The 134,408-nt window shown below is 38.6% G+C and overlaps 6 protein-coding genes and 2 pseudogenes across 44 annotated transcripts in view; 5 read left to right on the top strand and 3 right to left on the bottom strand.

The window, feature by feature from the left end:
- Positions 1–16,499: 16,499 nt before the first annotated feature.
- LOC103715483 (uncharacterized) lies at positions 16,500–28,146 on the top strand. Of its 6 annotated transcripts, none has more exons than XR_005510680.3 (3): positions 16,500–16,939; positions 17,268–19,090; positions 27,498–28,146. XR_005510680.3 is itself a non-coding variant. In XM_039123594.3 (2 exons), the coding sequence occupies exon 2, from the start codon at positions 17,290–17,292 to the stop codon at positions 18,745–18,747; it is 1,458 nt and encodes a 485-aa protein (XP_038979522.3). In that variant the 5' UTR covers positions 16,500–16,939; positions 17,268–17,289; the 3' UTR covers positions 18,748–28,146. The 6 variants fall into 6 exon arrangements, 1 of the variants encoding a protein (XP_038979522.3); XR_015976284.2 differs by having other exon boundaries at positions 17,268–21,450; positions 21,515–28,146; XR_005510681.3 differs by having other exon boundaries at positions 16,511–16,939; positions 27,590–28,146.
- Positions 28,147–40,800: 12,654 nt separating this feature from the next.
- Positions 40,801–45,094, top strand: LOC103715468 (uncharacterized). Of its 21 annotated transcripts, none has more exons than XM_088718190.2 (10): positions 40,801–41,113; positions 41,221–41,292; positions 41,423–41,473; positions 41,931–41,974; positions 42,728–42,936; positions 43,606–43,753; positions 43,900–44,057; positions 44,356–44,418; positions 44,524–44,592; positions 44,761–45,094. In XM_088718190.2, the coding sequence occupies exons 5-10, from the start codon at positions 42,739–42,741 to the stop codon at positions 44,830–44,832; spliced, it is 708 nt and encodes a 235-aa protein (XP_088574316.1). In that variant the 5' UTR covers positions 40,801–41,113; positions 41,221–41,292; positions 41,423–41,473; positions 41,931–41,974; positions 42,728–42,738; the 3' UTR covers positions 44,833–45,094. The 21 variants fall into 21 exon arrangements, with proteins under 21 accessions (XP_088574316.1, XP_038979524.1, XP_038979526.1 ...); XM_039123596.3 differs by having other exon boundaries at positions 41,931–41,986; XM_039123598.3 differs by having other exon boundaries at positions 41,221–41,331.
- A 9,363-nt stretch (positions 45,095–54,457) lies between these two features.
- On the bottom strand, positions 54,458–59,317 carry LOC103715482 (pentatricopeptide repeat-containing protein At2g46050, mitochondrial). Of its 10 annotated transcripts, none has more exons than XM_088718171.2 (4): positions 56,117–58,435; positions 55,590–55,734; positions 55,410–55,455; positions 54,458–55,051 (listed from the first exon to the last, which is right to left on the bottom strand). In XM_088718171.2, exon 1 carries the CDS (start codon positions 58,103–58,105, stop codon positions 56,309–56,311), a length of 1,797 nt encoding a protein of 598 aa, XP_088574297.2. In that variant the 5' UTR covers positions 58,106–58,435; the 3' UTR covers positions 54,458–55,051; positions 55,410–55,455; positions 55,590–55,734; positions 56,117–56,308. The 10 variants fall into 10 exon arrangements, with proteins under 10 accessions (XP_088574297.2, XP_026663636.4, XP_088574294.2 ...); XM_026807835.4 differs by having other exon boundaries at positions 54,458–54,813; XM_088718168.2 differs by adding an exon at positions 58,674–59,317 and having other exon boundaries at positions 54,458–55,734; positions 56,117–58,333.
- Positions 59,318–64,253: 4,936 nt separating this feature from the next.
- LOC103715481 (plant UBX domain-containing protein 7 pseudogene) lies at positions 64,254–65,390 on the top strand (annotated as a pseudogene).
- Positions 65,391–79,873: 14,483 nt separating this feature from the next.
- Positions 79,874–85,740, top strand: LOC103715467 (calmodulin-binding receptor-like cytoplasmic kinase 2). The gene is made up of 6 exons (XM_008803090.6): positions 79,874–80,293; positions 80,992–81,254; positions 81,458–81,626; positions 81,830–81,919; positions 84,566–84,864; positions 85,137–85,740. The coding sequence occupies exons 1-6, from the start codon at positions 80,026–80,028 to the stop codon at positions 85,410–85,412; spliced, it is 1,365 nt and encodes a 454-aa protein (XP_008801312.4). The 5' UTR covers positions 79,874–80,025; the 3' UTR covers positions 85,413–85,740.
- A 2,461-nt stretch (positions 85,741–88,201) lies between these two features.
- Positions 88,202–120,653, bottom strand: LOC103715466 (uncharacterized; annotated as a pseudogene). Its single transcript, XR_016400054.1, has 14 exons — positions 120,299–120,653; positions 116,166–116,224; positions 114,426–114,539; positions 113,470–113,498; positions 113,229–113,337; positions 109,954–110,022; positions 108,989–109,736; positions 106,998–107,390; positions 106,873–106,950; positions 98,300–98,404; positions 89,692–89,831; positions 89,477–89,605; positions 89,047–89,199; positions 88,202–88,795 (listed from the first exon to the last, which is right to left on the bottom strand). The product of XR_016400054.1 is annotated as an uncharacterized LOC103715466 (transcript).
- Positions 120,654–127,032: 6,379 nt separating this feature from the next.
- LOC103715464 (uncharacterized) lies at positions 127,033–129,256 on the bottom strand. Its single transcript, XM_008803089.6, has 3 exons — positions 128,822–129,256; positions 128,145–128,236; positions 127,033–127,970 (listed from the first exon to the last, which is right to left on the bottom strand). The coding sequence occupies exons 1-3, from the start codon at positions 129,014–129,016 to the stop codon at positions 127,322–127,324; spliced, it is 936 nt and encodes a 311-aa protein (XP_008801311.4). The 5' UTR covers positions 129,017–129,256; the 3' UTR covers positions 127,033–127,321.
- A 4,882-nt stretch (positions 129,257–134,138) lies between these two features.
- The window catches only part of LOC103715480 (uncharacterized), a 2,488-nt gene continuing 2,218 nt past the window's right edge, over positions 134,139–134,408 (top strand). Inside the window, exon 1 of one of the 4 annotated variants that reach the window (XM_008803113.6) lies at positions 134,139–134,408. This exon is cut by the window's right edge and continues 102 nt beyond it. In XM_008803113.6, the coding sequence (XP_008801335.2) occupies positions 134,325–134,408 (84 nt within the window). In that variant the 5' untranslated portion in view covers positions 134,139–134,324. The other 3 variants (XM_088718164.2, XM_088718166.2, XM_088718165.2) reach the window with 3 other exon arrangements.

The following is a 134,408-nucleotide window of genomic DNA, read 5'->3' as shown; positions in this document are numbered from 1 at the left end:
GGCGGCTTGGATGGGATTGTGTTATGCGCGGCATCTGCTTCAGGCGAACTCCATCCATTTGGGGGTGATTCGGCCATGGTGATCAGCTGGGTCCGAAGGGGCCTGAACAGTGATGGAGGAGTTCATCCCCTGCTCCATGATATTTGGTTGATGGTGAGGAAGGGTATTATATTTCAGGCTATGCATGTATATCGTGAGGCTAACGAGGCGGCGGATTGGGTGGCGGTATATGTAGCGAGGCAAACAAGAGGCACCCTATGGATTAGGGAGGGTGAGATGCTTGGTGCACTTCGGAAGTTTTTGTTTGCCGATTCTATTGGGTGTATTCATACTCGTGATGTATGAAATATCCGTTTTAGCACAAAAAAAAAAGAGCGCTCAATACTACTACCATCTATATAAAATTACGCATTCAACTCAAATCACCAAGAAGTCTTCAGTACATGCATTGATGAAACAATGTGGAATCATAAGATTACGTATTTTCATTAATTACCTTGAAAATTTGCAAAATATGAAACTTTTTAGGATCTTAAAAGGTTGAATCACATGCTCTTCTACTCTTGGAACTCACTCAAGGATAAATGTACAATCACAAATAGAAAATACACAAAATGCATGGTGCAAATATTCTATGTGCAAGAACAAGATGAAGAAGAGTTTTTTCTTTGTGTTTCTCTACTTTGAAACTTTTAGAAGTGTTGGGAGAAGATTTCTGATACGAAATAGAGTTAGAATCACTCAGAAGTAAGATGGAGAGAGAAGAAGAAACTATCTGATAGTTTCATACCTCCTCGTAATCACTTCCTCTGATGTTTGAATCTTGGATGTTCCGGATCGGGCTAGCCAATCGTGAGTGACCCAACCGGATCCAAAACCCAACGATATAACTATGGTAGTTTTGCACCACTTTCTAAAGTAGATTCATGTTTCTTGTGGCAAGGTCTGAAATTTTCTCGTTTCATTGGATATCCTAAAGAGTCGTTAGGATACAATTTTTACATCCCAGAAGATCACAAAGTGTTTGTGAGCCGACATGCCATCTTCTTGGAAAAACTGTTTATCCTTGATAGAGGCAGTGGAAGAAAAATTGAGCTTGAAGAGAAAGTCTCTGAAGAGCAACGAGCAAATGAGCCTAGTGAACCTATTCACATTGAGCCAATACATGAAGAACCTCGTCCACTTCGTAGATCCAGTAGGATCTTCCATTCTCTTGAAAGATACTTAGGTATGCTTACAGAGAAAATAGAGAAAGAGTTCCTCGTGGGAGAAAGAGATCATAGTAATGATCTCAAGACCTACAACGAAGCGATGTTAGACATCAACTCCGAAAAATGGATTGATGCGATGAAGTCAGAAATAGACTTCATGCATTCCAACCAAGTATGGACCTTAGTAGATCCGTCTGAAGGTATAGTACCTATTGGGTGTAAATGGATCTACAAAAGAAAATGGGTTCGGATGAGCAAGATTTTTTATCAATGCAGTCGGGTAGAATCAGTGCATGAAGGGGTTGAGGTAAGATAGATTGATGATCAGTCATAAGGTGGTTTGGACAGGTACAATATATATAGATGAGAAACATGCAAATGCATATAGATGAGAAACAATCTAAAAACCATACAATTCTCACCTCGACAACCTCGTGCACCCTATAAGTTTTATTATTAAAATTTAATGGATGGATGAAGGCACCTTACCAACAAATTAAGTATATTGGAGAGAGTTCCCGTTGTATAGTAGATTAAATATACGACGTGTTTGTGCAAACTTCATGCCACATAATTTGGAGCATGGTTTCTCTACACATGCGTACGTTGTGTTCTCTTTGTGCCATTGATGTGCAGGCCAAGTCTTGCAATGCTGCATCAGCACCATGGTCAACCCATCATTGATGCAGTAGTGAGGGGCCAGTGCAGCATCAATCATGTATGAAAAATATTTACGGAATTCAAAAATATATACTTAAAAAGTTGCTCAACTGTTTTGACCTATTGTCATTGCTCTCTTTGAATTAGCATCGTAAAATATGCCATTAGATGAAGTAAGGAGATTTTGAGTGATTTTTCTGGGTGTAGCATTGCTTATCATGTGTAGGCGACGGGTACTTAGATGTTGTTTGTGTTATATTTACAAATATGAAAATACATCAAGATCTTGGATTATCATGTTAATCACAATCAACACGGAATATAAAACTATAAAGACATATTTGTATCCATTTGGTAAAATCTGTCCTTGCTTTTAGAGAGAAGGATCACCCTAACAATGTTCCTCAAGAGTGTCTCACGATGGTTAGAGGCACAAATTATATTGTAGGTATAAACCCTAGAGTCTCTCATTTCTTTTATAAGTCTCCCACCATCAAGAAGACCAAAGGACTCTTTTAATAGGTTTTCTACCAGCAAGAAAACCAAAAGGCTCTTACGAGCAAGAAGACCAAAAGATTCTTTTAAAAGGTTTTCTACCCATAAATACAATTGGCCTAGTAATGACCCATAATCCTTTAATTGGGTATTATAGGGTGTGTGGGACACTTTAATAAAATATTAATTTATAATATTCTTACATTCTCCCACTTGACCCATACACCCATAAAACAAAATAAAAAATTCTTTGTAATTTGAAAATACTTCAATTTATTTTATTTTTTTTTAATAAACGACTATTATGGGTTATGACATTAAAATCATACACGTGCACGCTTTTCATTAGAAAACCTTCCTAGTCCAATATACTTCATATGAGTTCCATTATATCAATGTCAAATTGGCTACTAATGTGAGTCATGGCGGTCATTTGTTATTCAATCAACAAAATTCCTTCCATGTACCACAACACTAGCAACTTCATTCAACATGATCTTTTATAGGGGTTTAAGGCTACTATCATTATGCCTTGGGTTCATATTCATGTCTATTTCAGACATTTTTCTTGTCATCTTTCATCCACACAATTCAATGTACATATAAGTGGAAAACAAGAAAACAAAAACAATTATACTTGGATATCCATGTATGTCTTGAAGAAAACATTCAATACATTAATGAGCTCACTAACATGTTCAAAACATGGATAAATACATAAGACCCATACTGTCAACATGTTCTTTAAATTTCTTTCCTGTTAATCCTTTCGTCAAAGGATCGGCAATCATAAGTGAAGTCTCGATGTGTTCTATGGACACTGTTTGTTTCTGTACTTCCTCCTTGACACTAAGGTATTTGAGCTCCATATGCTTCACACCATTAGAATACTTGTCATTCTTGGAGAAAAAGACTGCAGAGGAATTATCACAATAAATTCTCAGCAGCTTGGCTATAGAGTCGACAACTCCAAGTCCTGAGATAAAATTCCTCAGCCATAAACCATGCATTGTGGCTTCAAAGCATGCCACAAACTCAGCCTCCATTGTAGACGAAGCAGTAATAGTTTGCTTCATACTCTTCCAGAAAATAGCTCCACCTGCTAGCAAAAATACATAACCAGAGGTGGATTTCCTGCTATCTCAGCAACCAGCAAAATTGGAGTCTGAGTATCCGATCACCTCTAGATTATCAGTTCTTCTAAAGGTGAGCAAATAATCCTTCGTTCCCTGCAAATAGCGCAGTACCCTCTTCGCAGCTTTCCAATGGGACATTCCTGGATTACTTTGGTAACGCCCAAGCATGCCAACTGCAAAACTGATATCTGGCCTCGTACAAGTTTGCGCATATATCAAGCTTCCCACAACAGATGCATACGGAATCTTTTCCATCTCCTTCCGCTCCCAATCAGTCTTTGGACATTGTGAGATGTTGAACTTATCACCTTTCGTTATCGGGGTATCTAAAGATGAACAATCTTTCATGCCAAATCTCTCAAGAATTCTTTTTATGTAACTTTTCTGAGACAATCCCAACAATCCTCGTTTTCGGTCTCGAAAGATTTCAATTCCAATCACGAAAGATGCCTCACCCATGTCTTTCATTTTAAAATTCTTTGAGAGAAAACTCTTAGTTTCATACAGTAAACCCATATCACTACTGCCCAACAATATGTCATCAACATACAAAACTAGAAAAATAAACTTGCTCCCACTGACCTTTAGATATATACATCGATCAACGACATTTTTCTTAAATCCAAAGGTAATAATGGTATTATGAAACTTTAGATACCATTGTCAAGAAGCTTGTTTAAGTCCATAGATTGACTTATTGAGCTTACAAACCAAGTGACCTTTATCCTCTTCAGAGAAGCCTTCCGGCTGCTCCATGTAGACCTCTTCATCCAAACTTCCATTCAAAAAGGCCGTTTTCACATCCATTTGGTGCAACTCCAAATCAAAATGAGCCACCAATGCCATAATAATTCTGAAAGAGTCCTTTTTAGATACCGGAGAAAAAGTCTCTTTATAATCAATGCCATATTTCTGAGTAAAACCTTTGGCCACAAGTCTGGCTTTATATTGTTGCACATTGCCTTTAGAGTCATGTTTTCTTTTGAAAACCCATTTACATCCGACTCTTTTGCATCATTCAGGCAATTCAACAAGATCCCCAGACTTTGTTTTGGGCCATGGATTTTAACTCTTCCTTTATGGCATCAATCCATTTATAAGAATCACTTCTTCCTTTAATTTGTGAAAACGTAACTGGATCATTACTTGTTCCAATGTCAAATTCATGTTCCTGGACATACATTACATAATCAGATGAAATAGCAGGTCTCCGTTCCCTCTGAGATCTGCGTAACATCATCTGTTCTGGTATCTCCATAGCTTGTTCATCAGTGGCATTCTCATTATGAGATGGATCATTGTTTATTTGTTCCACAGTATCATTAGAATGATCATTAGGCGGAACAATAATGCTTTCTGAAAAAGTGGATATTGGAACATCAACCCGTACTTCCTCAATGATTACATCTCTCAATTCTTTACTCCCACTGACTTCACTAAGCTCAAGAAATTTGGCATTTCCAGTTTCTACTATTCTCGGACTATAGTTTGGACAATAAAACTTATACCCTTTGGATCTCTCTGGGTAACCAATAAAGTACCCGCTTACAGTTCTAGGATCCAATTTCTTTTCATGTGGACTGTAAAGCCTTGCTTCAGCTGGACAACCCCAGACATACATATGTCTCAAACTTGGTACCCTTCCAGTCCATAACTCAAAAGGAGTTTTTGGAACTGACTTACTAGGGACACGGTTTAAGATATACACAGTAGTCTTAAGAGCTTCACTCCACAATGACTTAGGTAAGGTAGAATTGCTTATCATACTCCTAACCATATCTAGTAATGTCCGATTACGTCTCTCAGCAACACCATTCTGTTGAGGTGTACCAGGCATGGTGTATTGTGCCACAATGCCATATTGTTCAAGAAGTTTGGCGAATAGGCCAGGGTTACGACCCGATTCATCATATCTACCATAGTACTCACCACCTCGATCCGATCTGATAATTTTTACCTTTCTATCTAATTGCCTTTCAACCTCAGTAAGAAATATCTCAAGGACCGTAGCGGCTTGAGATTTCTCATGTAGCAAATAAATATATCCATACCGTGAAAAATCATCTATGAGGTGATAAAGTACTTTTCTCCTCCAAAACATTCTGTGGAGAAAGGTCCACATATATGTATATGAATTATTTCAAGAAGCTCCTTACTCCTTGTGGCACTTTTCTTTGTATGTTTGGTTTGCTTTCCTTTAATGCAATCCACACACATACCGAGATCAGTAAAATCCAAAACCGGAAGAATCCCTTCCTTTACTAATCTCTGTAACCTTTCTTTGGAGATATGCCCCAACCTTTTATGCCACAAGTCATAAGACTTTTCATTAATCATGTTCCTTTTTATTCCAATGCAAACTTCATGGTGTTGGGTGTAAACATTTTTAACAAAGGTATTATCAAGGCAAAGCTCATAAAGGCCATTAGAAAGGAAACCAGAACCAATAGAAATAACATTCTTAAACAAACTAAAACAACCATTCTGAAAGAAAAAAGAGTAGCCATCAATGTCAAGTCTTGATAAGGAAATCAAATTACGCCTTACAGAAGGCACAAAAATAGTATCATGAAGGTCTAAACAATGACCGGTACTTAAAATTAAACGAAAGGTTTCAATGGCCAAAACTTCGGCCTTATTCTCATTTCCCATGAAGATGAAACGTTCAATTGGATTTGGTGTACGGCTTGTAAGGAATCCCTGCATTGTTAAGGAAACATGAACATTAGCACCCGAATCTAACCACCAAGTATTAGTAGGAACGCTTACAAGATTTGATTCGAAACATACACAAGCATAAAACTTACCCTTCTTTTCGAACCAAGCCTTACGTTTTGGACACTTAGCTTTCATGTGTCCAGGCTTCCTACAGAAATGACATTTTGTATCCTTTCCTTGAACCTGATTGCCTTTAGCAAGTCCTTTTCCCTTTGGTGGTGCTTGTTTCTTTCCTTTCCCATAATGGTGCTTTTTCTTTCTAGCTTCTTGAGTCACAAAATTAGCAGAAAAAGTCCCTTGTTGTTTTAATCTTATCTCCTCCTGAACCACCATACTAGCCAACTCATTCACATTCCATTTATCCTTGATAGAATTGTAGTGCATCTGGAATGGACCATATTGAGGTGGCAATGAGTTCAGGATGAATTGAACAATAAAGGACTCCTCTACTTTCATTCCTAGAGTTTCAAGTTTGGCAGCTATATTTGTCATCTCAAGGATATGCTCTTGCATTCCCTTAGCCCCATTATATTTCATGGTGGTAAGTCTAGCCATTAAGGTCCCCGCTAAAGACTTATCTGCTGAGCGAAATCTCTCCTCAACACTTGTCAAAAAGGTTTTGGCATCCTCTGTACTAGGGAGTGAGTGTTTGATGTTTCCAGCTATGGTCATTCTTAAAAACATGAGGCTCAACCTATTTGATCTCTCCCAGGCTTTGAAATTGTCTTTCTCATCTTTGCTACTGTTTTCAGTAAGAGCAGCTGGTTTTGGGGTCATAAGGGATAAATCTAGATCAAGAACTCCGAAGGTGAATCTGACCCTCTCCATCCATTCTGAAAAGTTACTCCCATTCAGCATAGGGACAGATGATGCTTGTGAATGTAAAGAGACTGGTACACTTACTGCAAAGAATTTCAGTTTAATCACATTAGTGCTTTGAATTAGACACTCATAAATATAATAATCAGAATTTAAATCATAATGGATGAACTAGGGTATCATTAAAATCCAACCTTTGGGAGGATCCTAACATACAAGTGTTCCTTCCGACATTTAAATTCTGTGGATGAACTAGTAGTATCATCAAAATTCCTCCTTTGGGTAGGAAATTTTCACATACAAATTGTTCCTTCCAACATTAAAAATTAGTGGATGAACTAATTGTATCATTAAGATCCAACCTGTGGAAGGATCCTAACATACAAGTATTCCCTCCAATATTATCCATTCATAATTATGATGTCAAATATTTGCCATCTAAAATCAGGTAAGATTTTGTACCTTTGGGCAAACAAATTCTCACTTGATTTTAGTACAAATAGATTACCTCAAACAATTCATGTCCAATCAATAAATAAAATTCATCAAGTAATAATGGAATTTTACATATAATGGACTAAGATTTCTACATACAAATACATGCCCAACCATAATAAAATTCAATTAATAGTTAAGAATTTAACACATAATGGGCACAAGGTAATCTAGAGGTAATAAGAATAATTTTCACCATTTTTTTTTGAAAATAAAATAATATTAAAAATAATAATATAATAATCATTCTCGGCAGGTTCAAGTCAACCCCCACCTACTGTTCATGGGCGCAAGGCCAGCCCAAACCTTGGTTAAACATAAGGCCAGTACTCATATTGTTGGACTAAGATTATCCAGCAACTTGTGCAAAGATTAGACATGCACTTCTCTGTACCCATTGCTCATCTTAGATGATTACTATGACAATATGGGCAATCTCTTCTAAAGTTCATGTCAAGTGCTAATAAAATGGAATGGATTCAAATGGATGAAATGGGGTTCCATACTTGAGCAAGCAAGATGCATCAGAATATGCCATGGACCAAAATAGACAGGAACTGTATAAATGATTTAAAAGGTTTACTTGAACTTTCATTCATTTAAACTGTGAATGAGGACGTTTCAGAAGAGAACAACACGAGGAACAACACGAGGAATCTAAAAAAAAAAAAATGTTATGAATTTCTGTCAACATAACACTGTAGGCATAAGCGGTGGATTTGTCATTTATGCATGAAATACAATGTTCCAACTTTCAAGCCTGTTGGGTCAAATTTACGTCAGGTCATGTAAAGATTCAAATTTAGTATACAGAAACCCTGCTTTTATGAGCCCAAGATCAATTCAGACCAAGCCAAACTATATCAATAATAACAGGCACAACAACCATAGCAACTTCAAAAAAAAAAAAAAGAGGAATACTCCTTGACATGAATAGAAGGACAGAAAATATTTTAAGAACTAAACAGAGGTATGGACAAACAAAATGCAGAGAAGTTTATTTTGCAACTAATAACTTCTATAGGAATGCTTAGTATGAATATACAACAGTGAAAAACTTGTCCACAATTTTTAGAACTGATATGCAATACAGCAACTGTATCCACAAAGGAAATGTTGATGAGTCAATTTGACAAACACGTGGAAGGCATGCATATTTATATAGCTCTAGGACAAATTTTTGATAATAGGTTATAAAACTAAGTAGACAGAAATAAAGTACATAAATCCATCATAATCTCCAAACCTTATTTGATGGCAGATTCTTAATATCAATGGAAAAACATAATAATCCACAACAATGGCTCTGATACCAAATGTTATATTTACAAATATGAAAATACATCAAGATCTTAGATTATCATGTTAATCACAATCAACACGGAATATAAAACTATAAAGACATACCTGTATCCATTTGGTAAAATCTGTCCTTGCTTTTAGAGAGAAGGATCACCCTAACAATGTTCCTCAAGAGTGTCTCACGATGGTTAGAGGCACAAATTATATTGTAGGTATGAACCCTAGAGTCTCTTATTTCTTTTATAAGTCTCCCACCATCAAGAAGACCAAAGGACTCTTTTAATAGGTTTTCTACCAGCAAGAAAACCAAAAGGCTCTTACGAGCAAGAAGACCAAAAGATTCTTTTAAAAGGTTTTCTACCCATAAATACAATTGGACTAGTAATGACCCATAATCCTTTAATTGGGTATTATAGGGTGTGTGGGACACTTTAATAGAATATTAATTTATAATATTCTTACAGTTTGTTGGTTGATGCTTGCGGATACTCGCTCCAATCTTCGGCCAAAGTAATTCTAGAATGACAGTTAAATGTGAATAATCTACAATGAAGAAAGCCAAAACCTAGTTAGCTTTCTATTATGACCATGAGTTAGACTTTTCTCTAGTTCAGACCTGAAGTAGAGAGCCAGTTCTTCCACTGCAGCAATCAATAATTAGCGGGATGCTTGTAATTGGATGGCTCCATGCAGAAAACTGTCCCATGTACTGATTTGGACCTATCAATTCACGACCCCTGCACATCATGGATGACCATGATAGGAGAACTGGTACGTTTGAATCAAAGAAGATCCAAACGCTACGTCTCTATATAGCTTCTTTTGTGAGTTCACAACTTGTGGTTCTCAAGGTAGCATCTTTTAGCATCCTAAGTAATAGCATCATGTTGGATGAAAAACTGAAGAAAAATCACAGGGGTAAATGTAATTTTTTCATTTCCTTTAAATATATATGCATCATGTTTGCCTTTTGCCTTTTCCACCACCACTTTTTAAATTTTTGGGTAGACCACCGTCGCTGACTCTTTGCCTTAAAAAAAAAACAGAAAAAAGAGGGACCGGAGCGACAGAGAGGCCAGAAGATGAGGATAGTTGGCTTTTCGCAAATAGTAAACAATTATAGGGGGCTATATGCATAAGACGTCATTCCGAACCTGCTCATTCCAACGGCCTTCCCTGAGCCGTTTGAAAGACCCGCCAAATTTGCTGACATGTCCGTTTACGGCTAGTTGCCAATTGGGATAAGGCTGGTGGCTATGCGACACCAGACAGCTGATCCGCGCAAGATGCAACGGCCACTTCGGCATTCGTCGAGCGGTCTTATTCGTTTTTTCGGAAAAACAAAAAAAGTTGGTGTCAACGGTCGAGTCGATAAAACCCATTAATCTAATCAGAGGATAGCTGAGTTGGCTCGAACCTCCCGGAAAATGCTTTGACGTTTTGAAAGAAATGGAATGAGATGACATGGAATTCTAACATGGATTTCAGCGCATGATTTGTATCGTAGAATCAGAGCCACGATTAGGTCCTCCTTTAGGCGTTACCATGGAGCATGCAAGCTGACCCAGCAGCCTAAGAGACCCAGACTATTTTGAAAATTAAATAATAAGATTTTTTTCAATAGATATCTCCTAAATATCAAATTTTGCATGAATATCTTTCTAAAATTAATATATATATATTTTTTCATAAAACTCTGTTATTGTACAAATATTCCTAATATAACAGTTGTTCTAACGGTGTTAAGAAAAAATCATATTTATATTAATTAAAAATAAAATAAAATTTTGAAATTATGCTAATGCTCTTGTCTTCTTCTTCTGCTATTGGGATCGCGAAATATTTTCATGTCTACCTATTAAGAGTATTTTAGTCATTTTAATTTAAAACCGTTAATTTTTTTTAATGTGGTTAGATGACATGGGTATATATGCAAAAACAAAAATAAAAAAGGGTTGAATAGCAAAATAAATATTTGACGAGGGTATACATGCAAAAATTAATTTTAAAAAAGTATTCATGCAAAATCTGATATATATATATATATATATATATATATATATATATATAGAGAGAGAGAGAGAGAGAGAGAGAGAGAGAGAGAGAGAGAGCAGTTGGGGCGGAGGCTCAAAAAAAGGGCCACAGCGGGAGAGCGGAGGGAAGGGCCAAGAGAGGCAAAAGGGAGCAATGGTGGCAAAAGGTGGAGATGAAGCGAGATGATGGGGGCAGGAAGCGAAGGAGGCGGCGGGAAGGGGAGGGAGAACCAGGGTGGTGGCAAGCAGGAGCAGATGAAAGGGTCTGTGATAAGTGGTTGGAATAAAGTACAGTAGAGTAGAAGGTGGATATGGAGAGGTTACAAGTGAAGGAGGAGGGAAAGAGAGGCTTCGGATGCTCATTTTGGAGATAAAAATCATATGAGAAGGACCTCGGGTGATGTTTTTGAGAAGAGTCGATAGATTGCAGCTCGTTTGGACTGCTAATCGAACTATAATACTTTGGCTCTGAGCTACAACCCGACCATAGGTGCAAGTTGAACCGCGAGGGTTCGAACAGCCTCTATAACTATTTAGATCGTAGACCCTTAGCAATTGAGGCTCCACCAACCAAACTTAAATCTTAAACAAAGAGGTACCCTTGTAATAGGTTGGGTGTTGCTACTTTACGAGGATGGATAAAAGAAAAAGTCGGACGAGCAAGGAAGCCCACCGATCACGACTAATCCCCCACTTTTTTAGCCGGTTGGTAGGAAGCCCACTGGCTCATCATGATATCAGTTAATCAATTTTTCTTTTTAGTTTTTGCAATAGTCTTTAGTTGTTAAATGTTAAGACCATGGTTTAAACGGTGGCATGGTTGTTTGACGAACTTGATATTGTTTTAATCTAGACATGGAGTCCTTCTAATTTAGAGAAGGAGGTTGGGAAAATGATGTCATTTTAGAGAAGAAAGAAGAAAAATACGTGCCACCTTCACAACCCTCCATAGGATGAAGCCCGGATTTTGTTAGTCAAATGCACTAAGGGATCGAAGCAATATTGTGTTCAGCTATTACCAAGATATTATGGTATATATTGTTGTTGTTTTTGTGCGCAGTCTGTTTGGCATCATTGTTATTTTGTATATTTACTTATATATAAATTAGTGAAATAGCAAATGGATATTCACCAAGTAGCATTTTCATAAAAATTTCTTTATTCCTGCCTTTCATCTTTACTTTTTCGTGACAGCAACAAACTTTGGTTCCAAAAAATTTTGAAAATATAAAAGGTTTTCATTTTATATGTTGTTCCATCATTATATTTTTTCTTGGGTTTTGAAAATAAAAATAGAAAACAAAAACAATACTAAACAAGCCCAAAGATTCAGCCTCCATGGCCATAACTGGTCACCATGATGGTAAAGAAAGAAATTCGTATGTAGTTTTGGAAGAATAAGAATTCAAATCCCTCTTTCAAATGATTCTACAGATTTGTAGGTGAAAACCATGGATCTCTTAGCTTCGCCTGTCATCATTCTTGGTGTTAACACTATGATCATGAAATGGTATTTAAGTTATATTATAGTAAATAATATCATTATTTTGTATAATACCATTATAATATAGTATAATTAAATAAATTATGTTATAGCAATAATATTATATTATCATTAAATATTATTATATGTTTATATTATTATAATATAATCATATAATAGAATATAATATAATGTAATATAATGTAATATAATGTAATATATATCTTGTTATATTATTACTAGTATATTATAATATATTTATAATAATTATATATCATATTATCATAAAATAACTATTATTATTATTATTATTATTATTATTATATAATATTATGATTGCAATGATATGTTATATTATGCTTATAAAATAATATAAGAATATATAAGATTATAATTACATATTGCTGTAATAATATAATATATTATACTATTATAATGTAACAATAAAATATATAATATAATATTTTATTAATATATTATTATATTATATTATATTTATAATATAATAATATATTATGATATGATGTGATATAAGATGCAATAATAAAATTTGTTGGTGGACATTTTTTTTCGTTAGAAAATTTTTATTAAAAATAAAATAGCTTTTCGACATTAGCCAGTAAGCACTTATGGAGAGAAGCTCCAAAATAAAGTTTTTCTCAAATAGACTTTTTCAGCTTTCTAACAAAGTCAAAATAACCGTCCCATTTTTTACCAAACACCGTTATACCATCCAAAAGTACTTTTGAATGGTCAAAAAGTGATTTCTAGCTCACTAAAGACTTTGTCAAATGGAGCGCCCTTAGCTTGGTTGTGTCACAATTTTTTGTGCCGACACTACGATCATGATGTTCCATCCACGTAATGAGATATTAGCATCATCACTTGTTTCAATATTAGCAACGTCACTTGTTTCAATCATGCTATAAAAGAGAGATCATCATGATATCCTACCAGTTTGGTTTTTGCATTTATATGGCTACTCCTTTAGTTTTTTTTAAAAAATATTCATCAAGTAATCTTTGTTTTTCAAATTGAGGTTTTATCATAAGTGATTTATTTGTGCCTGTGATCGGGATTAGAACGGGTCTTAGATTTTTAGTTTTAAGTCCATCTAACCCAATCACAACCATCTATTTTGTAAAAGACCAAATGATATAATTTGTGGGATATAAATATCTACTTCTATAAGAAGACAGACTCTCATTACCTGATAAACATCCTTTATTTGACAAGTATTAATAATATATATTAATTTGTTAGTGAAAGATGCAAACATTAAAATAATGACTGCTCCATTTAGTTGCTAAATAAAATTCTTTTAGGATAATATATAACGATTGTTATAAATAGTAATTTTACATTTTTATTTATTTATATAAGTACGACCTCGTCCCGAGGCAGAAAAAATTGTATCTACTGTGGTTTGAGTTGATAAAATCACACTAATATATTTAAATTATATAACTTTTACCACTGGAAGTGGCCGATGAAGTCAACGGAAGCACTACAAAGATCATGACTTTCCATACGTCAACAACGCTGGTGAAAACTAATAAACATGTCGATGAGGATGGAATTAATCGATGTAGGATAGTGGCTGAGGAATAGCATCTCCTAGTATTTAGAAAATAGTAAATTTTTTTAAATAAAAAGCAAAAATAATAGAATGGTTCTTTTGTAATTCTGAACAGTCAATATTGTGATTGTAATCTTCTCTTCAATTCAATAAGTTTAACGTGCGATGAAATGGCTAATTACGGAAAGATGCTACCAATAATATTGTTTTATATAATTTTCCTTTTATTTTTAACCTCTCCTATCATAAGAATGAAAATTTATCTTTTATTTGATTTAATAAAAAATTTGTAACCCCGAAAATTTTATATGCCATACTTAAATCCATATGATTACCGTGCGACTAAAGCGAGTCATGACAAGAATAATAGCACCATATGCACCTAGGTGATAAGTTGATCCATGTATCCATGCATGTATGTGTGCATATGTATATGTGTATGTTTGAGCGCGCGCTTGTGGATGAGTGCATATGTGTATGACTCCAAAATTTATTATCTATGTTTTCAATATTCTACTTTCTTGGATAAGTTATCAAAATCTATCTGCATTTTATATGATCCGGAAAAAAATGTGTCCTTCATGCTTCCAAGCCTAAGTTGATAGATCTTTTTGTGATGAAAGCCCAAGTTATGGTAAAAGATATAGAAGAAGTTAGTGATGCCGGAGGAGGATTCTACCCATAACTTTGGTTTTTTTTCAGTGCCCTCATCAACAAACGAAAAGTAAAGATACTTCTTGGGACCAAGCCCACCCCAAAATAAAATAAATAAATAAATAAATAAATTAAAAATTCTTCTATAATAATCACCAAAATCAGGATAATTTCTCTTTCCATCTATATAATTCTCTCTCCTACTCTCTTTCCTCCCCCTTCCTCCTTTCAAAAAGAAAAAAAAAAAGAAGAGAGGGAAGAAAAAATTTCCTATGACTCGTTTGGTTAGCAGGAAAAGGAGAGAAAGTGTAGTCAATGGAAAAGTAATGAGATGCCTCTTGTTTGGTTTGGAGTTTTCAAAGAAGAGAGACGAAAAAATTGTATTTCCATGAAAATATGATTCCCACATTTCATGGAAAAGTTTTTCCCATGAGAAACATAAAAAAATTACTTTTCTGTGAGCCGAAAACCACTCCATTTTTATTTTTTTTCAAAAAAAAAGCCCTTCAGCATTAAAGGAGCATTAAAGACATAATTTTTATTCAGGGTATAATAGGAATTATCCATAACTTTCTCAGGAAAGTGGATGGTCAACCAAACATAAGTACTCTGAAAATCTGTCATTTTTTCCATTGTCAACTAAATATGCAAAAAATACTTTTTCAGACATCCTCTTCTCAAAAATCTACTTCCTAAAAATTATATTTGTAGGAGAAAAAATACATCCCGCGAACCAAACGAGCCTTTAGAGAGCAGGGAAGAATGGGAAATGGAGTGGGACCGAAAAATGTAGCAAGACCAAGCATATTGTGAGGCTATAGTAAATGTTGCGACGGACATACCGGTGGGGCACATGTGTGCATGGGGAGCAACTCACAGCGTTTCATGATACGGACGACACATCTCATCCACCTCATCTTCTAATAGCTCCTTCGACAAGATGAGGAGTATAGCTTCTTCTGCTACCTCGACCCCTCTTCCTCTCTTGCTCTCCTCTTCCTCCTCATCGTTGTCATATTTCACTAGTCTCGAGAATTTTCGGTAGACCCTGCCAGTATCTTCCTCTTGTGTTGGTTGCTGCTGCCATGCTGGCCATCAACATCGCAAATGGCATTACCCTGAAAAATGGAGAGGGAATTAGGATTAGGTGTATTTTAGAAACAAAATAAAAAAATTATTTTACTGGCTGATAAGAAAAATAATGTATCCATCATTTAAGTGGTAAATTTATTTGTCCATGTAATTGGTAAATATTGTTTTTGGAAAAATTATTTTGTAATGTATAAAAAGTATATGAATATGGTTAAATTGGTCAGTTAATTTTTTTATGATATTTACCTACCAAAAGGGGCTAATTTTTGGTGAAGGACTAGATTTAATGCTAAAATAATGGCAACGATTATTTTCACGTCGTGGACCGTCAGATTGAGCTATACACCCTGTTTTTTTTTTTTTTTGCGGGAACATACACCCTGTCAGAGTACTTTGAATCTTTCCAATCATCCATCTGTGCACACTTCAAAGCAATCACTGTGCGGTCCCGATTCGGACAAAGGGGGTCAACCCTTCTTTCTTGCCAAACTGGCGATGATGCAAACCTGTCCCAGCCCGGAGGGGCCATGCTCGCCCCCGACCGTTTGCAGAACTTTATAACGGCTCCCTAGACGATTCCGCGCTTTTCGACACGTGTCATCTACCCAAAATACCCCTGTACCGGAACCAATGATGCCCAACCAAATCACATATCTACCCCTCATCCTCACCCCTTCAAAACTTCCATCGACGCCGACAATTTCATCGGACGGTCAAAGTTAAATATCTTCCGGACCGTTGAAGGGTATTAACGTCAATTTAGTAAATTTTGGGGGAGCGCAACCCTTGGACTTTTAATTGTTTTACTAAACCATGGGAGTTGTTTGGTAATTGGGTCAGTTCTGCGGTTACCCGAAGACTTAATTGGGATTTATGCGGCGACCGGAAGCGCAGAGATCCTGCGCCAGGATGTGAATTTCTTCAAGGGTTTCGACCCAAATGCACGGAAAAGCTGCGATCCAAGGTTTCGGGCTTCGATATCGAGGGCGATTTTCGTCGGATTTGGCGATTTTTGGCTGCTTACTGCTGTCGAGTAGGGAAATATTGCGGCTTGAGCTCTGATTCTTGGTGGGTTTCTTCCATCTCCGCTGGTTCCCAAATGCTCTGAGAAATACCTGGAATCTCGGGCTCTTTTTTGGTATCGATCTTGTTAGGGTTCTGCCTTCGTTTAAAGTGGAGGCAATTAGCCTTTTCGCCTTTACTTTTTGATTCTCTTAGGGGTTCCATCGCTTTATCTGCTTCTGGGATCTTGGCATTCTCAGGTATGGTTCCTTTTGGGGGCTTTAGTGTCTTAAAATGCACTAAATTTGGGTATCTTTGGGTGAAGAATTTCTGAATTTTAGCCTGCTTCCAATGTTCTTAGATTTATAAGTTTATTGCATTCTTATATCTAGGGTTATCGAAGTATGTCTTTCTGGTAGTTAGTTTACAACCCTGTACCGTTGGTTGTTTTTCCGCTTAAAACCTTCATTTTTTTTTACCTTCCTTAAGCTCTCCCTGCGACTAGGTTTCTCCTCCTTTTTTGAACCTATTTCAGTGATTTGGGAGTTTCGGGTGATGATTATTTCTGAGATTTTTTATTCTGTTTAGGGTTTTGCGGCTTCTTGTTAAGATGAACACGGAAAATGGCAGCTTTGCTAGGTGTGTGAAGCACCCGTCTCAGTTCTTCACTGGTTTCTGTTCTTTTTGCTTGGTTGAGAGGTTATCGAATGTTGGTTCTGCAGAACAAAGCTTGAAAGCTTCAGATGGTTCACAGTGTGAAATTGTTCAGGTCTCTGCTGCCATTCCTGATGCTGGTAATAAGCCTAATGAGGTCAGAGTAAGGAGGACTCTCCTATCTTTGTTTCAATTGGATGATATTGACAGCTTTGAGAGCAAGGAAAATCCATCGAAAGACCATCTTGTGACAGAGAATTTGACCGCTGGAAATACCATGTCTCTAGAAGATGGGTCTGAATGCAAAACTGGTGTCTCCCATGATGTGGATAGTTCTAAGGATGTTCAGGTTGAGGCGATCTCTAAGCTTGGAGATAGGGTTTCAGAAAACAATTCTGATGCTGCTGGTAATCTTACTGATGCTGCCCAATCTGGCAAGAAGGCTGAGCTCGTAGAAGATGAGATGTTGAAAGACAAAAGTGTGCCATTTTGGTTGAGTTCGGTTCTGTCAAAAAAGGGACTAAAATGGAGGATTAGTAGCACATTCAAGAAGAACCAGGTGAAAGAGAAGAGCTCGAGTAATGGAGTGGAGGATAAACAGCTGGATAGCAAGACTAACTTCCGGCATTCTTGTGACTGGAGGCTGTCACATGATTCGAGCAAGACCTCATCTTGGGAATTACCCAGACATTCATGGGATGGTTCAATGGTGAGCAAGGCACTAGCATGTTCATTCGCCTGCCTTGAAGAACGTGGAGGTGGTTGTAGTAGGATAAAAAAAAGTTTACCTGAAGTTTTAAGTTCAGAGCCTAAGCCAACTACTGATAATTGTGATGTTGACAAAACCGATAATATGGCTTCAGCCAGAGATAAATCTTTATCATCAGAAAGCAGTTTGGGAAGCCTTTTCAAAGAGTGGAGTTACAAAGAATCTCACCCTGAAATTGCATTTTCAGGTATCAGTAGAAAAAAATCACACAGATGGAGTAGAGTGTGGGATCGCAGTATAACTAGCCCTTTCAGGGGTTTTGTAAAGAAACGTGAGCATGTGTTGGAGAGGTCTCTGTCTGAATCTTGGCAAGACAGGAAGGAAAAGAGTTTGGAAATTTTGGAATCTGGTGGTGGAGTACGATATAATGGGAATGACCTCATTTCGGTTAGAGCTAGCCAGAGCATAAACCGAATCATAAATTCTGCTAATGGTGATCTTCATAACCCTAGACCTGATTGGCAAAAGAAGAGGGCATACAAGCTTGGTCGAAGCCAGAGTGTACGTTACTCTTCCCCTGGAAACTTATATAATGGACTTCTTCGCTTTTATTTGACTCCTTTGAGAAGCAGCAGAAGAAATGCAAGCAAAAGTAGGACAAAAAATTCAAATTCATTTGCCAGAGGCATCTTTGGGTTTTATTGAAAAGAACAGCATTGTACTCAAAAGGATCCTAAGTTTAATGGTGGTTGTGCACTTTTTCTGATGTCAAAGCAGAGGGCCCCTTATGGCCTTACAGTCCTGCTTCTCTCTCTGCCTCTGTGTTTCTTGAGGAAAGGTCCTACCATATGATGCAGTCCAAATCCATTGCTGACTGTGGAAAAGCATTTTGTGATTCTGAATGCTCTTTATGACTTTGAAGATAGAAAAAAGGCGTGCCAGGATCTGCCTAGCTTGGTTGCAGCATTTTGTGTAAGTGCAACTATGCTGTCCAAGATCCACCAAACTGGTACCGGGGTGGATAGGAGGGCCATGCATGTAGGGTGAGGTAATGTTGTAAATGTTAGGTGAACTTTTATTCCCTTTTAAATATTTCTATTTTGTTTTGAAGTTTTAAAATTGATATCTAGGTTGATTTTAAGTCAATCTGGACTTATAAAGGTTTGGTACAAATTTGCATGTTCTTGATCTGATTAGATTAAAAGCAGATTCTTTTTAAATAGTTCATAAACTAACCTAAACCTACTTTGACCCATCTAAGTTGTCAATGCTGATCTTGGCCAACTATAGCCACTTAGGAAAAAATTGCATAAAGCTATGCATATGTGCATGCAAGAAGATTTCAAGGGATAATGTTATGGAAAAAAACTAGTGCCATGTACTATTCATGTTCTTTTTCATCCGGAATATGCTCTAGTCCTCCAACAGGCTTAAACCATATGCCATGGTCTTGATAAAGCATAAAGTATCAAACAAATATGAAGCCCCCTTATAGATATTTTTTGCTTAAGCCTAATTTGCCATAACAATAACTGCCTAGCCTAATCCCAACTATTTAAGTCAGTTCTTTATGGACCCTCATTCCCAAGTATTTCTACCTAGTAACATCTTTGATGCTATTTGAAGCTTTTTCATATCTTTTCTCACAACCTCTTTCTACATCATCATAGGTTTTTCTCTTCTTTTCCTACAAATTTGAGCACAAATTTGAGTATCTCTTTTTACTGGAGAGCCCCCTTGGATCTTCATTATATAATGCCCATTCCATCTAAACTGATTTTCTATCACTTTATCCTTGATTTATGCAATTTCTACTGTAATATACTTATTCCTTAATTTATTTTTTCTAGTATTACTACTCATCCATTTTAACATCTTCATTTCTATTTCTCAACTTGGTTTTCAGAATTTACTTTATTGTCCAACATTCTAAGTCATAGAACATTCTATGCCTCAGTGCTTTATAGAGTTTCACTTTAAGTTGCCAAGATATGTATCAATGATGTAACACCCCAAAAGAACTTCTCTAGTTCATCCAATTACCTCTTGTTTATTACATCTCTTTATTTATTTCCTCATTATTTAGTATAAGTGATGCCAATCAACAAAAGCAGTCTCTTTATTTAATTAGGACCTCATCTTCATTTCCATGTTCACTAGAATTGCATTCCATATACTCCATTGTGCTGTCCTCCAAAGCTTTTATTTTTTCCCCTAAATCCAATTCAACTTTTATTCTAGTTTCGCAAATAATATACACCATAATACATCTTCCTGCATATTAGCAATAAGTTCATCTATAATTATTGTGAAAAGATATAAGTTTAGCATTGATCCTTGGTGCAAGTTTATTGTGACTAACAACTTCTAATACTTTGCAACACTCCAGCATCCATGTTACCAATGATTTCAATAAATTGTTCATGTATGGCTTTCCTTTTTAAAGCCCTCTAGATTATCTTTCTTGGTACCCATTCTAAGTTCTCTTCAAGTCCATGAAGACCATATATAGACATTTTCATATATTTTTTCTATCAATTTCTAAAGTAAGAAGATCATCACCATTTTTGACCTTTCAGGCATAACTTAAACCAATTTGTAATTGTCGTTATTTTTTTTAATCTTTGTTCAATTTTCCTTTATTATAACCTCATAAGTGAGTCATAAGTTTCATTCTCAATAGTTTAAGCAGTTCCCTAATCATATGTATTTTCATTGATTTTAAAATCTCCTTAAGTTAGCAAGCCAAGTTAACTCCATATTTCTCATGGTTTTTCAATCTGATGGGGGGCAAAATGGATCATCCAGCCCATAACAAAAGGGCCACACAATTTCGGCCCAATAAGCGCTGACGCCAACCAGACATGTCCTCGGTCCGGCCCAGAATCAGCCCGACCTCGGACTCCGCCGAAAGCTCCCCCGACCTCCTATATTCACCGACTCGCCCAACCAAATTCGGGGCGCCTTCTTCAGCAATATGCCTCGACCCTGGAGCTCCCGGCACTCCGCCTAGCACACCTCGGAATTCGGGGTGCTGGGCTAACTACAGCACCCGTCAAGCCGACCCCTATCGAATGTATGATGCGACCTCTTGACGTACTCGGCCTCGCCAATGGCTGCACCTATGCACGCGCCCACGCCCTCCTACGTGGCCGTACATTGCTATGCCACTATACTACGCTTCACTAGCTAGCCCACGATAGTCGAAGGACGGCTCCGTGACTACTTCGGCAATACCCTGCTATGATTGTCGACACCTTACCGTTCTCAGAAACGGGGGACACCGCACGCCACCGGCCAGCTCTAGCTGCGTGCCATTCGGCTCAGAGCCGTCCCCCCTCATGATAAAAGCGGGCAATGCCTCCGCCACCTGGGCCTCTCCACCAGAACTATACATAGCTCTGTCAGGTAACACCATGAGGACCCCTTTTTTAGAAAAACCAAATGTACACCTTCCTAACTTGATCGTTAGAGGGCCCTCACCGGAAACACCGGTGAGGCTTTGTGCAGGTACTCCGACGCGCGGGTGGCAGATCTTGCCCTCTTCCCTGACGCCTCGGTGGCTCTCTCGACTCCTCCGGCGTGGTCACTCTCGGGCCAGATTTGAACCACAACACAAACCTCAATAAATATTTCATATATAGTCATAATGCCAGGTTTAAATGGCTATGTGGTGCCTAGCTACTATAGTTGTACCTATACATTTTATGGGCATTTGTTCACAAGCTATTCAAATATCTACTTCATTGTTCAAGTGATTGTTTAACGTGCTCAATCACTTGTAATTCATTAAACAATTGATCTAAAAGGGTGTCCCATTCGTACAAAGTGGCGTGGGGGGCGGGGGGTGCAACAGTAATCTCAAAGCTCAAGAATGATGGTCGGTGACATATAGTGGTCACTGATGTTATAATGAAGTGTGGTACCTCTAAAGTCGTGCCTCATCCTGTTTTGTCAACCATGACTATTTGATAATAAGGTGCAACAATTTGCCTAAAGTAGCATGTATTCTTACAAGCTTGTTGGATGCCAGTTGAAGGATGTATAAGTTACACGCTTGCCTCTTTGAAACTCTAGCATTTTTTATTTTTTTCTTTCCCTCAAATGTGAAGTCTTTGGAGATGGCATATTACTTGACAAATTTGAAATGGGTGCAAGGGGGTAGGGTGGCATCTAGTTGAGTCAGTGTCAGATATGAGTCGGGTTTAGATACGGGTCGGATTGGATGTTGGTCTAGTCAAAAATTTGTCGACTCGAATCCTATCTAACCTACATAGGTAACCCAACTCAACCTACATAACTCATTTACGAAACAGGTTGAATCAGGTTAAACAAGTTAAATAGGTTAAGTGGGGTTTTAGTGGATTAAATGGATTTAAATGGTTTAAATAGGTTAAGCGGGTTGGTTTAAATGGGATAGAAACAGGTTAAATAGATTTTAAATAGGTTAAACAGGTCTTAAGCGAATTAAATCAATTAGATCATGACCCAACAATTATTAAATGGTTTAAAATAGGTTAAATGGGTCAAATGTCTAAACTTGAATCCAACAAATTTAATAAATAGGTGTAGATGGATTGACTCGTTTATGACCCAACCCATCAAACCTGAACCTGCTTAAAGCATGTCGTTTGTGGGTCAGGTTGACATGCTGGATCATAAATTTCACCCCTACAAGAGGGTGCTGCTAGCGGGTTCGAGTTATTGCAATAATGATTGGAATTTGGCTTTTTGTGGCATGAAGGTGCAATGAAAGAAAGGAGTGGCATGAGGTCCTCAAGGATGGTTGAGCTCATACGGGGAATACATGAGCAAGAGGGAAGAAAAGGCTCCTAGTTTCTGTTTTGAGCCATGGTTGGCTTTGATTGATATTAATGGTCAACAAGAAACTTTTAGTCCATGGTTGACTCCATGGGCATGTTTGCTGAAGATTGGGACCTGAGGCATCAGTCCCTTGCTTAAACGGCCCACTCTTTTGGACTCCACAGAAGTTCTATTGTCAAAGGGGTTTTTTTAGGAAAGCAATGGGAGATGAGTAGGGGTTGTTGATTTGGTTATGTTTTAATTTCCATTCTTTGTTAATTCATTTTTACGATTCTTTTTGGAACAAATAAGTGTTTTCTTTCTTTTCTATTTTAGAGTCCTACTTGGATTAAAGTTGGAAATTATGGGTGCCTCTCAATTCATTTGAGGAGGGGGGATCCTGGTCAGCTGGTTGTTGGTTTTTGGAGTTGATTTGGACAAAAGAGATGAAAAGAAGACATATTTGGTCATTTCTTCTCTCTTGAGTTTTTCTTTTCTTGTCATTTTTTTCTGCTTTTATGATTCTATTATTTTCTTCAGTATTCTCTGCTATTACTTCCTTCGGTATTGTTATACAGATAAATTCGGAAAGATCTGATCATTTTCTTGGTTAAAACAAGTCATGCATCCCTCTTACATGAGCAATCAATGCCCTAGACACTCTAATAAAGTAGATGATATTGATGACATGGTACAATGTTTTTATTTGATTTATGATTGACAAGCATCCAAATCAGTTGAATTCTGGTATCTGTTTTTAGGTGTCTAAATCATCAAGATCAACTATTTGGTTCTCATATTATATGCCTTGCTATGTATATTAGCACTTGAATTTATGGATACTGTCAGATTTGCTTGATTCATAGATAAGAAACCTTTAAAAACTTTTTTTTTGTTTTTTAAGTATCTTAAATATCATAAACATGGTCAATGATATGGATCTTTAATTAAGAGGCCCATCATTGATTTTACATCAATAAGACGATCTTAACTTCTCCCTTCCCTCAGCAAAAAAAGGGGAGAGAGAGCGTGCGTGGCCTAGTATTAAAATCATTTATTTTAATTTTTCAATCATTTAATAGTCTGTTTAAACAATTATAATCATTTTAACCGTTCCCTAAGCTGCATTGACAACTATGATGGTGCTGTCTCAATTTAGTGCGATTAATGGTTACTTTGCCAACATATTATGTTCTTTTAACCATAGCCATGATATTCTTTTGGTCAATCATCTACTTCAGCAAGTCTCCCTTCAAAAATTTCTGCATCAACTACTTAGTCAAGTAGATCCTTTCCATTCCTTTCTTTGCTCATTCATTTTAGGCTGAGCTATTTTGAGGTTCTTCCCTCCACCCAAAGAAATCTAAATATCTGCAACTGCTGACTCTTGAGACCTGTTACCAGTTAAGCTTCTAACCCATTTGTCATTGTATCTCAATATCTTTACCACCATAAAGAGCTATCTTGCAATTCTCCATCCCTTTTCTTTATTTATATTTCTTTACTCATAGCTGTCTTGCAATTGACACTAATTCGAAGGCACAATCTCATATCAAAACCTATGGCTGACTGGTTCATTTCGCGAAGTAGGGATTAGATCTTGCTACATGTCCCCCTTTTCACAGAAAATGGAGAGATGAATGTATCGTATTTGCTCCATAAACTTGATTTATATCCTTGCCTATACCACATACCATGTAATCTTGGTACTGTTTTATTTGTGGAGACAAACTCCATTCTTCGTTTGTTTATTCTTTTCTATAAAATTGAAACCTTTTGGCTGAAACAAGCAGGACCTTTGCATGTAAAGCAATAATGTCTCCTCCATTTCCTAACCATGTTAATAACTGCGAGTGCTCTTTACTTATTTTCAGATTTTGACACCAACCTGTCTTCTTCTTATAATATAATGGGGCAGGCCTTTGAGCTTGGAGTTTTACTTTTAAGCAAACATGAACCAAACAATCACCACAGTTTCTCTATCCCTCCTCCCACCTTATCTCTTTTCTGATTTTACATTTTCCTGGTAAGTTTCTAAACATCAGGTGGTCTAATAATGGAACCTCTTGCTCTTAGAGCAATCATTTAGGAAAGGTTGGTTGAAAAGAGAGGTATGCTTTCAGGTGTTTAGTGGTGCTGCACATTTGTAACTATTTAATTGCAACTCTGGGTTGTGGTTTATGGTCGCAACTTTTTGTTTTTCAGTTTTATGAGAATTAATTTGTTTAGCCCTATTCAACTTCCTAAGCTTAAGCAATGAGGCAGATCTTTTCCATATTTGAAGAACATTAAATGGGTAAATTATTAGAAAGAATCCGGCAAACTATAAATTTTAGATGCACAACCTCTTAAATGTTCTACATCATTTTTTCTGATTATGATCGAGCTCAATTTATTATCAATTTTCGGGAATACACTAGGAATTGTGACTTGTCAAATTACCTACAACACATAACTTCAAATAACAAGAAAAATGGATGATGCATCATTTATTCTTACTTAGAAGTAGATTTATGCGCAATTTGTTAGAAAAGGTGATCCTGAAGGGCTTTCTTGAGATGCCTGGTACATTCGCAGAATATCTCATATAAAAGTGAGCTAATTTTCTTTATACATTTTGGCCTACCAAGTGTCATCAAATGGTTGTAAGTAAATGATATGAAATCTGCTATTTGGATTTGGGAAACGAATAAATCATAAACTATTGCTGCAAAGGTATGCTGTCTTGGTACCAAGCTCTGTGCTAGTGCCATTCTATTACTGTGTCAGTATGCCCGGTAAGGGGGCCAGTTCAGCATACTGAGTGTAGGTACACCTCTAGTGCTGTATACCGGTGACGTATCATCCGGTTCAGTATGGTTTGGTATACCTTAATTGTTACTCTAGACATTTAATCTCAGCCAATTTGTCTCCCGTCCCCTTGCCTACAGGATAGCTTTGTAAAGCTACAGTTTTGGCCAGAAGTAATGGACTTTTCAACTTTAAGGAATATGTTTGTTCAATGGGATCTGGGTTCATCGTGGACAAGGAAATGCTTTTTGAGTGTCCTGGGAAAGGTTCTTCAAAAAGTCTTCAAAATATGATGGTATACTTAAATTGGATTATTTTTATAGATTGATTGGTACTTTTCAGCTCCATATGGATTACATTAGATGGGTACACTGACTGAATGAGATTTATTCGCTATGTGTCTGAGTGAATCAAACAAGTTCCAGCATACAAGATTAGATCTGATAGGATGGTTTCTAAAATGATTACCTAGGTTAGTCTAAGAAATTTGTTGAAGCTTGCTGTTTTTCCCTCTCTCATCTTCTGAATTGTGGCTTATTTGACTGCAGACTGAAATGTTTTATAATACACGGTGTTTAATGTTCCAGCGCAGCATATTGTTTGTGCTTCAGAGCACCATCTTTTGCATGGCAAACAAGTATATTTTACACCATCTTTAAACTAATCACAGAAGGTGACTGTCAGTCTTATTTGTTACATTAGCAAGGTCCTGGAGCCTAGAGGACTTTCTCTATCTTTCTGGTCTTTTGAATTATCTCTCAATTTTTTAAATCCTCTCTCCTTGACTTTCGATGTGTCATTTAAAGTAATTTCACTTGGTCCACTACCGGCCAAACCATTTTATAGAGGTCACTTTATTAAACATGACAATGCACTGTTTCCTTTATTTTTTAACCTCTGTAAATAAGTCCAGCAGGCAACTTTCTTTACCTTAAAAATGTAATTCTGGATACATCAGTAAAATGAGAGAAGAGTTACCAGCATTGTAGATCAGCTACTTGCAATCCAAAGAATATATGATTTCACTCTTTTAGAGTCTTTCATCAAATTTTGGAGTTAGTTTTTAGCAGGTATACAGTCAAATCACAAGAAATGCTCTGGTGTGTGGGTTTTTTATGCAGAATCTTGAGCCAAAATTCCCAAATCCCCAGTTGTTACTCTTAGGAACAGAATTCTAATGTTGAACCTAGCTATAGGTAGTTATCTTTCAAAAAAATAGTTGCAGGTAGTTAGCATTTCTACTAATTCGGTCTGCTAATTTTGCTGTCTAATGACAGCCCTTGATATTAAATAATGCCAGATGTGATATTACTTCAGACTTCAGAGCATTATAGTTGTTCTGTCTAATGGCTTTAGGTTGCCTTTGCGCCATTACAAACCTATACAATGATACATAAACAACTGCTATTTATGTGCATTATATTATAATTATGATGTAATTGTACAACAATCATGATGGCTGTTATTTGGCAGTACAACTTTCTAGAAAAATAAAATAATCATTTCCATGTAAAATAATGCAAGATGCATGTTTTAGTGTATTATTTAAATTCTAAGTTTTTGTAATGCCATTATATTGCCAGAATAAGTTTATTATGACGGCTAAGCAATGGTTACAAAAGTTTTTTTCTTCAGAAAAAAAATATTCGAAGCATGCAAACTTGTTCAGGATTTTTTACCATCCCTGTTGAAACTTGAAATTACCTATAAATATCTGGATTTACTGTACTTGCTTTCTCAACATCGGTACAATTAGTGAGAATATTTTAGGCCTACCCTTTAATGATGGACTGTAAATGTCAGACTTTGATTACCTGTTCTGCGCTTATTCTGCTTTCTAACAACAGATTTGTCAATAACAGTTTTTCGAACTGTTTTTCTCAAATGAAAGCTCGACTTTACATGATTCTTGAAGACAAGCTGAAATTTTTGATCATGAAGTAAATGACTGCAGAAGTGATGATTTTTGCTGCACTGGCAAAAAGCTTGAATGAAGAGTGTTGCAGGAGGAGGTAATGTCCAGCATGAGATTATGTGGGGAAGGTGATGACAGAAGGGATTATTCTTGGGTGACTCTTTGGAAAAAAAAAGGCACCAGAAGGGGGAAGAGGAAAGATATGACAGTTTGAAGATAGCACAATTTGAATATAAGAAAAAATTAAATTAACCTCAGCAAACTTTGGGTTAAATTGAAGGGGCAATTACGTTATATGGACCTCTGAATTAGTGCCTGATTAGTTAAAGGGGGGGCTTATGGAAGGGCTAATGTCTGCAACTCAACTATGTCAGCTCTCAGAAGTAGTTTACATGAGATGAAAAAAAAAAATTGAAGGATATGTATGAGGAAACTCCATTTTTGCAGTCATCACTTGGTATCCGTCCTGTAGTTATGGGAGAGCCACCCATAAAACTGTTATTCGCCATTACCCATAAAACTGTTGTTAACATTATCTTGTTGCTATCTCTGCATTAGAATACTGTTATGATAACTATCATGAGGCCTATATGACACTTATCATTGTATTGCCTTCGAATGTAACCTGAACGGGAACTTGTAGGTATTTCCTGACATTGCTCCAAAGGCAGAGCAGCACTTGTAATTATTTGTAGTCTTGCTTGCAATCTGAGAAGGATGATAAATATTGCAACAACATGATTAAAAAAAAGATGGCAAGATTACAACCTCGTCAGCTCTCGTCAAGAATTGATTTAACTGCCCAAGACTACCATAGTATATGATATGGATGAAGCTTCAACTGGATCGACATTGTCTATGTGCATCATGTCCAGAGTGATCTTCAGCCATCACTTTTGTTGTTACTCGTCGTATACTCCATCAAAGACAAGTTTCTACTGCCAATTGAAGAGGTGGTAAGTTTGCACTTGAAGAGGTGGTCACTGATACGCCTCGGAATCAACTACAGTCCATGCAAAAAGTTGGCCAATCAAAATCTTCTATGAAATCTCGAATCTGCCAATTAAGATCTGCCACATGGCAAGTCTTAAGAAGTGCGCGGGCAACCTTTTGAGTTTCCAGATCCCTCGCAGATGGCAGCACCTCAGCCACGGTCGTGGGTGGTTTACTAAATCGGATCTGTGAAATATGCGGAGCATGATGCGCGCGCAAAATGATTGCGCATGTTCCTCAGAACCTGCAGTGGCCTGCCTAATATAGCCGACCCATGTATCCGATTTATCGGCTTTCATTTATATAATTCACTCTCAGAGGGACTTTCCAGATAAGTGTTCTAGAGCTCTGGCAGACTATCATGTTGTCACTCACAAAAAATATTCTCCATTTTCTAAGTATTGTTCTAACTTAGGCATCGGAGATCGGAGGGTTCTCTATCGGACACTATCCGAAAAGAGAATTTTTGTCCTCATTGTTTTAAGCCGAGCTCGGCAATGGATCGGAACCCCAAGCACAACCACAACCTCCCAATGTAGCTGTAGGTGTATTGCCGGCCTGCACGGCCCGAACAGCTTACCGTCGAGCCCTCTAGCAACTTTTCTCGCTAAGCACCTCGATCTCCGGCAATAGTAACAAGCGGAAAGCATCATGCACGTATGAAATGCACCACCTTTGATGCAGGATTTGAACATAGAATATTGATACTTGATCTCCGGTAACTTTGCCACATGTACTAGTTGGCACCCTCATATTTCTTTAGATATTAATCATGCAAGCTACGAGGATGAATATATTTTGAATAGAAATCACCACATTTCAGTGGTATAAACCGTATTGAAGATAGAGGTATTAACAATTGTACATGCACAATAACCTTCCAAGTTCTATGATGGGATCTAAGGCGAATTTGGGACCCAGGACCGCGTGGACACTCACAAACCCTAGCCAATGCCAATGCTTGGGTGCCCATATGCTGAATGGGCCAGGTAATAAGAAAATAATGATGCTAATTATACGAATGGTAAATATATAAATAATTACTAAAAGATACTGTCATGCCAATTTTTTTAAGACTCATGTAATGTATTAAGGAAAAAAAAATTCTCATTGAAAAAGAAAAAAGCATGCCATAGTAATTTAAATATAGCAATTTATGATAATCAAATCCCATAGTAATTTAGTAAATGAGATTAGGCCAAAACCTATCTAATAAATCCTAGATAAAATATTCTTTGCTAATAGCCCATGTACTTCACAATCCGCAATTTAATCAAATAACATAATATATCAAAGATATTAAAAGCACTTTCAAGGAATTTACATGTAATAACAAGGACATATTTTTCATTGGAAAAGAGCAATTTTTTATCGAACATTGTGGAAAACAGTAAATAAATAGAAGGGATTAGATTAAAATGCATGCACAATTTTTATGCCTAGTATACTCTTCTTAGAGCCCAATTAATGCACAATATGCAATTTAATCTGAATATATAAAAAAATTAAAATATTTCATCACATTAATAATGCTCGAAGGACTCAACTGATACCGTAGAATGAATATTTATAACCTTAATTTTCTAGCCTCGTCCAACATTAACTTTGTGCAGAACATAGTATGTGTATCAAGGCATGGTTGATACATGTGAACGCAGCATTGTATCAATTGTTAAATGTTCAATTGTTCATTATTGCATTTGCGTGGCTTTTAAGTAAGAACAACACAAAATTTAATCTGTAATATATTAAAAGTGTTAGTAATTTTTGTCCAGATATGATCTGGACCTTTGAATCTAATAAATCAAATTACAACCATCTAAATCCAGATTTCCAATAGAACAATTCCCAACTATCTAAATCCATATCTAGCTCAAATTTCTCTCCAAAACCTCCTCTCCATCTCCCAATTCCATGATGATCTAAAATCTCTATTTCGAAGGATCCTCAGTGGCCACTAAGTAAATTCTTTCCGGTCTGGACCTTTGGATCCAGTGGAACAATCTCAGCAATCTAATCCTTATCGGTCTTCCAAGGGTCAGGTCAAGGGAAATGTATGGCCCAAGGAAGAGGAAGAGCCTCTCTCTCTCTCTCTCTCAAAAGATATGTTCCTTCTTCTCCTCTCAAAATGATGCAGGATGGTGGGAGGAGAAAGATCCATTTGCTGATGCAGTTGATTCATGATGTGGCATCTTTCATTAGCTCAATTAATAATTATATTATTATTTTTAATATTTATATAAGTAAAATAATTAGAATTTTTGTAATGTTTATAGAAAAATATAATTACTATAAAAAAAAAGTGATATGCTTACATCATCAAACTTACTAACAGCTGTTCGTCACATGGATAGCCCACCGACGAACATATCATGCGGACGATCATCGAGTAATTAAGGTGCACATTTGCCTTGCTCACTAATGGACACCAACTCTCGATCTATATAAACAGCCTTAGGAGACTCTAGATACAATCATTTTTCTGCATAGACTCCGATATTCCTACTTTCTCAAATCTCACCTATTTTTCAAAATTCTTATTTGATTTAGGCACCAAAAAGTCTCTCGGGCAAAATTGGTCAACCATCGGTGTTATTTTTTTCTTTATTTTTAGGTTAGACTTCAAACTTTGAACCAATTTCTTCATCTAAGCTGAGCCACAATTGATCTCGCCATTTGCTGTTGTTCTGACCACTCATCCAATCTTTCTAGCTCGGAGCTTGTCCGATCTCTTCGGCTCAAATTTTGGTAGCAACAGAAAATTATAATATCATATTTTTTTATTTATGTGAAAATTAATCAATTTATCTTTTTGTAGCATGGGTAATTTTGCCCAACAAATGAAAACTTGTTTTACTGGAAACAATGCATGCTTAATAAAATTCTGAGCAAAAAGTTTATATTCTATTGGATTTTTTTGCATGAATACTCCTCTAAATATCAGATTTTGCATGAATACCCTTCCAAAATTGATATTTGCATGTATATCCTCGTAAAACACTTATTTTGCTATTCTATACTTTTTTTAATTTTTATTTTTGTATATGTGTGAATTGTGGGGTTTCCTTTGAAAAAATTTATGGAAAATCCCAAATATGCACGAATGCAATGCGAAATAGTGACCAGCGAATCTTACCTTACCAAGACTAAAAAGTAAAAAAAAAAGTGCATAAAGGTGCGTAGCTTCGCACTGGTTCTTTTTTATTAGCGAAAAAATTGTGGAAAAATGCTTTCATCTCTGCTCAGTTTGAATAAAAAGGAGCAATCTACAAAAATCATTTTTAGGGTAGAAACTTGGCTATCTTGGAGCTATTTTAACTTTTAAGTATGTGGGAATTTTTTAGAAAAAGAAATAGTTCTCATTTACGCGAGGGAAGCTAGTTTAGCATGCAATTAAAATGCGATATGGCTTTATGTACGACTTTGTGGGATTATTAATAGAATCTGAAAATTTCTGAAAATCTCAAGAATGCTATGATAATTTAGAAAAGAGTTTTTTTTACATGAATGCCTTTCTAAAAATTTAAAATTACGTATATATTTTTTACAAATTTATATTTATTTTTGTACTATCATAAAATATTGTTTCTGCACAAATGCCCCTAATATAATGGTTCTTCTAACACCGTTAATAAAAACCATATTTATTTTAATTAAAAATAAAATAAAATCTTGAAATTACTTTTTTGTCCTCCATGGATGCCTTATATAAATGTTTCTTTTTGCACATCTATCCATAAATGATATTTTAGTCATTTTAATTTGAAACCGTTAATTTTTTTAATGACCTTAGATGGCGTGAGTACATAGACAAAAATGAGAGCAAAAAAAAAAGTAAAATAGCAAAACAAGTGTTTTATAAGGATATACATGTAAATTCAATTTTGAAAAGGTATTCATGCAAAATTTGATATTTAGGAAGATATTCATGAAAAAAAACCTTTTTGAAAAATTATTTATGCGTAGCTTACTAATCACTTTGGTGATATTTTATGGTTTGAGATAGAGGTGCATCTTTCGCATCAAACAATGATTAACCTTCCTCACATAAAACTGTCATTGGATCATCAGCTACCTACTTTGAGATCGGCGTCAACAGAGAAATGAAATTCAGAACACTTTGAGATTTGTTCGGTAGGTGATTAACGATGTTTTCATACAAAAAAAAAAATCAATCATTCTTTCGTACGGACGAGAGAAACGACCCGATGCATTAGTTGAGTACCTTTTTCTAAGTTTTTAAACTATTTTCTATATATAATGGAGACACCAAAGGCTCGTTTGGTTTGCAGGAAGCATTTTTCCACCTAAAAATATAATTCCTGGAAAGCAGATTTCTGTAAAGAGGATGCTTGAAAAAGTACTTTTGGCATGTTTGGTTGACAATGGAAAATTAATAGATTTTTAGAGTGCTTATGTTTGGTTGACCATTCACTTTCTTAGAAAAGTTGTGTAATTCCTATTATACCCTTAATAAAAATTAGATCTTTAATGCCTCTTTAATGCTGAAGGGCATTTTTGGAAAAAAATGCTTCCTAGGAATCTTCTTCTCAGGAATCATATTCTTAGGAGGAAAAAATGTTTCCCGCAAACCAAACGAACCCAGAGTGATTCCTGGCTCATGGAAAAGTAACTTTTCCATATTTATCACGGGAAAGACTTTTTTATGAAATATGGGAATCATATTTTGAAGTAAATATAACTTTTTCTTCTCTATTCTTTGAAAATTCCAACCAAACAAGAGGCATCTCATTACTTTTTTGTTGACCACACTTTTTTTTTTTTTTTTTCCGGGAGCCAAATGAGCCCCAACTAATCCTATTGTGCATGAGCAATGTCTAAGGCAACTTAGAAAAAACATTCAAAAAGAGTTGCTTAGATGTCTTGCACCAATTAATCATTCTATTTATTTGAGTTATTAAGCATTTTTTATTGAGAATGAGCGACGGTAACTCGGAAAAAATCACTCGAAAAAGTAACTCAGGTGCCTTTGGATTTAATAGAGGTGCAAATGCCCGTCTGTCCGGGGAAGTCACAAATCCCATGCCATGACAAAACTGGCAAACAGTGTGAAAGTATGTCTTTTGATTCTCCTGGACGGCTCCTGCGCGCAACGAGCCAAAAGGGGAACTGTGTAAATGCTACGGCACCGTGGTGAGCGTAGATCCATACTTAATGCTTCCCCTCCGCTTTGGAAATTAGAATAGGTAACTGGCCAAAAGAAGAAACCAGCGCATCTCATTTTCCACCTCCCATGTTGCAGAACAGTTGGCGCTCATGCATCTTAAAATTTACCATCTTTGCTAAATTCGATGGTTCCAATAACATCACTTCATGCAAATAACAGACCAGCTAGAATAATTATTTGACTTCATAATAAAACTTAAATACCCGCATTCCTCAAAAAAATTTAATATTGGATTTGGTTATCTCTGTTTTTTTTTTCTTTTTGCCAAAAATCAGAATTATTCAAAACATCAAAATATATTTGGTCGGAAAGACTTGTGCCCTAGAATAAGAATGAAAATAAATGACATTCGTCCCAGAGAGTTTCATTCTCGCTCCAATCATGACAAAAAATAGAAATATCTTGATACTCTAAAACTCAGTATCGACTTTTTTAAAAAAAAATTCATAAAAAGTAGAAAAAATATTTTTTTTATTATTTCAATCTAAACCTTTTTTTTTGGTGAAAAATAGGAGGGGAGGGGTAGGGACCAGCCCACCCCCGTAGCAGCCCCATTACTGAGCCCCCCTTCTACTCGGGAATGTTCGATACAGGTCGCAGGTTTCGCGTGCCTTCCCCGACCCGTGGGCTCACCCCACTGGGTTCACCGCCTCACGTGTGGGTACGTCACCCCAGTGCCACTGTTGCTGGAAATTGGACCCGGGGGCCGCCACGGAGCCAGGGGAGGAGGAGCTCCGTGGCCGGAAGGGCGGACGGCGGTGCGCCGGCCGGCTGCGTCCTCCTGTGCCCTCCTGGGGGGTGTGAGAGAGCGGAGAGGAGAGTGCGTCCTGTCCTGTCCCGTCCTGCAAAAAAGCCGGTGGCCGGGCTCCCCGGCGCCGGCCCTCCGATGCTTAAGTCAGAGGGGGCAAATATGTGGAGAGAGCAAGCCAGAGAGTGAAGAAGAGATATGTAGAAAAAATAAAGAGAATATTGTGTCCAATTGTGTCTGTGCTGTTTCTTTTTCTCCTCCTCCCATTCTTTCCTCCCAGGCTCCCTTTTATAGAAGGATTTTATGTTGCCTGGGAGGTGACAGGGAGTTTGTTCTCTTTTGTAATAATTGGGCACGATTTGGCCCATTAATGGCGTAGTGGGGAACAAGGCCGAATTAGATCGGAACCAGGGAGTTGTCACGGTCTATCGGACCTGTTGGAGTGGTTGAACCGCCGGCCGTGATGGGCCTGGGGTCCGTGGATGGTAAGTGCATTTATTACCGAGTGAACCGGCAGTCAGGGAGAGCCATACGCTTTGATGGTTCAGTGATCTGGAGATCGCCTTGAGCCGTGTTCATTAAATGACTGAGTGCATCGGAGACTTGAGGGGGGCTCATGCATTAATGGCAGGTCGTGCTGAATACCTGCGGAGATCTTATGCCTTGATGGCTTGGAGATAGCGGCAAGTTGTAGTGGAGTTTGTCAGGTCCCTTAGGCTTAGAGGGTTAGGCGAAAGTTGATCATTTGGTTAAGGCATCGGCTCGGCAGGGGTGCCGAGCCGAGCCGGTCGCCCGACGGGGCGCCCTGTGGCGGGGTCGCTTCTAATGCTTCTGGTCGGCGCCCTTTGGGCGAGCGCCTTCTAGCCGAGCGCCTTTATTTCGCACTCTTTCCTCTCTGGTCAGCGCCTTCTAATCGAGCGCTTTTCTGGTCGGCGTCCTCTGGTCGGCTCTTTCTAGCCGAGCATCCCTACTTGGTTGTGTTGGTTGGTCCGAGCGCCTCTTCTTGGCGCTCCCTCTGGTCGGCACTCTTGGGCCGAGCATCTTTTCGGTTCGGCGCTCTCTAGCCGAGCACCCCTCTGGTTGGTGCTCTCTGGTCGGCATCCTTTGGCCGAGCGCCTTTCCGGTCGGCGCTTTTTGGCCGAGCGCCTCCGTGGCGGTATGACTTGGGGTTTTTCCCCCAACAGCCACCTTGGTACAAGTGGAAGGAAAGCATAACCGCCAACAAGCCAGCCGGGCGTGGGGCATCCGGTTTTCTAATTTAATCGACGCCCGTGCGTTTCGAATTCGGGCAACTTGGGCGGAATTATCGCTCTCTTACCATCAGGCTATACTACCTTGGTGGCTTTCAATCTAAACCTTCAGCACTACTACGATGGGAGGTAAACTTTTGTTTTTTAATATATAAAGTTTAGATATAATTTGATACTTCCGAAATGACTGAATTAATAGAGTACGATAAAGACTGAATTATTTTTTTTAGATACATAGGTTCCTCATACCGTACTCATACGAGGACAACTAATAAGATAAAAAAATAACGAAGAGAGAAGAAGCATCCGCCTGATCCATCCAAAAAATATTTCTAGAATGATGCACCACGAAAAAGAACCACAATCCCCGCCATTCTCTGAATATTATGAAATAGAAACTGCCCGTTCGTCGTGGTATATCGCCCGCGAATCTTCCCGATCATAGTAACCAAATCTTCTCTAGATGGATGTAGACCGCACTGAAAGCATCGAAGACTCCTCCCATGCTGCTTTCAACTTTGCTTTAATAACATAGATATTATAGATCGTCGTCCGCCGCCACAAATTTGGAGCGGTGGTTCCTCATCAACCTCTCCCCTCTCCCCTCTCTCCTCTCTCCTCTCTCCCTCTCTTCCTCCGTTTGCCATCGCTGAAATAGTACAATCCTGTTTCCGGACTGCCATTGAAATTGAAATAAAAAAATTATTTGACTCATAAACTATAAAAATATAAAATTATTTTTATCTTCCCCCTCTTCCTTCTACCGACGCCATCCTCCCGGTAGACGGATCCATAACGGTAGAACCGTAAAAAGGTGTCATCTTTTACTTTAACATTTTCCCTTTAACCTTTTTCCGGATGCAGAGCGGCAGAGGAGAGCGTACGGGGTATAATAAAAAGCGGAGTGAATCCTCGTGCCCCTCCCCCTTTTTTTTTCCATTTGTACTAATATTTATTTACTTTTGAATCCCGAAGCAGACTCGGTTTTAATGCGCGCCAGCTGCTATCCGGACTCCAAACCCCGGACTTTAAACCAAGGAGAAGAAGCTCGCTCTTCCGTTACCTCGCATCGTCCAGAAAAACCGGCCTATGATACCCAATAACGCACCCACTAACCGATTTGTGGGGCCCGCGGTGGAGTGCCGTCCGGGTCAGTCGCTGTCTTAGACCGCGTCCGCTTAGGGGCAGTTCCCGCAGCGGATCAGGTCCCGACAGCTGGTTTACGGACACGTGTCGCTTCCGTGGGTCCCGTATTCAGGAGTTCGGCGGCTCCGCTCGGCTCGGCTTCGGCGAGCTGATGGTGGAGTGCGCGAGAAGCCTGCCGCGATAAGCGAAATTACGGAAATAGCCTTGGCGGAGAAAGAATGTTTTCTGCTGCACAAATTATTTAGATTAGATTCATGATGAGAAACTTAAGGATTTGATGCATGATGAGATTTAGTGCAAAAATTACTTAGCTTAAATTCAGTATCATGGAAATCTTCTGGGATGGATGCATATATAATCTCTTCTTAATTTTTTAACGCCTTGCAAGGCAATCGCTGCCTTCAATTGAGGGAAGATAAAAGAGTAGAGTTCATTAAATTTTTTTTAACAAAATTGTTTCACAAAGGAGCTAGGGGTGAAGTATCAAAAGAAAAATGAACCAAAATAAGTATCAAAAGAAAAGCAATAATCAGTCTTATGGCATCTTTTTCCCATGAATTTTTTAATAAGTTGGCATCCCTATCAAGTTAGGAGGTCCACTCTTCCAATCTTCATGGTGGTGGATATATGTTTCAAAATTATTATGCTATGGTAGTGTTGTTTATTGTACAACCAAAAGGGGTTGAATTAAATGCGTGCATGGTCGAACATATGATTAGATTTAGATTTAACTTCATTTCGTGATGTATCACAATCTTTTTTAACTTATAGTTATGAATGCACATTAGTAAAGTTGATGCATGCATGTTCATAGTCACGAGAGCATGTGGTCTTAGAAAGTTCAGAATATATAATTTATGTTAGTAAAATATATGACCTATTTATACAAAAAGAAAGTAAAGCAGTTGCTTGCAAAATTTCCTTGAAGATGACTAATGAAATCAAAATAGTTGATTTTCCCTTTCTATTCACCATTTTTTCTAATTAATCAACACTCAATCTTCAAACTCAAAACCTTTTAAAAAGAATAAATTTATGCATACACATATAAACATGCACATAATGCACGAATGAATTAATTAACATGCTACAAGTACCCCTAAAAATGAAATAACATTGTGGGTGGAGAATTTCTTCTATTGCCTCGAGACTATATGTTTGAGAAATCTGTATTCAAATCTAATAAATACATAGTTCTTGATATACTAACTCATCAATTACTATTAATATAAATGTTGAAGATGAGCTTTCAAGCCTCTCATTTTCTTCCTCACATTCTAACCATTTTCTTTTCAAAGAATAGTTAATAATTACATTTTAATGACTTATATTTGAATGATATAACTTTTATCGATTATTGATATTGAAATCATCGATAATCTATAGAAATAATAAATAGTATTTAGTACATGAAAGTATACAAATGAAAAGAAAATTAAATTAAAGTTTAATAAGACTATTTAGAAGTTGACTGAAATTAGTTGACGATTAGAAAGGAATGCATATGTAGGAACATATGCATGCTTATTATTGCTATTGATGCTTATTATTTAGTACAAACCTCAAATATCATATGAGATGGAGTATATTGCATAATTATTGATCTATAAAATTGGGAATTGTTGTGACAATTATGCAAGATATCTTGTTATACATTTACCCAAAATAAGATTTTCTTTATTTAGAAAACATTTTAATAAAGCAATTAATGGGCCCTTTGATTCATCCCGCATTTCTTGTCCATTATCTACTTTCTCAATCTAATAAATATTTGCGGTTACATTTCTAAATTTAGTCAGGATATTATTCATATCATAAACAAACATTCAAAAGAGATGACACTATGTTTTAGATATAAACGTATCTAAGATATAGCATACTTCTTAAATTTATCACACACATTATGTGCCAAAAAATCCCTATCTACTTACCATTTATAGGTGTTATTTTTACTCAAGTTTGACAACATATACAAATAAGCAACATGTTTTTGGCATGTTCAATACGAATAGAATCGAAAAGAGTAGATAAAAGTGGTGTAAAGTACATAATTATTAATAAAATAAATAACAAAATAAAATACCTTAGCTTGCATTTGTAAGCCTCAAATAAAATTTTTTACACATGCTTATAGAGCATGCTTTTGTCCCCTCCAAGTAATACACACCAAGAAGGCATCATATCAATTGTCACCTTTTGCTCTTCTTACATCCTTTATATATTTCATACAACACAGCATCAAAGGTAAAAGAGTACCCAAATACAATAACCTAGTAAAACTTGCCTAACCAATCATTGAGATGAAATTAAGGCTTATTTTATTTGATTGAGAATAATCTGATATAAAAAAAATAAATCACATGTTAGATTATTATGTTTGGTATGAAAAGTGGATGAGAAAAATGGTAAAATAAATAGTGGATGCTATGTCTATTTTTCTCGGAGAAAAGATAAAACTGTCTATTTTTTCATGCTTGTTTACTGAGCAAGGTATTTTAAAAATATCATTAATTGACGAAAATATCCTATCTTATATTATATGAATATATGTTAAACATATTAATATATTGATTAATAACTATTATAAATGACAATATATGTAAGATATTGGTATGTTTATTAATAAATATTAATTATTAATAAATAATTTTAAATATATATTTATTATCATTAATAAATCTAGCACATGATTTACTAATAATTAATATATTTATTTACATGCCAAAACATGCTAAAATTTATTTACAATAACAAATATATATTTTAATATATAAAATTAAGTTAACAATTTTTATTAACTCATGTAAATATATTTTAATTGACGAAAATATCCTATCTTATATTATATGAATATATGTTAAACATATTAATATATTGATTAATAACTATTATAAATGACAATATATGTAAGATATTGGTATGTTTATTAATAAATATTAATTATTAATAAATAATTTTAAAATATATATTTATTATCATTAATAAATCTAGCACAGGATTTACTAATAATTAATATATTTATTTACATGCCAAAACATGCTAAAATTTATTTACAATAACAAATATATATTTTAATATATAAAATTAAGTTAACAATTTTTATTAACTCATGTAAATATATTTAATATCCGAAATAGCCAATGCCGGCCGCATTTATGTGAGTGGACCATAAATGACAAAATAGATTGAGTAAAAAATAATATTACTCGAATTGTTTATTCAAAAATATTGCTTAAATTTTGGCAATATTTTTACATCAAATTACTTTTAACCAAACATGGCAAATTTTTTTTTGATATAATTTTTTAAAGTAATTTTTTAACCAACTAAATATAGTAAATTTTATTTCTTACCATAATTTTTTTAAATAAATAATTTTTAAGAATCATTAGATTGTCTCAGTAATCTGATGTACCCCAATCAAAAGAACCTTACAGGCTTTTGTACAAACTTTTGCTCATCTTCAAGCATATAACTTAAAAGTGGCAGCAACTCCTGATCTCCCCTTATAATTATAATTTTTCAATCTCAAGCCAATCCATGTCTTTAATGTGACATGTAACAAAGGGCAATATGTCGCGGTCATCAGATAAACTCAATTAATCAGTTTATAAATTGTTAATATACTAGAGTCCAAGAAATCCAATTAAAGTGTCCCAAAACACGAGAACGACTGCACAAACACCCAATCCACACCCTTTCACGGGTACGCGGGCCCCACCCGTGCTGTCTCCAAACGTCAGTCACTGGGTGTAAGTTTGGGTACCCTTCCTAGAACAAGTTCAGCAGTTCTGCTTGAGACCGGCTTCAGACAGCGGACTGGCTCGGTCTTCGGCAACCGGCGAAGGCCGTACGTTAAACCCGGTCCCCCTTTCCCCTTCCCCCTTCCCCCTTCCGACTCCCCCACTTTTTTAAGCGTTTGCTCACTCTCTCGGCAGTTGGACAGCATTTAGTGCGCTCTCTCTCTCTCTCTCTCTCTCTTCCTCCTTCCCCTCTCTTTTTCCTCTCCCCCCGCCCCCAAAGTTCCAACAACCCCCTCCCTTTTCTCCCCCAAGTCCTCCGGTTTACTATCTCGGAGGCTCCCATTCCTCAGATCTGGTGGGCTTCCGACGAATCGGACCACGGAATTTTTTCGGAAAGCCCCGGTTTTGCTATATCCGCGGCTTAAAACCTCCGCATTTCGAAATTTTTCCGCGAAACTATTGCGGTTTTTATCCGGTTCGGAGCATTGTGGCATGGTAATTCAAATTCAAGAATTTCTTGATGCGTTTATTTGTTTTATATTAGTTTTGTATCAAAAAGATGACTCTCTTTCTTTTTGATGGATTTGGTTATGGATGGCTAGAATTGAGTGAGATCTGGTGGTGTTTTGTGGATCGGCAAGTTGGAGGAGTGGAAGGATTGGAGAGAGATTCTGGTACTGAGCTCTAATTTGCTTTGATTGCATGACATTGGCGTCAGTTTTCTCGCCGAAGATTTAATGACTGTTTGTTTTTTTTTGTTCTTTTCTTGCTTTTGTAGATTTATTATTTTCTTTCATCTGACAGATAAGACGATTTTCTGGAAGGAATCTGGTCAGAATGGTGAAACTAGTGCAGGTGAGAACTTTTCTTTAATTTAATCACTCACCATTTACGTTGAGCTGGTCTGTTGCTTAAAGATTGCGTTTTCCTTACAAACATGCGATTTTTATTGGGACATCTGTGACCAGGATTTTGATTTAGTTGCATGCAATCGGACCTACTGGCTTCATGACATTAGTTTAAAGTTCAATGATTTCTGCTTTTAATTTCCGTTAGAACCTTATAACGAGGTGGATTTAAATCTAAGAAACTGAATTTTTAAAAGCAAATAGAGGATCACACTGCCAATTCCTGCTAGATCTTAAAATACTGCTCGATTCACTAAAAGAAAGCATTTTCGTTCACTCAATCCAGAGGAATGGGAAATTTTATTTTGAGAGAAGTAGAAAACAGGTTTCAAGCTCTCCTTTTAGTTCAACTTTTTCTAGTGACATATAGCGTGAGCTTATGAAATTTTTGTTGCATTTGGCAGTAAGAGTGATGCAGACGAGAGTATTTTGAAGCAAATTTGGAGAGGTATACAATCAGGTGAATTTATCTTTTTCTTAAACCATTCCTTTTATTTTAGGATAAAGATTGGTGGTTATGGTTATGATGCAGTAGCGGCAACATAATCGCTGTCAGATCGGTCGGTAGATAAAACATCCACCATGCTTATAAACAATAATTGCAGGGTGGTGGGTCCCGAGAGTTTTAAATTCTTTTAATATCAATTAGGCGGGATATGTTGCCTACTCTGTTGCAATTAAGGGCTGGAATTGGATTTCTCTTAGGATTTCTAGTCCTGGAGCAAGGTTGGTCTTGCACTCTGCAGCACTGCGCCACCCCTTCGCTGCCTAACTTTGACTTGGTTGCCGCTATAATCTGAAAACCAGGCAGATATTATGGTGCTGGGCCCTGCACAAGACAGTTACTTGGAGAGAGATTTGCTTCTAATTATTGTTTAGATGACTGTAATTTTGGACATTTCTAATTTTCTCACATGCAGGTTCACTATATCTGGATTTCCTGCAAATGTATACTTTGATTCAAGCTGACATAATTTGTAGTGTCAAATAGAAATTTTGTCTCTCTTGTTTATACCTGTAGGTTTAATTTGAGCAATGATATGTTCGTTGAGGCAGTTTGTAGTTGTGTACTATTTTCCAAATGGAGTTTGTGAATCATGGAATGATATGTAGCTGATTCATCATTTTATTTGTTTGTTTGTTCTTTTTTTTTTTTTTGAATCTTTTGATGAAATTTATTACTGTTTGGAATTTAAATCAGGTGCAAGGTATATGCAATTAATGGAGGCTGAGTTGTGCTCGTCACGGGCGTTGTCTCCGTCTCGGGAAGAAAGTGGAGATGAAGAGCTCTCAGTGCTTCCCAGGCACACTAAAGTCATTGTTACAGGTAACAACAGGACGAAGTCTGTTTTGGTTGGGCTGCAAGGTGTGGTGAAGAAAGCTGTTGGTCTTGGTGGCTGGCATTGGCTGGTAATAGAACCATTTCTCAGCTATATCGACTTGATATGTCGTTGTTGTCATCATATGTTCACAACCTTCTTTGAGCTGTTTCTATATGTTCCATCTGAGATTAGAGTTGGATTGTTACAGTGGAATCACTCTGATCCTAATCATAACTCTTTCCAAGGTCATGACAATAATTTGATATTAGCATGGACAGGTAAACTCTGGTCCTAAGTAAGTTCTTTTAGAATGCATCCACCAGTAGAATTTGCAGAAACAAATTAATCAAGTAAAACATTTTTTTCTTAATAAAAGGAAGAGAGAAGAGAGGGGGGGGGGGGGGGGGGGACCTTACATCAAATGCTTGTTAACTAGATGATTGGGCTTCTGCACTCTGTTTTTAATTATTCCTCTTAGATTTTGCTTGCTCAACCATGTGTAGTGCACAAACTTGATTTCAATTTTACATTTCTGAATGCTATCAGCGGCAGTAAGAAGCGTAGCACAGGCAAACAAAATGTTAGATGATGTTTCTAAAGAGAATTTAAGTATCTTGTACCTTGATTTGATCTTGTAGCTAGGAAAACCTTGATATTGGAGCTTACTTTCAATATTTAAACCTCATCTTTACCATATTATGTCTGCTGTCTCTAGTTTCATTACAAGGCATAATCTTTTGCTGATTTGTGATGTCAGGTCCTTAAGAATGGGGTCGAGGTAAAGTTGCAGAGGAATGCTTTGAGTGTTTTAGAAGCTCCAACTGGAAATGAGGACGACGACGACGTGGACTGTGACAACTCTTTCTGTAGTAGCTCTGACATGGGAGAGAAAGATATCGATTACAGTAGGTTTTATGTTTATACTGACAATCAAATATCAGCTAATCAAGTGCTGTTAATGAGCAATAATTAGACAATTTAATTCAAGCAATGAGTAATAAAACCTGCTCATCACATTTGTTAATAAATTGATAAATTCTCTCGTGGGCAGGTAGCATAGAGTGCCAGAAACCAACAAAGCCGAGGGTTCGGCATACCAGGCCTTGGACATCTTCAGCGAAGTCGCCTTGGACATCTTCAGCGAAGTCGAAGCAGAATAACCGTGGCATCTACAAGGATGTCCGCTCCCATATTTACAAGCCTCAGACGGTGAGATATTATATGAATGATGAATTCTAAGTTTATTAGCCAAAGTGATGAATGAGTATTAGCTGTAGATTGCTCTGCTGAAATATAAACCATCAGCCTTTTTCCGTTACTAGGTTTAGCTGAACAATTCCTAGCAAAATTCCTTGACTTAATGTATCCCATGTTAAATTGAATCTGGATTACCAAAATTTAGTCGTAATATGACTGCAAAGATATCCTCGATACTGATTAGAGACACCTTGTAGATTGAGTTGTACGTATTGAAAGATTGTGCTTACAATTTGTAGATTATTAACAGAGGGTAAACTTGTCAAAACTCGGGACAGCCACCTTGTGGAGATACTGGAGGCACTTCAATCTGGTATATTTCTGACCCCTGACCCAATGTCCGTCCTTGGTATCTCGAGGAAGACTCGGATTTCTTTCTTTTGCAGACTAACATCAATCATGTACAACGATGTTCCAGGTAAGCCTCAATCCTAATCCATCGAAGGAACAACTGGTTAATGGTGTGCGGCACCATTTCCTTTCTCAGGTACCATTTGTGCTTCTACGTTTTTGCATAGGTGATCAAATAAACTTTTCTAGTATATTAGAACTGAATGTGCGTTTCTTTTTGCACTCATTTTTTCCCTTTTTTTTTATATATTTTTAAAGCCTGACACTTGTTATGGTCTTGATTCTTTTCTGCCAATTGCTAAAGCAATTGGACGAGATGCAGGTTATTGTGGGTTTCATCCACACGGCAAAGAGGTTGAAAACCATCTACTCTTAAGAAGGAATAGTGGTGGAATTGTCGTACGATCCGAATTGCTGTGGGCTTATGAAATCTGAAAGGAGATCATGTTCTCATCCTTCTGGAAATCTATGACATCTAAGAGCATTATAAGCTCATTCACATGTAGCACAGTTGTATTAACCACGCTATACACAAGGTTTTGCAGTGTACCATCCTGCTATCCCGCTGTGTGTTTATAGCTATGATTTGGTGCATTCCCAAGAACAAGTTGCATGATATGATTGATGTAGCAGTGGCCCATTGTTGTTTGGATATGGGAGAAGGGTGTTTGGACTTTGGAGGGACCAAGGAGTGTGTAGTGGTCATGCTTGGCCTTATTCTAGAGACGTAGGGCAACTTTTTCTCTCTCCAGACCTCCAAAACTCCATATATTTTATTAATTAGCAAGGGAGAGTTGGTGATGGGATGGCGTCCAGGCTGTGTGATGGGTTCCGTGTGTGTGTGGTTGGTCGTTGGGCAGCGTGTAGCGCAGACAAACCGAGGCCGCAAAGGACAGCATCTTGTGAATAATATTATACCCCAATCTTTCTGCTGATTTCGTGGCCCTACTTTTTCTTACTATTCAAATTCTCTATTCCAAATTACCAATTTGATATGGACCACCTTGGCCTTTATCTATTTTAAAAGAAAACATCATCGCAAATAGGTAGTCTTGGTATCAATTCCATTGCTTATCCAAGCTTAAAGAGTGTTAGCTTGTTCAAAACTTTCCCCACTATTGAAATGATCTTGGTTCGAGGTGGTAATGTTTGACCGATCGAGTTGTTTCAACTGCTAAATCGGATTAGCTTGCGATGTTTAATAAAAGGGTGAGATTTGGGTGTAGATTTTTGAACTATTTAATAACCATGAGAGGAAAGAGGAGGAGGGGGTTGATGGATTTTTGATCTATTACAGATCCTATCTGTATCTGGCTCGGTGTGCCATCCCTAATTTTGGTGCTTGAAGCGATCTCGTTATTGCCGAGCGTTCTTCCCCCGAGCACATTTAAGAAGGTGCGGTGCTGGTATAATCCGTGCCCAAAATCTGACTGATTGGATTGTTGGTCGGTCTGGAGCAGTCCTAAGATGTAGGTTGTATCCCCACATTTCAACGGCTGATGATTCTTCTATCCATGTTTGCTTATACATGAATTGCGTGATTAACTTCTAAATAATTGGGAAGGCCCGCCCAGGCTTGGTCCATGTGGCTAGCCCGACTAGGCTTGGCCCACGTAAGCTTGCATGTGCTATGCACGTGATGGGTGGAAGACTTCCTCTTCCCTTTTTCTCTTTTCACAACACAGAATTACGCCGTTAGCCGAGAAATCAGCCAAAAACCGCTCGAAAAAAAGGAATCCTTTATTTTTCCTTCTTTTTGACCACCACCACCACCGTCTTTCATCGCCAAGGGACTTAGCCCCTTCCCTATATCAGCTCAAGCCGAAGCCGGGCCTCCAGTCGTCGGCGAGCGGGGTGGGATCCAAGGTCAATTAATCCAACAATCACCCTCCTTGGCCCTACTTTTTGGCTGAATTTGGTTGGTCAGCTGCTACCGTCGGTCGCTCTTCGCTGCCGGCCACCACCTCCAGCTGCCATCGCACCGAACCACCATGTCACACCCACTAGCCCGCCTCCTTCATCCTTTGTTTTGCCACGAAAGAAAGAAAGAAGAGAAGAGGGGAGGAGAGAGAGAGAGAGAGCCCGTTCCTCTCTTATTCTCTCTAGAAAATCTATGAATTCCGGTATAGGGTCCCATCGACCTGATCTATAAACTTGAGTTGACCCATAAAGAGGCCCTAAATTGTCCTGGTGCCCGGACTGCCTACTAGACTGATCACCTCTGCCTTATTAAGTGTCCCTGGAACCCATTGATGATGAATATTATTGAACAACTTTAGCCCTGATCGAGTCCATACTCCATGATTCATTGATCGAGTTGCTTAGACCTGACATGTCTGGAGCCGCCGAATACTGTCACCTAACCAACTGTCTCATTTTCTTATTATTTTAATTCTATTAAAATCATCAAATAGAAATTATTTTTTTAATATTTTTAATAGGGTTATCTGATTTGTCTAGTGAAGTTTGACGGTCTCCAGCGAAATAAGTAAGTGGATTATATACTTCTTATTATTTTTCAAATTATCATATTTCTCATGTATAAGATACTGCTAATAAAGAAGTCATATTTTTTTTAAAATTATGGATCAACATATGTGTTATGAAAATTATGCTTTTTTATGAAAAATAGTTTTGTGTTATGAAGAAATAAGTTTTGTTTTAAAATATGAATATGATCATGTATTTTAGTATTTTTTATCTATTTATATGTATGCTTTAAGAACAGATATAAGTTTTTAAAGACTCTCAGATAACTATGCATGATCCACAGAATTAAAAAAAACAACACTCAGAGCTAGCATCCATATGAACCTAGGCCCAGCAACGGGTATAATGTTGGCATACAAAACAAGAATTTTTGTCGATTATGAATACAGGCCCTATCACGGGTATAAAGTGATCGTAGCACGAATATTTGTGAGCAATATTTTGAATTAGGATATTGACAGAAGCATGATTTATGAATTTATTTGTAAAATGAACTTGGAATCATGTTTATGAAATATAAATGATTTATGGATGCATGATTGGCTTTATGACTTATTTTAATATACTATATTATAAAATACTTTATTTTGTAATATCTGCTTTTTTTTAAAATGACGTATTGACATGGAAAAACTTATATTTGATCTGGTATTATAGAGTAAAATTTACTTACTCAGCTGTCGCTTATATATCTTTATTTTTATTTTTCTTTCTCTAGACGAATAGGATCGATAGGAACGAAGGATGATCCAGACTTAGAGTTCGCGCTAGCAAGTTTAATGAAATGTTGAGATTCGTATTATCGTGGGTTATACCCTCGGTAGCATGGCCGTGTCCAAATTTAGGATGGGACTAACTATTATTGTTGTGGAGAAGCGAGAACAGTAAATGGTTGCAAAACCAAAATTCATATGATTCCAGTACCCATGTTTCCGCTAGTAATTGCCATACTGATCGTGTTCGTGAAGGGGGTGCATTTGGATGATTTGCGACCCCAAACAACATGAAATCCTGGGGGGGTCCCAGCATAGAGTTAGAGAATCTTACCCTTCCAAGTCTTTGTTTAAGGGGTGAGCAGGAGCAAAAGAAAAATAGCTCAAAGGCACATTTTGGAAATCCTACAGTTCTGGGATCTCCGATCACCCTGGAATCTTATAACTGATAACCAGCGAAAGGGGGTGCTCAAGAGAGAACACATGGAACTCTGCGAGGCTGTCAACTTGCCAAGTCTATTGTGTTGAGATAGGACCTCCTGCAGTCAAGTTTCCACTCACCTGGTTCCCAAAAAATTGTGCCTTACCACCTTCAAATATACCATGAATAGAGGAACCAGGCATGAGAAAAACCTTAACAATGCTGCAGCTATAACTGAAGAAGATTACCGAAACGGCAGGATGCCTCTGAGCCGGGTCACTTTCGACCGATTAGCCTCTGTACCACTTTGTACAAGGCTACGGCGAAGATTCTTGCCGTCAGGTTGCGGGATGTTCTGCCGAGTTTGATCAGTCCGGAGCAGGGTGCTTTCATAGGTGGTCGGAGTATATCCGACAATGTGATGATAGCCCAGGAGTTCATGTTTGATTTGGAGAGGGCTCCGATGAGGAGGAGCTTGATGGGAGTCAAGCTAGATATGGAGCGGGCCTATGATAGGATGCGATGGGAGTTTCTATATCAGTCTCTGTTGGGGTTTGGTTTTCCTGGGGTGTGGATTCAGTGGATCATGGGTTGTGTCAGGACTCCTTCTTTTGCCATCTTGGTGAATGGCACGCCTTCTAGCTATTTTGTGTCTACGGGAGGGCTACGACAGGGGTGTCCCTTATCCCCTTATCTGTTTATTCTATGTGCGGATGCGCTATCCAGAGCTCTGCATCAGGTTGTGCTCGCCCAGGAGCTGGAGATTTACAGGCCCGCGCTGGATGCCCCATCGATCTCACATTTGCTCTTTGCGGATGATTGTTTGCTGCTAGCCCGTGCGACTTGCCGAGATGCTCTGGTTCTTACTAGAGTCCTTCAGGACTATTGTGCTATGTCTGGTCAGAGGGTCAACTTTTCGAAATCTGCTGTGTGCTTTAGCCCGTCGACCAGACAGGAGATGAGAGATTCTATTAGGGAGATCTTGGGGATAGGTGAGCAGGATGGCACGATGAGATACTTGGGGGTCCCGCTCTCTGGCCGGCGCTTGCGTGGGAGTGACTGTTCCTATCTGGAGACCAGCATTAGGCAGAGGATGGAGGGTTGGCAGATGCGCTCTCTATCTATGATGGGGAGGATTACCCTGGTTAGGTCAGTTCTCTCCTCGATCCCTGTTTATTTACTTTCCCATTCTATTATTCCAGTGTCGACCTTGAGGAATATTGAGCAGCTGGTTAGGAACTTTATTTGGGGTAGGCAAGGTGGTAGAGGTGGTATTCATTTGCTGGCATGGGAGGTGGTGTGCCAGCCTACCAGATGTGGTGGTCTAGGGGTGCAGTCCCTGTTGGTGCGGAGGGAGGCTCTAGCGGCACGCCATGTAGCTAGATTTGTTATGGAGCCCGATAGTTTGTGGTCCTCACTGATGAGGGCCAAGTATGGCGTTCTGGTGCCCGGAGTGCGAGCGGCCCGTTCTCACTCCCCGGTGTGGAGGGAGATGTGTGCCAGAGCTGGGGTGGTCCTTTCGGAGATCAGATGGGCGATTGGTGATGGATGCTCCATTGATATATTGGAGGACTGTTGGGTGACTGCAGTGCCGATCAGCCGCATGCCGACCATGGTGGACACGGTGCGATTAGCAGGCCGGAGGGTTAGCGACCTGTTGGACTCAGAGGAGGGCAGGTGGAGGGAGGGATTGATCCGAGAGGCATTTGGGGCTCAGTTGGCTGAGACGATTTTGGGCCTCCCGGTGCCAGTTCAGGGGGAGACCGACAGGTTGGTCTGGGCGCCGTCGGGCCGATCACAGGTGCGAGCCAGGGACCTTCAGGCTTTGTTCAGGGGGGAGCCAGCGAGAGTGATTGAGGGAGGTTGGATCTGGCGGATGAGGATTCACCCGAGGGTTGCGCTGTTTTTATGGAAGGTGGCTTGGGGCTGCCTCCCTACCAGGAGTATACTAGTCAGGCGGGGTGTTCGGGTTCCTCAGGAGTGCGAGGTGTGTTCGGATACAGAGGAGACTATTCGACATGTTCTACTACACTGCCATAGGGCTAGGGAGATTTGGAGGCGCTCTCCTGTTCCTATTCATCACTCGGTAGAGACGGCACAGGATTTGTTGCACTTGCTGCGAGCCTCGGTACGGAGCCCTATGTTCGCAGAGGCAGGGATACTTAGAGCGTATCTGGCCTACCATATTTGGTTGGACCGGAACGCTCGTCTGTTTGAGGGTAGGAGGCTCTCGGCGATGATGGTGGTGGAGAGAGCGGTGCTTCAGGCGGAGGAGGTCCTCTCCTGCATGGCCTCGTCTTCACTTGGGCCAACTAGGGACATCTGGGGTATCCGTAGTGCTGTTTCAGCGCCGAGTTTTGCGGTGGTTTCTTGGGTACCCCCACCCCCTGGTTATCTCAAAGTGAATTTCGATGGCAGTGTGGCGAGGAATGGGAGGTCAGGAGGAGTCGGTTTTGTTATCAGAGACCACCATGGGAGGTTGATTGCGGCGGGTGGCCGGGGCTCGACAGGGCTCTCGGTTGTGGGAGCAGAGCTATGGGCAGCATGGGCCGGTGTTTCCTACGTGAGGCGGGTGCTCGGGGCCGGGCGGGTGTTTCTTGAGGGGGACTCTTCTATTGTTATAGATTGGATCCGGGGGGCGGATAGATATGGAGATGGCCACCCACTTATTCGGGAGACCCGCAGGCTGGCTATGGCGATGGAGGAGTTTCAGGCAGTACATGTTTTCCGGGAGGCGAACAGGGCAGCAGACTGGGTCGCCTCCTATGCTGCACGGCATTCTGGGGAGTTATGTTGGTCATCCACGGCAGAACTCCCGCCTGATCTGTATCTTTTGCTTTTTTCTGATTTGGCAGGATGTACTCAAGTTAGAGCTATATGAATTGCCGTTTTAACCAAAAAAAAAAAAAAAAAAAAAGAAAAGAAAAAAAGAGAAGAAGAAGATTACCCAGGGACCAGACTGGTTTCTTAAGTAGGAGGGCTATGTCCGCTTTGTATGTCATTGTTCTATGAAAGCAATGATTTATGACATGCTTTAAACAATTAAAAGATTTCCAAATTGATTGGCAACCCTCCAAAAGAAGCATTCCTTAGATAAGACAAGTTCTTAAGTGAACTAATCGTGATCCAAGGAAATTTGTACTCTAGACAAATTAACAATCACCTATTTTGCCCGAGGCAACCATTATTGTGATGGTGGTGATGTTTCCGAGCACTTCTATTATTGGACTCTACTTGTCTCATCTACAAGAGTAGGTGCTGAGAGTAGTCCGCCAAGATATATTGCTGTCTTCTCACTTCAGGATGCAAGATTCTTCTCCTTTCTTGATTTGTACGGTGAGACTTCAATTATCAGCAATCACGTGGCAAAATAGCAAGGCTCAAGTTGGATTAGATATAAATATATTTGTTGTAGTTGAAATTTAGCCTGGGAGTGGCCACATCGGAGGAATCTGAGAAGCTGCTGGCCGGGATGGAGAAAGAGAGCCACCTCCTGCGCACCGGTGTACCCACACAAAGTTTCGGCGGAGATTCCGGCAAAGACCCTCCGATGGCTAAGTTAGAGATGATCCAGAATTTTGGAAAAAGTTTCTGAGTGCTTTTCTCATGGCCTCTTATGGCTTGCCGAGGGCCTTTTTCTATCCTTTTTATAGGGTGATGATGTCGACCGTTACCTGAATCTTTGGACCGAGCTATGATCAGCTAGCCATTAGCTGGAGACGGTGTGAATCACGGAGATTAATCTCGCGGGCAGAGGATTGGGAAGATATCTTTCCGAATTTGTCCTGAGGATCTGTGAAATCTTCGACGGGATTAAGATTAACAGGGCCGAGGTCGGCTCGGCCTTTAGCAGGATCCGAGGTCGGCCTGGCTCTTAGCGGGACCGAGGTCTGGCCTGTTCGGCTCTGAGGTCTGCTCGACCGAAATTGGGTGGCTCTACGCTAGAGTAGGACGATTCATTTTGTCTCTCATCAATATTTATATTTATATTTATTTTATTTGATAAATATAAATATAGATACGAATGTAAGTGAGATGAAAAAAAATGCATATCCATATTTATTTTAGATGGATACAGATACAAATCATATACCGAGAGTATGGATATAAAACGTATTATTAAATTTTATGACCGCAAAAATAAAAATATTACTAAGCCGATGATAAATTAAGTTAATAGCATATTAGTATAATCATTTATTTTACTTAAAAGTTCACGAGTGCTTGGCAAAATTAAATAGAGTTACAAATAAAATCAGATATTTAGATACAAAGTGTATAGTTGTCTATTCATATCCAGATATTTAGATACAAAGTGTATAGTTAGTCAGATGTTTAAATTTCTGGCCCCATAGTTTTGGATACTAAAACGGAACCAGATATATAATATCCTTTCCACTTTCACCTCTAGCCGCCCAGTATTCCATACGTAAATGAATGCAAATCCCAGTTTTATTCCCAAGCAAGCCGTCTAAGCAGCATTAAATAAGCGATTTCATTAACAGAACAGAATTACAGCGAGGCATTTGATACATCATTATCGGCTATTTCCATCTCCCACCCGTAGCTCTGCAGTTCCCATCACAACGATTTTATATTATATATGAATACAACCATTCTCCAACTAGTTAATTAACCTCTCCGATGATGAAATCTGCTATATTATCAACACATAACAAACTACACATCCATGAAATTTTGATAATCTTAAACCACACAATTGTTTGGCATTATTATTGTTTTTGTGTTCTTGTTTCTCTATAAATTAGTGAAATATTACATAGAGAAGTATTTCGAAGATAAGATTTGAACAAAAATTCTGCTACTCCTTGCTTTCATTTTCACTCTTTTTGGAAGAAAAAAACAAATCCTTCCTACCAAACGCTCTGAAGATGTCTCAAACAATTTTAGAGAGGAAAAGGTTTCATGATACAAGTTCAGCCTCTTATAAAGTGCACTAGCACCTTAAAGAGACCCTGCTGCTACTCCATAATTCTTATAAACTTAAGTCAATTCTAGGCATCTTGATGGGTTGGTGATTCTCACAGAAAGCTCATAGCTTATGGGAAAACAATCGGAAGTAACACAATTAGCTTAGAAAGCGAGTGACAGTTGAGTAGTGAATCAGATTTGCTGGAGAAAAAGAGTAGTAGGAGCAAGGATTCACATCCCACTAGTACTGTCATGTCCTGCCGATTCCAGCACATTTCGCCATTACTATATGATTTTAATGAGAGAACAGTACTAAGGACGGCCCCTGGATGGTGGTACGCTCATAAACCAAGAGCCTAGCCGAGTTACCTAGCACCAACTTGGACAATTGGAACTCGCTCAAAACAGAAATGAAAAAGGAGCAATTGGGGCTCTCTTTTGTCTCCTTTTGTTTAGGCATGGGAGAGTGGAAAACAAAGGTTGCATTCGCAATCGGTTCTAGTTTTCAGTTTTCATAAAAACTAAAACTAGTTTCTATTTTTTTGAATATTAAAATTAGCAATCATTTGGATTGTATTTGGCAGCAATGGAGGTGGTGATGGTGAAAGCGATGGTGGCGACCGGCAATGTCAGGTGGCGGCGGCAGAAGGGACGGTTGGTAGCAGGTGGCGGCTGAGGGCAAGATAGTGCTGACGATTATAGCAGTTTTGGTTTTAAGAAAAAATGAAAACCATATGTTTTTAGTTTCTACAATTTTTAGAAATTGAGAAAGGATTTTCAAAAACTAAAAATAGAAAATTAGGTTGCCAAACACTATTCCTGTCTCGGTTTCTTTGTGTTTGAAATTGAAAGTTGAAAACTAGAAATTGGCAGCGATGCCAAAATAGGGATTAACAGAGAAAGAGAGGAGAGAAGGGTAGAGAAGAGAGAAAAGGGAGGAAGAATTTAAACTTTATAAAACATCATTGACTCAAAGATCCTACTAAGGACCTTAAAACATGGAAAAATTCATCAAAATTTCATTAACAATGATAAAAGTTAAAAATGAACAAAAGAAAAAAATAAAAAAATGGGGAAAAGTGGTGTCCTGATGCCGGCTTGCATCGATGGTGAGCGCATCCCATTCCTATACTGACCTGAGACTAGACTGGAATGGCACCGATATTAGGACTTGAATCCTCGAGGAGGAACGAAAAAAAGTAGCACATTTCGACAACTAATTGGTACAGAGATATATGCATAATCTTCCCCCTGCTAAACATAAATAATGAAGGGCAAAAAAATAATAAAGTGATAACACTAGTCTACTCTCGGGCAGAGGACTAGGAGGATTAAAAGCAAAAACATCTAGAAATACCCTCAACAAGAGGCGGAATAGATTTAGAAATAGAAAACTATCAACGAGTTTGGCTAGATGGGAAGCTTGCATATTAGGAGAGGTGTAATATGGAAAATGTTCGATTAAAATGCAATCAAGCGCCATGAACAAGTGTGACATGGTAGTCTGATACCATCATTTCCTTTCTGGTCATGCAGAAAGCTTTAGCTGCTCATGGAATGGAACAAGAACAAAACAACTACATACAAAAATAGATTGATAGTCTGGAAGAACAATCATCATATCAAGACAGCTAATGAGGTACATGGATGCGAGAACAGTGTAGACCTACAATTCACTTAGGGCATAGATTAAAAAGAGAATGAATTAGCATTTAGCAATCAAAAGAACAGGTTGATGCTTCTTCTAGGGAACACCATATTGCTCACGTGCTTCTGGTAGGAGGAGCTAACAAATGGTGTTCTGAGCAAAGAGAGAGACAAAAAATTTGTGAGGCAAATAGGGTTATTAAAGTCAAAACCAAAAATCTTGATAGTCTTCAAAAGCCAAGTGGGGATCATGATGATAAAATGTTGATAAATCAGGTAGAAATCATATAAAAACATATAATCTAAAGCTTCGTAAAGAAATACTTCCCATCTAGAATTAAGATAATAATCAGCATTTATTCCAACTGAAACTAGACCTTACGCGGTGAATTCTGCAGATGCATAACACCAATAATTCAAACAGATCTCAAAGAAACTAAAGTCTTTACAACAAAATATGTTGGTATATAAAATAGAACCTGAGAAGATTCATTTGAATGCATTATCCAAATAAACCAAAAATTTTCGAAGACTGTTGGTTAGATGTATAAGAAATACTTTAAATGAAAAATGTTTGGGTTAATTACATTATTTCAAAAGAACTAAAACATTCTGGGGCTTATGACAATTAAAAGTATAAAACAGTATTTAAAATGAAAAAGAAAAAATATGGACCTGACTGCAAAAGCCTCTTGAATTTCAAATGAAATTTTAATATGGATTCACCACAGTTTTGATGTTCAAACTAACCTGAACCCTATGATAGGCTCCAATGGATAAAGAAAGCGCCTAAGACCTGTACTAGTCATTGAAGAGACCTCAAAACTTCATGTCTTTTTAAAACAGGAAAAGAAAAGAGATCTTGCAATAATTCTTATTTGATTCAAAAAAGACTAGAAAATTTAATTATACAAGTTTCAAATGATTCACCTGATTTCTGGAGATATATCCAGACCAAGAGCTTTTATGTTCAAGGCTTTGAACAATTGCAAGAAAATCTGTGCAGAAGCCATGGAGTATAACATTCTTTGGCCAACTTGGTGTGCTTATGGATGGAAAACTTGTGAAACATAACCTGAAATCAAAATTAAAATATGATAAATTCTTAGTAGGGCCTTTTATTAGAAGCCATGTACTTTTAAAGAAGATGACAAAAATCTCATGCCAGCTATTTTTTTTTGAACTTTGGGTCTACAAAGTTACAGAGAAAGACTTAATATCCTGATATGAAAAAGCCAGCAAATGGTGCTGTAGCCCAGCCATTGCAGCTGTCCTCCAGGTGGAGGAGGTTTTGCCCTCAAATCCTTGAAGGTCTTTTCCCAAGTACTTGACATGAGTAATTCTTGCACCATTTCACGATTGGTGGCACTCTCACCAATATTCTCAAAAATATAACATATCAAAAAACAGTCAAATTTTATCAACACATAGAACCCCAGCCACCACCTATTTCTTACCTCAGAGAGGAGCACCGAACCAGTCTCCAATAGACGGCAATACTGAAAGTCTCAATGGATAAGGCTTAAAGACACTCCTTGAAAATTCAGGAGCAACAAGCGATGCAACCAGAAATATCCACAAAGGCATCAAACGTTGTGCTCATTATAACAATACCAACCAAGATAATTTTTATGAAAATGAAGCAATACTTAATCTCTTAACCAATCATCCATATTTATATCATATGGCATATTTCCTTCCTCCTTAATGAACTTAATGAGTCCTTCCAACATGATATAAATCTCTCGAGCTTGCGGATGTGACTTATCATTAGAGACAAATCTATGGACTCTACCACCAAACTCAGTCCAACTGCATCCTGGCACCTTGTTACCACACCAATTCCTCATCATCTTTCTCATCCTTGCTACCTCCTCCCAACATCCTACAGCAGCATAGACGTTAGACATAAGCATATAATGAACAGATTCCTCTGGCTCAATGTCAAAGAGCATCTCCGCAGCCCATTTTGCCAATGCAATGTTTCCATGGACCTTGCATGCACCAATGAAAGCTCCAAGAATATCTGCATCAGGTTCAAAGGGGATATTAAGCAAAACATCATAAGCCTCGTTTATATGACCAGCTCTCCCAAGTAGATCCACCAAACAAGTATAATGCTCTGAGCTTGGCTGAATTTGATAGTCCTTTCTCATGGAATCAAAATAGTGTAGCCCTTCTTCCACAAGTCCAGCATGACTACAAGCAGAAAGAACCCCTAGAAAGGCAATCCCATCTGGTCTTATGCCTTCATGCAACATCTTTCCAAACATATCTATAGACTCCCTAGCAAGGCCATGAAAGGCATACGAATATATTATTGAAGACCATGTAACCAAATCAGGCTTAGAGATCGAACAAAAAGATTGAAATGCATTATGGATGCAGCCACTCTTTGCATATGCCATTATAAGAGCATTTCCGATTGACAGAAAATCTTCAAACCCATCTTTCACCACGTAATCATGTATCTGGATAGCCTCATTGATTGCTGACATGTCAGCGCAAGAGCTAAGAACACTGGCAAGTGTTAGCTCGTCAGGTTTCAAGCCTCCTTGAAGCATTTGGACAAGAAGCTTCACAGCTTCTTTTCCCTCACCACATTGCCCATAACCCACAATCATGGTATTCCAGGAGACAATATTCCGATTCTCCATGACATTAAAAGCCCATCGAGCATCCTCAATGTCACCACATTTCGCATACATATCAACAAGTCCACTACCGACAACTATATCAACATCAAGAGCTAACCTTATAACAAGACCATGAACTTGTCTTCCTAAGTCAACACTATTCAAAGATCTACAAGAACTAAGCAAACTACTGAAAGTAAATTCATCACCAGCAGACCCTTCAGACCGCATCAAATCCCAGATTTCGAAAGCTTCTTCACCAAGACCATTCAAAACATAGCAAGACACCATGACATTCCACAGCACCAAATCTCTTATACGAATATCGTCAAACACCAAACGAGCTTCCGTAACAAATCCACATTTTGAGTACATATCAATGAGAGCGCTACCAACGAAAGCATCTGAACAGAATCCAAACTTTGTAATCAGACAATGCCATCGTCTTCCAATCAGGACATCGTTTAATCCGATGCAAGTGCTAAGAAGATGTACGAAAGTTCTACTATTAGGCTCTGTCGTTTCTAAGAGCTTGCAGCCAGAGAAGAATGATATATCTATCTTTTTCATCAGCTGGTCCCGGAAAACTGCACTATGACTTCCAGGACTGGTATCGACAGGTGGGGGCGCGGAACGGTAGCCCGCGAATCTTGGTACCGATCTTTTGGAAGAATTTATATGTCTCTGGGGCATTTCATCGAACAGCACGGCTGAAGAGCTGAGAGAACGAGCGGCACGGAGTTGGCCCCATAGGGTTAGGCGAGGACGGTTGGCTAGTTTTAGTTTCAGCATGAGAGTGCGCAAGGACATATGGTTCCTGTTCAGGTCCAATTTCCAAAGCCAGACCTGTCTGGCCCAGTCAAAGCGAAAGCGTTCGCGCCAGTTCCTTCCTTCGCGCCAAAGGTACAACCGCTGTCCGATAACTTCCGGTGCATCTTCCTTTCCTCGTAATTGCTTATACTCTCCGATGTACTCTCTTTAGGCATTAATAATATTTGAAACTTGCCTCTCATTCGCCTCCCCACACAAAAAGAAGAACTACAAAGGGAAAAGAAAAGAAAAAATTAGACAATGTCTGAGCGAAAAAGGGGGTTAATGTCATTTTATTATGCCTGAGTGGGTTCTGAGGATTAAAACCATAGTCCAAGATCACCTTTGACCTGCTTTTCCATTGGATGATGAATTCCAATTTCCATCCATAAACCCCCCAGCCATTAAGGGCACCTCATTTGAGTACTATATGCAGCACTATGATTTGCACCCCAAGCAATTTGGCTAAGACTATCATGAACAAATTTTTAAATTTTTGCATAGAGAATATGTCACCTAAGTACACTGTTAGTTATGAGGTGGATTCTAAGCGAAGAAAAAAACATACCTGCATTTCTGTAGCTCTAAAGACATGAAGTTAAAAGTAAGATGAGCTCGAATGTTTACTTTCGTGGCAGCAAAGATAATCCATCGTCCACCATTGAATCCTCGAAACAAGAAAAAGAGCTTAAAGAATATCATGCCCCAAACCTAGAGCGTAATAGACGTCGCACACTTGTATGGCGGACCACACAAGTATGCAAGTCTACTGATCATATCAAAGCTAAAATAAATTCTAAAAATTTATTTAATCAATAATTTATTTATTTGCCCCTTTCTACTGGCACTATATTTTCAAATGTTGTAATTTGATTTGTATTACTGTTGGTCATAAATTAATGTTGTTTAATATTGGTGTCTAACTTGTGCCCGGCCACTGCAAGAAACTTTCAGGTCGAGAGCGTCGGTAGGTTTTTGGGAGCACATGTATATATCCATGATAAACTGCAGATTTTTCAGGGCAGAGCAGAAGGCTGTGCTTGCCATTACTGAGTAAGAAACTGATATTTCCTCTTATTATACTTACTCAATCTTTGAAAAATGTTACTTTCTAATCATATTATGTCCTCTTTTATCAGATTACCTGAAGAGTCATCAAAAACTTGGAGATGGGCCTTTTTAACATTAAAGATTTGGTTAATATTGGAAGAATTGTGGGGCTGTAGGTTTAAATTTATTAATCATGTTTTACAAAGCTTGCCGTGCATTTCCTGTAAGACTACACTTTCATTTCTGTAGTTTATATGGGTCTTGCATGCATATACAAGCTTGTAATTAACTGTGCAGATGCCCTTATTGTAAGGGCTTCGCAAGGCAGTTGATGTTCTCCTTGTTCCTTACAACTATCTGTATTGATTGTAAAAAGTGCTCCTCTTTCAGGTTTCCAGTGGAGCAATGCTGTACTCATATTTGATGAAGTTCACATCCTGGGAACAAAAAGAGAAACTTATTTGGATTTAGGCTCTATCAATCATAATTTGGAGGATTTTATTTGACTTTTCAGATATTTGGCAGAAGTTCGAAAGCATTGTTCCTTGTGCAATTATAACTTGATCTTACACTTTCTGTCATCCTTTGCCTAACTTCTAGTGTTTATAATTCCCTCTGCGGTTTCATCGATTCTTGGATGCTTTGAGCTTTTAGGTCTTGAATTCTTTTTTTATGTCTTGATCATATTCTTTTTCTGATGGGTTTTCATTGAAGAAAACTGAAAGAAATGGAAGTGATGTATGGTTGGTACCTTTAACCTGGTTGATGGTGAAGAAGGGATCTTGTGCATTGCTGGTTAATGTGACGGTAGCCCCAAGGCTTGAACCAATATTTTTTTTTTTCTTTTTCTTTTTCATTCTTTTTTCATGTCATCTGCTTGCTTAGTTAGGTGAGAACTAGTCAAGAAAAAGGAAGGCAAATTTTCCAGCATAACTTCTATCCTGCTTGTGGGAGTATGGCGCAATGTCGGTAACTTTAACCATGAATGGAGGGAGGTTTCTAACCAACTAGTAGGCATAGGTTGAAGGCTGTATGGACCTTGTTCTGATGGTGGCTTGGATGTGTGACTTTGACAGCAGTGATTATCAGAAAATCTTATCAGTAGATCTTGGAGGTGGTGGTGGGAAAGGGTCAATGGATAGGAAGTAAAGATTAGGAGATTGGTAAGAAGATGTACAACAAAAATTTCAAGTTGTACAACAGGTAAAAAGCATCTCAATTGTTTATATACTGGTTATTTTAGCATCACTCCTTCCATGCTTGGTTATTTTGTTGATAAATTCATATAATCAGTTTTTGATTTACTTATCATTCTTGTTTGAATAGGAAGTGTATCATGAGTAGTACAAACTTTTTTTTTTATCTGGAAGCACTGTTTTTTCTTTGTTTAACTTGAATCTCTTAATCTTTTACATGTGAAACAGAGGATAATTTGTTATTTGAACAATTTTTATTCAGTTTTCTTGTACATCTATCTTGATTTTAATTGATTTTCTTCTCTTCTTGGGGGAAAACTCATATTGCTAAGATATAGCTTTGTTATTAATTTCTTGAAGTCTGTTCCTTATACACTCACTGCTGAAGTCATATATTAGCCTGCTTTTTTCTTCATTAACGTTTTCTTTTTTGACATAGTCTCAATGGTTGCACATAATTATTTCTTTAAGACCACTATTTGCTACATAATTTACACTGGGGAAGTGTTTCTTGAGCTGCCAAAACTATAGTTACTATCTGGTAGCATTATGCAATTTTATTGGCACTTATGATTTTTTCTCTTTTTTTTGCCTTTTACAAGGTTTCATTACAAAATTCTATTCATAATGTGGTAGAACTATGTCTAAGTTTCTTTGCTGTTGGTGTTGTAATATATCATTGGAGAGTCCCAATGGAACATGGATCATGCTTGCTCTATGCCACACCTTAGAGGCAGAGTCTTTGTAAATTTTCAACTAGTTGGAACCAAGTGGCGAGTTGGAGTAGTGGAACTAAAGAAAACACTAGTATTCCATAGAAAAATGTTGTCTACGAATCCTATCATTATTTATATAATGCACTCACAGTCGCTGAAGCTACTAATTCGCAATCTGTAGATTAGCCGCTACAGATTATATGGAATATAATTAGTTTCGGAATTTGCTTCTGAACCTTTTTTGTTTGTGGTAGTTATTATGACTATTGAATTATAGCCATTGGTTTCAAAGAAGGTGAATGTATCACCTATTCAGCCGGTTACAAGATTAACACAAGCAAGGTAAACCGAGCATCAGATTAGTGTCACTGATTTATCATCACTCTAAGGTAAAATCCATATTACAGAAAAATATCATGGAGCACCATTGCACCCACCATTTCTATTCTTTGTTAATGCCTTTTTTTTCTAAAACCCCCAAGCATGCTTTACCTCCTCCAATCTACTCCCAATCTCTGGTCTCAAAGCCTCCTTTGTTGTAGTCCTATATCAACTAATAAAAAAAGTGTCACATGGGTTTATTAGCCTAGACCAGTTTTTAACCTAAAAGCTTAAGCTTGTCGGGTCATGTAGGACCCAAACATCGGACAACGGGCTCATGGGTGGCCCCTTTCATGAGGTTGGGTGGACAACATTGTCATAGTCTCACATCGACTCTTAACTCTGACAGTGGACATTTCCTACTCTCCCTTTCTTCTTCCCCAATATCTTTATTTCTAATACATTCGAGCATAACCCACCTGAAGAGGAGTCTGATATGGGATAATGGAAATGCTACCTTAGAGGCCAGGTGGAGCAATGGGCTTACGCTACAAAACATGTCACAACTCACATAAAGAGAGGGAGCGCATGGCTTCAAGAACAATGATGTAGAGGGGAGAGACTGCAAAAAGAATATAGAGGATAATTCTAAAAAGAATTACATGGAGATGAGGAAGGTTCACAGAATCCTTGGGGCTCTTCTTCCTGATAAGCTTGTTCATCATACCGCACGGTTTCTATAAATCTTGTACATCTCACCATAGATCAGATTGTATGGGCCTACTTTTTCAACATGTCGTTCTCATTGTGCATCATAGTTCTTGCAACTTATAGTGTGTGTTGCCGCAGACAGGCCCTAGGCACCACGGCGAGAAGCGCGACGATGCTAAAGAGTTCGGTGGTCGGCTGCTAGTCTGAATTATCAAGACAGGCCTCTATAGCACAGGCTTAAAATGCTTACACTAGGACTAAAGCACCAATACCCATGACAGAGAGCGTTAAGAACCTTCAGCATGCATCATGTTGGGTTCTTATCCATATCCCAATACTTATAACTGCTATTGTTAATATCTGTCTGACCGCATTAAGAGAACCAGAATTATTCTTAATGATAGATCGACATAAGATCTTATAACAAATTTAAGAAAAATAAAAAAAAATCACATATTCTTTCTTCCTAAACTGTGAAATAATTGCAAGCAAAAATCAAGGTAAAACCACGTGCACTTTGCAATGATGTGAAAAAGCAGCCTGAGCCCTCAATCCGTCTTTCCCATCAACCATTTTTTTTGTTATTATTTTTTTAATATATTACAACAAGTATTGAATTAGGATGATCCGAACGATCGAGGAAGGTAGGATCGTAAAGTCTTCGTTCTGATCATTAAAATAGGAGAGAGAAAAATTTTGGAACCAAGGGGTTTTATTGGGAATCGTACATCTATGTGACTGTCTCTATTATAAGGTCTACTCCTTGCTACAAAGGCTATCTCTTTCCTTGAACTCCCAAACTCTTCTCCCAAGCTTTCTCTCTCTCTCTCTGAAGCTCAGGCTAACACTCTTTACATCACTTTTTCCACCGCTCCCCTCCTCACTAGTCTCCTCAGAGGCTCAGACTACTTAAAGGCTGGGGCTTAACGAAACTTTCCCACAATCCCACGAACCCGATAGGGACAACTTCTTCCGGAGTGGGCAAGATGTGGAGGGGTTATGCGGTGCAACCGCATGGGACGAAGAGACGGGCTCCCCATACTACCCCCCACATCCCACGTTCTCCCTATGAGCCATGCATGACTTAGAGGTACTTCAAAGTCTCCCGGGTCCCACGTTGCATGAGACTATGCATGGCTTGGAAACACTTCAAAGTCTCCTGTGTCCCACATTGCATGAGACCCACGCCATGCAACAAAACTCGTGCCTGACGCGGGATGGTTCGGAAAACTTCTCCGGTACGTTGTGCATAGTTCTTGAGGTGGGACCCAGGCGCGGACGCGTGATGGCTCGGAGTAGGCTTGGCAAACGCGTCCCACGCTCCTCACGTCCCACGTCCGTGCAACGATTCCCATGCGTGATGCAGGATGGCTCGAAAAAGGCTCGTCATGCATGAAACGAGCTTCCTCCTGCTTGGCGAATGCATGGGACTCGCCATCATCTTCATGTCGGGTATGGTTCTCCTCGCATGGAACTCGGAACGCGCTTCCTCCCGCTCGTCGTGTGTCGTCCTCGTGTCGTGTGGTTCCTCTCGCGTGAGACTGAGACAACCGAGACGCTCCTAAGTGCCAGAGATCGTCCTGAATCTTAGGAGGACTTCAAGAATAACAGATTTTTTTTCTAAATATACGGTACATCAATGAAGACGTATCTTGTGCAAAATCTGGGTTATTTGTTAACCCAAAACACAGAAAAAACCACGGTTGAAAGGACTTGCCAAATGAAGATAGGAATTGCTATTACTAGAAGTCGAGTTATATTAGGATATCAGAAAGGTCACCTCCCATATACAAACTAAATATAAAAGCTGAATCGAAGTAGGAATATCGATCCAATTCAAACACGGATTAAGCCCGATTCTGTCCAATCTAAAGAGGAATCAATTAGACTTCTTCCTTTTGACCCAATGCAGATACCTATTAATTTGAAGTGGGGTAGCCAATCCCGATCCAACCCTACTCGCTGCAGGTCCAATTTCGAATCCCCTTAGAATTAGGAATTGACTTAAAGTAGGAACACTGGGGAAGTTCGTCTCCTATAACATATAAAAGTTGAATCGAATAAGGAATAGCTGTTTCTAAAATAGTTATATATATGTACCCGTACCCAGCATCCTGTGGAGTTAGAATCAGAAAAACGAAACTTGATCATCCCATGGAAGACTTTCCGAGTTCCAGCGAGAAGGAAGTTTTAATTTCTTCTTTCCTGGAGATCGCCACGGGCTTCTCCTCTGACGCCGCCATCAACTATCTGCAGGCGACCAACTGGAGGCTGGAGGATGCTTTCGAGCTATTTTTCGCCGGCGGCGAGCCTGGTACTGCCTTCTCCGACGATAGAGCAAGAGATGACGGAGTTCGGCCTCCAATACCATTGAAGAGAGAGGTTTTGTATGGTCCTGCCCCTTCTCTCCTCTCTCAATGTTTTGATGCGGAATCGAGTGTCTGGAAATCGGAGGGTGGCGAATCAAACTGCAGTATTCTCGCTTCATTGTTCCGTCCACCATCTTGTCTCATATATCATGGTTCCTTCCACGACGCCAAGGTGGCGGCCAGTAGTGAAAATAGGTGGCTGCTTGTAAACCTGCAAAACATGGAGGAATTCAGTTCCCACATGCTCAACCGGGATACATGGTCGAACGAAACGATGGTGCACATGATTCAGGCGAATTTTGTCTTCTGGCAAGCGAACCACGACACTGATGGGGGGAAGAAGGTCTGCACCTACTACAAGTTGATCTCGTCACCTGCAATTCTCGTCATCGATCCCATCACCGGACAGAAGATGAGGTCATGGAGCGGCATGAGAACAGCGGATGCATTGTTAGAGGATCTGCTCCCGTTTGTGGATGGCGGTCCAAAGGAGCATCATGATGTTCTCTCTCGTAAGCAATCAGTTCACGCTACTGAGCTTGGTCTAAGAGAGGCAGCTTCCACGGAAGGTACATCCGCAGGTGATAGAATCGGTGCTGATAAAGATATTATGGAGGCTAGCATGAATGCAAAGTTGGAGTATCTCCATCTTCCCGAAGAACCCAAAGGTGAGAAGGGGGTTACTTGTAGAGTGGCCATTCGTCTCCCTGATGGACGGAGATTGCAGAGAAATTTTCTACGTAGCGATCCGATAAAGTTGCTTTGGTCATTCTGCTCCTCTGGGTTGGAGGAAGGCAACATGCGTCGGTTTCGGTTCGTGCAAACTACTTCTGGTGGATCGAATAGCCTGGAATATGAAAGTAACCTCACCTTTGAAGAAGCAGGCTTCTCAAATTCCATGATTTCAATGGTTTGGAAATGAAAAGAGATTACTTGGTTTCGGTTTTTAGGAGTGCAAAGTTCACGGTGTCTTGTTATTGTTAGTTTTGTAGGTGTGGTCTTAGTTAGAGTTATATACTACGTGGTACAAAGTGTTTTTTGAGCTGGTAATGTAGTAAAAAGTTCATGTTTTCTTTTGTTTGTTTGTTCAGTAGTTGTGGTCTTAGGACGCTACTGCTACCTAAGTACTGCTAGTTCTAGTTATTAGTGGAAGAAAAAGGTGTGTGAAAAAAGGATCCTATTGTAAAGATTACTATTATAAGCTTTTAATTTAAAAAAAAAGCTGGAATTCCCATCTTTCGATATGAAGTTATTCGGAGGTTATGATTCTTTTCGGAGGACTTGTTGATTTTTTTAATTTCTTTCTTTTTTCTGAAAAGGAAAGACTTTTGGTTGATCAAAAGGTAATAATTATCTTTTGTTTTTATTAAAAGAGCAACAATTCCTTGAAGAGGTTAGGAGGCCGCATTGTCAACATTACAGGAACATGGGAATCCTGGAGTGAGTACGCAGTGTTCGATATTTGCCCCGGTATTCATCTTTCTATTAGCTTAGCCTTTTGATCTTCATCTAGTTATTGATCTGTTATTAGTTCACTAGAGAACTAAACCCTTTATTAATGAAGCCATCAAGCTGTGGTTAGCATTTACTTAATACAATGAAGCTCGAAGAACTTTTCCAAACAATTAACATCACGTCCCCGACCTAAAATCGTGAGCTGAGGTCGCAACAACTATCCCATATTTCTAAAAAACTCTCTTCCCAAACATGTAAATCATCATCATATTATAAATCAAGCAGCGGATTAATTAATTAATTAACGAAGTCTAAAATTTAAATAATGAATAATTTGGATAGTAGATATATATTAAATTTGGAATATTGTATATAATGTTTCCTATTTTCTGAATTGTATAAATTTTTATTAATCATTTTTTTCGTTCTTTTTTCTCATATCGTTTCTTAAACTCCTTCCTCTACTCGATCACCATGCAAGCTGACCGGACTGTCTTGCAGCAAATTACACATGGCAGGGCTAGCCGGGTGTATAAAATTCGGCCGAGTTGTATACCAGTTTAGATTTGGTTCATCAGGGCCTATACCTTATGCCATGCATGGTGGTCGTTTTTGACACTTTTTTCCAAACACAAAAACTAAAAATTAAAAAAATTGACTTCCTTACTAGCTTGCTCCTTAGCCCAAAATTAGAGTTAAGTTCTTGAAATCATGCAAAAAAAGAGCATATAAATATTCGGAGGTCTGCTCAGTTTAATGCTTTCAGAAATTGGTGTTCAACCTGCAATCCACCCATGATATACCATTACCAAGCTGCTAAACTTACTATCGGTGTCTCATCTCCTTTCTTTGCCCTATTCTAAAGCCCAAGCATTGTTAACTATAATGTCAAAGGTCTGAGGCTTTTCTCTAGCATTGACAATTTATTCTGATAAAACTCATCATTCTTAAAAAAAAGGAAAATGCATTCATTGCAAGTGTGACATTCTAGTTTTATCAAATTCATTGTGCTTCATAGTGCATGAAAGCTGTTCAAAGTTGAAATCACAGATAGACAAGAGCAGTTGACAAATATTGAATGCATAAAGGTGTACCCAATCAAGGAAGTAGTCTCTGGTAGTTGTACTAAGAGACTTTGAACTAATCTCACCTTCACTAGAATATGGGGAGTTATAGAACAGAGCTAGCCCATCTGCTTATGTAGCCTACTGCTCTTCCACCCCATAGGCAAAAGAATCCACATTTTACCAATATACATCCACTGTCAATTTTAGGCTCTGATAATGGCGAACGAGCAACATTATAAGTTCTGCTTTTGTTCTTGCAGGAGAGCAATATGGTAAATAACTTAAATACAATAAGTTTCATTTCATGCCATACCAAATTTGACCCACCAAGCTAAAACACTAATGAAGCAAAGAAAAAGAAACTGAACAGGCACATGCAAAACCAAAATATTAGTAATATCTCCTTCAAATAGTTTGGTGAATACTTGGTCTTCTGCTTGCATTTGTTAGGCCTCTTCAATCTTTTTTGTTCGGTTAAGCATCTTTACTCAACATCAAAACCCTTCTCTTGGAGCTCTGATATGACCTCATTCCATAAGTGGAACCATAGCTTCTGAGCTTCCTGTTCAAATAAATTTGACTGCAATTGTTTCTGCATGTTAACAGAATCCTTGTTAGAATCTATAAATCCTTTGGGTCCAATGGTGGTGCCAATAGTGCCTGCACTTTTAATGAATTCCTCAATCGCCTCCTTGTTACCTGGGTAGGGAAACCTCCTACGCTCATACAGATGAGCCATCTCTTTCTCTTCCTGGATATAATGGGTAATTGCCTTCATAATTTGCTATATAATGAACAACGAGATCACTTCTTTTTGAAAGACACGCTATCATACTGAAACAAAAACTGGAGGCACCTGCTGTTCATAAACTCTTCTAAATATACCAATGGATCTCAGTTTTTTTTTTTTTTTTTTGAAGAAAGCTACTCTCACAAGGAATCATAATATGATGCTCATACAAACAGGCAAAGGTTCACCTTGTATGAAAAAAGAGAGAAAGGATTATCATACTGAGTCTTCTGCATGTTCATCATAATCACATTAATGTACCAAGCTGATCATGTGCTAAAATGAACTCACAAATCAAGATGAAAGTAGTGCAACTTTTTTGTAAGATGAAACATGCATGCATCACATGCGTACATGGACATGCAGGAAAGAACATGCATCTGTGCGCGCGCGCCCACACACATATAAACTAGAAGCTGAAGGGTCAAATACAGAGAAATGTAATTAGGTATTGACAAAAGATTAAACTTTAACTCTAAATTTCTTAAAAAAAGAAAATTCAACAGATAAGCCAAGTGTTATATTTTGAGAAATTCAAAATGTGTGATATTTGATGGAGCTTAATGAAGGATAATTGAGAAATGAATGAGATCATAGATTTTCAATAGATCTCTTTTTCACTTATCCATGCCTCACTCTTACTTAAAAAGATGTCAAAAAATGAAGACCACGGATGTGGAGGTGCAGCAAGACAAGCTGAAAAGTTATTAAGAACGAAGAGTTTTTTCATTCTACGGTAGACTAGACTTAACCAAAATAGTCCTAAAGAAGCTCCCTATTTTATTATCTGTCACATCGTCCTGTTTGCCAAGGCTGAAAGCTGAAACTATTGGGACCTATCTAGAATAATAATATTATAAGGTTGACATAACCATCTGATAAACTATGATTAGTTTGAAAAAGTGGGGATCAACATGGGAATAAATTAAGAACATCAACACGTATAAATTTGATATTATTGTAAAAATAGTTAATAGAGTAGCTGTTGAAAGGAAGGTCTAATAGAGTTATCAACACTTTAGAGAAACATGTATATCAAATTATACACAATTGCAGCGTAGCATATTTAAATGCTTGGAAAAACATTTTAGGACTGGAACCAGGTTCTAGGTGCAAAAAAAAAAAAAATTGGAGAGATGCAGCAGACATACACACTGAAAGGGAGTATGTGTTCTTAAAAAATTAAAGTTATACATATAATTTCTTCTTAAAATATGTATACAAAGGAGAATGTTGCCATGTTTTGATTGGAATCTAGAGGGATGAAATTATAGCACAAGTTACTTAAATAATGTGTAATAGAACTTAGGTTTCTTTCTTTTGATTTTCCTGTGTTTCTCTTGTTGGCCTATCAGGTATAAAAAATGGTTGAAAAAAGAATAAAAAACAGCCAGATCTAATAAATTTGTGTTGGCTCTCCTTTGAAAGGATGTGGATTTCATCAGAAATGAGGATCCACAAAATTAGATGGAGAAGGCCTTCGCCTAAATAGATATTCTTTGTCAAATGATCTAAGTTGTGAAGGGAAAGATGATCCCTGCAGAAGTTCTTGATTATGACTTACATTTATCTCTTCTTCCATGTGGCTCATATGACTTACAACATTATAAGTTAGCTATTTTCATGTTGTTGATGAATGAAATCTGGACCTTGTATGAAAAGTTATTCTACCATCCTTGTATCTGTCTGAGATTAATAATTTTAACTGTTTGTTTTTTAAAATCTCATGCCATGTTCAATAAAAGATTTATGTAGGCATTTATGTGATCGTTGGTTCTCTCATACTTTCAAATCCATATGCGGCTCACTATATAATAAACTAGTTTAATTTACACATCGCCATAGAACTTTTACCATTGGTATACGGTTATGTCCAGGTTTGAGTTCAGTAATTATGCCATATATTAGTAAAAATTTCATAAAAAATTCAAAATAAATGAGGTTTGTGCTAATTTGGTTAATTCTATATTTAATTGAGATCCAAATTTTGTTCTTTTAACACATCATCATGCTTAGCTATAATTTTATCAGATGTCTCTAGAGAGACCATGATGTTTTATTCTAATATCGCCGTGTTCTGGAAATGCTCAAGCAACCACCTAATTGCCCAACATATCCTAATAATGTTCAGTGGACACCTTTCTTAGGACTTGGGCAACCTAGTGGCCACCAACTCCCCCGGCTCGGGTTCAACTGTCTTGGTTGTTTTTTTTTTTTTTTGGAAAAAAAAGGGAAGAGGGGGGGGGGGTGAGGAGAACCTCACCAGCGTAGCAACCTCCACTGGGCCACCTCCCGACTGGAGAATGTTTGATACGGACAGACAAGTTTTACTCATATCATCTTCATCCGTGGAAAGCCCCACGTGTGAGTACGTCACACCAATACCACCTAAGCAACCGGCAAACCGGATAGCGATTCCACCAAACAAATTAGGCGGAGGGCATCCGGTCCCCACATTTAATCAACACCCGTGCATTTTGAATCTAGCCACTCCGGTGGAATCAAATCCCCGTTCCCACCGTGTTACAACCTCGGTGGTACTATCTTGGTTGCTTTAACCAGGTGTTTGAAGTGGCACATTAAGAAGGCATGCTAAACAGAGTAGCTGAAGAACCATGACGAGTGCAAATCCACAGACGATAGATGAAACCTACTAGTGGAATCCAGCAAAAAGGCAAAAACTGAAAGATAACATGTTAGATTTTTTTCCTGTCTTCTCCCCTTTCCATTCCATTCTTTTCTCCCATATGTTCCCCCCTCTTCCTGTTTCTTTTCTTTCCTCCCAAAGCCAGCAACAGTTGTGACCCCTGATACCAGTTGTAGCAAGTATCCACAACTACTGCAGGCAATGATAAGCTAATGGAGATTAGCAAGTAAAAGTAGTTGCTGCTGTAGACAGTGGTGGTGGTGGTGATGGGCAGTAGCAATGGCAGATGATATTGCTCCACCAAAAAATGAAGAACAATTATAATTTTTCAATTTTTCCTATTTCTGGAACCCTTAAAAAATCATTAGTTTTCATACTTTTGACTCTTTTTTAGGTGCCTCAATCTATAGGCACCCATCAGAACTTATATATGCCCTTCTGGCACCTATAATCTTCCTAAAAAATTAACTTTGGACATAAAATTCGCTATAATGCTAGTTATACAGTTTGCTAATTAAATTCCAAACTAAAAAAGACCCTTCTTTTTGTTTTGAAAGTAAGGGAGGTAGAGCCATCAATCGTCATGTTTTAAGATAATGGACTTATGAGAGAGACAAGAGAAAGAAGAGCAAATGGGAAGAGATGGAAGAAGCACAGAGGGAGGTAAAATAAGAATAGACTTGAGAAACAGAAGCAAAAGAAAATGAGGGAGAAAGAGGTGGGAAAGACGACAAGGTGGATCAGGGGGTTAAGCGTGGATGGCAACAGTAAAGGTAAGTTCCTGTTTGCCGCAAGCCATATGTATCCACCTCAAAGAAGTGGCTCAGGCTCTTGATCTTGGAAAGAAGATAATTAATTTGATAATTTTTAAAAGAAGGATTTAGTGTTTGATTTTTCCTTTTTCACCAAATACGCTAATTAATGAATTGAGCATATTGCCAAAGGTCCAAACTTGTCTACTTCACGATGAACCGATAACTTTTTGCCCTTGAATCTTTAGGTATCAAACAAAAAAATGGATATAGTTACAGTATAGGTACATTACGATAAGCAATAAAATGATACTCCAACATCTCATACTGAGAAAAAGAAAGTTTGTCAGACATCAATACTTTAGAAAACTATTCCATTGGCCCTTTTCTTCAAATATTAACTATATCAGATAATGATGAAAGTAAAGTCGGCGGAACCGTCCAGAACCGAACAGTTCCGATCGCTCTGAGCCCCTCATTCCGGCCAAAATCCTAATCCAAAAGAAAAAGAAATTCCTAATTTTCAAAGCCAAAACAAAAAATTTGAGAGGCAGGGATCTCAAAATCCTATCGGTTCTTTAAGAAGCCACAGAAACAACACACCAGAAGAGCCAAATCATAGTAAAGAAATACAAGAAAGCTTAAAACTATGAAATCTTGGACAAACTAGAGGCTCAGATTCACCGTTTAATCCATCAGGTTCCCATATGGCCAAAATTTTAGACTCAATCGGTTGTTTGGGTCGAGTCAAGTTCGTGCATGACCTGGCCCCAACCTGAAAAATTTTGGTCCAAGGCTGGTCTGGGTAAAAAGAAAAAAAAACTCAACCAACTTTTAGCACAAGTGTTTGGGCGAAGAGATTTTCAAAATAGTTGATCTATTGTGCCAAAGGGAAATGATTGTGGAAGCATATATTCACTCAAACATCTTAAAGTAAATGCAAAATTCAAACAGAAAATGCATAAGGTTTAAAATTTCAATGGTCTTGCACCCGCATATCCAGCAGAACAGAAGATATCTACAGTTGAACAACATTTTCTACAATTAGTCAATAGTCATGAGGTTGGCGAAGATATCCATCTGAGCGTATCAATTAAATTCAAGCCTTGTTAGATCGAGACTTTTCATAATGTGAGCACAGAAATTGCATGAACAGAAATTTGGGTAACAACGTACCGTTTCTTACAAGCTTTTCTCATAATGTGAGCACAGAAACCATTAGAAAAGTTCTAAACTAAAACCATTGTGAGAAGAACCATTTAAAAAAAAAAAAAAATCTAGCTAGAGAATGTAAGTAAATATTTTGACCACTCATGCTCTTTGACCACTCACTTGAAATATAGCTAATGATATTCTCTAGCAACAAAAAAACCTATACAAATTACATGGAGCCAACATCATGACAAAACATTCAAATTAGCCAATGCATAAAGTCTCTTATTTTTAATTCACACTGTAACCAGATCAGTTTCTGCAGGATTGACTAATAAAATAAAGCAACAATATAACTATAAGAGTTAAAAATTTCCGCACAGCTAACTCAAGTATGAGTAATGAAAATAAAATCATCAAAAACATGATACTTTAGCATAATCAGAGACACAGTCAGTTGAAATAGAAATTAAGTACTTGTGAACACCACAGATAAAGATGATCATAATATTGGTAGCTTGATGTTCTGCCATGATATGTTTATGAAGATGAGGTCAACAGTATAATACTATAGTTAATTGACCAAACCAAATAAAATCTCAAGTTGTATGTATAATAGGGTCAACGGGTCGAGTCGGGTCCAAATTCAAAAAACCCATACCTGATTCAGAATATAGAACATGTCCAAGATTTCGACCCAACATGGCCCTATTAGTCCTTAAAAACAGGCCAGATTGGGTCTAAATAGATCGGAGCATGGATCAACCCAACCCACTTGTAGCCCTACATATAGGTGTGTCTTTTATCATATTTCTCCATATGTATTTTTATTGTTTATTATTTGTTCTTTTACATTTTCAAATCCTTCAATATATTTAGGCTCACTGTATTTTGACTAAAGGGTGTAAGGCAATGCTTTGATACACTTATGCTTTGTAGCATAGTATGAGACACTTTATATTTTCTATGTATTTCTATATATTCTTTTAAATTTTTGAATCTTTAGCTAATTTATTCTCAAATAACGAGCTTTCAACTATCCTTAAAGAATTCATATCTGATATTACTAATTATAGTTGAATCTCACTAGATTTTCACTGAATATTTGTGCTTCAAGGAGAATCCAAGTAGGAATATAGGTAACAAAATTCTAAACTTACCTTACACACACATCCGTACGCTGCTTATTAAAATCTACAAGCCACTCTCAGCAACACAACAAGTCGACATCTGAATTGCACAATCTTAATTAAAATCCAATAATTCAATAAAATAATGGAACAAAGAAAATCTATAAAGCCACATAATTCTAGGAAAATCAAACCTTAGAGAAATCAAGTAGTTGTTTTTGATTGCACAAAATAGACCAGTCCTTGTAAAGTTCAAGGTTGGAACCTAGAATGCTCTAGTTGCTTTGTTTAAAAAGATTCTTTCATCTCTCTTTCTAGCAAGTTTGTTAACTGATTGAAAGTTGCATGAATATTCTTAGAACCTTTTTGGTTGGTTATCTCCAATCAACTCACATGTTAGTTTTGTCTTTTATAACTTTATATTACCTTTATCACACCAACCACAAACTTTCCTACAAGAACTTGTGCTTCCATACACAATACCCCATAATCATGATGTTTACACCAAACCGTCATTATAAGTTTCTCACGTGCAACAACATGTATGCACACACAAGCAAACGTAAATCTCATCAAATCCAATAACAAACATGGCGAATGTTTTCTTTTTGTTTGGGATACAAGTGGGGAAAATGATCCCAAAAAAAAAACTGAGCTACATTAAGCTAAACATAATCTACGTTGTATAAACTGGACTTCATAAGCGCATGCTTCTAACAAAGCCTTTAGCTTTTGGCAGGTTATGGTATTGGTTCTGATTAGGGGTGGCAAAGTATGATTCGATCCACCAACTTGACCCGTGTTCGACCTGCCATAAACAGGTTTGAGTTTGGCCTAAACAAGTTCGGGTCGTAAACAAGTTGACCTGTTTAACCTGTTTATTAATTGGGTCGGATACAGATTTTAGATGTCTGACCCGTTTAACCCGTATAACCTGATTAAGTGTTGGGCTGATAGATAAGGGCCACAACCCACAAGATAAAGCCCAGAGCCGGCCCAACTCCCCGCCTAGGCCCGATTTCACCGCCTCGGCCCAACTCCCCTCCTCAGCCCGATTTCTGCCCGATTTTCGGATTAGAGTTTGTAAAATGACGCCACCAAGCTCTATTCCTCTATTCCCTCAGTGTTCAGTGTCCCTCTCCCTCTGCTGAGTCTCCTCTCCTCCAGACCTCAAGTCCACCTCCCCATGGCTACTCTCTTCTCCTCTTCTCGCCCTTCTCCTCCTCCTCCTCCTCCTCCTCCACCCTTCCTCCTCCTCCTCCTCCAAATTGACGGCTCCGAAGAAGTCTTCTTCTAGATCCAACGACGCCAAGGTTGCCGGAGACGACCTCTCGGTGTCCTGCACCAACTGTCGGCCCTCCACCTGGGAGAAGATCTTTGTCGTCCAGCTCGACATCAACGGTCTCAAGCAACATGTCTCCTCCCTCAGCCCCTCCCCAGCCCGCCTTCTTCGCTTCCTCTTCCCCTCCCTCGCTCGCCGCAGCCCCCACTCCTCCTCCTCTGCGGCCGTCCACTCCTCCTCCTCTGCCGCCATCGACGAGTGGCGCCTCGTCGCGGCGGAGCTATCCCAAAAGCTAGTCTACGCCACCCAGAAACGCGACGAAGCCCTCCTCGGGTCCTCTCGTCTCAAGCACTCCCTTCCTGAGCTAGAGCGCAAGCTCGGCCGGCTCGAGTCCCACTGCCACGACCTGTAGGCCGCCCTCGACCGCCGCTCCTTGCCAACCCCACTCCAGACCGCCTCCCCTTTCCCGGTCAAGACCTTCCTCCGGGCCATTTCCGATGCCTGCACCGCGGTCCGCCACCTGAGCCACTCCCTCGCCGCCTAACTCCGTCCGGACCGGATGGCGGCCCTTCTCCAGCACCACGATGCTAGGGCTGCCAGCCAGTGCCGAAGAACACTAGGCGGCCTGCTCTTCTGAGGCCCTATTTCCGATTATTTTTTTGAAATTTTCTATGATTCATTTTTTCTTCTATTTGTACCCTTTTTTTTTCTTTTTTGAACACTGAAACTTGTATTAATTCTGAATATTAATAGTTTTGAACACAGATTAAATGGGTCGGGTTAGGCAAATAAGTTAAATAGATTGGGTCAGAATAAATAGGGCTAAACAGGTTAAACAGGTCGGATCGGGTTGGCCAAACAGGTTACCTGTTTATTAAATAGGTTAAACGGATCGGATCGGGTTATCTGTTTATTAAACATGGCAGATTCATATTGTAATTTCTGACCTGTTTAATATACAAGTCGAGATCAAATTTATAATTTTATGATCTGACTTGCATGTGACCCGATCCGTTTATGATCCGGCACGACCCGATTGCCATCTCTAGCTCTAATACCATTTGTAATATCCCAAGAACTCACCCAAAAAGGCTAGCCAGAAGGTATTATTTGAGTTCCTTGATCCTATATAAGTACCCAAGATCTACTCAGCGAATAATCGATGTGGAACTAAACACATACCCTCACGGATCCTCACATATTCCTCTCGTTCAAGCCCTCACGTCCTCATCAGGCTAAAGGTTCAAATCCATTCAAATCTAATCACAAACACCACGATCGGCCTATAGTCAGCCCCAATGGATCCGTGATGCAGTGCCTTTTAGTCCAGATAGGTTATAGGCTGGGTTCGATTTAATATCATTTTTCAATTTATGCATGTCGTTCTTGCGCAGGGCCATGCTAAAAATATAATGTGTTTCTTTGACTCCACGGTGCATTCAGAGAATTATTCCCTTCTTTTTATTGAAAAAAAAAAAGGATGTTCAAACAGACAACTCGTGAATTCCAATCCACATGAGCATAGTCTGAAAATGTTGCGTGAGGGTGCGCAGATGCCACATCGAAATTTCCTCGCCATGTCTTTGCTCGTGCAATTGCAGCCATTGAGATGAGTGAAAAGGCCAGCTCCATCCACCTGCTTGAATATGATTGACGTAAAAATTGGTCAAGTCTCGTGGTCTCTCCATGTTCACACCAGCTTCCCCTCCAAGGTCCATGTACACACCAGCTTCCCTCCAAGGTACGTAAACCAAAGATACTTCCAGCGAAAACAGACAACGGAGATCCATGTCCCAGAAGTCCTTGCTTGACGGTCTTCCCTTTTCTTTTTCTTTTCTATTTTTTTGTTGAAGAAAAATGTAAAAGCCATTCAAACTTCTGTTATCAAAGTCGTTCCCTGGAAACATTACCTTGCGGCCTCAAGAAACTTCACGAAGTACGACTGACTTCAAACGAGTTCTAAATTTCTGCATCACGTGCTTGTGGTTACGAGAGAGAGGGAAACAGGTGTCAGCGTCGGCCCGTTATCTGACAAACGCCAGGTAAATTCCTAGAGGGGACGTCATTGCTGGATACTGTCACGCTTTGAGATTGCATCTGCGGTGCAAAAGAATGATCTGAGACCTGTACATATAGATGATTTGAGAGATTCGGAGTATGGAAGGAGTGACATGTTTGAATTTTCTTAAAAAAATTAAATTCTATTGATCTATTGTGTTTTGTAGAAACTCTTATCAATTTACTTCAGTTGAAAGCATTTGTGTTTAAATAAACTGCTTGATCCTCATCTCAAACTTAAGAATAACCTTGCAGCATTGATGCCGCACGTAAATAGACATTGATCTATCTTTTAGTAAAAAGCTAACTCACATCAGGATGCAGAGCTTATATAGCTGTACATTGAAGATATAAAAATCCTTCAAAGTATTTATGAGATTGTTAAGTTTGTTAAATAGTTTAATAGGTCATTTACATACCACTACATGTTGTAAAAGTTTTTTATTATTTTTTAATATTTTTCTTTCTTGTAAATATTTTATAAATAATTTCTGTAAACTTTTTTTTTTTACTAAAGGCCGGGAGGCTCCCTTCTTATCAAATAATAAAAAAAAAAAAAGGTGCAGAATATGATCGAATTACCCATGTCGTGAAGAAAATTGATAACTCTTCCCACTGAACAAATTTGAAATAAAATGATAGCTGTTGCAACAAAAGGACGATGCTGTTTGATTAAGTTCACACAATAAAATAACCCTTTCAATTGGCATGCAATTCGATTCTGGTACGCATCGTTACTATTATAATGGTGATGGTTTTGTGGTTAGACCTACCTAACAGATTAGATTTCTGTTTAAATTCTTAAGATACTTGTTCTTTTTCTCCTATTGATGTGTGTGACAGAGAAATTCCTCTACTCATGATAAGGACTCATTAATTGCTACGCAATAGATCAACTACCATCAGGACTCTTCTGCAAGCAACATTCCCATCCCCATTAATATCAGTTAGTGCAGAACCTCCAGCTCTTTTATGCCAGCTCATCCTACAGAGGCGAATCATTAAATTCAAATGAACACTAGTTGGCTGGAAGGGCTTCAAATGAACACTAGCCTTCTCATATTCGTCTCCACTTGTTTCTCATATTTCAGTTTAATTTTTCTATCGTTTCAAGAAGACTTCAAAAAAGAAAACAAACTAGATCCCATTTGCCATGCACTGATCTAACATCTTCTTCTCCTCTTCGAGGTCAGCCAGAGAATGGCGAAAGAGGACTGGAATTCAGCAGACGGGCAGGAATGTTGAAGCCTCCGACGAAAGTATAAAGATAGATCGATTACACCAGCCCCCAAAAAGAAAAAAAAGGCATGGAAATGGAGAACCAAATTGGACTGACCGGTTCGTCTGGTTCTCCTGAGTTTGATTAGATTTGGACCAAATTTAAAATATCCTTTGAACCAGATTGGGTAGGCGAATGGTTCTCAGTTCAACCGGTCGAACTAGCCGGTCTGATTCAGTTTTAAAAACATTGCATCCTAAATATTAATATTATAACTTATTCTCTTATGAGGTTCCGTTGCCTACAAGGTTTTGATGTCTTGAGGTGTATCCTCCCACTTGCCAATAAAAGGACCGCACATTGCCTTTTTGACATTTCAATTTAGTCCTAATTCTTAAATAATTTATCACCAAAAGTAACCAATTTATCAAATGATAATGGAAAGCTCCAAAATAAGGGCACATATACTTTGCTTGTATTCCACAAAAGTATTACTGAAAAATATTTTTATAAAAATATATATTTTTTTTTGGTCAAAAAAAAGGAGGGGGAGGAAACCTCACCCGCATAGCAGCCTCCACTGGGGCTCCCTTTCCACCAGAAAATGTTCGATGTGGGTAGAAATTTGCTCATACCTTCTCCGACCCGTGGGTCACCCAGTAAACAATGCGAAGGCCTTAGTTCAAACCCTTACGCATAGAATAATATGCTAGCTCCCTAGAGTAATATGCTATTTAGCATGTGATTGAAGCGAATGTTTTAAGTGCTTGTTCTATACAAATAAAAAGTTTCTTGATGCTGGCTTAGAAATTTTGTAATAACCGATCTCCTTTGTGCCAAATCCTATGAGTCATAACAAGCCCCAGTGCTATGTGGTCAAAAAATTTCTCTTGGCATTACTCAATAAATATATGGAAACTATTAACAGAAGCCATAGAAACATCTGTCAAAGTAATTGCTTCATTAATTGATGACAATGCAATTTTATTCTAATTAGTTAATTAACTATTTATATGCTACTTTAGCTATCAATTGCTTCTCAATTTTTTTCTCAAAAATTTCTAAAATCTCTCTATCTCCACCACAAAATCACCCACACGTCACATTTATCATCCGATGAGTGTGTAATATTTATTTTATGAACTATAAATGATTTGTTAAACTGAAAAATCAACTGTAGAAAATGAAATTGTGAATAATTAGGTTGCCATCCAATCAAATTTTGACATGCTATTCAAGATAATTAAATTTTGAAAATGAAATTCCATTTGTTACCTGGGACCCTGGTTATGGAAGTCAACCGTTCGAATGTCAGTTTCAACAGCAACCACTGCAGCTAAACGCTCTAGAAAGTCGAACAACATTCGTGTATATCATGTTTCAGTAAGTAATAGTTAGACACATGACCGTAATTGAAGTCTCTTGGCTTAAATACCGTACAAGGCAACACTAGGATTGGAGAAGATAGGAAGTTAGGAACCTTATGACTGAAAATAACTCAATCTAGAAGCTACAATATATTTTTTGCTTTGTCATTTGAGCAGAATTTTGTTCTTTTATTATATTTTAGTTGCAAAAGATGATCTCTATGATTGATAAATAGACAGTAAAGAATAATTTGGAAATTAAAAAGTGGAGTGGAAGTTTATTGTAGAGACACCTCTAAGTATTTGCATTGTACACGAAAAATAACCTGTTGGATCTATTTACTAGAAAATAAGATAGATTCAAATCTAACGGCTAACCCACATTCAACGAAAAAGGTTGACTTCAACACATGGTTTGCTGAAGTTTCGTGGGAGTTGACATTGACTTTAGCCTCCAGCTTAAAGTCTACCGGACATGCCCGACCAGGTTAGCACAACCAATTGGCGCCGGAGCGCCCGTTAGCACCGACCGGAGCTCAGAAAGCTTCTGAGCGGCGGACGTTGAGTAGCCCCAGATATTCCCCGGCCGCCAAGCCTGACCGCCAACGGAGCCACGTCGTCTTTCCCGCGGCTCCCCGATGAGGCGTAGCCCCACGGCGGCGACCGGAGGCGGCCGGGACGCTAAAACCACCAGGAGGAGGTCCCAGGACAGCTGGGACGTCTCCCGGAGCCCTGTCTCCTTGGTATCCTCCAGCGGCTGCAAGTCGTCGTCATCGCCGTCGCGGTCAGCGACGACGTCGGGCCGGAACCCGGTCATGATTGCCGCCCGGGCGATCGGGTCGTGCTTCGTCCCACAGGCTGTGAGGTCAGAGCAAGGGGACTTCTCGGAGGACTTCACGCCTCCTTGTAAGCTTCTTTGCTCCCTTGAAGGAAATTTTGGTTTCGGGTTCGGATCGGGATGAAAGTTGTTGGTTTTTTCAGAAATTGGCTCTCCCGTTTTGCCTGCATTCTTGTTTTTATTTGGAAATACATGAGACTGTTGGGGAAAAGTAGTTGTTTTTACGTGAATAATTTTAGAAAATTGATTTTTTTAAAAAAAATTAAATGCTTATGGTTGTTGGTGTAAGCAAATAACTGCTTGTTTAGCTGAAATTTTGTTGCCGTACAATTGAAAATTTTAATTTTATAGTTTGATGTTGTGATCATGCTATAATGGCAACAGAACTGGTGCTCAAAAGAGGATTCTCGTAGGTCTAGAAGATATTAAAGGAAATAGAGTTATTGGTTCAAATCCGGGGAAAATAGGTTCTTTTGATTTTTTTCCCCCAACTTTTTTTTTTGTTTTTCTACCAAGAATATTTCAGAAAATTTGTTTTGAAATTGGAGTATTTTTCTTGTTTTGGCAGCTTGGTTCTATTGTTGTTTCTGTTATGATCTTGGAATATATGTAAAGCATATGAAGGTGATGAATTAATTGTTTTGATGCATCTAATCATTCTACTTCTGATTTTGGTGAAATTATGAGTTTGATCTGTGGGTCCGAGAGATTGGCAATAGGACTGGAAGCTTTGCATTACTTGACTTTTTTGATCGATTCTTGTTAGTCACCCCATCACGTAGTAGTTATGGAAGCTCCCATGGAAGCTCTTATACTACCGAGAGGAGGCGATCAGGCAGCAGCGTACGTAGTATGCCAAGCGATACTTCCCAGAGAAAGCCTGGAAGTATGATATTCACCATGGCGGAGATCCACAAAGTGACGAAGAATTTCTCCCCACTCCTGAAAATTGGACAAGGTGGCTCAGGGACAGTCTACAAAGGCCAACTAGATGATGGTGCACTTGTTGCAGTTAAACGTGCCAAAAAGGTTAAATGCAGTTGTTTTGGGATTCCATGGCTCTTCTTTCTTTTCGAGCAAATCTGATTATGGATTTTTGTTCTACTTTTTTCATTATCTTTATGAAATCCTGCAATAGGTTCTACCCCTCCCTTGTTGCAACTTGTGGTTATTCTTAAAATCTGTTAACTAGAAATCGAGACAGGACAGTATTGAGATTTGATTCTTTGCAGAATGTGTATGATAAGCATCTGAGCATCGAATTCCAGAATGAGATCCGGATTTTGGCACGTGTCGAGCATTTGAATCTGGTCAGGTTCTACGGGTTTTTGGAATATGAGGATGAGAGGATTATTATTGTTGAATTTGTCCCTAATGGAACTCTTCGAGAACATCTTGACTGTAAGTTTTTATTGCACAGTTTGTCTTTGTTGTTATGGTCATATTATAGGTTCCCTTCTTGCTGTTCTGATTGTCACTCAACTTTGTTGATGTTTAAAAGATTAGTATCATTGCATGAGCGTATTTCGATCAGTCTGCTGCTATTTCTTTCGATTATTTCACATTGGCCTGCTGAATGCTGACATGTGTTTCACAAATTTCAGGTGGACGTGGAAAACCTCTGGACCTCTCTGCACGGCTGGATATTGCAATTGATGTTGCTCATGCTGTCACATATCTTCATATGTATTCAGGTTTGTTTAAAGTGTTAAGATTTTTTGTTGCTCATATGAGTCTATAGTCATGAGTGAAAATGTCAGTTGGATGATAGAGAATAGTTATGCATGGTTTGAGCATGAGGAAGTGGGCCTTTTAATGATTCTCTTTTTCCTTTTGCTCTTGCTCTGCTAGAAATGCTGTGATTTACATCGAAACTTGCCTTTTGCTTCCTAAGTTGGTGTAGGAATTCCAAGTGTTCGTCATTCTCATCTCTTGTGGTTTTTATGAAGCACATTCATACTTCTTCATTTAGCCAACCTACTCTGGTTGCTACTGCAATAAACAGGGCAACCACTTTGCTTTCTTCCCCAATGCAACCACGGATAGGGGTTTCGGGTAGCAGTTCCTCCCTGTCCCCCTTCTCTGCGGTACATAATAGGCTTACACTCTAACCACTTAATAAATTTATGGATTTTTTGCATGGATACCCTTCTAAATATCAAATTTTGCATGAATATTCTTTCAAAATTAATATTTGTATGTATATCCTTGTAAAACTCTGTTATTATACAGATACTCCTAATATAACGGTTGTTTTAACAGTGTTAAAAAAATCATATTTATATTAATTAAAAATAAAATAAAAAAATTTGAAATAACGTTATTATCCTTACCCCCCCCCCCGCGCCGGTTCCTTACTCTCCCCTCCCCTCCCCTAGCTTCCCTCCCCACCCCCTTCCCCCGGTGCCCGGCTTTCACCCCGCCCCCCACGTATCGGGATCCCGATCGCGGGCGTTCTCCCTGTTCTTGTGCCAGAAGAAGAAGAAGAAGAAGAAAAAGACAGGAGCTCCACACAGCTGTGCTCTGCTTCAGAATCTCTTGGGCCCAGAAGAGAGAGAGAGAGAGAGAGAGAGGACTGCTGGTTTGAGTTGGAAAGAAGGTGGCTTGTCTAAGGACCAGAAATGATGCTAAGTCGGTGGCTTTAACAGCACTGAGTTGGTGGTAATGGAAACAGAAAAAGAGAAACAAAATCAGGATAAAGGCTGCACAAAGCCACCTAAAATCCAGCAAAAGCTCAGAGAAATGAGTTTGCTTTGTGATAACAAGCAAGAGAGTCTCTTCTTTTTTTGTGTGTGTGGGTGGTGGTACTATTGGTCGTTTTTAAGTGAATTTATGGCGGGTTTTCAAGGCAGACAGGAACGAGATATGGGTTTCTTAGGAGCTTGTTAGCTTGCTCCCATGGCCTTATTATTCTCTAAAGGGATGGGAAATGCCAGCCAATGAGGAGGAAAAGCCCTAGGGGGAGTAGGGTTCAAGTGTGGAAGGATAGCAACAAGCATAGGTTCACAGAATCCAAAGGAACCTCAGCACGTCAGGATTCTCTCTCGATCTATTACACTGTGATACCTCTGGTGTCTCGGTAGCTGGCTTTTTCTTTTTCTTCCTTCTGTTTTTTGGTTTTTGTTTCTTTTAACTTTTGAAGGGAGAAAGTGAGGGAACACTCAATTAAATATGGGTCATATGACAGTTTTCTGCAATGGAATTGGATTTTGGAAGAAGGTCTGGGATTTTTTATGTCCTTCTTAGAGGGAAGCAGCGAGACACCAAGTTCCGTCCAATCAATCATCTCCACAAAAAATAGTGTGATATGAAATTTGGCTTGTAGACGGACTTAGTAGGTCATGGGTCACCTATTCTGACCGAACTTAGTTAGTAGGCCATGGGTCGCCCGGCACCTCATAATTATGATATAACTAATTAGATTTGTCTAAATTTTTATTCAAAAGCGTGGTAAAGTTTCTATTTACTTGTATATCCTTATAAAAATTTATATTTACGCGCTTATCCATTAAGAATATTTTAGTTATTTTAATTTAAAACTATTAATTTTTTAACGGCGTTCGATGGCATGGGTACATATGCAAAAATAAGAATAAAAAAGGGTAGAATAGCAAAATAAATATTTTATGAAGGTATACATGCAAATATCAATTTTGGAAGGGTATTCACGCAAAATCCTATATTTAGAAGGGTATCCATGCAAAAACCCCTAAATTTATACTTAAATGGTTTATGACAGTCCACATTTGCATACATGATTCATGCTAACATGTTATGTATTCCCAGATAAAACTTTTCTTAGTTTCCTTTTCTGGTTGACCTAGCCTAGAACCCATAAGCAAGATTTGCCATACCTGTCAGTACCATACCATACTGATATGCTGTATCGTACCGTACCAATACTTGATACACCGAGCTATACCATACCGAACCGTATACCAATAATGTAATAGGATGATACCAGTGTTGGGTCCGATACCGCGATGGCAACCTCGCCCATCAAAATGTGGTTAGCAATTACCAGGGCATCTTTTATGGGATCATGGAAGTACATGCAGGTAGGACTATATGTTGATGTGCTGCTGAAAAATCTAGGGTATTCAAGGAAGATATATGAGAAACTATCATAGTAATGAACCCTACATTTAGATGAATTCCTAGAATCATTAGATTTCCCAAAATGTTTGTTTTTGTTACTGTGGGAATCCATACTTGAATCACGAACATCCAGTTGTTTTTTTTTTTTTTTGGTTCATAGAATTTGAGAGCTTCTTTTAGATCCTTTTTTTTTAAATTAAAAAAAAATCCTGGCCTGATTTATAAAATTTGCTTGTGTGCAGATCATCCTATCATTCACAGAGATATTAAATCCTCGAACATCCTTTTAACGGATAATCTTCGTGCTAAGGTTGCTGACTTCGGGTTTTCTCGATTTGGTGCGACCGAGTCTGATGCTACCCATGTTTCAACACAAGTTAAAGGGACTGCAGGTTATCTAGATCCAGAATATCTGAGAACCTATCAACTCACTGAGAAGAGTGATGTCTTCTCATTTGGTGTATTGCTGGTGGAATTATTATCTGGGAGGCGCCCTATAGAACCAAAAAGGGAACTCAAAGAACGGATTACAGCAAAATGGGTAGATATCTGCTTCTTTCATGCAGATCTTTAACTTTCTAGTCAATGCTGAGTCCTCTGGATTAAGCTGAAAGCATACTCTGACTGAAAAAAAAGAAGGTTGAAACCAAGTTTGTTAGAACTTGCATGACAACAGCGTAGATGCTCATAAGATCTTGCATATGTGCAATGAGTTAATTTTTTCTGTTTGATTGGTATAAAATGGCTTGCTGCGGTTATGCTAACTATATTGTGAATTCTTTTTCGCCCCTACTTGTCTTTGGGAAAGTGCAGGCGATGAAGAAATTTGCAGAAGGCAATGCGATCCAGATATTGGATCCAAATCTATCACCAAACCCACCGACCAATCTCGCAGTAGAACGGATCCTTGAGCTTGTACTCCAATGCTTGGCTCCGACCAGACAGAGCAGGCCCAGCATGAGGAGGTGTGCAGAAATCTTATGGAGCATACGTAAGGACTACAGAAAGCTCTTGTTTTCAGACTCCTTCTCCCAACCATCCTATCAAAGGAATGCTTATCTAAACCAGAACAAGGAAGAGAAGAGCTGATGGGGTGAAAATTTTCATCTTGGAAGGTCTATTTACTTTGGAGAAGCTCGATTAAATTTGGGATTGCTCAGATGTGACACTGGATCGGATGTTCCTGCTATTTACTTTTGACTGGTTTCAAAATAATTTTTTTTGAGGGATTGTCATTGTACTTGTGGTACATAGGTTAGGCAATTGCATATCCTTTCTTTGTAGGAAGTTTCTGTTTGCTTTCATCGACATGGGAGGTACCATAATTCCAAAATGCTGGTTGATATGTTTTGCTTTGTGCTGTGTTACTGTAATGAGGGGCCATATGATGAAATGATAAAGCTGTATATTATTTGCACATCCAGCCTCACGTTTCTTCTTCCAATGAGGCTCCAATATGTCTTTGAAGTTCATATGAGTCTATTACAAAGGATACTCCTTCAAATAGAGAAACAAATGATCTATGACCAAATGTCTTCTGCTTTAGCTGGAAGTTACCTGGGGCTGGGTTTGAGTTGGTTTCGGCCTGATTGAGTCCGTTTCTAGCAGAATTGGATTGAAAATTTAAGTCAATTTAAAAAGATTGTGTTCGTATAAATAGTTTTCATGTGGTTGATAGACCACATATATTGTTGATATCAATTTACATGAGATGTGATTGTTAAACAATCTCACCCATAATGGCTTGTTAGTTATGTCAACTTTTGATGACAATTTATACGTGGATTGAGGAAAAAAACATAAGCTAAACACAAACCATATAAAATAGGCATTTAATGATGTCAAAATGTGGCTAATTCTTAAAAGAGTTTTTTTGCATGGATATCCTTCTAAATATTGAATTTTATATAAATATCCTTCCAAAATTGGTATTTGTATATATACCCTCGTAAAACTTTATTATTGTACAAATGTCCCTAATATAACGATTGTTCTAATGGTATTAAGAAAAATCATATTTATATTAATTAAAAATAAAATAAAATTTTAAAATTAGGTTAGTATCCCTGTCTTCTTTTTCTGCTGCTATTAGGATCGCGATCTATTTGCATGTCTATTCATTAAGGATATTTTAGTCATTTTAATTTGAAACTGTTAATTTTTTAACGTCGTTAGATAGCATGGGTACATATGCAAGAAGAAAAATAAAAATAAAAAGATAAAATAGTAAAACAAGTGTTTTACGAAGGTATTCATGCAAATATCAATTTTGAAAGGGTATTCATGTAAAATCTAATATTTAAGAGGGTATTCATGTAAAAAATTCTTCTTAGAATATATGGACAATTCATAACCTTGCGCTTCCAAGCTGCAAGGCGGACGTCGTTGGATGGTGTTTTGTTATTGTCATAAAAGATTTTGAAAGTGCCAATGTGGGACTAAAACTGCAGCAACAGCTTACCAGGAAAGGATCAAAATGGAGAATAAAATGCGGTATACTTAACATGCTTTCTCTCTATTTCTTTTTATTATTATTATTTTTAGTATTTCTTATTCTTTCTCTTAACTACTATGATTGTTATGGAGAGATCCAGAGCTTGTCCAATCCATGATAACCCTGGAGGTCGAGGATGACATTTGAGGTCAGATTGGTTTCATCTTAATTCACCTCAATTATAAAATTTCCCATCTAAATACATTTACGCCAGATAAATTCAAGCAGATTAGCAAGTCTCCCACAAAAACTGCTTCTCCCATCGCCAACTAGCACGAAGGAGCCCATACACGGTCATTGGAAGAAAATCTCGAGCTTGAATTTTGTTATTTTAGGGATTAATGAAGCATTTTACTGAGGAAATTAGCGATAAAAGTGGAGTCTCAAAAATGCAAGAAAAAGACCAGTTGTTTTTGTAGATTAGATTAGCACTTTTCTCCTTTTTATTCTTTTTGGTTGGTTTTTCACCTGCTTTGCAGGTGATGCCCCTGTTCTTGTGGCATAAGATTCTCAAATGGAAAGATTCAGGTGAGGTATCAAATAGTCCAATGAGGAATCTCCCAGTGGGAGTGATGATCTTTGTATTAAGGCCTGGCATCAAAGCCAAATGTCATGGCTTTCGATCGTCATTCAAGTCAATTTTTCATATACGGCCAATTTGTTATTTTGAGCCCTTGTTTCCTGACTCATTCCCAATCGACTCATTCTTGACTCGCTCTTATCTTAGGGTGTTAAGTCCTAATATATGTTATTGACCTTTTTTTTATTTAGCAGCTTAGGATTTTAGGGTATAAGGATAAGTTAACACTCTAGATTGCTGAAGGCTCGTAGTGGTTGCAATATAATAGCTTTACTCATCTTCTCCTCATTTGGGTGCTTGTTCTGGAGTTCTTCACTATTGAAATGAGCTGGTGGATTGCCACCTTTCCAAGATAAAAAGAAAAAAAAAACTATTATACAACGTTTAAGTATCCAGTGGTTCTTGTTTCAGGTGGCTCATCATGTAACTCTACAAGAATCCAAGTACACGCGTCGCATGCCTGCCCATAAATTCACCCAGGCCACACGCACACAACAGTCATACCTGATCACACCTAAGGCAAGTAGAACATGAACTCAAAATCTAACCTTCTACATGCATCGACGCACAGTCACATGCATATAAAATCAATGCTTTACATCCATAAACATGTGCATACGTGTGCGTGCAAGCTTGCATGCAATGTGCATAAGTAGATATATTAAATCAAGATTGCTCTGGTTTGAAAGAGGAACCATCAAATCCAGCATGACGAAGAAAAATGAGTATAAAAAAATAGGTTGAATTCAATCATTTCAAATAACTACGAACAAATTCCTACATTTACAACCAATGCTAACATTATCATGAAACCTGTATGATCTTTATATTAATCTGATTACTGCTGCATATTTTATAGGAATGACAAAGAAAACTTCCCTTTCAGACCTTTTCCACAATCACTAAAAATAGTAAGCTAAAGCAAGCAATCCCCACAAAATTTTGCTCAGATTACCCCTTCCACGCAAACTGTACATTAGTAAAAATTAAATGCTACTCCTGGTTTTTGTTCCCTTGGCACCCTGAAATGTACAATTGTTGGATGTCATGGCTTTAGATGGGATTAAACTGATCAGCTGGCTTCCTTTTACACTTGGTCTTGCCTCGTCATCATAAAATCCCCAGAAGCTGGACTACTGACAAGTTTGCAAACAAATATATTTGGCTCCACCAATATCTCTCACACCTTTCTTGACACTATATATTATTATAAATGGACAAGGCTACCAGCTCCCTTGTAAATTTCCTCATCTAGTTTTCTGTTTCCTCTGCTATGTTCTTGATGATGAGTCCTGCCGCGTAAGCTGATATCCAGGCTCTTGCTGCTCATTGCATCTCTTTGCACAAGATGAACACAAGAAGAAGAAGGAAGATGTGTATATGGTAATATGCCATAAGCTGCAGTCAAAGTATCTTTAGCAAGTAAGAACTATCTCAAGTAATCATGTTTGTATGCTAGAACATTCATCTAAATTCTGAGCTTTTCTTGGTTCTCCATCAGCATATAAGCTACATGGAAGTACCGCTGTAATAATAAGATTTCAATTGAACTGAACAGGAGTCCTATTTGACAGTTATGATATATTGAGCTGATCCAATATAACTGAACACTCAAAAGCAAGGAATAATATGACTCAAAGATTTCATACCTATGCCATATCCAGTAACTTTCATTAGTCTCCATTTTCCAGCTTGTTGCTGTCAAAGCTAAAGCAATAAAACCCAATAATACAAATCGCCAATAATATATTTTCTGCAGTTTTTTCATAAGATTCCGGAACCAACTTTTAATGTTTTGCCATCTGCAAGAAAGTCAGACTGAGTGATTCAAAAACTTCAATAGATTTAGTGTCGGCTGCTGAGATGTTAGTGTAGAATTTGTAACCAATCCTAGACCTCATACAATTACAGGGTACTGAAAGAGAAGGGCAAATACCAATGGTACCACTGGACCAGATGCTACATCAAATCACCCATCAACATAAATTATGAATTAGTTTTACTGATTTATTATTATGCAAAACTATATTCTTAACATGCAAAAAATGTAATATGTTCAGCAGTTTTATGGAAGCACACCTTTTAGGCATATTTAAATCAAATCTTGGTAGACAGTATATGGATCTGCATGCTGTCAAAAACTCTAAAGCCCATCCGAAAAATAGACCAAGAATTCCTATTGCTATAACAATGACAACATTTGCTGACCTGAAATTATGATTATAACCTTGTGTCTGAGAACCTGCAAATGGAGATGGAACCTAAATGCAAAATAATTTGTCCAGCATACAAACCAGGATGCACCCATCACAGCTAACAGAGCAGTGAGAATGAATGCACTAGTGTGGATGGCTCTTTTTGAAGCCTCATCAATGGAAGCCATATACACTAAAGTGCTCACAACAGCCATGAAAGCAAGCCAAAAGTCTAGAAGCTGAAGCCAGATACAGTTACATGTTCATCAATTAATATTTTTAGTGGGTGAATAAAAGGATGCATGGAAACATCACATAAGAATTTCATATCAGTAGGAAGCTACAGCTCCCTAAGTGGACAATGAATTATGATCAGGAAACCATTCGAATTATATTTAAGTCCTGACTAACAAAATAATTTAATATTTATCTTTTTCTTCAGAATAGTAATTTGAACAAAGTTATAATACCGATACCGAACCCCACATCATTTGTTCCATCGATATGATACAGTACCGATACTAACATACATACCAAAACTGATAGATTATGGAAAATATTGAAAAATCATCTGTATTGATCAGTATGGCCAAAAAGATACCACCAGTACACACCAATAAGGACCGGTATGTATCATTACAGCTGTTTTGGTGTCCCGACACCTATACAATGCCGGTTTTGCACCGAAACAATATGGTACTAGTCTTACCATCCCGTGTCGAGACCATGATTTTGAATGACAAATTATTCTTTTTGAAATTAAACTCCTTCCAAACCTGATCTAACCTACCAGCAAGTCAAAGGAGGTTGACCCAAACCTGATGGCAGGTTATCTTTGTTGACCTGGACACAACCCATTTACCCAGTTCAAAGGGGAATATGTAAAAAGAAAGGAAAAAAGAAGGGAAACTAATAGAAGTAGCCATGTTTAGCGGTTGACTACATGGTTGTGTTGTAGCAAGTCGGATGATGAGGTGGCAATGGGTTGGCAAGGTGGTGGTGAGGTGGCAACAATAGATTAGTGAGGTTGCGGTAAGGCCCCATGGTGGCAATGAGACTGTTGTCAGTAGGCTAATGGTGTGGGGATGGATGGTGGCTTGAATGTTGAGTGGATGGCAAAAGCAGTTTGCTCTAGATGCTACTGTTTACCTACTAGGTCTAATATACATTGTTGACCCCTTCCCTAACAACTTAAGCTTTTGAGGTCTACTGTTTAGTTAACATGGTATCAAAGCTGAAGCTCATGGGTGAAATCCCCTTTAAGCCAGTTTTCACATGAGAAGGTGTGTTAAGGCTGTAAGGATATTATTAAATTAATATTCTATTAAAGTGTCCCATACACCCAATAATACCCGATTAAATGATTATGGGTTATTACTAGTCCAATTGTATTTATGGGTAGAAGACCTATTAAAGGAGTCCTTTGGTTTTCTTGCTAGTAGAAAACCTATTAAAAGAAGTCTTTTGGTCTTCTTGATGGTGGGAGACCTATAAAAGAAATGAGACTCTAGGGTTCATACCTACAACATAATTTGTGCCTCTAATCATCATGCGACGCTCTTGAGGAACGTTGTTAGGGTGATCCTACTCTCTAAAAGCAAGAGCAGATTTTAGCCATGGATACAGGTATGTCTTTATTGTTTTATATTCCGCATTATGATTGTGATTAACATGATAATCCAAGATCTTCTTGATGTATTTTCATATTTGAAAATATAACATTTGGTATCAGAGCCATTGTCGTGGATTATTATGTTTTTCCATTAATATTAAGATCCTGCCATCAGATAAGGTTTGGAGATTATGATGGATTTATGTACTTCATTTCTGTCTACTTAGTTTTATAACCTATTATCAAAAATTTATCTTAGAATTATATAAAAATGCATGCCTTCCACATGTTTGTCAAAATGACTCATCAATATTTTCTTTGTGGATACAGTTGTTGTATTTCATATCAGTTCTAAAAATTGTGGACAAGTTTTTCACAGTTGTATATTCATACTAAGCATTCCTATAGAAGTTATTAGTGGCAAAATAAACTTCTCTGCATTTTGTTTGTCCGTGCCTCTGTTTAGTTCTCAAAATATTTTGTCCTTCAGTTCATGTTGAGGAGCATTCCTCATTTTTTTAAGTTGCTATGGTTGTTGTGCCTGTTATTATTGATACAATTAGCTGGGAATGCTGATTTATGAACTTGCAGTTTTTAGCTTCTTATGCAGGTCTGCTAATACCAAGTTCTTAGTTTTTCTGTTATGCTTTTCTTTCTTGTTGTGTAAAAGATGGGTCTGTCTATATTCTTGGAACATATTGTTCATGTGAAAAACACTATAGGCATCTATTCATGAGAATGAAGTACATTGTTGACTGCAATATACCATCTTTCAAAAAGGTGATGTCTTGGTTCATGAACGTAGTGGTGTTTCTCCCAAAACATGAAGGAATTAGATCTTGGTTTATAGACCCTCAAAGTCATTTGTTTCTTGCTTAATCAGCAATGATAAGAACATCTAACTGGTTAGATAGATGATAATATCTTTTTATATAATTTAAATAACGGTGCATCTGACTTCATCTGACATATATCCCCCAAAAAAGAAAAAAATGTGGAAATTTATTCTTATTACCTCTAGATTACCTTGTGCCCATTAGGTGTTAAATTCTTAATTGTTAATTGAATTTTATTATGGTTGGGTATGTATTTGTATGTAGAAATCTTAGTCCATTATATGTAAAATTCCATTATTGCTTGATGAATTTTATTTATTGATTGGACATGAATTGTTTGAGGTAATCTATTTGTACTAAAATCAAGTGAGAATTTGTTTGCCCAAAGGTACAAAATCTTACCTGATTTTAGATGGCAAATATTTGACATCATAATTATGAATGGATAATATTGGAGTGAACATTTGTATGTTAGGATCCTCCCGAAGGTTGGATCTTAATGATACGATTAGTTCATCCACTAATTTTAATGTTGGAAGGAACAATTTGTATGTGAAAATTTCCTACCCAAAGGAGGAAGTTTGATGATACTACTAGTTCATCCACATAATTTAAATGCCGGAGGGAACACTTGTATGTTAGGATCCTCCCAAAGGTTGGATTTTAATGATACACTAGTTCATCCATTATGATTTAAATTCTGATTATATATTTATGAGTGTCTAATTCAAAGCATTAATATGATTAAATTGAAATTCTTTGCAGTAAGTGTATCGGTCTCTTTACATTCACAAGCATCATCTGTCCCTATGCTGATTGGGAGTAACTTTTCAGAATGGGTGGAGAGGGTCAGATTCACCCTAAGAGTTCTTGACCTAGATTTATCCCTTTTGACCCCAAAACTAGCTGCTCTTTTTGAAAACAGTAGCAAAGATGAGAAAGACCATTTCAAAGCCTGGGAGAGATCAAATAAGTTGAGCCTTATGTTTTTGAGAATGACCATAGCTAGAAACATCAAACACTCACTCCCTAGTACAGAGGATGCCAAAACCTTTTTGACAAGTGTTGAGAAGAGATTTCGCTCAGCAGATAAGTCTTTAGCGGGGACCTTAATGGCTAGATTTACCACCATGAAATATAATGGGGCTAATGGAATGCAAGAGCATATCCTTGAGATGACAAATATAGCTGCCAAACTTGAAACTCTAGGAATGAAAGTAGAGGAGTCCTTTATGTTCAATTCATCCTGAACTCATTGCCACCTCAGTATGGTCCATTCCAGATGCACTACAATTCTATCAAGGATAAATGGAATATGAATGAGTTGGCTAGTATGGTGGTTCAGGAGGAGATAAGACTAAAACAACAAGGGACTTTTTCTGCTAATTTTGTGACTCAAGAAGCTGGAAAGAAAAAGCACTATTATGAAAAAGAAAAGAAACAACCACCAAAGAGAAAGGGACCTACTAAAGAAAATCAGGTTCAAGAAAAGGATGCAAATTGTCATTTCTGTAGGAAGCCTAGACACATGAAAGCTGAGTGTCCAAAACGTAAGGCTTGGTTCAAAAAGAAGGGTAAGCTTTATGCTTATGTATGTTTCGAATCAAATCTTGTAAATATTCCTACTAATACTTGGGGGTTAGATTCGGGTGCTAATGTTCATGTTTTCTTAATAATGCAGAGATTCTTTACAAGCCATACACCAAATCCAATTGAACGTTTCATCTTCATGAAAAATGAGAATAAGGATGAAGTTTTAGCTATTGGAACCTTTCGTTTAATTTTAAGTACCGGTCATTGTTTAGACCTTCATGATACTGTTTTTGTGCCTTCTGTAAGGCGTAATTTGATTTCCTTGTCAAGACTTGACATTGATGGCTATTCTTCTTCCTTTCAGATGGTTGTTTTAGTTTGTTTAAGAATGTTATTGCTATTAGTTCTAGTTTTCCTTCCAATGGCCTTCATCAAATTTGCCTTGATAATACCTTTGTTAAAAATGTTTACACCCAACACCATAAAGTTTGCATTAGAATGAAAAGGAACATGATTAATGAAAAGCCTTATGACTTGTGGCATAAAAGATTGGGGCATATCTCCAAAGAAAGGTTGCAGAGATCAGTAAAGAAAGGAATTCTTCCGATTTTGAATTTTATAGATCTCGGTATGTGGGTGGATTGCATTAAAGGAAAGCAAACCAAATATACAAAGAAAAGTGCCACAAGGAGTAAGGAGCTTCTTGAAATAATTCATACAGATATATGTGGACCTTTCTCTAAAGAATGTTTTAGTGAAGAAAAGTACTTTATCACCTTTATGGATGATTTTTCACGGTATGGATATATTTATTTGCTACATGAGAAATCTCAAGCCGCTACAGTCCTTGAGATATTTCTCACTGAGGTTGAAAGGCAGTTAGATAGAAAGGTGAAAATCATCAGATCAGATCGAGGTAGTGAGTACTATGGTAGATATGATGAATCGGATCGTAACCCTGACCCATTCGCCAAACGTCTTGAACAATGTGGCATTGTGGCACAATACACTATGCCTGGTATGCCTCAGCAGAATGGAGTTGCTAAGAGGCGTAATCGGACATTACTGGATATGGTTAGGAGTATGATAAGCAATTCTACCTTACCCAAATTATTGTGGAGTGAAGCTCTTAAGACTGTTGTGTATATCTTGAACTGTGTCCCTAGTAAATCAGTTCCAAAAACTCCTTTTGAGTTATGGACTGGAAGGGTGCCAACTGCCAAGTTTGAGACATATGCATGTCTGGGGTTGTCCAGCTGAAGCAAGGCTTTACAGTCCACATGAAAAAAATTAAAAAAGGATCCTAAAATTGTAAGCGGGCACTTTATTAGTTATCTAGAGAGATCTAAAGGGTATAGGTTTTATTGTCCCAACTATAGTCCGAGAATAGTAGAAACTGGAAATGCCAAATTCCTTGAGCTTGGTGAAGTCAGTGGGAGTAAAGAATTAAGAGATGTAATCATTGAGGAAGTGCGGGTTGATGTTCCAATACCCACTTTTTCAGAAAGCATTACGGTTCCGTGGCTTCCGCCTAATGATCTTTCTAATAATATTGTTGAACAAGTAAATAATAATCCATCTCATAATGAGAATGCCACTGATGAACAAGCTATGGAGATACCAGAACAGATAATGTTACATAGATCTCAGAGGGAACGAAGACCTGCTATTTCATCTGATTATGTAATGTATGTCCAGGAACATAAATTTGACATTGGAACAAGTAAGGATCCAGTTATGTTTTCACAAATTAAAGGAAGAAGTGATTCTGATAAATGGATTGATGCCATGAAGAAAGAGTTAAAATCTATGGCCCAAAATAAAGTCTGGGATCTTGTTGAATTGCCTGAAGGATGCAAAAGAGTCGGATGTAAATGGGTTTTCAAAAGAAAACATGACTCTAAAGGCAATGTGCAACAATATAAAGCAAGACTTGTGGCCAAAAATTTTACTCAAAAAGAAGACATTGATTATAAAGAGACTTTTTCTCCAGTATCCAAAAAGGACTCTTTCAAAATCATTATGGCATTGGTGGCTCATTTTGATTTGGAGTTGCACCAAATGGATGTGAAAACAGCCTTTTTTGAATGGAAGTTTGGATGAAGAGGTCTACATGGAGCAGCCAGAAGGCTTCTCTGGAGAGAGAAAATGTCACTTAGTCTGTAAGCTCAATAAGTCAATCTATGAACTTAAACAAGCTTCTCGACAATGGTATCTTAAGTTTCATAATACTATTATTACCTTTGGATTTAAAAAAAACATCGTTGATCGATGTATATATCTAAAGGTCAGTAGGAGCAAGTTTATTTTTCTAGTCCTGTATATTGATGGCATATTGTTGGACAGTAGTGATATGGGTCTACTATATGAGACTAAGAGTTTTCTCTCAAAGAATTTTGAAATGAAAGACATGGGTGAGGCATCTTTCGTGATTGGAATCGAAATTTTTCGAGATTGAAAACAAGGATTGTTGGGATTGTCTCAGAAAAGTTATATAGAAAGAATTCTTGAGAGATTTGGCATGAAAGATTGTTCATCTTTAGATATCACATAACGAAAGGTGATAAGTTCAGCATCTCACAATATCCCAAGACTGATTAGGAGCGGAAGGAGATGGAAAAGATTTTGTATGCGTCCGTTGTGGGAAGCTTGATATATGCGCAAACTCGTACGAGGCCAAATATCAGTTTTGCGATTGGCATGCTTGGACGTTACCAAAGTAATCCAGGAATGTCCCATTGGAAAGCTGCGAAGAGGGTACTGCGCTAATTGCAAGGAACTAAAAATTATTTGCTCACCTTTAGAAGAACTGATAAGCTAGAGATGATCGGATACTCAGACTCTGATTTTGCTGGTTGCTCAGATAGCAGGAAATCCACTTCTGGTTATGTGTTTTTGCTAGCAGGTGGAGCTATTTCCTGGAAGAGTATGAAGCAAACCATTACTGTTTCGTCTACAATTGAGGCTGAGTTTGTGGCATGCTTTGAAGCCATAGTGCATGGTTTATGACTAAGGAACTTTATCTCAGGACTTGGAGTTGTCAACTCTATAGCCAAGCCGCTGAGAATTTATTGTGATAATTCCTCTGCAGTCTTTTTCTCCAAGAACGATAAGTATTCTAATGGTGCGAATCATATGGAGCTCAAATACCTTAGTGTCAGGGAAGAAGTACAGAAACAAATGGTGTCCATAGAACACATCGACACTTCACTTATGGTTGCCGATCCTTTGATGAAAGGATTGGCAGGAAAGAAATTTAAAGAACGTGTTGACAGTATGGGTCTTATGTATTTATCCATGTTTTAAACATGTCAGTGAGCTCATTAATGTATTGGATGTTTTCTTCTGGACATACATGGATATCCAAGTATAATTGTTTCTGTTTTCTTGTTTTCCACTTATATGTACATTGAATGGTGTGGATGAAAGATGACAAAAAAAATGTCTGAAATAGACATGAATGTTAACCCAAGGCATTATGATAGTAGCCTTAAACCCCTATAAAAGATCATGTTGAATGAAGTTGCTAGTGTTGTGGTATATGGAAGGAATTTTGCTGATTGAATAACAAAGGACTGCCATGACTCGCATTGGTAGCCAATTTGACATTGATATAATAGAACTCATATGAAGTATATTAGGCTGGGAAGGTTTTCTAATGAAAAGCGTGCATGTGTATGATTTTAATGTCATAACCCATAATAGTCGTTGTTTAAAAGAAAAAGTTTTAAAGCATTACAAAGAATGTTTTATTTTGTTTTATGGGGTATGGGCCAAGTGGGAGAATGTAAGAATATTATTAAATTAATATTCTATTAAAGTGTCCCACACACCCTATAATACCTGATTAAATAATTTGGGTTATTACTAGTCCAATTGTATTTATGGGTAGAAGACCTATTAAAGGAGTCCTTTGGTTTTCTTGCTGGTAGAAAACCTATTAAAAGAGTCTTTTGATCTTCTTGATGGTGGGAGACCTATAAAAGAAATGAGACTCTAGGGTTCATACCTACAACATAATTTGTGCCTCTAACCATCGTGAGACACTCTTGAGGAACGTTGTTAGGGTGATCCTACTCGCTAAAAGCAAGAGCAGATTTTAGCCATGGATACAGGTACGTCTTTATTGTTTTATATTCCGCATTATGATTGTGATTAACATGATAATCCAAGATCTTCTTGATGTATTTTCATATTTGAAAATATAACAAAGGCTTGATATACATTGTTGATCTCTTCCCTGACAACTAAACATTTGGTGGGTCTAATGATTATTTAGCATTTTTGTAAGAGGCCACACTAAAAGCCTACAATAGTAGGAGAAGAAGAAAACAAAGGGGATGAGAGAGGAAGAGAGGAAAAGGAAAGGGAAGAGGTGGTGAGGGGAAGTTGGAAGTAGAGAACAAAGAGAAAATAGAAGAGAAACTAGATTCAAGTTTGAGAATTTAATTACTAACGTACAATTGGCTCTCCCTCTCTAAGTTTCCTTTAGAGAGAGAAGCTCTTGGAAAAGAGAAGTGCCCATGAGGTATACCTCTCTTTCCTTGTACAAGAAGTCCAAGGAAAGATTGTTTAGCATCATGAACTATTTTTGCTTTAGATTCTTCCATCAGGCTTCCATGTCATAACTTGTTATTTATGGTTCTGCCTCTGCTACAAGCCATATTGTTTATTCTTCATAGGAATTGAGGAATTGTTCGGCAAGCATAGCGTGCAAGACGCATACCGGTAGTACATGGAAGGACAGGACACACCAGGTGCCTACATCACAGGCATGATATAAACCACTTGAAATTCCACTTGAACTGAAGAGGACCAATTCAGCATATGCCTTGGAACAAATGTAATTACGCATTAGCAAAGGCCTTATTTTTTCATCTGTTTCATGCAAATCTAGCAAAATACAAAATAACAAACAACTATTTAGAGGTTAACAGTTAAAGAAAGTGCAGCACTTAAGTGAATATACAAAAGGTTGAAGTGCAAACAAAATGATGATCACTTCTTAGCTGGCTGGAAATAAAGGATATAAATGTATCAACTAGTTTATGCTCTCAACATCTACATAAACATACATTTGTTAGGATCCATGACTGTTATCAGGTGCCTTATACCTAGGGGACTGTTTATTAAATAATATAATCAGACAGATATACTGCAGAATTTGATAAGCATATTATCAATGAGGCTCCATTTACATCTCCAAGGATGGGCAAAAAGCCCAATGGCATTCACTGACCCTGACAGATCCTCCTTGTAGAATTCTAAGCTCAGAAACCGCTATGTGGAGAAACAATTACATGTTTAAGGGGAAAAAAATAAAGAGTTTCCCCTTCCATATAAGTTGCATGCTAGCATCAGTTTAGTGAGTCAGTCCACATTAGAATCCTCAAGTTAATGCTAGCATGGTATCTCTAGGACATGTCACATGTCTAATATATGCAACATAATTTGCATCGGTAGAGTGATGGTTTTCTCTTCAAATAATAATGAAGAGTTGCCTTTTACAATTCAATTGTTCCTCTCTGTCACTCTCCTAAATTTAGCTTGAGTTAAGTCATAATCAAACAATCCGTCTCTCTTAAAAGCCAAACAGGTGCTAGTTTACATTCAGATGTGTGAGCGAGTGGTAGCCATGTTTATAACTTGGTCTATGGGGTAATTACAATTTTATCCAGTGCACTGCACGAGTTGGATTTATTTGCATGATTTTAAATTTTTATGTAATCAATGCCATTAATGCACCTCTTTTCTAGAATGCTTGCTTTACTTTTTTTGTGCATTAATAGCACTGGTTAAATGACAAGATGCCCCCATACAAGTAATGCTAATTAGTGCAATTCAAAGGGCATAAAATTGTCATTTTGCAACAGGACCAAGTTACAAAACCTGATAGAAATGGAGCAATAAGTTTTCAAATCTTTCCCATACCGATCAGGGACAAGCATACGACACCCTCACGATGGTTCTGCAGGCAAACTGGCCCACACAACTCCATACACTTGCTACCAAGCATAAATTTATAATCACACATTATTTGCTTTCTGACTTGGTACTAGCCAGTACTTTGTCAGTATGGTGTCATTCTGAACACGTACGCATGAATTTTGCTTCTCCTATAATTAGATTTTGCTTCAGTACTTTTGTTTTCCATTTATCAAACTTATTATTGATTTACAATCTCGGCCTCCTATCAAAAGACGAGGAAAACCGATAATGAATTCAGCAGTTCAGCTATTGGAGTAACTTCAATCATTCCTTCCCTTTTTTTGTGTTTGTAATACCCTTTCCATCTTGAACCTCAGTAGATTTGTTTCCTTCATTTGATCTCTTGCTCCCTTCCTCTCTTCGGTCATGGCTGGACGGGAATCATCATCATGTGCACTCCCGAACTTGATCAATTTGTCCAAGAATCATAGGATCCAAGTGTCCATGATGAGAGCAACCAAATATCCACCAATATTGGACTTGGATTCAACTCTTTTCAAGAAATTTGGGTCCTCTTGCAACACCTTGTAAATTCCTCTCAATACTTAATGTCACAGTAGGCCTCCTATAAGATGGTTCACGACCCAAGAGAAATAGTCATGGATAGGAGGTAGAAGTGTCGCACATAAGAGATGACTACAGAAGAGAGTTTGACTCTTTCTCTCGCAAGTTAGCATGGCTGCATATGATAGAAAAGAACATTTTGGAGCAGCATAAACTGGAGAAGAATGCTGGGGAGGGGATACAGAGTAGCGCATTTGAGAAGAAGATGGTGTGGGCAGGACACCCCATCATGCTAGGTTTTTCATTTAGTAATAGAAGTCCTTCGGCAGAATTTTCAAGGATGCCTGATACTTAAACTGATAGCTTTGAGGCATGGAAATAAACAAATTGATATGGGAAACTTGAGATACTAAATGTGCGAGCTGGTCATTGTGTAGCTGTTCTTTGGTCACAATAATGAATGATTGCTGGCTCCACCCCTAGAGACATGCAAGGATAACAAAAGGTTTATGTATTTCTTATCATGCCCCTATGGTTTATATATTTCTTATCATGCCCCTATCAATTAATTCCATTTCCTGACAAGTTTGCCGATTAACAGTATCCATTGAAGGGAAAACATACAAAACATAGTTTGTCATACCAGTACATACTGAGACTTATTACGAAGAGCGTACAAAGTCTTAGTACGTAGAACTGACCCTGTATTAGGCATACCGACGATGTACTAGAATGCTAACGGTACGGGGTCTTGTACTAAGACGACGCACCTTGAACAAACAATATTAAATAAATACTCTAAGAAAACATAGCATAGTATTAAATGAACCTATCATTTTCCCCATGCATACTTTCTAAAATGCATTTATAATGATGCACATACAAGTTTTGATCATGATAACCACTAACCACATGTTTGACACAATTAAACCAATGGTACATCACAAATCATCTTGAAAATGCCTATCGGTACTCCATTTTTTGGAGTTTAAATGTGAAGACTTGTGTAGGTGTGTTTTTCGTTCCATAATGGTTGTACATTGAGGAGATCTTGAGTATTTATACAAGGCCAATGAACACAAAAAGAACCTTTTGAGTAGCCATTTTGGGTAAGGTCCTGGAACATTACAAATGGTATCCAAGCCAACTCAAACCACGGCTTATGTGGACTAAGGGGATATTGAAATAGAGGCTCTTCTGGGGCTAACAATCGGTTCATCATGGTATTTGTTACTGAATTTGATTGGATTTGGACTTTTAGCCTGGTGAGGATGTCAAGGCTTAAATGAGGGAGTATGTGAAGACTCATGCGGGCCTGTATTTAGTCATATATTAGTTATGTTTTGGGGAGATTTTGCTTACACATACAAGACCAATGAACATAAAAATTACTTTCTAGCTGGCCTTTTTGCATAAGGTCCTAAGTCACTACATTAAACTCACCTAATAGACTAAAATGGCGATCTCAAAACAATCTAGAATTATTCATAACAGGAAACATGCTTGAACATGCCTATTACTTTTTCAATGCAGATAGAAGCAAAAGGTACTCCAATTTTCTGAGCTTATTTCCAAGAAGATGATTAATCATTTACTTCACAAGCTCATACTTTTAATTTTACTGATATGCATCAAACAAACGAATGTACCTATGTTCAAGTGTATATTTCCAAATATATGTTGTTCTAACTCTAAGAGTGAGGTGCGGAGGGCTTTTTGGGCCTTGGCGGAGGACAAAGCCCAAGGTTGGATAGCTTCTCCCGTTCTTTTTCAGGAGGTATTGGTGTATCATCCGGAGGGCGGTCATGTTCTTCAACACGGCGTCGATGGCAGATACCTAGAAGGCAACCTACGCCACTCTCATTCCGAAGCACCAGTATGCGACGGAGCCCAGCCATTTTAGGTCGATCAGTCTTTGCACTACTCTTTACAGGAAAGTGGCGAAGATTATGGTGGGCAGGATGAAGCCGTTGCTGTCCGGCCTCATCAGCCAGAAGTAGGGGGCATTTGTGGGGAGTCACGACATTACTGACAACGCTTTAATTGCCCAGAAGATGATATGGGATCTGCAGCGTGCCCCGAACCAGCGGAGCTATATGGCAGTGAAGCTAGATATAGAGAGAGCATATAATAAAGTCCACTGGGACTTTCTCAAATTTGCACTGAAGAGCTTTGGCTTTCCCGAGATCTGGATCGGTCGGGTTCTTAGTTGTGTGCAGAGGTTGTCCTTCTCCATCCTAATCAATGGGACGCCATCGTCGTTCTTCCATTCCACCATCGAGCTACGTCAAGGTTGCCCCTTGTCCTCTTACCTACTCATTATCTGTGCTGATGTGTTATCTCGTGCCCTGCAGGCTGCGTGTCGAGAGCGAAAGATGGACGCCTACGTGTCAGCCACCGGTGCCTGACTGATCTCCTATCTCTTGTTGGCACACGACTGTCTTCTCCCAGTTAGGGCGAGGACGAGGGACGTGCTAGCCCTCAGAGGTGCCTTGGAGGACTACTGTGAGGCATCAGGTCAGAGGGTGAACCTTCTCAAGCTTACCATCTGCTTCAATCCGAAGACGAAGTTGCGGGTGAAGTGGGCTATCAGGAGTGTTGCCCAAGGTGACAACCCAAGAGGGGGGGGGGTGAATTGGGTTTTCTAAAAATTATGTTTCCTAATTTTTACTTTGAATTGAATGCAGCGGAATGATAAGATGTTATTTACTTAAGCTCTAGGCAATTACAAGTAAAGCGGTGGAAAATTAAGCTAGAGCAATTATACTATGGCTTTAGGGTGCAATTGATCTAAAATTAACTTATAGTTGTATGATCAATTTCAATCTATGTGTATGGTAAGAATGGAGTGGAAGCTAAGCAAATTCTAAACAATCACTTATAACTCTATAGAAAACAAAGCTAGAGATATTACACAATCAAGTATGAATGTAAGGCATGAAATACAAGAGATAAGGCATCACAAACACAAAGATGTATAGTGGTTCGGTGCACCCCAACACCTACATCCACTCCCCAAGACCTCTTGGAAATTTCACTATAATCCTCCAGATTACAGCCGGTTGTTTTACAAGCTCACAACCCAACTTGTTGTTTTGCGAGATCACAACGAACTCGGTCGGTTTTCACAGGCTCACCGACTAGAACCAACTAATTGTTTTCACGAGCTCATAATCCAACCCAGTTGGTTTTTCCCGGTTCACCAACTACAACCTTACACCGTTGGTTTTTCCTTTGGCTCACCAACAAACCTTAACCCCTTGATTCAATCCCTTGATTGAATCAAGTTACAAGATATTAGAACAAGAATTTAAAGCAAATACAGGCTTCTTAAATAAGCAAATATAGCAAATATAAACAAGTAGAGTAAAGAGAAGAAACCCTCAAACAAATTTGTAGATGAAGGAACTCGGCTTCTTCTTTACTTGACCCTCTTCTGATTTGGCATGAGGTAAAGGATCACTGAGGCAGCACACAGTTGGAGAGGACGCTTTGGGATTCACTTGGATGCTCTTCTTCTCTCTATTTTGCTTTGAATGGCCCTTTTGTGCTTTTGAGAGGTTTTTCTTGAAATCTCTTTAAAATCTCTTCCCTAAGTGTTCTCTCCTACTTCCATACCTTCTCCCCTAGCTCTCTTCTTGATTTTATAGCTTTAGATGGCGTGGAAACAAAAATCTAGCCGTTGGAGTCAAGAAAAAACTAGCCGTTATGCCTCCCAGCGTGTTAGAGTCGACTCGGCTAAAGTAGGAGTCGACTCGAGCACCGTAGCACTGAAAATCAACTCTCTGTTTTTTGTCTGTTTGCAGTCCTAGAGTCGACCTGCAGTCTCGGAGTCGACTCGAACACTGTAGCACTGAAAATCAACTCTCTGTTTTTTTTGTCTGTTCTCAGTCGGAGTCGACTCGTAAAGTTCCGGAGTCGACTCGAGCACTGTTCCTTGAAACTCCAGAGTGCCAGAGTTGACTCTGAACTTCCAGGAGTCGACTCGAGGACTATTCTTTTGAATCTTTCTTTGAATTTGCTCCTCCAACTTGAATCCTTTGAACTTGAAACTTGGGCCAATAAAGTGTAGCTTTCTTCCAACTTTTCTTGAGAGCTTTTGAGGCCTTCTTGTATTTTTCCAACTTTCTATGTTCCTTGCAAAACAAATTATCTTTCTTCTTGCAACACAAACATTAGTATTTATACTTCAAGGTTTTGTGATCATCAAAATCAATCTTTGGGTCATCAAGGAGGCTCCTTGGCATAAGGGAGCAGGAGGGGTCGTAGAGTTACCTGGGTGTCCTCATCACTGGAAGGAGATTATGGGTGTTGGAGTGCCTCAGCATGGTGCAGCACATCCAGGAGCGGCTTGAGAGTTGGAGAGCGGCCTCGTTATCTATGATGGCGAGGCTAACGCTGGTGAGATCGGTCTTGACCTCCATACTGATCTCGCATGTCCAACACAATCATTCCGAAGATTGTGCTGTGAGGATTGAGCGTCTTCTCCAGAGCTTCCTGTGGGGCTCATATGGTGGCGAACACAGGGTGCACTTGCTAGCATGGGAGACGGTCTGCCAGCCGACTCGAAAAGGAGGGTTGGGTGTCCAGTCCCTTCTCATCAGAAAAGAGGCGTTGATTGCTCGACATGTGGCGAAACTAGTTCTTGAGCCGCAGTACTTCTGGAGTCATGTGATGACTACCCGTTATGGATCGGTTACGGCAGGTGGGGTAGCTCAGAGTGGCCGAAGGTGCTCCTTCATTTGGCGGAAGATTTGCAGGTACATGCCCACTACCTTGGCTAACACTAAGTGGCTGATTGGTGATGGGTGTAGTGCGGATGTTGTGGAGGACTCTTGAGTGGATACTCTTCCGATGAGGTTCTGGCCGACCATGGTCAACATTGAGGCCGTGGATGGTCTGCAGGTTTGCGATCTCCTCCGTCCTAATAAGGTTAGGTGGGACACCAGCTGGATCGGCCATCTATTTGGTGAGCACCTCGTGGAGAGAGTCCAGTCACTAGCAGTTCTGGAAAGTACTGGTCTAGATGTGAGGGTTTGGAGTACGTCCTGCAGCCCCAAAGTCAGAGTGAGAGATATCTACGTCCTTCAGTGTGAGCAGCATCTGAGGTAGGATTGCATATGGATTTGGAGGTTCGGTCTTCATCCGAGAGTTGTCCTATTCCTCTGAAAGGTGATTTAGGGCCAGCTACCGACGAGATCTATGCTGAGCAGGCGTGGACTGGGCATCTAACCATACTGCCCTGGGTGCTAGGTGGAGGAGTCCGTGGATCATGTGCTGTTTTAGTGCGATCGAGCTATAAGAGTTTGGAGGCTTGTCGATATCCTGTCGGATGCTCGGTGCCAATCAGGCCTCTTCACCCAGGCGCTCAGATAGTGAGCCGCCACTCCTCAAACCTAGTATGTGGCCATCGGGGCGACTTATATTACTTACCACATTTGGCTAACAGGAACGTCTGGATTTTTAGAGAGAGTAGCCCTACACCTAAGTTCGTTGTGGAGCGGGCCCATGTGCAGGTGGTGGAGATCACCCATGCAAGTCCATCGAAGAGGCCTCTGACAACTCGGAGCATCTGAGGCTCTACATCTACTCTTGTAGTGCCACAGACGGTGTTTATCACCTGGGAGCCCCCACCTCCGAGTTTTCTCAAGACTAACTTCAACGGATGTGTGCTAGATGGTGCCAGAAGAGGTGGTGCAGTCTTTGTGATCAAAGGCCCGGACTCTAGGGTGGTTGCAGCTGGTGGGTGCCAGATCTTTGATATTTCTGTTCCTGGAACAGAGCTGAGGGCAGCTTGGGCTGGTCTGTGTCAAGCCTCGCGCGTGCTGTGGGCCAACGCAGTCCTGCTCGAAGTGACTAGGCTACAGTGATTGGTTGGATCCAGGAGTGCACCAGTAGCATGGGTGGCTGTCATCCACTACTACAGAATATTTGGGCCATGGTAGGTGGAGATGTTGTCTTCCAGGCCAAACATATCTACAGGAACACCAATGGAGCTGCGAATTGGGTGGCCTCGTATGTGGCAAATCAATCTGTAGGAGCTCTTTAGATTGGTGAGAGGGAGCTGCCTAGAGCATTCCGAAACTTATTACTTTTTGACTTTTTTTGATATATTTACACTAGAAGCGTATGAGTCATCCGTTGTAGCAAAAAAAAGAGAGAGAGAATTCAACTAATGGTAATGTGACTAATGTCAGTCTATAGATTGTGCACATATATAGTGGGTAAATCAGATATGGTTAACCAGGGCAGTACTTTTAAATAATTTTAGTTTCTCCTTCAAACATTATTTCTTAAAAGACAACCACAGTAAATTTTAAATTAAGGGAAGAATAATGTTTATCATAGAATTTCCAATATTTTACAAATCATGTAAATGGAAGTTCACACATAATTGAAGGAGCTGTCAGTAAATGGATTGTTTTTGAAGGAAATGCTACTTTTACTTCAATTACAGAACAAAGGGTTTAATTTAGAACACTAGGATACAAAATTGAATAAAGTCATTCAATGCAAAAGGACGAGCTGGGTTTCAAAAGATGGCTAGAATAAACTAAACTAGCATTCCTTTCCATACGTAATGATTGCATACTACAAGCTTGTACATTTTACTCTTCAGATTAAGTAAGCTCCAGCATTATGACAATTTCTTAAATTGTAAAACATAAATTACCATCGCTAATAATTTTTAGCGGGTGAGTGGCATAAATCAACAAATCAACTCTAAAAATGCATGCTGAAGAATGGTTGAAAAATTGACTGACATAAGAAAATTATTGTGTAAACAGGGCTCACAAAGAAACTTACCTTTTGTCGGAGGACCCAAAATGAGGGTAAGATAGCTGCTGCATTTGAAGCAACTGGAAAGATTGACTGCCACGTGTCCTAGAATTAATGGAGTAACCCATATAAAATGGCAAACCTTACTCATAATAAAATGATATCAGTCCGATACACCAGGTTCCTTCCCTGGGATACAAAATATAAAATTCAATGCTTGTACCACTCATCATTCAATGCCAAAAACATGGAACCACTGCTATTGCTTGTGCTGTTAGCATAGTAATCCCAGCTATCAGCAGATGGTAAGCCACCAAATCTGGAGTATATTTCATAATTGATTTTTGTATGTGATGTCAGCAGAATATGCACATTAGCTCCCGCCGCACCATGGGAAAATGTAGGAGGAAGTAAGCCCATCCAGATTGCTCAACAGAAGAGTTACTCAAAAGGTGCTCCAGGTAGAAATCACTGTACTCTGTGGACCCATATTCAACAATAGGTAGATAAGATGATTCAAAAGGAGAACTTCTTTTGGGAACTCTCTGCAGGAAACAAATTCTCAAAGGTCAATGCTACTTCAGCACATTCAAAGTATATCAAGATTCAAAAAGAAACCTTTCACAAAAATTAAGCTGAAGCCACCCTTTCTAGTTCTGATACACTATGCGCAGCAATTTAAAAAGCAGGTCAACTTTCATAAGAACTTAAATGTATAACGTCCAATATGATAGTATTATATAGCATATCCTTAGTATAAAAAAAAAAGCATCTAACAGTAAACAGGAACTCAGATGTCTTTTCCACAATGCAAATAAACTGCTTCACATCCAAACAGCTCATTGATATTGAAAGGGAGAATGGTAGAATGAGATTCCTATACAGGACAAATGCCCCCAACCATTTCAGTCTAATGTTGTTCAAGTAGCAAACCAGCTATGAATTTAAAAAGAAAAAGGAAAAGGTCATTACCCAATTATGGTCCCAGCAAGTCTAGGGCAAGGTCTGTCATACCGACCTGTATAACTATACTAAACTGTACGAGTACAATACTGAAGTTCGGTTCGATTTATAAGTCAAAACAACATGTATTGGTCCGAACTGAGTGAAACCGTCCCATACCACCTAGTATCGCTCGAAACAGTGGTGCATATGGTACCATGTTTCAGGCAAATGCCATGGCTAAGAGTAAGAATAATGTGCAAGAAGCCTATCCAAGAACAAGGTGTCTATCGTACCATACCGATCATATTGTACCAAACCAGTAACATTCTAGCACAATCCTAGTACCATTTTTTGCAGACTTGATCAGGTTTTTAAAGGGGTGGATTGGAAACAGACCTAACCTTTGGCATTTCTTGCACAAGGTGGTTGTCCTAGAACTTGAACTTGTGCCATTGTGCTTGTCAATCCAAGCGTTTACTTTTGCAACAAGCAACGGCCCTTACAAACAGCCTCTTCGCATACAGTGTATCTGACCCTCCCCACAACCCAGCCATGGTGAAGCCTCATGCACTAGGATACCCTTTTTGGTCATAAACTTAAGCTGTAGATACCATCTTCATATTTTCTGGTCTAAAACAAAAGATTGGTTTCTATGATTTTTTTTAAGCGTATATAAAGTCGGTCCATTTCAATAAATGCAACTACCTTCCCATTTTTTTTGACACAGCATGACTGTCGAAAGCCATACCTGAACTTTTCTATCAATCTCACTTGTATGCCAGTGATTGGAACACAACTGTGACAGTGAATGTCAAGCAATGGCATGGCATGACATGCTATCGACCGTAACCTAAATCTATCGATTTTACTTCTTGTTCTGCCTATATCTATCATACCTTCAAAGATTAATTACTATAATAGATGCATTTAGCATGCACAATGCGGTGAAATATGACTTATACAATTATAGCCTGTATGTTGTTTCCTAGTTACCTTTATGCCCTGCTATTGATCTCATTTTGCCAAGCTCCTGCCCATTTTAATGCTAATTTTCATTAAAAGTGCATGGATCATTTCTACGGAAACTGGGCCTGATTTTCATAACATTGATAGCTACAACTCCAAAATAACACAATAATACATAAAAATAAAATTGTAGCGGCTCTAGAAGAATATAAATAGTGACCAATAATTGTACCTGAAGGACACATGTCTCCCACGTACAGTTGAGTCCAGCCTTTCCACCAAGGCACTCATACACTTGCCAATGAAACGAGAAACACACACTGGCCTCTGAGTATGTTTCTTGTATCACTCCATTCACTTCCGTCTGCTTAACAGCCTCAATGGCAATGAACCAGCATCAAATTTTTGGCAACTTTACAATTAAAGGAGCCCTGCTTATATCAGCAGAATGATCATGTAAAGTCCTAAGTGGCATTGCATCGAAGCAAACATTAACACATTAGAAGCATTCCACTAGAGTTTGATGGGTTATTCATGGAAGATGTTTGATTTAGTCTGAAATCAGTAATTGTAATTTTAAACTGGGATGCTATACCCAATATATCCAAGAAGTGGAATTTTAACTCTCCCTGACGGAGACAAGATGACTCAATAGAATTGTTGCATGTGATCAAATTTTCTGCTGTTGTGAGCACACTGGTATTGGACATCACTTGTTTCTCTTCAATAGCACATCGTTCTGACAGCAAATGATAACCAGCTTTCCTATGGGCTCCAGTTCTCACCATATGATTCAAACTGCTGCTCTCGTACACTGCTAAATCTAAAAGACTCCTTGAAAGTTTGTCTGTTAAAGATTGAGTCTTTGAACAAGAAATCATATTGACTGTCTGATTGCAGTAAGGACCCCAAATTGTTGAGGTGACACATTCTTCTACAAATATGCTGGTGCTGAACACATATGCCTTGCCTCCACAAATCTGCAATGCATTTCAATTGTTTGTGCAACTCAACCATCTATGCAAAGAAGAGGATAAAAGAAACCAGAAAAGAAATATGGTAACTGATTGATGAAGATGCATAATTTTTAATTTTTCATTCGTGAGGACTCAGAAGACAAACATTAGGTATTAGACTGCAATAATTGAATGTGCCAGCAGAGAAGATATCCATTTAATGGTAATAAAAAGAGCATACCATTTTTGATTGTGTACGAGCAGGTCCCAGGCCATTGAAGAATCCAATGTACCATATGCCTGGAGATATCTGCAGAATATCTTTCTAACATGATGTCAACCACTTAACAGAGTGGCAAAAAAATGATCCAGGAATGAAGTATCTTCGTCTTTTAAGATAAATCAAAAAAGTAATAACAAGATGCATTTCTCAATCCTAATTCATTTCTTTAAAAAAAAGTCATTTGAGAAAAATTAGCCATTGTTCTTTTTTTATATAAGCCAAACAGAAATGTTGTTTTTTTTTGGTACAAAACAGAAATGTTTATAAAGCAAATTATCACATTTGAAAGAATGACAGTGCTCAATCTATTACAGAGATTAAATTAAACCAAATGCAAGCATACATAACTCATAACTTTCATTTTTTCTTGGGTTATTTTGGAAAAACATGTGGATTTACAACCTATGCATGCTTGATGCCCCGTAAAATTTATAGTATCTCTTATACCAGCAGTTGCCCATTCTCCATTCTCGATCAATGAGTTTGCCGTTTTATAGACTATTTTTTCAGCCGTGTCTGTTTGGGACTGTAACCAGCGATGCTAAATGCCAACTAGAATGAACTAAGAAACTGATGTCAGGCCAAGAAAGCTCGTTTACTTATAGTTGACTCTCTTTAATCACTTTTTAATGGTTAAAGATACTTTTATATAGACTAGATTATAGCTAAGGCTCAATCAAGGGTTTAAAATCCTAGAACTGGGGCACTACTCTGGTCCCAAGATGGTACTGAGACAGGCTAGAGAATTATTAACAACAATAATAACTGAAAAGAAAAATGAAAAACAAAATAAATTAAAAAAAAATTGAAGCTCTGAGATGCCAGGCCATCCTAAGTGTCAAGATACAATCACCCTGGACCAGGCCGACCAGGTTTGGAAAGACCTGAGGCCCCAGATGCATCCCAAGACCCACTCTCTCTCCAGTCGAGTTTGGTATGGCTGGGACAAACCGGATCCTTAATCCCGGTGCTCAAAAATTCATTATTTTGCATCTAGAGAAGGAATAATATTATTGGTCACATTTTCCACCATCATGTTTTACAATCTTATGTACCATGACCAGTTGATTAAGCAATTTATGAACATTTTCATGAATGCATATGTGGCATTTTCATTATCTGCCAACAAACTCTTCAACACCCACAATGTGCCTTGAAAATACAAGATGTAAATGGCTTATTTGGATGAAATGACAAGTTAGCCAAACAAAAGAGAAGCTAGAACAAATTGTATGTTTCGCTATTGCCCATCACCCCTGGCGCATATAATCTTTCTCTACTTGCTCAGCTTACAATGCTTACTTCTTATGAATAGGATGCTTTTACATATTTAAATGCTACAGGCAGAAACATGTTCAGACAACTCGAGTGTAAGACATTGACTAAAGCACACGCTTGTGTACAAGCAGGCATTGAGGTTTGGTGGTTATGCAAGGATTTTTAGACAGTAAATAAATTAATGAGAAAAACCTTACAAAAGGCTATTTGTCATCAAACACTTTGATTTAATATTCTTATATAAGAGTAATGAAATGGTCATAGGAAAGGAGAATTTTCTTCACAACATGTCAACCCCCTTAAGCACATTTACAAACAAGAAGCTTTCTCGCAACTATTAGAATTGGCTTCACAAACCCTACCTTGACAAATTTCCTGAGAAGTACCATGGAAAAAATTAAACAGTTCAACCATAGAATCAGGGACAGAACAAACAGAACGCTCTTCCTTCCACTTTGGTAGTTCAAGGAAAAAGAAAACCAGAGAGATAGGTAGTTTCTAATGAGCATGCTAGCAAGAGATTGAGGAATGGTTTCATGTCAATATGCATTGCAACTGATATAAAGTTGCCAAATATTATAGTAATTCCAAAATTAAACTACAGAATGGCTGCAAACCTTGAAGATATATTGACAAAAGGTTTATCATGACTTCCAGTAGAAGCAGGGGCGGCCCAATACATTTGGGGGCCTAAGGCGAATCCAATAGATGAGGCCTTTTTTTTAATAATAAAATTTTAAATAAGTATAAAATATTTTTTAAAAATGATATAAAAATAGATAGTAATCAAGTATAATATTCCAGTAAAGATACACGAATCTAATAAGAATAGATAAGAAGTCTTTTCAATTTAATATAATTTTTGAATGAAAATATAGAAAAGTAATTAACCTAAGAAAAGAGCCATGAAACTGATTAAATAACTAAGATAATGCTTAATAATACTTTTATTCTGTCAAGTAAGAGTAGAATAGGAAAAAATCATCCTATGGCACTTCATGGTCAAGATAAAGAAATTATGGGAATTATGGTAAAGCAAGAGCAGAATTTGTCCAGGCCTTTTCTATAAAAAAAAGTAGGGGCATTATGGAAAATTCACTCGATCTAATTAATAAAAATCCCATCCCACCATCTTCCTTTCAAAGTGAGTACCCTTACTTGGTGAGTACCGAAGCAGCTACTGCAGCATCACAGCACAGTAGCCATTCAACACCCACCCCCCCCCCCCCTCTTCCCTCCTTTTCTCTCTCTACCCTCCAAGAAGTCCATCTCCAATCCCCCTATCTTTCTTCCCGATGGCCCAGGTGGATCAGGAGTATTGTGAGGGAAGGAAAACCAAGACCAAAACCAAAAAAGAGAAGGGATGAAAGATAAGAGTGGCTTCAGGCGGGTATCAAGCCAACCAAATCCCTCCTCTCTCTCTCTCTCTCTCTCTCTCTCTCTCTCTCTCTCTCTCCCTCTCCCCCCCTCCACCCAAAACAAAACTACTGTCCCCAACTTCCCAAATTGCTCCTCTGCAGGCCAGAAAACTCTCCACCTCCCTTCCATCAAGGGGGAAGACTCGTAGCCAGCTCCTGTTTCCGTTTTAAAAGGGGCCTTTGCTTCCTTTTGATCACGGTGCCAAAAACTTCCCCCTCTCTCTCTCAATTTCTTTTCTCCCTTCACCTCCCGGGGCCTTCCATTGGCCCGGGGCCTTAGGCGACCGCCTCGATCGCCTAAGGCTCGGGCCGGCTCTGAGTAGAAGTTTGTACCCAGAAACATAGTTATTGTTAAGAAAATTCGACAGAAGAATTCCAACAAATTGGGATCCACTTATAAGGCCATTGTCTCACAGCAACAAAATATAAATATCGAATGTCATAATTCATGGAACAATTGAGAATCAATATGAAGTCCACAGATAGGTCTCCAATGATAAAAATTTTATATCGATTAATTGAGGCAGCAACAATAACCTGTTCATTTGTCAGTATCACTGTAAGGTTTTTCTGAAATGGAATGCATAGCTCCACAGTGGAGAGATTCTGTGCACCACCAACAGATCCATTCAAGAGAAATTTGAATCTGTAACATAAAACTATTTTCCCTTAGGACTATTTTCATCATTACAGAATTACACTTCAAGATATAAAAAGAATAGGTTAGAAAACATTAAGAATTCTCCACCAAAAACATATATAAGGCAACACAGAAAACCTTGGTTTTTGGCAGAAAAATTCTGACACCTGAGATGTTATTCATTGTGAAACTGAAGCAATAATCTGACTCAAAATCATATCTGAATTAGAGTGGTTCACCAAAAGAGCCATCGGCAACATGCATATAAACTTGATCCAAGGTGGCTTTGTAATTAATGTCTAGGAAGGTGTTATACAGCTAACAAGGCAGAATTAGAATGTACAATACTAGTGTCCCTTCAAAAAATTTAAATTCAGTACTAAGAAATTACAAAAAATGTTTTCAATTGAACTGTGACATCAAAGACAAGTTCAGAAAGAAAGCATATCAAAACAAGAATGTTTCTAACAAACTAATCATTTTTTACCCCTCAATAAACTATATAGAGCCATATATTACAGGTTGAAAGCAAGAGAACACTAGCTAAAGCATGACAGCAAGTTTTAATTGAAATTCTTCTGCAAAAATGTCCAAAATGAAGTCAGGATGCCAAGTACATATAAGTTGGGTACTGGATCAGCACATACACAATTTTTTGGTACTAATCTAGCATATGATGAGCAGTAGACAGAGCACTAAATTAAATTCTCCATCTCATTCAAAATCATCTAAGGAAAAAATAGCAAAGATGTAAGAGGAGATGATGCGATGTATTGCAGAAATGATGCCATGCCAGCTCTTAGGTCGTACAGAAACTATGATGCAGATTCCAGCATCCCTGTATTGAAATGGTAATGGGACACTAGTATTTTGGCAGGATAGAAATGCAGAGTGCAATATGCTGCATCAAAAGTGATAAGTCCAGTCCACTTGCCAGACCACCATATCCCAGAAGATGACAAACTAAAATCATGCATAGATACACACACATTATACACACACGCACACACGCACATGCACACGCACACACACATTATGCAAGCATTCGAAGAATCAACAGATATAATAAATCAATAGAAATGTTAACTCAGTACCATACATGAATCTTTCAAATAAGTAACTGATAAATCTGGAATTGGTGGACTGCCCTCTTTGAAACATATCCCAGGAAGTGTACTCTTCGGAATTCGTTTCATTTGTTCCACATCCTGCGAGATTGGGTTATAAAATCATAAGCCGGAGGGTAGAAGAAACATCATGATACAAACTAAAGAACTTAATAGACAACTTCTACTCAAGCATATTTTTGAAATGTGCATTATGCAAGTCAGAGAACAATAAACAAAATTTGGAAACATGTAGTAAATGTGATTCTTCTATAAAAAACTATTGTTAATCTTCCAAGAGACAAGATACTGTAGAAAGGTGCAGTGCCAATTTCGTCCGGATCTCTTTTCCTTTTTTATTCTCATATCTTCTTTTTTCTCATGCTTTCTCCATTGTGTACAGAAAGTTGAAAGCAAGGAAACAAATGATCCTATTTCAAGACCTAGTTGTCAATATAATCTGCCTTCAGAATGAAAATTGGCTCATCAATATCTGTACAAGAGTCTTCCTGATAAAACAAATTTGGATCAGTAAACCAGCAGATCCATCTATTGCTTTTATCAAGTTGCAGTAGTAAACTTTGCAGTTCATTTCAAGCTATGACTTAAGGTCCAAAAGAAGATTGTGGAAGGTGGGCCAAAAAAATTGCATAACCTACCACTGAGGCAATAACCGATAGTACCATAGAATATGAATAATAGTAATACAAGCAACATATATGCAATATATACAATATATACATAAACTATCGCACCTTCTTATTGTTAAAATCCAACCCAAAAGTTTAAGCTAGTAGATGGATGGGCCCATGAGTATATAAGCACCACTAAGGTACTTTCCCTGTCCAATCTAGGATTAATACTACTCTTTCAACGCTTATTTAACAACATATCAGATCCACTTTACATAGCTTAAGTAGTGCGTCATTGAATTGACTGAACATAGGACTTGTTCCAATGGTATGAAGTCAGTTATTGATTAATTATAGCATATATAAAAAAAATATATGACAAGAAAGCATAGACATTACAGTTTCCCGTTATACTTTCAGATATATCATAACTAAGGCAAAAGAATTATGTGTATAAATTCTATTCATCACTCAGTAAATTAAAGAATATCAAAACTTCAAGATCAATATTTGCAATGCAAAAGATCCACATATGCAGTTTATGACTGATTTGATGCCTAATTACAACAGTTCCATGCATTTGAAAGTCATTGTAAATAACAGAAATGACCACATAGGAGTCAACCTAGTGTCACTACAATAACCAAGAATTTATGTTGCGTACCACTACTTTCCAAACTGCATCAAATGATATGTACCACATTAGCTAGCTATATGCATGACACAGCAAGTAGTCAGGTATGTAACTTTACATCATGCAGACTAGCTCATGCCAGTCCACATCTATCCACGTCGGTGCATGCCAACCCTCATGGATCAGAATAAAAAGATGCAGACTGGCATGGCACTTTTTTTATTGCTATGAACCCTAGCATGTGAACAAATACATGACTAACACTAACACTAACACTACATGACATACTACCATACTAGTCATTGACCGATATAAGCACAACATGTGGTTTTGTAGTCCTAGACATAATTAAGTAATTTGGTCCTATGGAAAACTTATGATGTAAACAACATAGAAGAACAAGCAGATCTCAAAAGTTACCAAAATAGAAGATAACTCTAACTAACTAATGAGCATACTTACAATGTCCACATCTGATGAGAAAGTCATGGCCATGGAAGAGAACCAAGGTGGCAGCTCAACTACATTAAGGTATCCATATAAGGTCAAATGAAATATTAGCACAATATCAGTGGAAATAAAAACTATGAAGATATTCATGCTGAAGAAGATAAGCCATCACCATGTGATAAGAAACATCACAAATTATTTTCTAGAGATTGTCTCCCTAATACAGAATTATTTCAAAACATTAAGTATGGTTCTCATTTTTTCCTTTTTTAAGACAACAATAGGCAACAAAATATAAGACTGGCAATCAAAACAAGTCAACAAATTCCCAAACAAAACCTAAAGGAGGATTTTACCAATGAAACAGTGTGTGGAGCAATCTAGAGAGCTCAAGAGCAGTCTAATCTCCTAAATTAACCAAGAAACTCTCCAAATGCATGTGGATTAGAAATGTGTATTGCTATGAAGAATATTTATCAAGGATTTCTGGATGGTCAATGTGAGATATGGTATGTGGGTTTCTGCACTTACTCATATACAGGTGAAAAGATCCTTGTTAGGGCTTACACGGAAAACTTTCCGACTATACATAATAATAATAATAATAAAAAGTATTTCATGTTGAAATACCCTTTGTTTTGGTGGGGTTGGGGGGATTATTTGAGGCATAATTATGTCAGAGTGCCTTTAGAAGGAACTGCATCAACATTGCATAGAAAAAAGCAGTTTCTAGAGAAGTTGCATAAGTAACGAAGCAGGCTGGTGATAATTAATGTACAGCAAAAACTGCACTAGAAAATGAACTGGAGATGAATCAGCAGATAATAAAAGCCAAGTCATTGACAAATTCCAGAGATTTCCAAGAGTATGAAGACGGACTAAGGTTTTGGAAGATTGGTTAGAGTATAATTTAGGATTAACTGGTCTGCTTACTTGAGTGTTTGAAGAATATGCAGAGGTAAAGAACATCACTACATGAGCAATTGGACATCAGAAGCTCAGTCTCCCAAAAGCAATACGGAATTAAGCTAGAAACCAATAAAAATGGTATATTAAATAAAAAAATATACTTGTTTTTGTTTCTATTAGAACTTGGAATCTCTATACCCAGAAAATTACTATATCAGTGAATCGAAACGGAACCATAAGCAACTTCTTTGGGATCACTGTTCTAACAGTAGTTAAGATAACTGAGAAACTAAGAGAATTTTCAAATTAAACTATCCAGTTACTGAGCAAGAGTAACAGTTTAGAAGATACCTGATCGTAAGCACTAATAACTTACTTTAAATCCAACCATACGAATGGATATAAGCTTACAGTGCTCTGAAGATCACGTGAACTTATTAAAAGTTAATCAGGAAAGGACATCGGCATCAGTACTAACAGCAAAGTAGAAGAGAAGGTAGTAGCAGACTTCTAAAAGACATAGACTCTAACTCAAGTTGACATAATGATGTAGATTAGAAAAACCAGCACTGCATACACTCAGTTCCAAAACAACAAATTGGCCAAGATGCCCAAGCTCTTTGGCAAAAGGAGAAGAGGGAAAAAATCACTCGTGTTCTTATCAGCACAAGCACACTGTACGCACCTTGAGCTATAAGGAATATGTAATCCCACCATATTACATACAGAAGCTATGACACCATAACAATAAGGTAAAGCAGAACAGTAATAGCTCAATTCGCAGAATTTCTAATGACAAAAATAGTAGAAAAGTAGCACAAGAATTAAATAATTTAAAAAAGGGTTAATTATGATTTCAAACACAAAAGTGCAAGGGAAAATACTATTATTGTGATTCTTGTGTCATCTATTACCATGTGAATATGCATTTGCCTCCATCAACTCTCCTATAGTGTCATTACCTTGACAATATCTCATGTCTCACCCTTCTAACCTCCGCCAGCCTCCACCACAAAAAATAAAAAATAAGAAAATAATAAATAAAAAGTTTATTAAAAAAACACATGCATAATTACACAAAATGACTCCAGATCCAAGTTAAATAAGATGGGCACTGCCTGTTTATTCAATTATCATGCAAGGAATGCATGCCAATGTTCACTATTTATTTACATGATAACCTAGTTTCTCCCATGCACCAATTTTAACATCATGTGTTTCAGCTCTCTGGTCATGTGCTTAGGATGGGGCCTATGCATTAGTGTACAGTGCACATATAGTGCATACTTCATCCAAAAATGGATATGCTGAAGACATGCAAAAGAAAAGATTGGATATGCTCGTAGAACTTTTTTACTGTGAGGCCGGATTCGAGGTCCACAAGAACAACCAAGATATTACCCCTGCAAGAATCAAGTCTGAAAAAGAGGAGTACTGCATCTTCAATTCAGGAGCCAAAAGCAACAGCATTGTGAATTAGAGGCAACAAAAATACTCTTTAGAGAAAGCGTGAGAATATGATGGCAACATAGCAGATCCACTTCTATTTACTTTTTGACTGGCCCAAAAAAAGATGGATATAAAGTGATGTTACATCCAAAATAAATCTGTTCGCTGAGTAAGTTATACATAAAACCTGGTGGACATTAACCAATGGTTGTACCTAAATTATTAAAACTAGATGCACTGGTTAACTGGAGCTATGCACTCTCAGCTGTCTTAGAAGGTAAAACTGCAAAGGTAGGGATTTGGCATAATTATATGACATAATTCCCCACAAAACTGAGGATTCAGAATCAAAAGAATAAACAGAAGCACATAATGAAGGATTATTGGTCTTTTGGCCTTGGAGTGCACCAATTAAATAATCAAAACAGAATTCAAATTGTTCCCACCACAGAACCCAAAATTTACTCCACCTGAAAATTTGGCTCATCTTCCATGTCTCACTGTAAACAACAATAACATATTTTCTTTGCATCATCAAAGAAAAATCACAAATTATATCATTTCCCTACGAACTACCATTCAATAAGATAATTATTTCTTAGTGAACTGCAAAGGTATAGCTTTCAACAAACCCACAAAACTATGCTGAAAGAGGGCTATAGCAGGATATATGCAAGTTACCCTCTAAAAGGTGCAAAAAATATTTATTTCAAAAAACAAAAAAGCAGACTAACAAAGCTAAACCACAGAAAGTATAAGAAAACAAAGAAATATAGCAATCATTTTTCTTTCCCAGACAGAAAACATGATGCATTCCCCAAAGATGAAGGGCCATTAGGTGACAGACTTTGACGGATTTCAAGTATGCCAATTGTATTAGCAACATAGAAGGCCCCAAACAGAAACCAAAACCGACTACCATCGCAGAAAACCAGAGTTCAATTTGATGTGAACCTTTAATTGATCCTCGAAAGCCAATTATTTTATCATTAAATAGCTGATAATGTTGAAAGACGCTCGAAGTTCCAATTCAGTAGATATCACGGTTTGTTTATTCCAGAAGACATCAAGCGGTGCAACTTCGACTAAATACCAAACTTGAATTCTCAAAATCGGATAAGACAGGTTAAAGAAGCAGAGAGCACCAGAAGCGTGAAAGAGTCTTGCTCAAAATTTTCTCAAAATTTGATTTTGGAATAAAATAAACCAACCTAATTATTAACCAAGAAAAGCTCTTCAGAAGAGAAAGATGCAGAGAACCAATATTAAATATTCAAACCGCTGCAAAATCCAAAAACTTTGAGCGTCTTGATTACCAATTATGGAGAAATACCCTCAAAACTTACACCCGATAAACCATAGAGATTTGTTCTTTTATCTGCAACAAACCAAACCAAGATTGCAAGAAGAAGAATCCAGAGATTTCCTAAAAACCCGTAAAAAGGGGGCCTGCCTACAACTCCAGTAATATGGCCAGAACCTGGTCTCTAACTCCACAGCACAAAGTCAAGTCCCTGAGTCCCCTGACACGCGACGCAGCCGGCTATTAGAGCTATAACAGAATCAAAATGTATACCCTCAAGCAAATTTAGAAGATCCTCAAAATTTACACCCAAAAAAGTCATCAAAATTTGATCTTTACACCCAAAACATTATCAAGAGTCAATATTTATGCCCAAAAAGTCCTCAAAATCCTGTTTTCATTTCAAACAACTCAAAACAAGATCAGAACAAGAAAAACAGGCAAAGATTTTCTCAAAGGAACCGAGAACGACCGTCCCACCTACCTCTCAAGTAAGTCCAGTCGTAGGGCCTGAGCCAGGTCTCCCTGCCCTTGTAACTCGCGAGGACGGAGCTTAGCCCCGGCGACCCCTGGCAAGCGGCGCCATCGGAGACCACGAGCAAAAGAGCACCAAAAGGCGGAGATCCGAGGAGCCCATCGACGGGAAAGGGGAGGAATTTCTCCCCCTTTTGTTCTCCTCCTTTTGGTCTCTCGGACGATTCCAAGGATGAGGAGGAAAGAAGAGAAAACATACGTGAGAGATATAGATATTCCTTTGGATTGAAACCACGTTTGGGACCATGGAGAAGGGTTCTTCACGAAGATGCATTCTAGCTAATAGTCTGGGGCGGAGTTTTACCGTTTTAGTGACCCCGCCGTTTTAACTATAGCCCTCGGCTGAAGCCTCTCCTAGCCGTTGTAACGGTCATGATAGAACGGCCCTTACCTAGGTGCTGCCGCAAAGGTATGATGTAGCAGCCAAATCACAGGATTTTTTTTTTTTTTCACTCGTGGCTGTCAAGTAATAATCCTGCGTACATTTTACTCAAAAAGATAAAAATGCTGCATGCGTGGAAATTAAGTAAATATAAAGATATGATTAGATGTAACACTTAACTATTTAATTTATTTAATTTGATTCAATCTATTATAGGCTGAGTTATATTTTTTATTTAATAAGAATAATCAAATTATTTTTGACCTATTTAATAAATAAGTCGGATTTAGTTTACAAATTTTTGATCTACCTCGTAACCGACCTGACTCGTATCTTCTCCGACCTGATACATCTTGTAGAATCCCATCCAATTGCCACCCCTAATTAGATGTCCATTTGGTTTGGTCTAGCTCTGATTCAACTTGACTTGAAGCCAACCTAAATTGGCTTTAGTTGGCATTTAGATAAAAATTAGCACCATCATTAAGCTTGTTTGGGCTCATCTGGATCTACTTTCTGTCTCAACTTAATTTTAATATAGTTGGACGGTAAATTTACTCTTGTACTACTTTTATGATACCTTAGTAGAGACCCGAAACTCATTTTGGTTTGGTTGAAATAAGTTTGTTCGCATTTGATCAAGTTAGCTCCAAATATATGAGGTTGAGTATATAATTTACCACCCCTGCTCGTTCCAAGAGTCTTAATTCTAAATACAAGCTTAAGTTAGAGATTCAAACCTATTTAAGATTGCATATGCAAAAGAATATTTTGTTTATAAAAAATTCCTATGCTTCCTACTTTGTTATTTATGGAAGTTTCAATCATAGAATAAGCTATCCTTAGGTTGTGGGTGTTATAGGTTTGTAATTTGTCAAAAACATTTTACTTGATGGAACGCATTGAAAGAATTAAAAATTCAGATTCCAATTTTAAATTTTGGGCTATATAATTAAAAAATTGAAACTTTTGATATTTTAAATAGTTAAATATAATAAAATGGGGCTTGTTGTTATAATTACCAAAGTAGTGGTAATGTTGATGGACTTACTTGAAACAACAATATTATAAAATTTTGCTTGCTTGCTTGTCGACATCGTTGAGGTTTGCAACTATAGTGTTCATCGTGGACTTCTGACCATACGGTACATCTCTCTAAATGTCATTGTGCATAGCTTTTGCCTCCATGACATTGTAGATGGAAAGGTCCGTCCATAGTTTGTGCAATCTAAATTCCATCCAACTTCATGAAAACAATCAAGCATTTTTAGGCATCATTTTTTTTTATTTTTCAAAGATTAAAATATAGTTATATTTAATATAGTCAGATTATTTTTTAAAATATAAAAACATACATAATGTTAGTAGTAGGAGTGGCAATAATGGTGGTAATGGATGGAGCATAGATAACATAGAAAGATGGTAGTGACCTTATGGTGGTATAACAGTAGTGGTAATAGCAGTAGCGAGGCCGTGAGACAATGATAAGAATAGTGGTAGTATCGACTGCGATTAAGGTGACGACTATGATAATAGTGGCCGTGATAGTGTTGATGGTGATAGATAAAAATAAAGTTTAAAATTAATAATAATAGTATCAAATATGTTTTTGTCTCGATTGTCATGATTTTTGTTTTTTTTTAAAGGTCTCACTTTTTCTTCGCCCCTCCGGGTTGGTCTTTTAGACCAGCAACTTCAGCATTAAAAATGGACGGGGGCTTTGTGGTGGATGGGGGAGAAGTGAAACCGGCATCGATAACAAATCAGAAGGCTTTGGATGGGACATCGGGCTAATTAAAAAGGTACATAAATCGACGGAAAAAGAGTAGTAGACATTCGCTAACGACAGGTCCAAATAAATCATTATGGTGGGCGCACTCAAAATCTAGGACAAAAAGTTATGCGCGTAGCAGTGGTCCTCTATGGGCCCCACAAAGACTTTTTCTAAGTTTTCGCTCCTGATTATTCAAATTTGTGTGCATTTGTAATTGCCAAACATTTATAGGCAAATGAGGGAGAACTTGCATCGTTGGCTGGCATGGACATAGTATCCAACTTATGGGTATTAATTAATATTTTTTGGGAAATAAAAATTATTTTTAATTAAGAAAAAAGTAGCTAATTCATCTGAAATAATGGAAATATTTTTAGGGATAGCAATCGGAAGTCCAGGAGGCCATCTAGTCCTTGACTGAGGATAAGACCCCGGAGCCGGATAGTTTTTCTCCAGCTTTCTTTAGAAGATATTGATTTATTGTCAGGCATGATGCGACTGTGGCTATCTAGCAGTTTTTTAGAACAGTAATGATGTCTTGGGACTAGAAGTGGATTATTATCACTCTGATCCCGAAGAAATAAGATACTACAAAGCCGAGTCACTATCGACTGATCAGTCTTTGCACTATCCTATACAAGTCCACTACGAAGATCTTAATAACTAGGTTGAGGAGCATCTTACCCAGACTCATCAGTCTTGTGCAAGGGGCTTTTGTTGGTGAACGCAACATTATCGACAATATCCTTATCGCCCATCAGTTTATATTTGACTTCCAAAGAGCTCCATGCCAAAAGAGTTGGATGGGTATCAAGCTTGACATGGAAAGGGTCTATGACAGAATGAGCTGGAGCTTTTTGACTCACTCGTTGAAGAGCTTTGAATTTCATGAGATATGGATCAAATGAAACTTGGGTTGCATTCAGGCTCCTTCCTTTGCCATTTTAGTGAATGGTACACTTCGCAGTTCTTCGAGTCTACCGTCGGATTGCACAGGGCTGCCCGCTCTCTCCCCTCATCTTCATCATTTGGGCGGACGCGGGGTCCATGGCCCAATGGTATGCTTCAGAGACTTAAGCTGTGGAGGCCTATAGGCCTATGCTGGCTTCTATTCAGATTTTGCATCTCCTTTTTGTTGATGATTGTATGCTTCTGATCCAAGCAACGAGGCATTCAGCGTAGGTGATCCGGAGGATTTTAGAGGAGTATTGTGTGGCCTCTAGGCAACGGGTCAATCTAGCCAAGTTAGCTATCTATTTCAGTCTGAGGATCAAGCCACGACTAAAAGCCTCCATCAAGGAGATCCTGGGAAGAGTGAGCAGGAGGGCACTTTGAGATATCTAGAAGTACCTATTAATGGTCGGCGCCCCGCAAAATGGAATGTTCCACCATCAAACAAAGCATTAGGCACATCCTTGAGTGTTGGCAGTCAAGCGCTCTATTTATGATGGGCAGAGTCACTCTTGTATAGTCTGTACTCATCTCGATCCCTGCCTTTGGCACCTCTGAGGATCCTGGAGCAGATATTCAGGAGTTTTTTTAGGGCAGGCGAGAGGGTAGAAGCAGCATTCACCTGCTAGTATGGAGGTGGTTTGTTAGCCGATCAATAGTGGCGGGTTGGGTGTTATCACTCCTTGACTGCGACGCATGAGATCTTTGTGGCCAGACATGCTGCTAGGTACCTCTTGGAACTTGAGAGTTTTTAGTGCACCTTGATAAGGACCAAATACGAGGCTCCTTCCCTTGTGCCCGAATTTCACACTGAGCATCATAGCTCCTTCATTTGGAGGAAAATCTATGCCCGCACACCGATGGTGCTCCTGTCGATGAGATGGACAATTGGTGATAGACAGGTTATCGATGTGTTAGATAGATAGTTGACGGAGCATCTGCTCGGCCGGTGGCCTACCATGATCAACCCTGTGAGCTTGGCTAGATGCAGAGTTTGTGATTTGATCATCCCAAAGAAGAGAAGATGGAATGAGGACTTCATTTGGCGCACCTTTAGGGAGCAGTTAGCCGAGAGAGTTTTGAAGTTACCGATCTTCATAAAGGAGACCTCGAATAGGATGGTCTGGAGGGCGACTGGAAGGTCGAAGGTAAGCACTCAAGACCTATATGACATGGTCAGCAAGAAGACAACTCGACGAATTGATGGAGGTTGGATTTGGAGGATGCGAATCCACCCTTGTACTGCCTTATTCATCTAGAAGGTGGCATGGGGATGTTTACCGATCAAGAGTGTGCTAGCTAGAAGAGGAGTGAGGATCACCACAGCCTGCAAGGGATGCCCTAATATGGAGGAGTCTGCCAACCATGTTCTTTTTTTACCCACGGGCGATCCAAATTTGGAGGAGGGCTCTGGCTTCATCGAGCATACCGTAGTTTGTCATCGACTAAGGATTTCCTAGGCCATCTGAAGGAGTCCCTACGGAGACCTAGCACTGCGGAGTAGGATATCAGATGTATCTATGTGGCCTATCATATTTGGCTTAACGGAAATGCCAGTATCTTTGAAAATAGAAGAATGCATCTAAGGACAGTAGTGGATAGAGCACTACTACATGCTTTTGAGATCACGAAGACTACTACTATGGTTTCATCTAGAATGGCTAGAAACATCTAAGACTTCCACTCCGCTTTTACAGTGCTCCGCGTTGCCTTTGTTTCTTAGGAGCCCCCACCCCTTGACTTTCTTAAGGTGAATTTTGATGGCAGTATATCTGATGGTGGAGGCAGAGGAGGAGTAGGCTTTGTGATAAGAGGTCATAACTCCAGACTAGTTATAGCCAGGGGACGACGCATCTTCGATGTGACTATCATTGAAGCAGAGCTGAGAGTTGCATGAGAAGGTCTCACTTATGTGAGGCTTGTCTTGAGTGTAGATAGCATTTATCTTAAAGAAGATTATTCCACGATGATCGAATAGATTCAAGGCCAGTACAAGAATGATGATGGACAACTGCTACTACGGGACATACACAGGCTATCGAGATGATGTGGCTCCTTTCGGACCACTCATATCTACCGGAAGACAAATAGGATTGATGATTGGGCTGCCTCCTTTGCTGCACAACATTCAAGAGGAGTCTTCTAGGAAAATTACGAGTCTGCTCCTTTTCCTCTTCATCAATTTCTTTTTCTGACTTTATTGGCCGTACTCATGCAAGATCAGTATGAGTCGCCATTGTATAAAAAAAAAAAGAAAGACAACCGAATCAAGTCGAACAAATTATAGATTTGATCGGATATAGGATAGACGAAAAATCTATCAATCCAAACCCAACCTATTTATTAATAGATCAAAAATTCAGATCAGAATATGATCATTTTTATTAAACAGATAATCTAATCTAATTTACAATTAGTCGAAACAAGTTAAATGAATTAAATAGTTAAATATTGCCATTCTTAATATCAATTTTTCCTAAATATGAAAGGCATTTTTATATAGTAAACCACAACTTTTGGTCTGCTTCATCGTATAATGTTGCTAGAAGAGATAATTAAAATGGCCATACATCAATGATCGTAGAATCTATGTATACGGATCGCTGCCACTAAGATTGATCATAAAAACATTATCCTTGATGGTTAATGTGGTTTTCTTATTTTCGGTTGAGGAGATAGTGTTGAAACAAGCAATACCTTTCGACCATGCTTCTGTATGATATTTTACACCATTATATTTTAATTATACATTACAGACCAACTATTAAGCTGTTCTTAGTTCATTATCTTCTTTGCCATGCACTATGTAGAAGTTTAAAATCTAAATCATTTTTTAGGCAATAATAAATAATGGGAAATGGGAATATGTTGATATTCTGTACTAAGAAATATTAATGTCCCACTTGGGAAGTTTAATATGAAGTTGACACCCTCTCAGTACTGGCAATGTAGGGCACAAAATATGAAGTTGAGTGCCGTGAGGAATGGGGATATATTTAATATTTTCTCTCATTATTAGCTTTTCTTATGCAAGTCCCTTTTAGAATGTACCACAATATTTCCCAAATAATTAATTAACAATTGAAACTAATATCTTTCATTGATTACGCCAGTATCTTACTGTTGTTGAATAATAGTTAGGCCAGAGAAAACTGAACATACCAAATGTTATGATTTAATTAAATATTTTGTTGAATCTGAACAAAACCTGTCCAATTATTTATTATTGTTTGGTACTCCAGATGTAGGTACAAATATTCAAAAGATCGTACCTTTCGTGCCAAAAAAATTATATTAATCTAATCTTTCGTAATGTCATCATTGAATCTCGTCTCACATAGCCCTCAAAGCCCTCATAGCCTATATAAATCTCAAAGCAATATTCGTGCGATCCATCCATGAATTCGTCCAGAAGAAGTTGAATCATTTTTTTCGCGCGCGCAAGATACAAACTCACATACAGGTGCAAGACGCGTGGCAGTGTAATCCAAATCAGAAGGGATCGAGAAGGGGCCCTAAAGATGTCGACCAGTTCAAGCTCGTCTACGAACCACTGCTTTTGTATCTATTAGCATAAGAAGAATCCAACTTTACCATTAGCCTAGATCCTTCCAAATCTTTAGCGTGGCTTAGATTCCAGTTTTAGTTATTGAATCCGGAAATTCTGGGTATCCCTCCACCATCTTGGAGTTCGAATACGCGAATCCCGGTCCCCACGAAAACTATGTTTAACTTTCAGTTGCTGTAAAACTAACTTTTTTAACTCATGCAAGATCTAATCCATAACAATTTCATCCATCTTCGGACAGCACTTGAAAAACAAATTATTACCACAGCACAGCACATGCATTAGAAGCAGACGACACTTACAGTAGGGACTTGAGAGAACGAGCCTTCACGGGCTTCCTCCCTCTCTTCCTACATTTCCTTTTCTCCATCTCGTCATCACTGTAATCCACCTCGCTGCTGCCCTTTCCTTCATCCTCCTCCTCGTTGTCTTCCTCGTCATCACCGGCGACGGCAGCGGCACGCCCATCCACAGACGCAGAAATCTCTCTGCCTTCTTCTTCTTCACTGACATCACCACCGCCGCCACCACCACCATTAATATCGCCGCTATAATCACTTCCTCTCCTCTTTCCCCTCCAAGGCCCGAACCCAGAATAGTAGTAGTAGAAGGAATTAGTACTGTCTCCAGATGCATCTGCCTTCCTCTTCCGATGTTTATCACCATCTCCAATTTCGACGTTGGCGACTTTACTGTGACTATTACTGGTATAGGAGCGCAGCTGGGCGAGGTGGTAGTGGCAGAGGGAGTGGGGGAGGTGCGCCGGTCTCTTGCAGCGCCATCCTTTGCCGTCGCTTTTCTTGCAGAGGACAGGAGTATCGGTGGTCTCCTTAGCAGCTGAATCAACCTCCCTCTCCTTCCGCTTCCTCCTCTTCGCCACCTTCTTTTTCTTCTTATTACTCTTACATTCCTTCTCATCTGCTCCCTTCTCCACCTTCATCTCCTCACTGTCATAAGAATATCCATAGAAATGCGAACACTTGGACATAAGAAGCTGCCGCTCTCATCCATTTTTATATATTTGGTGGGTTGGAGGTTTGGGTTTCGTAGCAGTAGCTCTACTGGTACTTAAAAGGAAGGGAAGAAGGTGGAATAAAGAGAGATCGGGGAAGATTGCATACCTCTTAATAACTACAGGCTTAGGTGGTTTCTCTTCAACTTTGACGCCGTTCGCCGCAATGCACCTATCGTCGTCCTCCGCGTCCTCTTCTTCCTGCCAAATGCCCAAACCCATTCGATTACCAAGAAGTACTTTCGCACGAAGCGAGATGATAAAGAGCGAAAAGAGAACGGGAAGCCATTAAAAAGATGGCCCGAGAGTGCTCTCCTAATAGGAGCAGCAAAAGCCCCATCACAGTCCCGAGACCTTCGCCTTCTTTCCGTTCTGATCGACCGATCGAGATTCCTGACCGACCGATCTAGGGTTTCCTCTTTTTTTTATCTTTTCCTTGTTCTCTCTGCCCTCGCGGCAGCCGAGAACCCTACTCCCTCACCAAATCACCATAAAAACTCCGCCTCTTCGATGCAACAAAAGGGAAAGAAAAGAAAGCAGCAGAAGCTTAATAGAAACACAGATCGTAGGGTCTCTTCTATCTAACCCTCGCTGTATTCGTTTTTAGGGCTCCGACGAGACAACCCTAAAATGGGACATGGCCAACCATTTCCATTGCCCTCCTAAAGAAAAGAAAAATAGAAAGTAACCCAGAAAAAAGCCGGCAGCGTGAAGCCTAATAGAAGCCGAAGCAAAGGAACGATGGAGAGGAGAGGGTGAGATAGATGAGGACCGTATGGATCTGACCTGCTGGTGATTGGGCACCACATCCCACGGGGAGCGGTTCAGCTGGCACAAAAGCCCGGCCGTGGCGGTGGCGGTGGCGGTGCTGGAAGCAGACTGCGACTCACACGACGGCGACAAGCAGAGCTGCGGCGGTGGCAGCGAGAAGTAGGCGGTCGTGGAGCCGAGGAGCTTCGAGGCACACTTCCTGATCCTCATCACCGGAGAACAGAGCAGCAGCGGAGGGAAAGAGAGGAACGGAGAGGGGAAAAGGTCGGGAGGAGACCTGGAGATCTCCTCGTTTGGGTGGCCGATCCTGGCAGAGAAAGAGGAGCTGATGAGAGGAGTCGTCTAGAGAAGAGAGGACGGGTTTTAGGGGTTCCTTCTTCTTTTTTGGCTCCTTATATATATATATTTATTTATTATCCTATTCGTTTTCCTTAGCTTTTCTCAATATTTATATAGCTGATGGGAACTTTGGCTGGTTCTTTGTCCGTTTACCGGAGAGCTCAAAGGATGGTAAAAGGGATACATATATAGCTGATAGGGGTGGCCGTTTTTGGAGTAACGGGTAAGTATGGAACCGAGGCCTCGGTTCCGCATGTTGTGTTCCGGTTTTATTGGGTTTTAATCACCGATCATCCATTCTGGACCATTTTAGGCAGGCCCCACATCAGACAGCCCGCGTTGCGCCTGGAAAATTACTTTTGGGGAACACCAGCTGGTGGGATTTAAAATCCAGAATTATTAAGCATAAAGAAACTAGATTATTAAGCAGTTTGTATTTATTGTTAGGTACAAACCAACTGTTACATGAACATATTAGCTCAGCTCTACTTTTTACAAGATCTAGTAGTTACATGAACATATTAGCTCAGGTCTACTTTTTAAAAGATTTAGTCCATAAATTTCTACCTCAGCGGAGGAGGACAGGGACGCAATGGACAGGGTTCGGGTTGCATCTTTCGTGCGAAAAAATGATTCACCTTCTGTGCAAGCCCATTGCGCAAAATGGTCTATAGTTTTTTCACACGAAAGATACAATGCGAATCCTGATAGATGATCAGTTTTGATGCTCTCATTAGTCTTGCCGCAAAACCAAATAGTCTCAACTCAGTTGCAGCATATTTAAAAGATTATCATGCTTGAATAATGTCCATTAATGGCATGCATCTTGAGCTAGTTGATTTGCATGTGTGGAGTGTAATTTTTAATACTCATGCATGAAACTCACCATCTAACAGGAGCAGCACATGCAACTAATTCGTTTTTTTTTTTTTAACCTTTTGTGCAAAGAATGAAAAGGGAGCCCTAGAACCACCACCGGGTTTTAATATGAGTTCAAGCTTGCCACTTCTCAACGACGAATGACTTGGCTTATACACACCTTTTGCATGTGGGTATTTTTATTTAGGCCAAAGATGAAGAGAACTAAGAGGCAAAATGAAAAAAAATCAAAACAAGTATGTTAGTTTGAGCTGGGATTCTGGGAAGATACTGCCTGCATCAGAGCTTTTCATTATCCACAAAAACACTACGCTCATTTATTAAACAGGATGATAAACTTGCCTTTCCACTTCACAGAACATCCTCTTATATCCTTTCTAATAATTTCTAACATGGTTTTCTTAAAAACTAAATCAAGTGTAAGATAAATCATCAATAAAATCCAAAATAACATCGGCCAATCATGAACCGTTTACTATTGTCATAAGAATCGCTTTAGATTATTGTGGTCGTCGTTCCTCTTAGTCATTGGATTGGCATGATTCGATCAAACTAAAATAAACTTTGCCGGAGATGCAAAGTTTTCTTGGGAAGTTCAATTATTATTGATGTTTCAGACTTTCTGTAAGCAAACTTTTCTTTGGAAGTATAGTTTTTTGTGCAGTTTTTATTGGAACCATAGAGATTAATTAATCAGGGAGACTATGAGTCCAGGTTGGTAGCGGTGGGAGAGCGGCGCACCTTCGAGACTTCCGTTCCTAAAACGGAACTCAGAGCTGAATGGAAGGAAGTCTCCTACGCGAGACGAGTTCTAGGGATGGGACGCATCATCTTGAAGGGTGACTCAGTAAAAGTGATTGAACGGATTCTACAGAAAAGGCCGAGGATGTCCGATCACCCGCTTCTAGATGACATTTGGAGGCTGCTGAGGGAGTGTGATGCCTATCAGGTTGTGCATGTGTTTCAGAAGACAAATCAAGCTGTTGATTAGGTCACTTCTTTTGGTGCTCACCATTGTAGAGAGATTCTCTGGACTCTCTTTGTATCCGTTCCTCGATCTCTGTAGAGTATTTTGTCCTTTGACTCTGATGGTAATGCTCATGCGAGACTAGTATGAGCTGCTGATGTATTAAAAAAAAAAAATCAGGAAGACTTCACAGCTTTGTTGTTAAACGTTCCACTTGCTAGAACATGCTTTTTAGAGAAAGTCTCTTGCCAAATTTTCTAGATTCAAATTTCTAATTAGACGCAAAACATGAAGTAACTAAACTCTTGGAACTAGATTTCGAAAAAGGCCTGAAAGATGCTTAGTACGATTCATAATGCCCTTGCTCTCTTCTACCTTACTATTCTAACTCATGATATATAAAGAAATAGAAGGAAGAAAGAAGAGCTCTAGATTGGTGGGAAGGGGAAAGCTTATGATACGCTTACTTTTTAGTCGGGTTGAGTCCTGCTCATTTGCCAGCTGGCATATTAAAGCTCAAAGGCTCAATCGGAGCCTTACACGTGTTCTAGTTCTAGTGGTCGATGGAAACTGGATCAACCCGTGCTGCCGGTTCCCATCTTCTTGGTTTCTTTCGCTGCCATTAACGATATCCTCATCCCCCCCTTCTTTTTCCTCATCACTAGCCTCACTCCCAGCCAACAGAAATCTCTTGGCCATCCCTGCCGCCCGCTTCAACACCTTCCTCATGGTTCTCTTCTGGTGCATGCCCTGACCTTTGCCGCCTCCTCCGCGCGCGACCTTCATCTCAATACCTTCATTGGAGACTTTGTTCTAGCCCTGCATGCCTTGACTTCCATGGCCCGTGGTGCCGATGCCTTCCCCCTCTTTTTCCTCCCCAACCTCATCCACTACCTCCCACGTAGCCAGCCCTTTCACCATATGCGGCCTACTACCTGCTTCTTCGATCTCCATACAAGAAAGTCCTTCCAAACTCATCAACAACCTCCTCATATATACCGCTCAATCACCTCCGAAAGGTCGAGGCCAAGACCTGCAGCATGATCGCCAACTCGACGAAGAGGTTCTACTAGCCGGTGGCTCTGGGGTTGGGGAAGAGTTGTGATCGGAGGAGAGGGATATCAGGACGCCATTACGATACATAGGAATCGCCATAGTTAAAGCAAAGGAAAAGGAAATATATGGGAACCGGCAACAGCGGCTGCTCGAGTCTTTTTCTGCGCAGAATTTGCACTGAAGAGTTCTGCTTTCTTGCACTTGAGTTTTTTCAGAACCATCCGATCTAAGTAAAGCGACATGGCGCGAATCTATCAGCGGATGGTCTGCACATTTCCGGGCCAGTTTATAATGGGCCGACTTGGACCAATATGTCATTTTGATTCGGTTGGTTCCTTGCCGAGAAGTATAATTCTCGATCAAGAAGAAAAGATGGCAAAGGTCTAAAGCTGTTTCTACGATAACAATCAATTAGAATCTGGTTCTTGTTCATGCTTTATCATACTTCATTTATTCTTTTACAAATCCTAGTTAGAAGATATCAGAAACGGAAATAAGAATGTTTATGAGAGAAGTAACAGGGCAGTTTAATCATCACGTTTAAACATAGGATTTTTCTTTTTCCTTTTTTTTTTTTTTTGGTTGCGGGGGTGATAATGAAAAGCTTTAGGGCTTATTTGGTTACTCTGGATCCAATATTTTTGAATAAGTTACCTTCTGACTGAAGGCAATGAGGCATCCGATATGCCTGAAATTTGAGAGCTACAGGATTTTAGCTTGCCATTGATCAACAATTCTCTCCCTGCCTTCCTTGACTTCTGGCGGGCGTTACGATGCCCATGAACAGTGGAGGCATAGCACCAACCTCACTTTACTACTGCAGGTCTGACCTTCCCTGTCACACGTTAAAACACTTCTTTTGATACATGATTTAGTGTCTACTGGTCCTCTTCATCTCTTTCCTTGACAAAATTTTCCACATGTAAAGGGTATATCCAATTTATAAAGCAACCCATCCTTCATTCAGAGGTTAAAAGCTTGAACTTGTATCCAAGTGAACCTGATTGCGACGTACGACATCAATTCCAAAAGTATTATCGCGCGTTGACGCTTTTTCTTTCTTTGTGCATGAGAAATAAAGGCGAAAAACTGAATGCATTGTTGGCTATATAGGGTGGTAGGACACTACCAGTACACGTTAATGAGATTAATTTGCTTCTGCATATCAAGTTTTATGCACAACATTATTTGGTCCACGATTGCTCATAGCGTACCTCGTAGGTTCATGCAAGACAGCTGATCCAAGATGCATGCCACGAGAAGCTGCTGCGCTTTCAAATTTTAGATCGTGCAGCCAGACTCACAAGAGACATCAAAACTGATCCATAGCCTCATTGCATGGCGAGCAATTTTGTTAGCCCTGTGAGTTAAATTGATTGCCCATTCTACACGGGGTCTAAAACTGTGCTCTTTTTTTTCTTCTAAAACTAATATTTCATACATTACGAGTACGGTTACATCTAATAGAATCACTAAACAATAGGTCTCAAAGTACCCTAGATAACTCTCTCTTCCTGGCCCATAGAGTACCTCCTGAGTGGGTTGCCACATATGCAACCACCTAGTTCTTCGCCTCGTTGGCTTCTCAGTATACATACTGAGTTTGAAAGGCCACACTATCTTGAACCATCATCCAAATGTTTCAAAGTAGGAGATGTCCCTCTCCGCCACCGCATAGGCTCCTTTAGACCCAACCAATCATGGTAATGAAGTCACCCTTCAGTATAATCGAGCTGGCCTGAAATACTCATCATCCATGATACATAGCTGTTCAAGCCGCCCACAACCTAAACATGTGTGATTGTCACGTCAACCTGCATAACATGGTTCATGTTATTGTCCAACACGAGCTGCGTGTAGCTCGCACTCAGTACTTGCTGTCCGCTGTATGGCTCTGACGTCGGGCCATAGAAATGGTTCAGAATGGATGGACAGTGATTAGACCTGGAAGGCTCGTAAGGGCGAAGATCCGTTCCATCTACTACCTAACTCTGCTCCCCAGGCAAGCCAGCTTCCAATCAGAGCTCGAAGAAAAAGAAAAGGCTTCGATATAATAAATATATATAATGGGCCAAAAGAGGAGGACTCGTATCCATAAAACCCTTCGCCCCCCATCCTCTCCGGACGACTGGACTCTCGTCAGCTCGTCTCTCTCTGCGAACATCGCCCAACCCAAACGAGAAGATCTCCAGATCTCCTCCCTCCGTTCGCTTCCCTTCTCTTCCTTGTATTCTTTTCCTCTCTCTCGCTCCAACTGTTACTTTATTTCATCCGGTGATGAGGATTAGAAAGTGCGCCTCGAAGCTGTTGGGCGCCACGATCGCCTACTTCTCGCCGCCGAAGCCCTTCGCGTCACCGGCG

This window comes from Phoenix dactylifera, chromosome 3 (assembly GCF_051530095.1).
Source record: "Phoenix dactylifera cultivar Ajwa chromosome 3, Ajwa_hap1_PhDact_Kaust_v1.1, whole genome shotgun sequence".
NCBI classification, from domain to species: Eukaryota; Viridiplantae; Streptophyta; class Magnoliopsida; order Arecales; family Arecaceae; genus Phoenix; species Phoenix dactylifera.
Note: the sequence above shows the minus strand (reverse complement) of the source record. Positions and strands in the feature narration are given on the sequence as shown.

What these genes read in the sequence shown, in the direction of transcription:
- LOC103715464 (XM_008803089.6), bottom strand. Translation starts at nt 129,016, where the DNA reads ATGAGGATCAGGAAGTGTGCCTCGAAGCTCCTCGGCTCCACGACCGCC. An exon ending in TGGTGCCCAATCACCAGCAG is followed by an intron (nt 128,237 to 128,821) that starts GTCAGATCCATA and finishes GGCATTTGGCAG; the next exon opens with GAAGAAGAGGACGCGGAGGA. An exon ending in AAGCCTGTAGTTATTAAGAG is followed by an intron (nt 127,971 to 128,144) that starts GTATGCAATCTT and finishes TTCTTATGACAG; the next exon opens with TGAGGAGATGAAGGTGGAGA.
- LOC103715467 (XM_008803090.6), top strand. Translation starts at nt 80,026, where the DNA reads ATGAGGCGTAGCCCCACGGCGGCGACCGGAGGCGGCCGGGACGCTAAA. An exon ending in TCTTCGAGAACATCTTGACT is followed by an intron (nt 81,627 to 81,829) that starts GTAAGTTTTTAT and finishes CACAAATTTCAG; the next exon opens with GTGGACGTGGAAAACCTCTG. An exon ending in AACGGATTACAGCAAAATGG is followed by an intron (nt 84,865 to 85,136) that starts GTAGATATCTGC and finishes GGGAAAGTGCAG; the next exon opens with GCGATGAAGAAATTTGCAGA.
- LOC103715468 (XM_088718174.2), top strand. Translation starts at nt 41,178, where the DNA reads ATGACTCTCTTTCTTTTTGATGGATTTGGTTATGGATGGCTAGAATTG. An exon ending in TTGGTGGCTGGCATTGGCTG is followed by an intron (nt 42,937 to 43,605) that starts GTAATAGAACCA and finishes TTGTGATGTCAG; the next exon opens with GTCCTTAAGAATGGGGTCGA. An exon ending in ATATTTACAAGCCTCAGACG is followed by an intron (nt 44,058 to 44,355) that starts GTGAGATATTAT and finishes GATTATTAACAG; the next exon opens with AGGGTAAACTTGTCAAAACT.
- LOC103715483 (XM_039123594.3), top strand. Translation starts at nt 17,290, where the DNA reads ATGAACACGGAAAATGGCAGCTTTGCTAGGTGTGTGAAGCACCCGTCT.
- LOC103715482 (XM_088718168.2), bottom strand. Translation starts at nt 58,105, where the DNA reads ATGTCCTTGCGCACTCTCATGCTGAAACTAAAACTAGCCAACCGTCCT.